The sequence below is a fragment of the Alosa sapidissima genome, chromosome 9, assembly GCF_018492685.1.
Source record: "Alosa sapidissima isolate fAloSap1 chromosome 9, fAloSap1.pri, whole genome shotgun sequence".
Lineage (NCBI taxonomy): Eukaryota > Metazoa > Chordata > Actinopteri > Clupeiformes > Clupeidae > Alosa > Alosa sapidissima.
In genome coordinates this window covers 10480788-10624966 of record NC_055965.1, presented here as the reverse complement: position 1 = coordinate 10624966, position 144179 = coordinate 10480788, and the positions used below count along the sequence as shown (strand labels likewise).

General features: G+C 42.5%; 8 protein-coding genes and 1 long non-coding RNA gene across 13 annotated transcripts in view; 5 read left to right on the top strand and 4 right to left on the bottom strand.

Annotated features, from left to right (window-relative positions):
• Nucleotides 1–17243: 17243 nt before the first annotated feature.
• On the top strand, nt 17244–20475 carry krt15 (keratin 15). The gene is made up of 7 exons (XM_042105546.1): nt 17244–17857; nt 18082–18164; nt 18409–18565; nt 18840–19001; nt 19353–19478; nt 19793–20013; nt 20251–20475. The coding sequence occupies exons 1-7, from the start codon at nt 17333–17335 to the stop codon at nt 20360–20362; spliced, it is 1386 nt and encodes a 461-aa protein (XP_041961480.1). The 5' UTR covers nt 17244–17332; the 3' UTR covers nt 20363–20475.
• Nucleotides 20476–20944: 469 nt separating this feature from the next.
• Nucleotides 20945–27552, bottom strand: krt98 (keratin 98). The gene is made up of 8 exons (XM_042105550.1): nt 27095–27552; nt 25908–25990; nt 25246–25402; nt 22948–23109; nt 22560–22685; nt 21706–21923; nt 21493–21503; nt 20945–21247 (listed from the first exon to the last, which is right to left on the bottom strand). The coding sequence occupies exons 1-8, from the start codon at nt 27467–27469 to the stop codon at nt 21144–21146; spliced, it is 1236 nt and encodes a 411-aa protein (XP_041961484.1). The 5' UTR covers nt 27470–27552; the 3' UTR covers nt 20945–21143.
• Nucleotides 27553–50985: 23433 nt separating this feature from the next.
• krt94 (keratin 94) lies at nt 50986–57695 on the top strand. Its single transcript, XM_042105548.1, has 6 exons — nt 50986–51533; nt 52275–52357; nt 52509–52665; nt 53598–53759; nt 54314–54439; nt 57255–57695. Exons 1-6 carry the CDS (start codon nt 51078–51080, stop codon nt 57477–57479), a joined length of 1209 nt encoding a protein of 402 aa, XP_041961482.1. The 5' UTR covers nt 50986–51077; the 3' UTR covers nt 57480–57695.
• Nucleotides 57696–65684: 7989 nt separating this feature from the next.
• LOC121719778 (neuropilin-2-like) lies at nt 65685–85465 on the top strand. Its single transcript, XM_042105545.1, is given in 10 exon segments — nt 65685–65891; nt 66611–66823; nt 67480–67485; nt 67488–67631; nt 67866–68035; nt 70627–70788; nt 73145–73286; nt 82135–82484; nt 83012–83156; nt 85195–85465. Coding segments are annotated over 10 exon segments (1434 nt in total). The 5' UTR covers nt 65685–65803; the 3' UTR covers nt 85209–85465.
• Nucleotides 85466–87114: 1649 nt separating this feature from the next.
• Nucleotides 87115–94592, bottom strand: LOC121719777 (NACHT, LRR and PYD domains-containing protein 3-like). Of its 3 annotated transcripts, XM_042105542.1 has the most exons (10): nt 94161–94592; nt 92550–92635; nt 92213–92329; nt 91767–91883; nt 91434–91496; nt 89409–91256; nt 89127–89300; nt 88859–89032; nt 88547–88720; nt 87115–87313 (listed from the first exon to the last, which is right to left on the bottom strand). In XM_042105542.1, exons 2-10 carry the CDS (start codon nt 92612–92614, stop codon nt 87301–87303), a joined length of 2745 nt encoding a protein of 914 aa, XP_041961476.1. In that variant the 5' UTR covers nt 92615–92635; nt 94161–94592; the 3' UTR covers nt 87115–87300. The 3 variants fall into 3 exon arrangements, with proteins under 3 accessions (XP_041961476.1, XP_041961478.1, XP_041961477.1); XM_042105544.1 differs by lacking the exon at nt 91767–91883; XM_042105543.1 differs by lacking the exon at nt 92213–92329 and having other exon boundaries at nt 94161–94591.
• An 11854-nt stretch (nt 94593–106446) lies between these two features.
• LOC121719310 lies at nt 106447–107347 on the top strand. Its single transcript, XR_006034235.1, has 4 exons — nt 106447–106568; nt 106648–106701; nt 106795–106856; nt 107071–107347. It is a non-coding gene; the product is annotated as an uncharacterized LOC121719310 (long non-coding RNA).
• A 3027-nt stretch (nt 107348–110374) lies between these two features.
• LOC121719326 (keratin, type I cytoskeletal 13-like) lies at nt 110375–114938 on the bottom strand. Its single transcript, XM_042104808.1, has 8 exons — nt 114451–114938; nt 114081–114163; nt 113659–113815; nt 113052–113216; nt 112604–112729; nt 111114–111334; nt 110908–110942; nt 110375–110651 (listed from the first exon to the last, which is right to left on the bottom strand). Exons 1-8 carry the CDS (start codon nt 114865–114867, stop codon nt 110536–110538), a joined length of 1320 nt encoding a protein of 439 aa, XP_041960742.1. The 5' UTR covers nt 114868–114938; the 3' UTR covers nt 110375–110535.
• Nucleotides 114939–123087: 8149 nt separating this feature from the next.
• Nucleotides 123088–128594, bottom strand: LOC121718132 (keratin, type I cytoskeletal 19-like). The gene is made up of 6 exons (XM_042102973.1): nt 128187–128594; nt 127287–127369; nt 126619–126775; nt 125665–125829; nt 124933–125058; nt 123088–123995 (listed from the first exon to the last, which is right to left on the bottom strand). The coding sequence occupies exons 1-6, from the start codon at nt 128577–128579 to the stop codon at nt 123756–123758; spliced, it is 1164 nt and encodes a 387-aa protein (XP_041958907.1). The 5' UTR covers nt 128580–128594; the 3' UTR covers nt 123088–123755.
• Nucleotides 128595–133201: 4607 nt separating this feature from the next.
• The window catches only part of krt222 (keratin 222), a 30119-nt gene continuing 19141 nt past the window's right edge, over nt 133202–144179 (top strand). The window contains exons 1-4 of one of the 3 annotated variants that reach the window (XM_042102971.1): nt 133202–133366; nt 134606–134970; nt 141608–141881; nt 142224–142431. In XM_042102971.1, coding sequence (XP_041958905.1) covers nt 142231–142431 — 201 coding nt within the window. In that variant the 5' untranslated portion in view covers nt 133202–133366; nt 134606–134970; nt 141608–141881; nt 142224–142230. The other 2 variants (XM_042102970.1, XM_042102969.1) reach the window with 2 other exon arrangements.

Here is a 144179-nt window from a genome sequence, read left to right as displayed (position 1 = left end):
TCCACAGAAATATACAATTGGGTATCATCTGCGTAGCTGTGGAAGTGTACATTATGCATTATTATTTAGAGCATTATCAGAGAGACCCACCCACTTCGCAAGGCGGTGAATTAGGATGCTATGATCAATGGTGTCAAATGCCGCACTCAAATCCAGAAGAATAAGGATTGAGACTTTGTTTGAGTCAGTAGCCAGTCTGAGATCATTGACTATTTTTACTAGAGCCGTTTCTGTGCTGTGATTTGATCTAAAACCTGATTGGAATTTTTCAAGGATACTGTTTTCGTTGAGGAAGGTTACAAACAACCTTTTCAAGTACTTTGCTCAAGAACGGTAGATTTGATATAGGCCTGTAGTTGCTCAGATTGGTATGGTCAAGATTTGACTTTTTAAGTAAAGGTTTCACAACAGCGGTTTTAAAAGCAGTTGGAAATATACCTGTTTCTAATGAGGTATTTATTACCTTGAGAATAAAGGGAGCTAAGCTATCATACACTTTTTTGAGGAATCTAGTATGGATCGGATCTAAAACACATGTTGAGGAGCCCGTTTGTTATAATTTTACCAAGCTCAGATTGAGTAATAGTGCTAAAGGACCTTAATTTTGGGGGGCTATTTTTGGGTGTACAATCAAACATATTACTTGTGTTACCAATAGCCTCCCTTGAAATGACTTTGTTTTTGAAGAAGTCTGCAAATTCTTTGCATCTTAGAGAGGATGCCTGACTGAGTGTATCAAAAGGTGTTTGATGCAATAGTCTATCAATGGTAGAGAACAACACCCTAGAGTTTCCACTGTTTTCAGCAATTACCTTAGAGAAGTGGTTCCTCCTCTCATTCCGAATAGCTCTATTATAATTTGCTATTTTTTCCTTTTAGAATGGCACGGTGAACCTGTAACTTAGTTTTTCTCCATGTTCTCTCAGCTTTTCTACATGATATTTTCGTTCATCCAAGGTGTCAGTTTGCTACAGGGCCTTTTTTTAGTCTTTAAGGGTGCCACTCTGTCAAGCAGAGCGCCTAATTCACGATTGAGAGCCTCTACCATTTGATGAATGGGATGATGTAAAATATCTAAATTTATGGAGTCTATAAGAGCTATGAACTGCTGTTCTGCTCTAATGTCCAAGAGTCGCGATTTGATTGCAATTTCGGGATGAATTTTTGGAGTATGTAGTACTACATTAAAAGATACACAATGATGATCAGACATATGTATATCATTTACTGATAAGTCTGTGACTTCTATCCCTCTAGAAATGACTAGATTGAGGGTGTTGCCAAGGTTGTGGGTGGGTCCTGTAACATGCTGCTTTAGCTCTAAACTGTCCAACACATTAAGGAACTTACTGGCTTTAGCATCAGTTGTCTTATTGACATGAATATTAAAGTCGCCATTTACAATTATCCGATCATAGCTAGTGATGATGAGCGACATAAGCCATAATCGAGAAAGCAAGTCAATAGTTTAGGAGGGCGGTATAAGGTTAATAGAAGTACAGCTGGGTCAGCCTTTCAGAGTGAGGCCAATATACTCAAAGGAAGCGAATTCGCCAAAGTTGACTCTAGTGCAACTATATTTGTTTGAGAGAATGGAGGCAATTCCACCACCTCGTTTGCCTTGTCTAATTGAGTGGAAGAAATTATAATTTGGGGGACAAGTTTCAACAAGAACAGCTTCGCTGTCTGAAGTCAGCCATAAGTCATGCTATTGCATGAAGCAGCTTGATCTATGGTAGTAGTATTGTATGTTACCCTGCAGAAAACATTCTCAGACCCATCCACATGTATAATGCCATTCGAATCAATACCTGGGGGGCGTGAATCTGTATTTTCTACAGAATGTCAATGCCTCAGTGTGGACGCTACGTTGTCAGAGAGTAGCCTGGCTCCATGTTGGTTTGGGTGGAGACCATCACGCTTCAGCATACTGGGCCTCTCCCAGAACAAGCCCCAGTTGTTGACATAGGGGATGCTTAGGGAAGCGCAGTAGCGTTTGAGCCAGGTGTGGAGATCGAACAGTCTGGACCATCTCTCAGAACCTTTTCTGTAGGTAGGGAGAGGCCCAGAGATGACAAAGCGTTTTTCTGTGCCCATCAGAGTGGTGATGAGAGTTTTGTAGTTTTCCTGCAGTGCTACTGACTGCTTATCTCTGATGTCGTTTGTGCCCACGTGTACGATGATGTTGTTGACCTTGGTGTGGCAGGCCAGGATGCTTGGGAGTTTCTGCTGGATGTCAAGGACCTTGGCACCAGGGAAGCAGTAGACCTTGGAGGGACCACTACATGATGGGGGAATGCAGAGGTCTCTAACCATGGAACTGCCGATGACCAGGGTGGAGGTTGATGAGGTCCGGGGAGGAGGGGGTCGGGGGGGCGCCGACTTTGAGGAGGGACCAGGATGGTTGTCTCGGGGCAGGAGGGGCTCCTCATCCTCGGTCAGAATGGCATAGCGATTTTCCAGTCATATAGGTTGGGCTGGCCTGAGTGCCGTCCGGACCGTCTGCCGTGCTTGTGATGCTTGCTTCTACGCCATGGCTCAGGCTGGTGTGGAGTGGAGCTGGCCAGCAGAGCAGGCTTGGTTCTCAGCAGAGGCCAGGGAGAGGCAACAGGGACAGAAGTTGTATTAGTGCATGGCATGGTTAAAGTATTGGAGGACAGAGTGAAATCAGGGCATCTGGCATCTGGTGTGTGTAAGAGAGGTAACGTTACCTACGGAGAGAATGGTGTCGAGGAACTGTTCATCCTTCTCAATCTGATGGAGGGTCACTATTCTGGCTTCGAGTTCCACTATCTTTTCGCTGAGAAGGACGCATGAGTCGCAGCCTGGTGCACAGCTGAGGGGAGGCATCGTATCGCGGCGAGGGCTCGTCGGTGTCAACTGTCTTTTAAACGTTTGTTTGCTAGTTGGCTAGCAACAGCAATATCGTGCAGTTCCTTGATAACTCGAACACAGGTAGTGGGTAAGTAATCTGAGAAAATCTCACTTTTATATTGAGTCACTAGTTTTGAGAGACGTTAGAAGGAATTTGATGCTTTCTTCTTCCAGATAGCGTTTCCTTGGCCCGGTATTATTTGCAGCCCTTGATGCTGGCTTAACGTTTCACGTTAACGTTTGACAGAAAAGTTTGGCGATCAAGGTTATAGAGTCCGATAATCCAAAGCCTCGAGCAACAACAGTTTATGCAACAGTTTGTTCACGAGATATAATCGGTAGCCAGTACTTGACAGTATTGACATAAGAGTGACATAACACTGCCATGGACACATGACACTGTCATGACACATGAACCCTAACCCTAACCTCTAACCCTAACTCTAAACCTAACCCTAAACGTAACCCTAATCCTAACCCTAACTTGTTATGACAAAAACTGAATGTCACTTAATAACAGAAGCGTTATGTCATAAACGTTTATGACTTGTTTATGACACGTTCATGACAGTGTCATGTCACTCTTATGTCGACACTGTCAAGTAAAGTGTAACCATTAAAGAGGCCCTATGCAACAATTTTAGCAAAAATGACCTTAATTATGCAGGTTGAGAGTCGTTCTGATGGTTCTACAACACTTTTTGGGTCGTTTGGTGGGTGCTTCGTCTCCCCCTAGTGCTTCTCCGCGGAAAAAAATGAATATGCAACTTTCTGGTCGCGGTCCAAACACATCCGGATGTAACTTGGCGGAAATACTCAAAAATGTAGTCATATTGTAGTTTCTAAGAAGACTGCAAAACGGACTCATACTTGGCTTTGTTGCTGTTGAAATTGTAAGTAGCCTACCCTTGGGTGAACTTCGTTTTAGTGATTTGATAGTCTCTTGAACAATGTGTTTGCTCAATCGTTTTATTGTGAGCCCTATGTGTTTAGCTTGGTTTATTGATGGCTAGCTCGTTAGCTAGTGGGGGTTTAGCGTCGCAGTCACTTGCTACCGAAGCTGCAGGGGGAGCTATGTCGTGAAAAATGCAAGCCCAAATCAGGTGAAAAACCCAGAAACAGCGAAGGAATAACCAGACCTGCATAGGGCTTCTTTAAAGATGAACTGAACTGGAATTTGAAGTAAAGGTGATATAACAGATGTATTTTATTTCTTCTCATTGGTACAATGATTAAAATGGCTGAATTTATTAAAAGGGATACAATTGTACGTTGAAAGTGTTGTTGTTGTTACATGGGCGCCGCCATGTTGGATTTCAACAATCGGCTACGTCACTGGCATGGTAAGCTACTCCGCACTAGCACTAGCAGCCATAGCAGATAATGAGTCTGAGGCTAGCTGACATGGCTGAGGAAACTAACATTAGGCCTAGCTGAGTTACATATTGGCCATAAGCTGTTTATCGTAGGCTAGCCTACATCACAAAATCTCATACAAAATGAAACCAAACTAGTGAAACAAAGGCGAACACTTTAACAGGGGAAATTAATTGGGCATGAATCATACTGAACGCTATTTTGTCAATGAGCAGAAACACACATGGCATTCAAAAAGATGTGCACTATGGAAACTGGTCTGTAACTTTGGACGAATAAATGCAATTGACTCGACATATCCTGACTTAAAAAAACCTTTTCTTGCTTACTTTATCACAAACTCGGTGGGGCAGCTTGTAGTCTTTTTCAATTCGTAGAAGGGCGAGCCCACTGTCTATGTGCCATGGAGCCTAAGTTTCAACTTCGGCTTCGTTCACCCAATACAGTCACTGGTCGCAATTACAAAGTCCGGGAAGGTTCGTTCAATCTTTTAAAGTTTTAAGTGCAGTAGCCTATCTGTCCCCTTTGGAATAATATCTCGAAGTAGCCTCAGATGAGGTCCACTACGATCCAACCTAGGAAAGGGCTAGCAGCTAAACACCTTGGAAACACTCTTATGTCAAACTCCACAAGCTAGCACTCCGACCATAGAGAGTATAAACCATGACCATGACGATATCACAGATCGATAATAATGCGTCTACTAGCTGGTAACTAAACCACAGCGGGTCTGTAAACAGAATCCAATGTCCCTTTCTACTCACCCTGAAGCCAGTTGTTCACCGTCTCAGGGCAGATTGTTGATGCTGCTATCCAAGAGACTCGTGCAATATCAACATCCACAAGGTAAACATCTGCAAACTTTCCACTAACGTTAGCCTAAAATAAACGGCAAACTCGTGTATCCTCCGTGTATCTGGGGTCAACTTGGGGTGACGAAGTTTTTAACAGTTTCAAGGGAGGGAGAGAGAGCCCGTGTGAGTTGCTGTTACGAGTGCCAGTAGTCCAGACTGCGTTAGCCTACATTGCCGTGACAATGCGTGTATAGCTTATTTGTATGCACCGTAGCTTCGCATAGGCCTAATGTAGTGGTGGTGAGTGAGTATGCAGTTGTGTGGAGGATGTACAGTAGGCAATGTGTGTGTGTGAGGGATGGAGGGAGACAGAGAGACAGCGTGCGTGTTGCTGTCTCAAGCGCCCCTCGTCCAGTTTTCTACATGACCTGTAGGCTAGGCCTACAGTAGCCTATGTTGTGCCGCACAAAATGTGTCTATGTTGTACATTGCACAAAATGTATACGCCCCAAAATAAACACATACATAAATAAACATATTTTCCTCCGTCACTTTGGCTTCCTCAAACATTTTCCCTACGTTTCGCCACTGCTTTGAAACAGATAGATTCCAGTGTCCATGCTCCGGCAGCGCCCACAGTCATTTTCACCCAAATGATCCTACTGAAGGTTGAGCTGGAGCCTGAAACCGATCGTCCCCCATCTAGTGGTAGTCAAGACACTACAGGCTTGTCCCTCACAGGCTCAAATGTGTAACCCATGCCATTAAAATGACTAATTTTTGTGTATACATAATATGCTGCAGCTGTTGCCTATAGAACTTCTCAGGTCCTACCATGCCAGTGACGTCATTGAAACGGGCAGCGTTCTAATACTAACAAACGCAATTTTGGTGTTGCTTAAAAAAGGCTACGTATTGATTTTTTTAATTACATTTTTTAGTGTCATTTATTTTTAATTGTCATAATCAACACATTATCAATGTTGATTATTTCAGTTCAGTTCATCTTTAAAGGTACTCTAAGCGATGTCATGCATTTTTTTTTTAGGCTAAAACATTTTTTTGTCACTTACAGCAAACATCACCTCACCATCCGCTAGCTGTCTGTGTCCTGAATACAACTTGATCTCTGTGGGCCAAACTGACCCATAAAAACAAGCAAATCAGCTTAATGAGAGTAAAAACATGACCAAACCAGGTTTAAATAGTGATTTTGAAAATGTCAGATATGGACTCGGCATCTCCAGTAACCCCTAAAAACATACTAACATCGCCCATTTTGGCCAAGCAGCTCCTATAATATGATCAATATAGGCGATTAGGCTAATTTATGCTAATTAGCGCAATTACACAAATTGCCCAACATATGCAAATTAGCATCCGGCAGTTTCTGCATGCTGGGAAACCATACTATATATTTCTATCATAAAACTTTGGTGTACTCAACATTTCCGGGTTCACCTTTCTGTCAACTGGACTAGAAGGAGATATCAATTATCAACAATGACAAGCCAGCTGGAACCTGCGGCTCTCTCTCCCTCTCGTGAGTGCAGACGCGTTCCCAATTAAATGGATCGCACGTTAACATTAGATCTGCTACAAAGGAGATAACTAAGAGTTAACTTAGTTTAACATGATGTTATCTCTATTTAACATGATGTTTTGACATTTACATAATAAACGTTCTCTAAGGAGAGTGAAAAGCAGTTTGCAGTAAAGCTACCAACGTCGTCTCTATCGCAGGAAAAAAATAGCGAGCAGCCTGATAACCAAATGAAATGCTTGGCAGGCCGGATGAACGTGCTTGGTGGGCCGGTTCCGGCCCGCAGTTTGCCCACCCCTGCTTTAAAGTGCACTGAATTCCTAGCAATTATCTATAACTATAATATTCATTTGTTGCAAGGAAATGTATATAGTTTTAATTTTTGCTTAAAGAGTATTACTTTTGGTAAGTGAGTAGCCTAGTCAGTAACCCACTTGATACAAATGCATGCATATGAGAAAGGAAAACTTTTTACTTTATTATTTTATACTAGGAGTAGTGCATGGCCATGACCAGTTGGAAGTGATGGGGAGGGGCTTAATTTAATAAGGAAGCAATGAACTGGAGCTTGAACTAGTTCCAATTAGAAATCACAAACTAAAGTGAACTTGTTCAATTTAATCTGTATGAACTTGCAAACTGCATACCGGTAGCTAAATGTGTCACCAAAATGTATCAATGTGTGCTCTAGCTAGCTTTCTATATCAGTGTATCAGTGCGTGATCTAGCTAGCTTTTAATATCAGTGTATGTGTGTGATCTAGCTAGCTTTCTATATCAGTGTATCAATGTGTGATCTAGCTAGCTTTCAATATCAGTGTATCAGTGCGTGATCTAGCTAGCTTTCAATATCAGTGTATCAGTGTGTGATCTAGCTAGCTTTCTATATCAGTGTATCAATGTGTGATCTAACTAGCTTTCTATATCAGTGTATTAATGTGTGATCTAGCTAGCTTTCTATATCAGTGTATCAATGTGTGTTATAGCTAGCTTTCTGTTTCAGAGCCACTGTTGTTGTTTGCAAAAAAAGGCAAGTTTGTTTGTTATTACCTTGCTAACTCACTAAAACTACACCAGCAATCCATAATAGGCTACTTGGGTGGTCAGTTCAGCACAGCATATCACAAGAACTGAGCTACCAGCCATCCATGACCATACAGCCAGCATTGCAGGAGGAAACCAAGCCGGCTCCCCAGACCCCAGTCTCCCCACCCACAGTCCTTTTCTTGCCCTCTGACAGGTGACACAAGAGCATTCGGACACGCACCAGCAGACAGACAGCTATGCACAAGCCATCGGGATGCTGAACTGTCATTAACATTTCCATATCCAGATACAGTTAAGAATATCACACACATCGCAATGACTGGAACCCCCCCCCCACACACACACCTCTTAATTGTTTACCAATTTAAAGTGTTCTCTGCACTCCTTTACCAGTGGGCACTTTCGTTTCTATTTTCTATATCTTACTTTTTTGGATTTCTGACTTGTAACCATTTTAATATTCCTAATAGGCATACTCTGTGAAGTTGAGTTGAATGGGAGTCTAAGAATTGTATCACTGGGAATGATGTTGCATCTTTATTGAGTAGTATATGACAATAAACAGGAAATTGGACACTTGAATTTGGATAGGCTAGCAACCTAACTTCCAAAGAGGAATAAACAATAAACAAGCTGACTATTGCTTCATTCATTGGCATATGGTGTCACAAGGGTTAGGTCTTGTTTTAATTATGTGTGGGGCCATACATCTTCTTCTTAACAGTTTGTGCAAGTCAGAAAGAAACCAAACACAGATGTGTTTGCACAGTTGCAGCAACAGCAAAATCGGTTTGCCAATACATATTGCACACACAGACACACACACACACACACACACACACAGAGAGAGAGAGAGAGGGAGAGAGAACATCTGTCACACACAAACACATATACACACAATACTTTAATAGAGAAAGTTTCTTGTTTCTTCATTTTGTAGATTTTGAAATTAACATGACCAGGCCTAGCTGAGTCAAAGCAATTGCCCAACTGTGACACCCTTGCCAGTCACTGAATTTCTGTACCCTTCATCAGATGTCTTGTATGAGTAGGCCTTGTACATCTCCTGAGAGTTTTTTTTAACATCCTGTACAAAAGGGCCAGACAAACCAGTTCACGCAGAAATTACTGTCATGTACACGGGTTAGGTTTCGAGAGTCCAGCCGAAAGACAAAGAGGTCCTTGAATCACAGCAGACCTGTCAGTAAACATTGTGCCTGACATGTTGGTATGGGCCACTCGAAACTCTTACATTAGAGCTACTAAACAATGCACGCTACTGACATGACCGAAAAAAAAGGTGAAACTTTTTATATACCGGTAGTTATCTAAAGTTACAAGTATTGTAGTACTTTCTCTGACATTATACGCATGACATTGACTTTTTTTTTTTAACCCAATACAACGGTTACAGTGGTAAACATGCACGAGGAATATGCCATGAGGTTTCCTGACTGAGTTTCCCAGACTTTCATACTAAAAATGTCAGTAGGAGTCAGGTGATTTTGAACTATGTCAAAATGTTCCTTGCTCTGACATCTTATGAGCAAGTGACAAAGCCTGCAATCTGGCATGAGACCAATGACAGTTATCGACAATACACATTATTCACATTTCACATAACTTCAACCAGCCACCAACCACTCAAATCTACAGCATTCAAATCTATACACCTTTAAGTTGACTGGTATATAGTAGGCTTACACACATTAATCCAAAGCGGCAGTGCTACACTTTGAGGGCATCTTTTATAATCATGCCCCTAGTGTAGTGTAGCACTGTAGCTGCCAATTTTTTCCCCAACCCGTTTTTTTTTATACCGACAGTCCTCGGTGGCCTCAAGAAACAGAGATCTATGTGAAAAATCGCCAGAGTCTAACTAGAGCTAATTTATGACTAGACAAAATCAGTTTGCTAGTTTAAAACATCATGGGCAAGACAAACATTGATGAGTCAGTTCAATGCTCCCAAATGTCACACGACAACTGCAGTTCATGCACGACAATGTTGCTTGATGATGGACTTTGCACTTTGCCCGTCAAACAGATTAGGGCCCATGATCTTATGGAACAATATGGCTCCTGCACAGAGAGAGATGGCGAGGATGGGGAGACCCATTATCAGCAACCATCCAGTGGCACATTCTGTTTTCTAATCCTAATTTTCTAATCGAGTTTATCAGGCAACTGATAATTAGAAAAAAAAATTGCAATTATGCACTGCTATAAACCTGCTGCTGCCCTGATTAAAGAAGCAATGGAACTGGCATTTCTAATTTTTGTTTTTAGATGAGTTGAGTATCTGGAGCATCAGCTATCATGGGTACGATAAAAGGTAGAAAATGGCCAGAAACAAAGAACTTTCTTCTGAAATAATGTCAATCTATTTTTGTTTAGTTTCAGAGGCAGATGCCTCACAGGTCCCCAACTGGCAGCTTTGTTAAATAGTACCCACAAAACGCCACTGTCAACATCAACAGAAGAGGTGACTTCAAGACAGAGGTGGAAAGTAACGAAATACATTTACTCACGTTACTGTATTGAGTAGTTTTTCTGTGTATTTTGTATTTTTTAAGTAGTTTATAAAATCGGTATTTTAAATTTTACTTGATTACATTTTGAGCGAAGTATTGTACTTCGCTACATCAAAAATCCCATCCATTACTTGAGTAAACAAAAAAAGTTAAGACTAACGAAAACAGAAAGGGAGAGAAAAGTAATCCCGCCCTAAACCACTAGCCTAGTGATAATGATCAGCATGTAGCCTACAACAGGACATGAATCAAGCTGGCGCCATGCAGTCTTTCTGAAAGTGATGGGAGATGGAGCTGGATCACAAAATGCATCAGATTACATGTGTAGCCTAACCTATGAAAGTGTATTTTCCGCTATTTCAATGGGTTGTCTCAGTTCGTTTTAGCACTAATGATAGCGGAGATATTCAAGCAAACACCATGGGATTTCGTGTTTTGACGTTTGTGCTCACCTTTCTTTGGAAAGAAGTTTATTAGCAGTTGTTTCCCCTCGTTTTGATGTCTCTCTTTTTAATAACCTGACTTGGCTTTCTTGGAGAAAGACATTGCACCAGCAGCACAACAATTAGCGGTCCACTACTAGCGATGCTCAACTAAATAAACAAAAGATAGACTACCTTATGAATCGTGAAGGTGGACTAAACCATTTAGCTCTTTGGCAAGGGAGAGTGAGAGTGACCTTAGACAGTTTTCACTGTTTTGTATACAGAATCCAGTCAGTCAAACTTTAAATTTCGTCTGACATTCATTTTGACATTTAATTTTGAAGTTAAAATATTCAGGTAAAATAAATATATGGTGGACATATAGTCATATATATTTTCAGTAATTAACTTAAACTTCCAGTGAGTCTATTCGAAATGTTCACCACACATTATATTAACACACATATAAAAAATCCAAAACATAAGAGTTATGTGTATTAAAGTGGAATGACACAGGAAAAAAGTATTGAACGTGCCTACTGAAATTTCTTCAATACTTTGTGGAAAAGCCTTTAGACAGCTTCAAGACATTTCCTGTATGACAAAAGGTATTAGTCACAGTATCAGGTGTGATTTTGGTCCATTGTTCTAAACAGATTCCAGGGGTCCCTCTTGTGAATCCTGATATTTAGTTACTTCCAGAACTGTTTAATTGAATTTAATTGAATTGGCTGCCTTCAAGTCTTTCTGGAGCTTTCTCCGAGTGGTCCTTGGCTCTTGGAATTGACTATCCTTCTGACTCCCTGGTCAGAAATATTGCGTGGCCGGTTGATGATGCAGTGATGTTTCTTCCACTTGCAGATAATGGCTCCCATGCTGCTTACTGAAGATTCTGAAGTTTTGAAATGCATCTGTAACCAGTTTCATTGATATGTTTTGCAACAATAAGGTTGCAAAGGTCTTGGGAGAGCTTTTTGCTTTTATCCATCATGAAATGTTTCTTGTGTGACACCTTGGTAATGAAAAACCTTTTTATAGCCCATCAATATGTAGGCTACTAACCAAGCTTATATTAATTTGCACAGATAGAAAGGATAACTACTCTAACTACTTACAGATTCCAGCTCGTTCCTTCCCTTTCCTTGCCTTAGTGCTTTTTCTTAGCTTGTTCAATACTTTTTCCCTGTGTTATTCCACTTCATTACACATGACTACTTATGGAGTTGTTTGGATTTTTTATGTGTGGATTACCTGAGTTATTAATGCCTGGTGAAAATGTTGTGCCCCCTGTATTCCACTTTTCAAGGGCCCTCTCCTCCATTGGGGCCCTATACTTCCCACTCTCCCCCCTAGTTCGACGCCCCTTTAATCTGCTGAACCTTCTGCTCATTTCCAAATATAAAAAAACTCTCTGCAACTCAACATTAGCCTGCCTGCCTCAGCTGCCTGTGAGGGGCTTTTCAGTTGTGCTGGATTACTGTTCATTGCAAAGCGACGCAAGGATGAGTGCAACTAACTTTGAAAATCAACTACTGCTCAAACTTAAAGGAGAACTCCGGTGATTTTTCACATAGATCTCCATTTCTCAACGTCACCGAGTACTGTCGGTATGAACAAAACTGAAACAATCGGTTTTACCTAGCTCAAGTTGCTGCAGCTACAGCGCTACACACTAGGAGCATGAACATGGCTGCCTTAGCTGCTGGCTGCAGCAACTCGAGCTAGGACCAAAGTCCTTTTCAGGCAAGTACCTCCACTCCACTCGGCGGCCATATTGCAAAACTTTTTGGGCACTTATCGTGCATCTATTTCGGCAGAAATGCGTGTGCGTAAGGCTTCACGACACCAATCTTGCTCCAGCAGCGAGATCACAACAGATGATTGGCACGATGGCACTCAATGTATTTTACAACACACCACATGATTGGCTCAATGTATTCACATGTCAACGTTTTGCTGCGGAAGGGTTGTGATATTTTGTATACAACTGACTAACCCCATGCATTACTATGGAGGATTTTTTGAGTGCTGTATCTCCTCATTAGAAAGTCTCTGGTAAAACTGGTTGTTCTGGTACCCCCCCCCCCCCCCCCCCCTATAAAAAAAGTAACTAAGTAACTTTTACTTAAAGTACATTTTAAATGAACTACTTTTTACTTTTACTTAAAGGAGAATTCCGGTGTGATATTGACCTAAAGTGTATTGAAACATGATACCGAGTGTGAACGTATGTCTCATAGCCCATCTCGACTTGTCCCCTGCACTCCAAAATCTGGCGCTAGTTAGCCGATGCTACCAACATCTTTTTCAGTAGTGGTGCTTCGGCATCGGGCTAGCCATGCAAATAAATCACTGTTTTACACCTATTTACGAGGCTCAATGTATCTCCACACTTCATTGGTAGACTTCCTAGGGCCCTGACATTTAAAACGAGACATTGAGAACTTTGAAAAAGCACTGGTAGTTTACTTACAAGACGATTTATACAGACAGTATCTTCACGAAGTTTAACGTTTGCAGCCATCTTGAATTTAGTCACGATAAGTCGAGCAACGAGTAAGAATGAACAGGTATGATAAGGGATCAGATTCCAAAAATAATTCAGTGGAAATGCATGGATTCCAGTTTCTTCCAGTAGCAGCAACTGGAATCCATGCATTTCCACTGAATTATTTTTGGAATCTGATCCCTTATCATAGCTGTTCATTCTTACTCGTTGCTCGACTTATCGTGACTAAATTCAAGATGGCTGCAAACGCTAAACTTCGTGAAGATACTGTCTGTATAAATCGTCTTGTAAGTAAACTACCAGTGCTTTTTCAAAGTTCTCAATGTCTCGTTTTAAATGTCAGGGCCCTCGGAAGTCTACCAATGAAGTGTGGAGATACATTGAGCCTCGTAAATGGGTGTAAAACAGTGATTTATTTGCATGGCTAGCCCGATGCCGAAGCACCACTATTGAAAAAGATGTTGGTAGCATCGGCTAACTAGCGCCAGATTTTGGAGTGCAGGGGACAAGCCGAGATGGGCTATGAGACATACGTTCACACTCGGTATCATGTTTCGATACACTTTAGGTCAATATCACACCGGAATTATCCTTTAAGTACATTTTCAGATCGGTATTTTAACTTGTACTTGAGTAATATTTCATCAAGGTATTGGTACTTTTACTTGAGTACAATATTTTCGTACTTTTTCCACCTCTGCTTCACGAGATGTAAAGATAAAGCCATATCAAAATATTAAGATGGGCAAAAGAACACTTGTTATGGTCAGAGAAATAGATCTCTTGTGTAGAGATCACAAAGAAGTATGTCTGCGAGACACCCACCAAATGCTGGAGAAGTGTTTCCCTCCATCAGGCATGGTGGAGGGAATGTGATGGTCTGGGGGTGCATTGGTGGTAGTAAAATGTGACATTTTGTCGCCATATGGAAATCATATTGTAATCAAAGTCAGTGGTTTGTTCCCTGCTGCTGCTATCAGTATTTTCCACTGCACGCTCTGTGCTATCTCTAACAGAAATTTCAGGTTTCTGGCGAAGTTGCCGCAAATTTCCGGCAATGTCATATTTTCACATGCAAATTAGGTTTCTGGCAAATTAACTTTTGGAAATGTTGCAGCAATGTCATTACTGTACGCAAATTAGGTTTCCAGTTAACACCAGAAGTTCACTGGAAGTTTGCCATTATTGGCTAAGTTTGCTGGCAAATCACTGGTGAACACATTTGCTATTAGATAGATAGATAGATAGATACTCTCAAGCGCAGCTCAGAAAAGAAACACTGATGCCTAGAGGGAGGTGTGTCGCGCTATTCATCTATAGGGGGAAGATTGAAACAATCAATTAGATCAATGCTGACGGAGCCGAAACAGAACTTGTGTAATCAAGATGCAGTTAGATAAAGCAAAAGCATGTGATTGGCCATAAGGTATGGTTATGAATAACAGTGCACACAGCTGTGTTTAATTGTGCCACGGCTCAGCTGATATTGTTTTTGCAAGACCGTTACATATGGCAATAAATCACTCGTGAAGACAGAACTAGTGATTTTGATTGAAGGAGGGCAATGCCAGTTAAAGGGATATTCCACCATTTGGGGAAATACTCGTTTTCCACCTCCCCTTGAGTTAAACAATTGAGTTTTACCTTTACCCAGTTCATCCAGCCGTTCTCTGAGTCTGGCAGTAACACTTTTAGCTCCCGCTCATTGAATCAGATTAGACCGTTATCTTATAGCAGAGATGCTAACGGTCTAATCTGATTCAATGACAGCATTTCAGTCCGTTCAGGTATACTTTTTCTGGTCTTTGCACAGTGACGGTCGCACAGGTTTGTGGGACATGTGCTCATGGTATTCTAGTGATTGCAGTGGTAGCATAGTGGCTAAGGAGCTGGGCTAGCATGCCGTAGCCTTAAAATGTGTGGGCTCAGTCCCTGGCTTCCACTGTTGTGCAAGGTGCGTAATGCTCTAATGGCCCTTGTAATATGATTGGCGTAAGTTGCTTTGGATAAATATGTCTGCTAAATGAATAAATGCAAATCTAAATGGTGATCACAGTTATCCTGCTAACACTTCTCCTGTTTTTATTTTTTATTTTTTTGGGGGGGGGGGGGGTTGCCTTTATTCATGTAGGACAGTGAAGATGGGATCGTGGGATCGGGAAATGACTGCAGGTCGGATTCCAACCTGGGTTCCCATGGGCACTCGGACCCATATATGGTATGAGCGCTGTAGCCAGTTGCGCCACGGCACCCATCACTCCTCCTGTTTTAATGGTTATATATGGTATACTGTATATGGTAATATGTATTTAGCAAATCAAAGTCAAACCATGATGCATAACGTTAATGTCATGAATGGCCAAACACAAGAGGAAGTTAGCTCGCAGGACCGCGTACTAGCTCTGACTGTGCCATTTACAGGTAAATGAGTGAAATGCATTGTTTTTTTATGCACTATTGATGTATGTCTGATTGTCAGTTTTTAAAAGTTCCCAGCTAGGGAGGCACTAACAAAACAAGCAACAGCATGTTGTTACTCTGAGCAAGCCATGAGCAATGGATCACTGGTATTTTGCATCCAGAGGCGCATATGTGGAAATTCACCTCTCGGCAAGAAGCCTGGCTTGCAAAAACAGAACCTGCAGGTTTGAGGCGACTTACTATCCCTCTGCAGTCTTTGCGTCCTTTGTTCTCTTCCTTTCCACCAAAACAAAACACTCAGGGTTCATGATTTGTCTCTTAAATGTCTTGTGTTACACTCTTGAAACAAATGTGTTGGACATGACACAAACTGTGTTGTCCCATATCTGGACACCGAGATAGACAACACAAGTTGTGTTGTTTTCAACGCAAGTTGCATTATTTTCATCACATATTCTGTAATGAATAACAAAAGCAATGTGTTGGAATGAACACAAACTGTGTTGTCCCCTATCTGGACACAGAGATGTGTTTTCAACACATTCGTTTTAAAAGTGTACCCTGACATTAACATGAAAGTTACAATCTGAAGTCTCATCAATGATGTACATTCCCAAAGTATAGGCAGGAAATGCATGTATGGTTCTGTTGATGACTTACTAGTCTACTAGAATTACGATTCTAACATGGATCACAGTGTACTCTCGAGAGTAACCTAACCTTATGTAATACTTATTTAAAGCAGCAAAAAGTTTACTACTGAAACATTTGCGATGGAAAAAGAACATGCTGCCTCTCCTTAGCCTTGAGACAAAGCAAGGTTTGTTCTGGTGGAGCTGGCATGCTGTCAATTTACTGAGAGCTTGTGCCCGAGTGTTTGAATTCACAGTTTATGAGTGTTGATTTAGTTCAGCTGGAAGTTGTCTTGGCAACACAACATGCATGAATTGAACTGTCAGTCAAGGTGTCATTGACAATAGAAGACGCAAAGTTCACGCACTCTGCAATGTCAATATTAAGATACTGATATGAAGATGCAGTCTTACCTTGGGCAAGCTATAGTCACACATATGGGTTGCATTCACCCACTTATGTAAACTATGTTAGGAGTGTGCATACTTTCTTTTCATGCATTTGAACACACCTGTAGTATGTGTGGATATCGGTGTACTTTTGCCAGTATGTGCACATGTGTGTACATGCATGAAGAAAAGAGTTGAATGCAAATGTGCATTGAGTGTGCATTATTCGCTTTCGTGGTGCTGGGTGTAATTGCAAACATGTGTTTATCCCTTCAGTCATTTGGGAAAAAGCAACGAGCTGAGGGAAGAAAAAAAGCAGAGTTTGCACACACATGCACAGTGATTCATGCATGCAACACAGACAGACACACACACACACAGACACACACACACACACCTCTGCACCTCTTTCCATCTTCACAGCACTTTCACCTCCTTGCATCGCTTCACCTGCCAGATATCTTTCCCCGCTGGGCACCAATGAGGGGCGGAGAAATGAATGATGTAATGCCCCCTTATTCTTTCTTCCACCCATCCGTACACTGCCCTTCATCACACCCTTTCTGCCCCCCCCCCCCCCCCCCCCCCCCCACACACACACATACACGCACACACACACCCACACACACATCCACCCATCCTCTATCTCCCCCCTCCCCCTCCTCTCGAAGCATATAAGCCACCTGGTGCCCAGAACTCCGCTACTCCAGAGCTCCTCTGTCGCTCTCTCCGCTGCACACACTCCTCTCTCCTCTCCTCTCCTCTCCTCTGGTTTGACAGCAGCAGCCATGAGCTACAGCAGTCGCAGTTACGTCTCGTCCTCGGGCGGCTCCATGAGGGGTGGACCCCTCACCTCCTCCCGCGTCTCCATAGTGTCCAGCGGCATGGGTGGTGGCATGGGCATGGGTGGTGGCATGGGCATGGGCATGGGCATGGGTGGCGGCGGCGGGCGCCTCAGCTCCATGCGGGCCGGCAGCGTGTACGGGGGCGCGGGGGGCTCGGGCGTGCGCATCTCCACCGCCTCCTCCTTCGGCTCTGGCGGCGGCGGAGGCGGCGGCGGCTTCGGTGGTGGCTACGGCTTCGGCGCCGGAGGCTGCATCGACCTCGGCCAGCAGCAGGTAGGCACCAACGAGAAGGCCACCATGCAGAACCTGAACGACCGCCTGGCCTCTTACCTGGACAAGGTGAAGACTCTGGAGAAGGCCAACGCCGAGCTGGAGGTGAGGATCCGTAAGTTCCTTGAGAGCAAGACCTCGCCCACAGCCCGAGACTACTCCACCTTCCACACCACCATCAGCGACCTGCAGGACAAGGTACCATTCTCGTTGCGTCTCATAGCTGCATGATACCGTCTGCTGTCTGACTGCTTTTTTTGTTTATACTTTGTTTCTTCTCTCTTAGTTCATTGTTTCTCTCAGTCCATTGTTTATTGTATAACTGTTGCGCAATATACTTAAGTCACACAGTGTGCAGCAACACTGACCCCTGCTGAAAGCAAAAGGAAATAACAAGTGGTTCAATTCCTCAACACCTCTAGATTCAGGATGCCACCCGAGTCAATGGAGGGATTTACCTGAGCATCGACAACGCAAAGCTGGCAGCCGACGACTTCAGAACCAAGTAAGTCCTCAATGCATATCCTATTGCGTAGATCGTGGATATTTGTTAATGAATGAGACATAATTTATTCTGAGACAGAAGTCATTATTAAATGAAGACACATTTACAGTCTGAAATAGCACAACTAAGACAGGCGACAGTTTTGCCAAGAATCGTGAATCTAAGACCTGTCATACATTTCCAAAAAGCCAATAGTGAAGCAGTGGTGCTGGTACAGTTCTGAAAATGCTGTGAATGTGCTTAGGTATGAGAATGAGCTGGCAATGCGTCAGTCCGTGGAATCAGACATCATGGGGCTGAAGAAGCTCCTGGACGAGCTGACCATGACCCGGTCCGACCTGGAGATGCAGATCGAGGGCCTGAGGGAGGAGCTCATTTACCTCAAGAAGAACCATGAGGAGGTGAGAGACCAGTGCTGATCAGGGAGACTAAAATAGACCAATCTGCCTAGAGCATGCGCCGATTACAGCTAAATATAATATTCATCTTTCAATAGATAATCACTAGTTTTAATCAAGGCGTGGGAATAATATATTTGTATGACACATTAACCTATACATTGATATACAGTACAGTATATTACCATTACAGTATATAACAATAAAACAAATTGAGTGGTAGTAGTGGATTGGTTGGGGTGACCTATTCTGCACGCTGTGTCTCTCTCCCCCACAGGAGCTTCTGGCCATGCGTGCTCAGATGACCGGCCAGGTGCACGTGGAGGTGGACGCCGCGCCGCAGGAGGACCTGTCCCGCGTCATGGCCGAGATCCGCGAGCAGTACGAGGCCGTCTCCGCCAAGAACCAACGCGAACTGGAGAACTGGTTCCAGACCAAGGTACGGCAGAACCACCATCATTTACAATGAAGTATATGATACACTGGCTGAAGTCAATTCACATGGCCTAATATAGACTTCCCTTTGACTTGGCCGAACAAGCACGCTCGATCGTGTTTTATGCCCCCAACGTCCTAATCCCACCTAATCCTAAACATAACCCTAACCCTAACCTTAACTCATGCCTATCCCTAGCGCCTTCCAGGCAGTGCTGCCTTAAATACAACGTTGGGGGCATAAAATACCAAGAAACTATAAGGACCCTTGTTATTAATATTGAGATATGCCATGTGCAGAATCATTTGCAAAAGGTTTTCCTAATGCTGGTGATGTTTCTGTCCGTTTCCACAGTCAGAGTCACTGAACAAGGAAGTGGCGGTCAGCACAGAGACCCTGCAGTCGTCCAAATCCGAAATCAATGAGATCAGACGCACGCTCCAGGGTCTGGAGATCGAACTGCAGTCACAACTCAGCATGGTAAGAGACAGCCACTCCTGGTACTTTCACTCCTCAACTCTAAATCCTACTACACCAGTTAAGATCAATAGGTCAATAGGATGTAAATTAGCCCAAGGATAATTCAATGCATCAAATGATCACATTTATGTTTTAATTGCACACTGTCCCTTACAAATAAAATTGAAATTGAATTAGATCTAATATTATTGAAGCCATTTCTCTCCCATAGTTCTCCTCTATATATCTAGTGCTCTTATTAAAACCCAATGAACCACTTCCATTCATTATGTCCATCTCACGGAGCCCCTCTTCTTCCCTTGTGCCCCCGACAGAAAGCGTCTCTGGAGGGCACGCTGGCGGACACGGAGGGACGCTACTCCATGCAGCTGTCCGGTCTGCAGGGTCAGGTGACCATGCTGGAGCAGCAGCTGATGCAGCTCAGGGCCGACATGGAGCGCCAGGGCCAGGAGTACAAGTTGCTGCTGGACATCAAGACCCGTCTGGAGATGGAGATCGCCGAGTACAGGAGACTGCTGGACGGAGAGGCCACCAGGTGGGTGGGAGATAGTGTGTGTGTGTCTGTGTGTGTGTGTGTGTGTGTCTGTGTGTGTGTGTTTGTGTCTGTCTGTGTGTGTGTGTGTGTGTGTGTGTGTGTGTGTGTGTGTCTGTGTGTGTGTGTGTGTGTGTGTGTACTGTAAATGACTTACATGACAGTGATTTTCAACACATGTTCCTATTTGAAACCACTTTGTAATTTTAAACATGTTTTTTTTCTTCTTCTTCTCTTCAGCCTCATCTCCTCTGGGAGCAAGTCCAGCACCAGCACAGTGATGGTGAAGACCATCGTGGAGGAAGTGGTGGACGGAAAGGTGGTCTCGTCCTCGTCTTCCATCATCGAATGAGCAGTCTTGTCCTCTCCAGAACACTCTCCAAACATCAGGACAACCTAACTTTGCTCAAGACTGCATTGTCTGAGCCAGACAGTGAATAAACTTGACTACTCGCACACAACAAAGTGCTTGTCAATGTGTTCTTTTTTTTACACTGAAACTTATTTTATGTAAATGTTGTGCAAAATGATCAACAGATTTAGTTCAGTTGGTAAATTCTATGGTAGTGGTCAGTTTTTCTGAGGGTTGTCATAAGAGTATACCAACTGTGGGGAAATAAACTGGGACAGTATACACATTACCCTGCATCACCATAAATCAACAATGATATTCTTTCTTTTGAAATAAGACAACCCTAGTTCACCATTTTTAGCGATTTTACGTAAATGTTGTGTAAAATTTGTGCAAAATGATGAACAGATTTAGTTCAGTTGGTAAATTCTGGTAGTGGTCAGTTTTTCTGAGGGTTGTCATAAGATAATACCAACTGTGGGGAAATAAACTGGGACAGTATACACATTACCCTATCAGCAGCATCACCATAAATCAACAATGATATTCTTTCTTTTGAAATAAGACAACCCTAGTTCACCATTTTTAGCAAATCCAAGCCCAAGATGTCATTCTGGACCTTTTTAATTTGTAAATCATCACACAGACACATGCATAGCTTTAACTCAGTCAGAGATAACAGAAGCTCTTCGCGCCTGAGAGGATAACATGTGAAGGGACAGAGGTAAACTCTTTTTAGACATTGAAGCAGAGTGACTTTATTCAGTCTTCTTGCTGATATCTAGTTATCATCATCGGAATGCACATCAATGTCAACAGTCTTGCTGGACTCCACAACTTGTCCGTCCACAATGGTCTCCACCACAGTAATAGTCTTGGTTACAACTAGGGATAATAAAGTATAACAATGGTCAGTCAATGTTAAGCAAAGGAACAATAGCAAACTCAAAACACATGTTGCATGCAAATATTTAACCTTATTGATTGCAAAACACACACTTTTTAGATACTCCAGCACACGTCTAACATTGATATTTATGTAAAGAAGTTTTCATTTTTAGGCCCTGAATTTTCATGCAATCCCCAGATTGTAAAATTACCCATATGATAAGAAAATAAAAAGGACTTACTTTGAGTTTCACTGTGAATGAAAAAAAAGACAACAGAAAAGTGTATTAGTCATTAATTTTATCATGGACATCATGGATGCACACACACACACACACACACACACACACACACACACACACACACACACACACATATATATTCTAATCCTGTAATGCAACCTAATCTCTCAAAATGCACATCAGCTGAAAGAGGAAATATTCCCGGGGTCTCACCTCTCCTCTCCGTCCAGCAGTCTCCTGTACTCAGCGATCTCCCTCTCCAGCCGGGTCTTGAGGTCCAGCAGCTGGTCGTACTCCTGTCGGGTGTGGGCGATGTCGGCGTGGAGCTGGCTGAGCTGCGTCTCCAGTCCGCTCACGTTGGCCTGCAGGCTGGCCAGCTGGGCGGCGTAGCGCTGCTGAGTCTCTGCCAGCGTGCACTCCAGCGAGCTTTTCTGTCGTAGCAAACGAGTAGGCAAGCAGTGAGGGGGGGGGGGGCTTTAATTGAGGGGTCAGCCTTTGGCTTAATTAAATGTCACCCGCTAATAATGTGGAACATGGCACCAGTGCACCACCCAGTGGCTGAATCACCTCAGTGTCCAGTGGCTTTCATCAGTTACAGTAATCAGTTCAGTGTGGACTTGTAAAAGGGCCTTAAACGCAGTGGAACGCAGACTGTGTGACGCACAGGGCCTGGGCCATGTTCCGCAGTCGAAACAGACTTGCTCTTGTTTTCGAGTTTGCTGCAGGGTTTTTTTGTTTGGCAAAACGTCTGGAAGTTTCCCTGCATCTCGTCCAAGACACAATAAGCTGGCATGGTGTTCGGTTCCATGCCACTTTGCTAAAACCTTCTTTTTTTTTTCAATCAAAACTTCCAGCCTCATGCCTCCTCATGCTAATGATAGGCCTTTTTGTGTTCTCAAACTGAGCCCTGAAGCTTTCAATTCATATGTAATTTGGCTTGAATGAGTCAGACAGCGATGACTCAGTTGGTTTTTATGTATGAATAAATGCCCAACAGAACAGAACAGTGTGTCTGTGTGTGTGTGTGTGTTTATGTAATCAAGTATTGCCTGGCATAGTTGGCCTACCATGCTGTGGTGGGACTGCAGTTCAATCTGCAGCCTTTGGAAGGTGCTCTTGAGCTCCTTGAGCTCGGTGCGGGACAGACTCAGGCCCTCATTCTGGGTGAGCACCTCCTGCTCCACTGTGACGACCTGCAAGAAGATTAACATGATTAAAATTAACATAACATCTATGCAGTATAGTGTTGTATTAATGCGTTATGTGCCTTGAAATCAGAGCCTGGGATCTTGATGTCACTTTGCTCTACATATTGATCTTCATGGAGAGCACACCTGATCTTGTAGAGTTAAACTAATCTAGACTGTGGTGATTGTGTTGGGTTAAACTAATCTAGACTGTGGTGATTGTGTTGGGTTAAACTAATCTAGACTGTGGTGATTGTGTTGGGTTTACCTTGCTCTGGTACCAGGCCTCCAGCTCGCGTTGGTTCTTGGCCGTGACAGCCTCGTAGTGCTCCCTGATCTCCTGCATGGTCTGGTTGAGGTCCATGGACGGTGCCGCGTCCACCTCCACACTGACCTGCCCGCCGACCTGGCTCCGCACAACGGCCAGCTCCTGCAGGGGTCAAATAGGTCACCATGGTTACACATGTCATACAGACACTCACACAGGACTACCAGAGCACAGAGAGTTAAATAGTACAGCAGTTTTGCTGGCAGAGAACCCCGCATGATTATGCAGCTATGCTTGCTGGCCTTGATTGCTTCTGCTTTGGACATAAGGTCAATGTGTCTTCTTAACTGTGTCTCAACAAGGCGGCGTTAATTTGTAAGGGAGAGTCCAGTAACAGTAGTTGTAACCAGAGCCATATAAAGGTACGTTTATATGGCTCTGGTTGTAACCATTATTACAGTAACATGGCTCTGGCTAGCCGGTCTCCAGCTCTGGTGAGTCACACAAGAGATACTATGACATATGCTGCAGGAATGCAGAGAGAGCATGACTTAAATTCATAACAGGCTGTCTTAATTAGATTATATTTGACAACGGGGTTTTAGTGTCCAAGTTCATTTGAGGGTCGTTTTGTGTGTGTGTGTGTGTGTGTGTGTGTGTGTGTGTGTGTCTGTGTGTGTGTGACTGTGTGTGTGTATGTGTGTGAGTGTGGTCATGTAAAAGACCTCCATTGCATAGGGTTTAAAGGGTAAACATGAGCTCATGCATGTACGAGCTTGCTCCTCCTCCAGAGAATAGAAAGGAAGGATGGAGCAGGGCAGCAGGAGAGGAGAGGAGAGGAGAGGGGGAGGTCACCGTGGACACACACACACACACACACACACAGTTGTTTTTCACATTTTAGCCTCCAGAATGGAAAAATGTGCGCACAGAGGAACGAATAAGAATAGCCTCCCCCCTGTGCCAACCCCCCCCCCCATCCACACACACACACACCACACACACACACACACACACACACACACACACACACACACACACATACACTCGGACCAAGCAGGGAAAGTTTGTGGCCTGCTGTGTAAGCTCTTTCACCACAGGGTCAGAGAGATTCAGGAGCTTTAGCGTCCTCACCATATTTGGAGATGCATTGGGACCACTTTCACTAAAAAAAAAAAAAAAAACATTCCATGGTGGGCATGGTCTCATCAATCAACCTCCGCTAAAATATTATGCACTTGAGCAGCCATAGTTTATCTGAAATTGTCTGTTCCCCGGCTTATGTGAGCTTGCCTAAAATACACTACAATGGGTGTGAGTCATGTCAGTTGAGTACCCTGCAGGGCATGACAGAACATTGAACGATAGATGCGCTCTAGTGCCCCTCTTGCTTAATCCATCCATAGAGAGAGAGAGAGAGAGAGAGAGAGAGAGAGAGAGAGAGAGAGGCGCACGCATACTTCTAATCTGTGCAAAAGAAGCGCACTTCTTATCTATGCTAAAGAAGCGCACTTCTTATCTCTGCTAAAGAAGCGCACGCATACTTATTATCTGTGCTAAAGAAGCGCACTTCTTATCTCTGCTAAAGAAGCGCACGCATACTTATTATCTGTGCTAAAGAAGCGCACTTCTTATCTCTGCTAAAGAAGCGCACGCATACTTATTATCTGTGCTAAAGAACGTACTTCTTATCTCTGCTAAAGAAGCATACGCATACTTATTATCTGTGCTAAAGAACGTACTTCTTATCTCTGCTAAAGAAGCGCACGCATACTTCTTATCTCTGCTAAAGAAGCACACTTCTTATCTGTGCTAAGACAGGTAGGGCGGGCGATAGGAGGTGTCGGTTATGTGTTTTGTTTGGCATGACAAAACCTATTCTGCTCATGGACATGATATAGGCTTGAGAGTTGTCCTACCTACCACTGCTTTTAAAAGATGGTTGCTGTGGTAGTAAGCTAGATGCAGATGACTGAGTTATTGATATATAATGATATATAATGAGGGATGTTTTATTTGCTTGTGAGATGATTCATATAACACTAGGCCAACATGATCATGCCAAATAAACCAAATGTGTTATTTTTGCTCAAAAAGGAAGCTATTCATTATGTCAGCAGGTTGTGTCAGTATTAAGATGTCTGCAAAACATTCAAAATTACCTCTGGAACTAGATAGATAGATAGATAGATAGATAGATAGATAGATACTTTATTGATCCCCAGGGGAAATTCAAGGGGAACTCTATCTCTCCAACCAGTGCGTGTATGTGTGTGTGTGATGGGTGGAGGGGCTTACCTCCTGATGGTTCCTCTTCATGAAGACCAGTTCCTCTTTCAGGCCCTCGTACTGCATCTCCAGGTCTGAGCGCATGAGACTCAGCTCATCTAGAACCTTCTTTAGGCCGGCGATATCAGCTTCCACAGACTGACGTATGGCCAACTCATTCTCATACCTATTTCAATCAGAATCAGAAAGGTGTTCATACAAACTGTGGGCAGCCGTGGCCCACTGGTTAGCACTCTGGACTTGTAACCGGAGGGTTGCCGGTTCGAGCCCTGACCAGTGGGCCGCGGCTGAAGTGCCCTTGAACAAGGCACCTTACCCCCTCACTGCTCCCCAAGCGCCGCCGTTGTAGCAGGCAGCTCACTGCGCCGGGATTAGTGTGTGCTTCACCTCACTGTGTGTTCACTGTGTGCTGTTTGTGTTTCACTAATTCACCGATTGGGTTAAATGCAGAGACCAAATTTCCCTCACGGGATCAAAAAAGTATCTATACTACTATACAAACAGGTCACTAATATTGTGTTGCACTTCCTAGAGCACAAACCAGCTGACAGAAACTCAAATTTGATTACCTTCCCACACACAAACACATACACTAATGAACTGAAAATGTCATGATCTGACACTCACACACATATCATACATGCATACAAAAGAGATAACGAATTACTCACTTCACTCTGAAGTCATCTGCAGCCAGCTTGGAATTGTCAATGGACAGCAGAAGCAGAGAGTTGCCCTTGTAGGCAGCACGGATCTGAGAGCAGGCAAAAGACCAGAACCAACTTTCAGTTGATACCAGAACATTTATAACTGCACCATGTTCAATGCCACTGGTTGCATTCACTCCCTAATACATTACAATATTAATAATACATTAATACACTATTAAAGGAGAATTCCGGTGTGATATTGACCTAAAGTGTATTGAAACATGATACCGAGTGTGAACGTATGTCTCATAGCCCATCTCGACTTGTCCCCTGCACTCCAAAATCTGGCGCTAGTTAGCCGATGCTACCAACAGCTTTTTCAGTAGTGGTGCTTCGGCATCGGGCTAGCCATGCAAATAAATCACTGTTTTACACCCATTTACGAGGCTCAATGTACTTTGAAAAAGCACTGGTAGTTTACTTACAAGACGATTTATACAGACAGTATCTTCACGAAGTTTAACGTTTGCAGCCATCTTGAATTTAGTCACGATAAGTCGAGCAACAACACATTATACTAATAATTGTGGGACATTATCTCTGACAGCTAAGACAAACCAGTGAGATATTATAAACAGCTCTGAATAATGTTTATAGTAGACAAAAGCCAACATTCAAGCCGAGAATAGTTTTCCTTGTTGACTTGATCTCACGAGTCTTTTTTTTGTCTCAACGTAAGAATGTTTTCTGTCTTTTCCACTTCCAAGCCCACACACAGTGCTGGAATCTGACACCTCATATAAACATACTTCTATTCAACTGCCCAGTGAGCATTTGACATGCATTGGCAGGCACTTAGCTAACATGAGTCCCTGCCGTTTCTACAAAATCATTAAAGCAGTTCCACCCCAAAGGTTTTTCTAGCCGTCAGCCGATAAATAGATTACCTACAGGCAATTTCCTTTCTCCGCCACCAGAGGTCATTTAGAGGTCAACTGTAATTGCCAGTTTTCTCTCAACTCTCTGTCTATCTAGTTATCCAAATGATGTGCATTGATAGTGTATTTACTGAACTTCGGGTCAACCGAACCTATGTAAACATGTTTAAACTTCCATTTGCCTGTCTATCTACCCCACATTGTCTAACTAACCAGCCGACACACACACACACACACACACACACACGTTGTGTCCACCCCGCCCCTCACCTGGTCACGCAGGTCATCGACCTTGGCCAGGTGGGCCGAGTGGTCGTGGCTGACCACGGTGTGCTGCTCGAGCCATAGGCGGATCTTGCGCTCCAGCTCCGTATTCTCCTTCTCCAGCGTGCGCACGCGCTCCAAGTAGGACGCCAGCCGGTCGTTGAGGTTCTGCAGCGTGGACTTCTCGTTGGCGCCCACATGCAGGTCCAAGCCGGAAGTGGAACTCGGCAGGCCGTTGGCCAGGTTGAAGCTGCCGCCGGACATCGCCGAGCCGTAGAGACGCGGGCCGACGCTGGCGGTGGAGATTCGGGTGCCCTGGCCACCAGCGCCACCGTAGACGCTCATCGTTCTGGGGCTGTAGGATCTGGAGATGAAGGACATGGTGCTCGTAGTTTGGCTGGCTGGCTGGCTGGCTGGTAGTGAAGAGGTTTGGAGGCTGAAGGCTGCTGGAGTCTCAGCGAGGTGAGTGAGGAGAGACACAGCCCTGGTCTCCCTTTTATCTACCTGTCCCTGTGTCAACCTGGAAGGGGGCGGGGAAGGACATAATAGCCTTACCTGTTGCGGACAACAGGTAAGCCCTCATCCACTCCGCTGTGTGTGTGGGTGGAGGGGTGGGCCCAGAGAGGTAGGGGACATTATAGGGGTAGGGGGTGGTGCAAGTGTGCCGGCAGGGGAGGAATGCCCCTGACCTGCACAACCTGCAAAACAGCATTTTTAATGTTTCCTTGTTTCTTTTTCTGAAAAAAAAAGGAAAACACAAACTCTGACACAGAGGCCAGCTGAAGATGATGTTTGTGTCATATGGCGAGATTATGGTCTATTTTATTTCATGTTGTGTTTTCATGTGTGTGTTTGGCACTGTTTTCCCTTTTTCTTAATTTGATCTGTTGTTGTTTTGTGATTTAATTTACTATGCATGCATTATTTTAGTGGTTGTTTGACCGTGATTTAGAATGTGGGGCAACGCCCCCGTTTTCTCTGCCCGACCACAGGTGATTACGATATGAACAGCTGTTGGTAATTGCCACGCCAAATCACAGACTGTTTAAAAAAGCGAAGGAACTGGATATCTGATATCCTGTGAACTCTGCCTGTTGCAGCCCTGTTCCCCACGTTTATTGCTGGGTAGTCGCGAGTGTCTTATTTGGTTGCCACGATCGTATGGATTATTGTCTGCTTGTGTCGAAGCCTGAAGTTTGCTGATGTGCCAGTCCCGCTATCCATTCGTTGGCTGCTGTGTGTCCTCGTCTTCCCCTCTGCTGCGCTAAGATTGCTGCCGTCCTCTGCTGTGCTGTCCGGAGCCTGCCTCGTCCGTCCTGGGCCTGTGGTTTTGTGGAGCGCTGTTCAACAGGACGGAGCCAGATTCGTCTGCTCCCAGTTTATTGGTGAGTGACGCCCTGTGTCAGGCTATGCTGTCTTCCCTCGTCCAGGCCCGTCGCTAGAAGGCAAGCAAACCAAGCAATTGCTTGGGGCCCCGAGCTGGCCAGGGGCCCCAAGACAACGACTGGTTAAAAATAAAATGCAACGACAAACTGTGAGCGCCCCTTTGATAGTCAATGCAGTAAAGTGCAACGACACTGTTACCGGCAATACCGGGATCCCCTAAAGGGGGCCCCTCTCAGTAGTCGCTGACAGCAGCCAGCCAGCCAGGTTTGTGGTCTCTGCTGCTGCCGCGAAAATATAAAACTTCGGCAGTCATAATGAAGCGGAGTTATGCGTCCAGAAGCCAGAAGAGAAAGGAAGAGGATGACAAGAAAAAACAAGATATAGTGGTAAGTGATAAATTACACTGGATAAAATAGCTCTACTTGTCTTGTACAAATGGTGTAATGTCGCAGCAGGAAGGCTAGCCTAGCAAAAAATGTTTATGTTAACTACCTGCCTGACGGCCCATGCTGCTTGTAACAAACTAAAACAGTTAGCGCAACTTTTTTTTCCGAATGGACGGAATATGGTTACATACTGTAATATGTTTATTAACGGGATAAGGAAGACGCAGATCTGTTCCAGAATCACTGTTTATCGTATTTAATGACATAACATTGCTATAGCTTTGTAATAGGTTTTGATGAAAGTGGCATAGCTTCTCTGCTATACTAACTATTCGACCATGATAATCTATTTACCAAATGGGGGTTAGGAAAACCACACGATAAATTGTGTGCATCAAAGCAGACTGGAACATTCATGTCTAGTAGTATTCATGCACGCCAGCTGTTTACTGTCTTTAAAGCATCAGGTGCGTCTGTCTAATTCTCAAACAGCAGAATGCTTAAATGCTATGTTAAGCTACAAGTAGGCCTAGGTCAATGTATAACATTAGCTTGGGATGTTTTTACAGTAAGCATTGGTAGTTGTGAAAGCAGCTGCATCCCTTCTAAATATCAAAATATGGAAATGCTAACATATCTTTTCTTTCTCCCTCAAGGTGCTTTGCTTAAATTTCTCAGCCCTCAGGCTCTTCCTAAGGATACCTCCACTGATGAAGATGGCCTGAAAGGTTAATCTTATATGTGTGTGTGTGTGTGTGTGTGTGTGTATGTACTTATGTGTGTGTATTTATGTTGGATTTTTAAATTGCTATACAACCTGCACTCTTTATAGTTTGAACAAAGCATCCTTTTTCTGCATAAGATGGCAGTGTTTTATTTTCTCACTTTGTGAGAACTGAAAAATGTTAATGTGAGTGTGTGTGTGTGTGTGTGTGTGTGTGTTTAAGTATGTTGGATTTAGTTATTGTGCACTTTTTTACATTTATATTGGATTTTATGGTACTGTGGTGTTTTTGCAAATGTTCAAATGTTCAAAACTAATGCACAGTATATATATGCAACTGCAGTATTGCATTGTCAAAATTGTGTATTTATATAAACTGTGGGTGAACTTAAACTGTATGGCTATGAGGTGGTTCCTGTAGGCTTTGCGTGCGGTGGTGGTGGTGGGGGGGGGGGGGGGGGGGGGCTCCATGTCCATTTTGCTTGGGGCCCCCAAATTCCTTGAAACGGCCCTGCCCTCGTCTGAGGTTAAGATCCACTTCTCACTAAATCGGAGTGCTCCAGACTTTCTGCCGTAGTCATATCCCTATATATATAGCCTATGCATATTCACGAATTGCAGTGATTTTAAGTTGGTATTGCACGGTTGTTGCTCTTCTAGTGTGGTGCTGTGCTTATTCTGTGTTTGGAGATACTGGCGGCCTTCTCTTTGTTTGTGTGAGTGTTGTGCCGGTGCATGCGAGTGATTGACAGGTGGCCTGCTGTGTAGACGTCACTGCCTGGTATGAGACGGACTTGTGTTAGAGGAACCTCTTATGGACTGTGGCTCCTAGCTACGAACTTCAAGTGGACTTTTGAATCTGTTTGTCTGATGTCTAGCTTTTAAGCTTGAGCAAGTGTGTGTGTGCTTGGTGTACCCCTTTTATTATTGTAATCAGAGATTGTAATAAATATATTTTTATACTAAAATCGTTGTCTGGGTAAATCTGTTGTGTTGCTTCCACCAAACTAAAGAACTTGTAAGTAAAAGAAAGTTATATTATTTAATAGAGTCCCCAGCTCTCCAAATGGGTGGTGTAGTTGAGCTACTTTGCTTGTATCACATTTGTCTACTGTAGATTGGACACTCCTGTATGCCAGGTGCATTGTGATCATCTGTGAACACATTTGTGAAACCGCCAGACCATTAGCAGCCCCATCGCCTTACAGAAGTGTTTTCATTCTAAGGTCTTGCCATAAGCAAGGAGGTAAGGCATGTGATTAAGACTCGGTGTTACACATTTCAGTGTGATTTTTTGTTACTAGGAGAGTAAATTGACACATTTAGCGCATTTGATACAATTTGATACAAAAATTACAGCGACTGGGTAATTTTTGTATGTGTCGAATGGAATTTAAATCACACATCGAAACGTTGTACTAAGAGATAATCCCTGAGCTCATTAAAATGAAAATGCCCAAGTTCATTTGCTTTTGAGCAATTGTTATTCTAAGAGAGGCTCAAACGAGTTTTTCTAGCCTAGGCATTCATTTACATACCATTTACATGATCACATGCCATAGTAGCTCACATTGTTAGAAGAAATAGTGTGAGGAAAAAAACAACTAAATTGTTTGAGTTTTGAATGCCTTAGATTGCGAGTCCTTTGAATGTGGCCAGGCAATTCCCTGTATTGTTGTTGTTTACACACGGATACAACACAGAAGAAATTCAGGTAGCCTAACACTTTACTTGACGAGTGAGTTCATAACACATTCATAGCAGCTGTCATAAACTGCACATAAAGCATTCATGACTGTTTCATGAGACATGACTCAACATTCATACCAAACCTTTCATGAATGTGGAAGACAGAACGATGACAACTTGTCAAAATAAAAGTCCAACAATCGCAAAGCAACATTGCCGTTTGTAAATATTTCATGAATATATGTCTATAATATAGAATATAAAGTCTAGGCCTACATCGAATGTCACTTTACAATACAAGTTGTGTAATCACTGAGTTTAACACTGGGAGGTAAACTAGCCTACAGTACATTCAGCTGACCCGTATTTGTGTAACCTGGAACGGTTGAACATTCCCAGTAGCAAAAGATGCATGCTTTCATTCTTCACAAGAGAACACACGTTATCACACATGTTGCATTCTCGCATGCAAGATCTGAAATCTTTTGCAGATTATGCAATTTGCAGATTCATTTGCAGATATGTGGGTACAGGTACGATTCGTTCTTGTACTGTGTGTTTCAGACTGACAGCCCTGGCCTCAATGTACATTTTTCAACACTCCGTTGTCTTCGAATGGATAAGAAGATAAGCCAGATTTAGATCACAGTCACGGTCCTTCTATACAATGAGAAGGTGACAGAGAAGATGGGTTCAGAAGATTCTCCTTTGACTAAGATGGAGGTGTTTACTAAAGATAGAGTTGACGTTGGGAGTATACGGAAACAGAGCCTAAGCTATCTTGCCCAACTTGTTTAGTGGTACATAGACCCTTTCAATATGTTCCTAGAGGGTTTCCTGTTGAAATGTTCAAAACCAACGCAGATACTTTTAAATGAAAATTAATCATGACTTTAGAGTGATGCTCTACAAAATATCCACTTTAAAACTTAATTTTGAAATGTTTATTTGTCCCCAAGTTACCATTTGCTCAATGCCGTTAAGTAGTTGTTAAGCCGCCAGAAATGCCCTAGGAACGCACCTGTTTGTTTATGCAGGGTCTGTTGCATCAAAGAACCAAACACACTAAACATGACCATCACACCAGCAGCTCTCCTCCAGGCCTGAAGGGGGCAGAGAACCCAAACGCATTGGTGGACCTAATTTCAGCCAGTGCACCTGCCAGATAGGCATGGGTTTAAAATGTATGGGGTTAGCTTAGTCACCCTTTTGCTTGGATTCCTCAGCCTGCAAACCATAGATATAAGAAAGCTAGCTATCGCATTGGGCCCCAGAACGTACGTAAATAGCCCTGCCATCATGGTGGGGGCAACAATCACTGGAGGCCAATGGAGAAACAGGTGTCTCTGATTGGAAATCAGACAGGTGTCTCTGATTGCCGGCAAGTGTTGCCCATAGAAAATAAGGTGTTGCCCCCAGCTATATGGCGGCACGTTCACATATGCTACCTAATAGAACTCAACGGACAATGTGGTATCTAGCTTTCTATATCTATGCTGCAAACAAGTCAAACACACAGCTCATTGTTCAATTATAAAGACACAACTGTTTAAACATCTCCTTTATTTAAAGCCATGAATATTGTTTACTGTGTAAAGTAATGCATGCTTATTTTCTGTTTATCTTTAAGGTTATCAACCTATTCCCTATTTAATTAAATTCCTTTAAATCACTTTATTCCATTCAACCATTCAACTGTTCCAACATCAACCAATGCCATCAAAATCCTTCTAGAAGAAAAATAAAAACATCAAAAAGGAATTGAGTTGTCCCTTTGCATCCTTAATGTGTTGAACAAGCCGTTTTCAAGTTTGGACAGAGCTGAACTCATTTTAACACATAGACAACTTGACAGTATTCCTGCATATATCTCTGCTTTAGCTGCAAATACTAGATCTAGCAATACAATTTTATAAGGAGACACAAGATGACATCAAGCTTCACTCTATTGAATTTGACTGTATACTACTTCTGTTTTCTGTTGGGTTCCTTCATCTAAGGCCAAGCCATATTTTGGAACAAGTCCCAAAATATCTGGAGCCACAAATATTTCTAAAATGTCTTTGGGGTTCCTCTGGGAGCATTGTCTGTTGGCTGTGAGATGACCCGTGCCATCGGATCTGACAGACCTCAGACAGAAGGCCATTCAACAACCTTCTGACACATAGTTTTGGAGATCAAGCATTTTCCAGTCAGCATCCACTGGGCTGGAACCCTTATTCATGTAAAGCTTTCAAAGACTTCTGCAAAGAAGCCAACTTTTCTGGAAAATCAGTTAGGTTATTAACTATTCAACTACCTGGAGTTATTAAACTATTCAACTATGACTATGTCTACTGTTGAAATACCTTTAACACCCATTATCAAGAGCTTGCTTTCTGTTTATGGTATCAACAAACCATAGAGAAAAGCAAGCTTCATATTTCAGTTAGCAGTTGAAAAACAAATACAATGGGAATGTGTGACTCGGTACAGGCAAGCTGCAATCATGGCTCAGATCCAAACAGTGCATTCCTCAGCTATCTCCTGCCTGATGCATCAAAGTAAAAAGACTGGCAGTGTCACAGAGGGGGATGAGACCAACCATCTATCACAGCTTCAGCAAGTCCTGGCCCATGATAATGAGGCATCCTTACAGCTATGGGAAGAATTCAAGAAATTGGACTGCTCTTCTCACGAGGCATGCAGGAGAAGACATACACTGAATGCAGGGGAGTATTTTCTAGTGTGCAACCTGCCCTGCAAGATGTTATATGATGTTTATGAAGGCTGATTTGATAGCTTGAGAATACGCAGCTTATCCCCCTTTTTCTCTTGGATTCTGAAGTCTTCGCTCAACCAAGAAAGATCGTGCTATTTTCTTGTTGTAGCTGATTTACCTGATTATGGTAGAGTGCTATCTTTTTCCTTTCCATCCTCTCTTTCTGACATTGTGTGAATTTGATGAACACAGCACCACTATTTTTTTGTGATATTCACAAACTTTTAACTGAGGTATCTCGGTTGTCTTATATGGATGTAATACAACTCACAATAAATTGGGGTGGACATGATACTGCTCATTAGTGGCATTGCTAACATTGTGTTCTGCCAATAGGCTTAAAACTCTTCTCATAATAATATTAATATCATCTAGTCGAGTGCCGTTGCTAGGAATGCTCTGTTCATTACCCCAATTCACTGACATGTTTGACACCACCACCACTCTGCTCCATCTGAACAGATACTAGGGGCATGTCTCATCTCCACAACCATGATATCAAATACCGGCAACCACACCCGTTTTTTTTCCCCCACAATGGCAAATTATAATTTCCTGTAACTTGAGAAGGAGGCACAAATAACATCTCAGCTCAGCCCCCCCCCCCCCGACACACACAAAAAAAATTGCCAAATCCATCTTTGGGGGGGAAAAATAAAGTAAAATTATATAATATCTATTTGGTGCCTCCTAGTGGTCTGTTTTAAGAAAAGCATAGGTAACCTGTCATGCCACCTGCCATGGGTGAGATACTGTTTTCTGGTAGTCTGTCTAAGCATGCATCCATGTGTGGTTCTGTCTTATATGCCAGAATCAATATCTTTGATCTTCATCAAATATGGCACAGTTCATAACTGAACTGTGAACTGATTAAGTACTCAAAGTTGCAGGGTCAAAGGTTAGGGTCACATGTTTGTGTCTCCTACCCATGTTCACAGTTTCTCATTGACACCTTTACACATCATAAACTCTATTGGGTATAGGTCATGGGGTCAAAGGTCAAGGTCAACTTCTGTCTAAGGCACACAGATTACGGCTGGCGGGGGCATACTAATCAATGCTTTGCATAGAGTTTGATTTGATTTACAAACCTAGTTTTCACTGTTCATGGGAAAGCACAGCATTTGACACATCATTATGTCAAAAAGCAGAATGAAGATCCTGTGATCACCTTCTGAGTGATCAACTTCTGTTTATGTACATACGTTTGCATGCCAAGGTTTTGAGTCTGAGTTATAGGTCTGCACTCCCGCAGTAGACCCGCGGGTCCCGACGCAAAAGAGTGCGGCGCGGGACAACTTTTGAAAGCTCTTTGCGGGAGCGGGCGGGATGAAAGAGGTGCGTTCGCGGGTAAGGGACAAACCGATGATTCATTGCACTCCCGCAAATTAAATATGTGCGTAAAATTAAATATGGAAATGATTAAAGTACTGTTCATACTGTAACTATAGTTCAGCTGGATGTTCTGTTACGCAGCATTAAAAAACGGGGTTTAAGCATAACTGACGGATAGCGGGCCTATAGCCTATATTGTCGTTTACGTGGGTTCAGTTTGTTCCTGCTGCTCATTGTCAAAACTCGAAATCGAAAGCATGACAGAGGAAGAGGGCACCAGACTAGGCCTACTTCAGTTGTTAGCCTACATTCAGAACCAAAAAACTGACATCTGGAGTGTGCTCCTTTCGTGAGACAGAAAGAAAAGCTGAATAGGCTATATCCCTCCTGCATGCGGGCTTTAGCGGGCGGGAGCGGGACATCATGTTACAGATGCGGGCGGGAGCGGGACTAAAAATGACACATTAATGCGGGAGTGGGCAGGAGCGGGACAGAATATTGCGGGAGCGGGCGGGGCAGACCTCTAGTCTGAATTGTCTCAGTAAAACCATCAAAAGCACAACATCCATCCTTCCTCCTGTCCTAACCCCTCCTTCTAATTAATTTTGTGAAGGAAACAAGGAAGGAAAGATAGGATGGAGGAATGAAGGAGAGGCAGATATGAGAAATGAGATGTCCTGCTCACTTCACTTTTAAGAGACGTCAATTACTGATGATGTGGCGAAGCGTCACCTCTAAGGCTAGAATAAACCGACCATTGTCATGCACAAATTGCATAAAATATGAACTTATATAGTCTATATGGACTTCTACCACTTATTGACCCTGATAATGACCTAATCTTTTGAAACCGAAAGGTGACAGACGTGAGAGGGAACTTTTCACCTTGGCAGCTTAGACTAATGATCACACAATTCCGACTGGAAACGTTTCCACCACATTTCCTCGCATATAAGCCCATTCTCCTCTCTCCTCTTACCTCCTTCTTACCTCCTCTGGTTGCAATTAGACTAATGAGACATCGATTACACTTTAATTGACAGTGTCGATATAAGAGTGACATGACACTGTCATGAATGTGTCATAAACACTTCATAAACGTTCTGTTTTCATTCGTGTCATTCGGTTTTTGTCATAACAGGATAAGGGTTAGGTTTAGGGTTAGGGTTCATGTGTCATGACAGTGTCATGTGTTCATGACAGTGTCATGTCACTCTTATGTCGACAAGGTCAAGTAAAGTGTTACCGAGACATCCTTGATGACTGTGGACAGAGGAGAGGAGGAGAGGAGCCACATAGAGCTTGGGAGGCACCCACTGAGTGCCTTTTTAAATCCCAGCTTTGGTGAAGTCAATGGGTGTGTTCTCTACCTGCCACCAGAGGTTGCTGTGTCACCACACACAGGAAACTACTGCACCTGCTACTGCAAACTCGCAATAGGGTGGGGCCGGAACAAGCACAGACACACATATACACATACACACACATACACACACACACACACACACACACACATGCACGCACAACAGGGTGGGGCCGGAAACAAGCACAGACACACATACACACACGCACGCGCACACACATGCACATGCACATGAACGCACACAAACACACACACAAACACACACACACATGCACGCACAAACACCTGCCCAAAGTCACAGTGTGAGATAGTGAAATAGCAGGTGTAAATCTGCTAATAAATGAGTGACAGAAGTGGCAGTGATTCATCCCCTTTGTCAACTAGACTTGACAACAATGGCATTGCAGATTTACAAATTTAGGACACATGTGATAATCTAAAAAAATAAGATCATGCTTTACCAAACCAGAAGGTATAGAGGCCCTGAAGGGACATTTCATGTAAGCACGAGAAACTGTCCGGTGCACATCGGAAACATACAAAAAATGTTTTTTTTCTTTACCTATGTCCTCTTATTGGCTTCACATTTCTAGTGAGAATGAACAAGTTCTGGTGTGCACACAAAAGTTTCTGGTGCGCACCAGCAACTCAATTTTTAATTTATTTTTTTTCCATATGTCCCTTTAGGAGTTCCGTCATATAATAAGTGTGGATAGTTTTTGTGTTTTTCATCCTCCGTCGTTCTTGTGCTGGAGGAAGCCAAGAATTCATGATCACTATGTGCTCATAAACATCTTGGGCAACTCATGAGAATGTGCAGGTATCTCATTTCGCAATGCGTAAAAATACGCAGATGATAATGCCTCCATTATAGAAGGGACAGGGACACATCAAACGGTTGACAGCATGGGAACGTGGTGTGCTATGATTTAATGTCTGGCATGGTGCAACAGTTTCTTCACAACCAGCAAAAGTGTGACAGAGGGACAGTGCGTCCATCGCCTGGAATCCCGCACGGCCAGTCCAGAACAATGGGCCGTATCCGAGCGCTATGGAGGCAGAGACAGGAAATCACACCCTCCACAACATCCCAGGGTCAGTCCCAGCTGCCACCATGTTGCGTTGCCATGGCAAAACGCTCAGGGTAAATAAACACAGGCAGCGTGCGGAATCAGTGAGTCATGTAAGAGGAGAGGAGACTGGAAGAGGGAAGGGAAGCAAAAAAAAAACACTCATAAAGTTCCGATGTTTCTGGTTGATATGGTTTCCCTAGCCACGACTAGATTGTTATCTGTTCATTTAACATGCTTGAGCAATCTAAAGCGTAATTCCTTTAATTTCACGTGGACAAAATAAGCAGTAGGCCTATGCTGAGTGTACATTAACAGCACCCTTGTTTCAGATGGTGAAATATACTGCTCAAAACAATTAAGGGAACACTTCAATCATACACTGGATCGGTACTCTGACACTGTTTGGTTCTGAGCACTGTATAATTCGATCAAATACAGACCACACAATCAGATGCTATCTGTCTCCGTGTGGCAAACAAATAGGCCTCCTGTATCTATGTCTGCAAATATTGTTTGCCACATAGAAACAGATCATCAACGTTCCCAGGCTGCGGGGCCTCTTTGGCAATAGTGACATCACTGCATTCACTCATCAGACACCTGGGGAAACAGGTATTTTTCTCCGCTGACGAAGCCACCATGTCGCTCATGGCAGGATGAGACTGGATGTATTCATCGGTGACATCTCCATCAAACAGCCACTGGGTCAAATAATTTTAGTTTACACACACACACACAAGTGTACAGTAGTTGATGTGCATTAGATTTGCATTATGTGCATTAGATGTGTGAGTAGTGTTAGTGTAGTTGATGTGTATTAGATTAGTGATGTGTATTATATGTATTACATTAGTTGATATGCATTAGATGTGCATTAGATTAGTTGATGTGCATTACATTAGTTGATGTGCATTAGATGGGTATTAGATGTGCATTATGTGCATTAGATGTTCATTAGATTAGTGTATTATTAACCTTATCAAGTGCTGGCTGTATGCATTTCATGTGTAGATGACAGTGATGTTTTATGTTATAATCCCCAGCACTATGTTTACTGTGGCCTGCACTTAAAGCCTACTTTGGCCTAGCCTTAGATATATCTCCATTCCGATAATCTTTTTAAGAAAGATACATACTTATTAGTCAGCACCTTTACTGTTCAGTTTGAACAAACACATGAGTTCTTATTACTCCTCGAAAACGGCTTTGTTTGAACAGTCTGTTTGAACTAGTGTTGTTTGCTGCAGGGCAGCATGTGGCCTTGGCAGTGAGTGGCACAGTCCAGTTCAGCGCAGGCCCTGTTGGGGGAACGTCAGTTCAATGGTTGGGAAATCACTTTCATGGGAAAAGACCCCTTACACGAGGACAAGTCTATCAGGACTCTCTCTCTCTCTCTCTCTCTCTCTCTCTCTCTCTCCGTTTCTCTTTTGTAACTCTGTTACTCTATCATGTTGAGCCTGTTTAAATAAACTGAAGTGGGCAAGGGAGAAAGGGCGTAGTGGTGTTTTTGCAGTGACTCATAACTGTTGGCCAACACTCCTGTGTCCAGTGGACACACTGAATATCTGGAAGTAAAAGTTAACAAAAAATTCCTCTGCTAAACTTTACTCTCACTGTTTGTTCTGACTTAGGACCTTCTGACTAACTGTGGTGTGCGGGGGAATTACTTGTCTAAACGTCTATAATTGGAGAACCTCAAGACTGAATTGTGAGAAAAACTGAGTGCATTGCACAAGCTATAGCCATTGTGAGATTTACATGAGCTTACATGAGCATCCTTATGACGTCTTTTACATATTACCTTCATGTATTAAACAATAGGCCAAAGCTAAACAAACACATATTTCTTGGCTACAGCGATATGTTTCTGTTGTCATGGTAATTCTAATCGCTGAAGCTCAGAAGTCAATCACAGGAAATCCAGACGAGGTTAACTGCAGTTGAGGATGTCAGAAAGACAATGTACACAAAGGACAAGACTCCTGCAGGTGGTCTGGAGCTTGGGATGTTCTAGATTGTTCCTGTCTCTCGGGACTTACAGACTTATTTGTATGCTATTATTATTTGTACGCTAGCAAACCAGTGTGCACTGGCCCAAGCAGTTGGCCACTGACTCCATTTCATGGCTCCATGGAAATACCTCATCACCATCGGTCAATCAAGAAATGTGAAGCTTCTGAAGAGAAAGCGACTGAGACCCTGAAACATGCATGGCTGGAAGTCACACGGAGTAGCTCTGGGGAATCCCTCACCTAAGAGAACATTAAAACAATCATGCCTAACATTCCGTAGAGGATTATATCCTTACCTTGTAAAAACTATGCATACAACACTTTGTATAGGTAACTAGGCTAATTTGTGCAGGGGATGGGACACATAAGTGACCTCACGATTGGATTAATTCTCCACTCCACTCCTCTCTTCTGTATTACAACTCTGTGATATGTCTGGACTTCTCTGTGTCACTATGTGCCATTCAAAACACTAACGTCTGAACATTTCAGTTAATTTCTTCGCTTTTGCTTCAATGTGATTAGAATCCACCTAAGGTTTGGGAACTGCCTGAGGCTTCAGTGAAAATATGACATCACCAATGTTGCACCCTAATATCCTTCACTCACCTGACACAGGTGTCAGGGCTCAGACAACTGCAACGTTCACACAGAACAACACTCCGCTATGAGGGAGTGTCGGCTGAGCAGACCCTGAGGAATGTTTACACAAGCCCAGAAGGAGCTCTTAGACTAGCAAACAGCTGGATGGCTGCCTGCCTGCTAGCCATTCCTCACTGTCAAAAACCCTACGGTGTCACACAAGTGCAAGCACTGTTGAGACTCAGCTGAGAGTTAGTCACCAACAGGAAACTGTTGTAGCAGACCTGTGCCAAGAGTATCAGGTACAGGATTAGGCTACTAATAGAGTTTACTGTAGATCACTATGTATGAGGAGGATTTGCAATCCAACTACTACTAAGAAGGCATGCACAAACCTTAGAAAGACCAACTCACAGTTATTTATCAATTTTAGATCATTTAGCAGTTTACACTTTGGGTGTCCCGCAGGCAGGACAATTGCAGTGCCCCCACCTCCCCCCAACATTCTAAATCAATTGTATGCACCATATTGCTATAGCATAGTAATATTATACACCATTTAAAAGCCTGAACTCTTGGGAATCCATATATGACAGCATTTTTCATGTACAATCTGTATAGTGCTTTACATTGTCAGATTAATCTTACTATGTCTCAATTAACCTTTGTTACCTTTCATTTGAGACCAGGATTATGCTTCTACACCAAGAGGTTGCCACACAGTAAGCATTTTATTGTCAATATGCATCTTGGGTAGCCAAAAGTCCTATGGGGAGTTTCCATAGGGCATTTTGCAAATTATGGTCTAAAGTACTCATATTTCATTCTATATTGAACTACTTTGAGATACAGATTCACAAGACCTGGTAGTGGGCCTCAGTTGTGTTTCCAAGACAAAATAAATGACCAACAGGGTAGAATGTGGTCATTTCCAGAGATGTACAAAACCGCCTAAAAAGAAAATCATCATTCTAACCTTTGCCACTCTCTGACAGTTCATCACACAGTCAATCTGGTACCAAAATAATCTACTAGACCTCTGCTTCCAAAAGAGGTCAATCACTTGAATATAAGTCAAAGTATGTGGAAACAGGGCCATTGTTAGTAGGCAGTGTGCAATTTCAGGCAAAAACCCCAAATAGGGGGGGGGGATAAGTGTAATGATTTAGCTTGCTTTTAGAGTGTGGAATGCATGTGTGTATGCTTGTGCCGAACCACAAATGAAGTTCCCTCACGGGAAAAATAAAGTTTTCTTGGCTTGACTTGAATAGGCTTCATGTATTTTAGTTATATAGTTGGTGATGGGCTCTGAAAGCTTTTACATTTTGGGTCCGACCCAGACCATAGCACTTCTATAGCCTGCATAGACTGGACGGCGGGTTAGAATGACAGGTGTGTTCGAATGTGAAAATAATACTTGTACTTGCTTATACAAACAACTGTCAAATAGTAGCAAATTGTTGATTGCTGTCTATTTAAAGTGGCTAAAATCAACAGAAGTGATACATACAAGTAAAAAAAGTGGTTGACTGAAGAGTATGTGATCAATAGCATTTCAAACAGCTGTGATTTATTTGGACCAATATAAAAAAAAAAAGGTACAGGTAATCAATCGTCTGATGCTCTGCCAAATCTCCTTGAGATCACCAAGAGCACATCTAACTTGCATATAGACCCTTTCAACAATAAAAACAAATGCTTGAACGTTCTATTTGGGTCCCAATCTACTTCCTCTGCATTAAGATAACATATGGAATGTTGAAACGGAAGTCTTGTGGGGCCAACTATGATGCTGATAATGGAACTCTCTTGAAAGGGTCCATATAGACCCTTTCAACAATAAAAACAAAAACAATGCTTGAACGTTCTATTTGGGCCCCAATCTACTTCCTCTGCATTAAGATAACATATGGAATGTTAAAACGGAAGTCTTGTGGGGCCAACTATGATGCTGATAATGGAACTCTCTTGAAAGGTTCTATAGACCCTTTCAACAAGGTAAACAAAAACAATGCTTGAACGTTCTATTTGGGCCCCAATCTACTTCCTCTACATTAAGATAACATATGGAATGTTCAAAAGGAAGTCTTGTGGGGCCAACTATGATGCTGATAATGGAACTCTCTTGAAAGGGTCCATAGATGTACTTGCAGAGATAAACACATTGCCTCTGCCTGGGAGAAGATTAAAATAGCAAATCATTTTTTATTTGCAGAGAGGAGAGAGATTTGCAGAGGCTTGGGAGGCACCTCTCTCCCTCTAATGAAATGGGGCCAACAGCTTCTTGATGAAGGAGATCATTCCAGGCATCTAAGAGTGACTCAACTTCTACAAGCAAAAACAGGCTTGCTGACATCCTTATGCGATGCAAACCCACTACTGTCTCTGCTGTCAGGTTGTGTGTGTGTGTGTGTGTGTGTGTGTGTGTGTGTTTGTGTGTGTGTGGTGGGGAGTTGGGACGTGGGGCTTTAGTGTCTGGAGACAGCATTGTGTTTGATGACCAGCATTGTTTAAAGTAGATGTCTGGGGGTGACTCAAACACGCCACCTGTGCGGTCGTCAACTCCGCCACACCCCACCCACAGCCCCGGACCAAACTTCATCCCTCCCAAGACTCCTTCAACTCAGGCCACACCCTGGTACTCTGCTCTGTCGGACCTCCTTTGAACTGGCGCATACCTGCTTCGACAGGCTCGGCGCTAGCGGTGGTCAGGCCACGGGCCAAAAGGGCGTTTGGTGCAGCCTGGACAAACACAGTCCAGCTCCCTCAGTCTCTCTCCACTCACACGCTATGACTTATTGCACTTGAGTGCTAGCTTGGCATGAAGGCTCAACCAGTGTGGGTGGAAGATGTGCTTATTTGGGGAGAGCTTTCTCTCACTCTCTCTCTCCCTCATACTCACTCTGTCTCTCTCTCCCTCATACTCACTCTATCTGTCTCTCTCTCAACCTCTGCTCTGTAGGCTTTGGAGCCCAAGTGTGTTATTCTGCTTAATTCCATGCAGATTCAGGTTGTGCTTTCATTTCGGGTTAGAATAATTTCTGCATGATTCACCCGTGAAAGTATTAATACAATGATTGCTTAATGATTTCTGATTTTTACAAGAGCTGATCCCATTGATTATCTGTAACAGACATAATAAAAAAAAACGGTTTACTAAACTAAGCTGTGTAATGTTTACGGTAACTCAGCAACATCTCAAGACACAGGACAATTACCGTGAAACATTCCCGTCATTGTGATACTGACATGTCTCCATGTGAGTTGTCTGCCAGAGACAGGGTGAGGTAGGTGATGTCCTGTCATGAACAGACAAAGGAGCCCTGTGCACATGTATGTGTGTGTGTGTCTGACCGAGCTTTCGCTCCACACCCGCAGGACGAGCTCGGACACGGCACAGGATGCCTAACTGATGCGCCACATCGCATGCAGTCGCTGGTGGTGCAATAAGTGAACATCCTTCACCCGGATGAAAATAAGTAGTAATGAAGTAGTGGTAGTAGTAGTAGTTGTAGTAGTAGTAGTAGTGGTAGTTGTAGTGGTAGTGGTAGTTGTAGTAGTAGTAGTAGTAGTAGTAGTAGTAGTAGTAGTGGTAGTAGTAGTAGTAGTAGTGGTAGTAGTAGTAAGACGCAACCCACCCAAAGAAATATAAGTAAAAGCAACAATCAGATAAAGCCTAGTAAAAAAAGTAATGTCTAGAGTAAAATATAAAATGTATTGCAAGTAAGATCTATCAAGTATAATGTAATTATTAAAGGATAATTCCGGTGTGATTTTGACGTAAAGTGGCTTGAAACATGATACCAAGTGTGAACGTATTGTATGTCTCATAGCTCACCTCAGCTTGTCCCCTGCACTCAGAAATCTGGCGCTAGTTAGCCAATGCTACCAACAGGGTTTCGTTGTGGTGCCTCGGGCATCGGCCTAGCCATGCAAATAAATCACTGTTTTACACCATTTACGAGGCTCAAAGTAGCTCCATACTTCATTGGTAGACTTCCGAGGGCCTTGACATTTAAAACGAGACATGGAGAACTTTGAAAAAGCACTAGTAGATTATTTACAAGACAATTTATACAGACAGTACCTTAAGGAATTTTACCGTTAGACGCCATCTTGAATTTAGTCACGATAAGTAGAGCGACGAGTACGAACAAACAGGTATGATAAGGGGTCAGATTCCAAAACTAATTCCGTGGAAATGCATGGATTCAGTTGCTTCTAGTAGCAGCAACTGGAATCCATGCATTTCCACTGAATTATTATTTACAACACTAGCCTCGGGTAGCATAACCAGAATGATGTCAGTAAATCTGTATATGTTTGTGTTATGCACTGTTTGCCATCTGTCGGTCATCAGTCCAAAGAAAATAACCAACCTACCCACAACCTACCCAAAACACTCAAATCAACCGTCTCATACAACACTGTGTTGATGTGTGACGGGGCAATTAGCCACCGTCACGGCAGCATAGCGCTACCTTCATTTAAAACACTGCATGTATGTCTGCTTCAATGTATATGTTTGTTGAATGTGTCTGTTTTCGGTTTACACTTATACCGTCTATATTCATCAGTCAAACATGTCATTCATCATACCTTTCCCCCGATGCTCCCGTAGTTGTTATATATAGGCCTATAGTTAAAAACAAACACTATGGCGAGCTATGCACTAAAACTACACACAACACCACAACTCCCTACAGTTTAAAACATTCACCATTCAATCACGGTACGTCTGTTAAAATAATCACACTATGTCATGTCTTAAATGTTCCGTTTATTTAGCTTTAGTCATTACATAGAATGTCATTATCACACCGTTACATGTTTGTCCTACCGGTGTCCACTGTCACGTCTTCTTCTGTTTGTAAAGGAGTGAATGCCGCGTTTACACCAAAGATTCTATAATTAACTATAGTTAACAACCGTCTCTGTTTACACTGTTTAAAAACATATTGTGACTTCCTGGGTTAACCGGAAGTTCACCCGTGTTGTAATTAAAATGTAATAAAATATTATTTAGCTGTTGGGTACTGTTTGGTTATGCCAAACATTAGCAATTAAGTTTAAATGTATTAATTTATTTTCTAGTTAGTTAGAATGTGTTATTTTGTGCTGTTTTTAGCTTAGTTATATTTTGGCCTGTAAACACCACTGATGCTTTTTATTATATTGGTTTGGCCCAATTGTAAGGGAATGTTCAGGCCTGTTTATCATGGGGGTTTCAGTCTATTGGGGGGAGGAATGGTGAAGAGACGTAAGTCTAGTGCTCAAACTGTTATTGACTGCAATGAGTTGAATGCATGAGTTGAATGCATTGTTGTTGAATGCATGTCTAGATCTCAATCTGGTCTAATATCTCTAAGGCTTTGAATTATTGCACTTGTAACTATTGTAGCTGGTTATTTAGTTAGTTAGGTAGGTAGGTAGGTAGGCAGGCAGGCAGGCAGGCAAGGAGGTTGAATTGCATTCAGTTCTGTTTTTGTAGAAGTCCACACCAAAATTCAGTGTTTCAATTACCTGTTCTGTGCAGACAGCACACCAAATCCAACCCCAGCACAAAAGCCAGTTCAGTTACTGGACGCCACGAGCAATACCCCAAGAGCCGCTTCCCATGTGTTTCTCATCTATTGTGTTGGCCGGCACTCGGGTATTACGAAAACAGCAAAAACTCCCCTCCATTAACCAACTCCCTTTATGCTCTCTCTCTCTCTCTCCTCTCTCTCTCTCTCTTTCTCTCTCTCTCTCTCTCTGTCTAGCTGGGTGGGAGTGGTGTGGATGGATGGACCCCTGGTGCCATTGAAGGATGAATGTGTTTAGAGTGGTGGGCCCCTTGGGTTGGGCAAGTAGACCTCCACCAAAATGGCAGATTGTGAAAGAATACAACCCCCCAACAAAAAAACAGACACCTGTGTGTCTGTGTCAAATTTTCTCCTCTTACTATAGAGTAGTGATAAGCTGGGTTTTGCTGTGTGTGTGTGTGTGTGTGTGTGCGTTTCTGTGTGTATTTGTATGCGTGTGCGTTTCTGTGTGTGTGTGTGTGTTTCTGTGTGTGAGTGTGTGCGTTTCTGTGTGTGTGTGTGTGTGTGTGTGTGTGTGTGTGTTTCTGTGTGTGGGTGTGGGTGTGCGTTTCTGTGTGTGGGTGTGCGTTTCTGTGTGTGTGTGTGTGTGTGTGCGTTTCTGTGTGTGTGTGCGTTTCTGTGTGTGTGTGCGTTTCTGTGTGTGTGTGTGTGTGTGTTTCTGTGTGTGGGTGTGCGTTTCTGTGTGTGGGTGTGCGTTTCTGTGTGTGAGTGTGTGTGTGTGTGTGTGTGTGCGTTTCTGTGTGTGTGTGCGTTTCTGTGTGTGGGTGTGTGTTTGTGTGTGTGTGTGTGTGGGTGTGCGTTTCTGTGTGTGTGTGTGTGTGTGTGTGTGTGTGCGCTCCCCCACAGCTGTGCCTCATTCCCTGTGACCGTTTCTCTCCCTTCATCCCAAATGCATTAGAACACGCTGTTCTCTGACATGACACAGTAGAGCAGCTCTGCACAGCCCGGTCCACTTAGAACAGCTCCTCAGCGGCTGACATTCATGCGTGGTGTTTTTATAGGAGTCCTTTTTCATGGCCAGTGTAGAAAAGCTCTAAGGGAAGTGAAGGCTTGGCTGGTCCTGTATTGTATCTCCTTATCAGTGCTGTTGTTCTGAAACAGGAAGCACATGAGCCCCCAACACAAAGAGAAAGGGAGAGAGAGAGAGAGATCAGGGTGAAAGAGAGGAAGAGGCAGGGAAAGGGGAGAGGGTTAAAGGGACAGAGAAGGGGAGGAAAAGAAGAACAGAAAAAAGGGAAGGAGGTACTAAGGGGAAGGAAGAGGGAGAGAGAGAGAGAGAGAGAGAGAGAGAGAGAGAGAGAAGGAGAAATGGTGATCATAGCAGGCTAACTTTCTCACAATTACCACAGTTTTTACTTTGCCCTTTCCCTCCCATCTCTCTCTCTCTCTCTCTCTCTCTCTTCCTCAGGGGAGTATCTGAGGCGATACTGGACTCCAGATGTGCGGCGTGGTCTGATGGGGTGGTGGAGGAGGAGTAGGGGCTGGGAGCTGGGAGGAGGTGGCTGGGGTCCAAGCCTTATCTCACCACCCCTCTCCTCTCCCTCCCGTTGTCTGGCTCCAATAACAACAGCCCTGAGGGGGTCTCCCCCCCCCCTCACCTCACCAGGTCAGAGAACCCCCCTAAGAGGCCGTTTACACGACACCGCCGGGTGGATTTTCTCTTACCGCTTTCACACCTTTAACGACTCCGGCAAGAAAAAACCTTGCGTGTACACACAGAGGTGTAACCGGCTAAATGTGCTGTAGTGCATATGCCAGACCAGTCGATGGCGCCGCTGTGCAGAAGCTTCACGATAAATTCACGTGAATCGCATAGAAGAAAACATTGTTGAAACAGTTTGTTAAGCCAGAGAATGTCTAATAAGTGCTCTGGTTAAGCAGTCGCATGAAATAAGGAGACTACAGACAATTCGGTTTTCAATTCAACTGTTAAACTAATAAAGTTCATTTTCAAGGTATGTGACTGCTATGTGAAATTTCAAATGCTTAGCCTACGCATTGCATTAGGTCTGAGCACCACTGGAGAAAACACTAACATGCAGTAAGCTAATGTTTAACTAAGTTAAGCTAACGTGTGCTTCCAACTTAGCCACTAAAGGCTGATAGGCTACATTGTGCACATAAATCATGACAGGGGAAAGAAAAACATTTTAATATGATAAAGTTGAGAGGTGGGGGCTATGTCGTCATAAAGTTGCCGGCTTCGCACCTACAGGCGTCTACACAGCGAAAGTTAGCCGGGGGTTTCAAAAGTTCCCACTTCGGAAGCCGGTGTCAAAAGCTGTCGGTGTCAGTCTCCTAAACTGCCGGCGTCGTGTACATGCAAGGCGTAACCGTTAACAAAACCTCACCGGTTTCACAAAAACCGGCGTCGTGTGCACGGCCCCTAAAACCACCACCTCCACTCCCCTCTCCTCCTACATACACAGTTTAAAGGAGGGGCCGCACAATGGCCCACTGACTGACTGACATAACCACCAGGACACTCACTAACCCAGACGAGTCATCCGTGTTTGCATAGCAACTGTAGTTGGGTTTACTCTGCACAGGGATTAGAGAGCCTCCAGTGCTTGGCTCCACCAAAACTCATCAAAACCAGGGCCCACCACACACTCATAGGCTCTGTTCAAAACAACGGTTGCCTTTTAAAAAACGATTTGTCCTGCTTTCTGCCTTTGAGATATCTTAAAATTACCCCAATAATGGTTGTTTGTAAGGCAGCATCAATGTATCCTTCAAGCTCCCTACTACCCATAAACCTTTGCGGCAACGTCTGAAACAGCTGGGAAAAGAAAACAAAGATGGCGGAAGACACTGGTAGCAGCTGCTGAATCTGTGGAAATGTGAAATGTTTGGAATTGTTTTGCTTAGATTTGTCAAAATCTAGCGAGAAATAAACATTGAACTATCCGTTGCTGTAACCATTGATAGCATCTAGTCGGATGCTAGTTTAGTTTATCACCCGAAGAGAAGAAATACTCTTTTCTGATTGGCTGGTGGGGTGGCTATTAATTCTGAATAACAGGACACCTATGAAGTAGATCTGTAAAAAAAAGTTTAATCACCGTTCCATATCAATGCTTATGAATGGTAACTATAAAACGTAGGACGACGGTTGAGCCTGAAAGCAAGCTTCGCAACAATGGAATCAACTGTAAACAAGCTAACTGTCCGTGCAATCGCTGTTACAGGGCCAAAGAAAGTTGTAGGCCCTCAACAAACTGTACAAGTCGGCTTCTTTTTAAACGGAACCACTTGTTTCCTTTGCATGTTAAAGGCATGACTTTAGTGGCAACCGGGTGATAAGTGGGATAACGGCCTTCAAGGTGTCCAGTTATACGGAATTAATGGACTTGGGCAGGGGCAACTCCTTTTCTTTGCCTCTCACCCTCGTCCATTAATTACGTATAACAGGACACCTCGGCGGCCGTTCTCCCTTACTTAACGCTCCTGTGTTTGCTAACGTCATACTGTAGTGTCAAGCAAAGATTCTAGAGTGCTTCGCTCATTCTTAAAAGATGCATTCTATCCATGTATAGTCAAGTCATGTCTAGAGAGACAACTCTATATCAAACAAACTGCTGCATTCCGTTTCAACCAGAGCCATAGTATCCTCCCTGCTGGAATTTTATTATATTATGAATTACTATGTTTTTATCATTCTTGTAAAGGTTATAAGATCTTATAATGGTTAATGTATCTTTATAGGTGAATAAAACCGGTCAATTCATTATAAATTGAGGCGAAACACTCTGGTATTGTAGAAAGATTGATTCACTTGCTCCAAGGGCGTGTCTGCTCTGAATCTGTGATAATACCCGCAACAAAATTCGGGGCGGGGCGGGGGGGGGGGGGGGGGGGGTCTCCCAAAGCAAACCAAACTAATGACCCAAACCCAGAGAAGTACCTTATTATCCGCATTAGAGAGATTTCTATGAAGGGAGGCATGGAGATAGCCCTCAATTAAAACCAATCTATCCACAAACAGAGTCCTTCGTAAGAGTAGAGCAGCCTGCCAACCGTATCACCCCCTGAACATGGCCGAGGGCACGCCTTGAGGAACCTGGAACAGTGTCTGCGCAACACATAATTTGGATCCAAAATCATTCCATTGTGCAAACTCTCTTTTCAACTTGCCTTTTTGACATTCCTTAAACTTTCAACTGCAAGTTAAATATTGACCTAAGGGGCATGGTGTGGTTCTTCATGCTTCAAGCTTATGCTTGACAATGGCATGTATCATTTTATATGTTTGTATTTCATTTATCAATGGCCAAAAGTCAATACAGGTGCAAAATCGTAATATCGCAATACGAGTTGCCTCAAACAGCCACACACACACACAGACACACACACAAACAGAGAGAGAGAGAGACAGAGAGAGACATCCTCGTAAATCTCAATTATGTAAATGCATACACACTATGATACATACACACATAGAGACAGACACCCACCCAAGCATAAGTAGACATGCACACAAATATTTTGGCTGTATGAGTACCAACGTGTGGGTTCTTGCCTCAGGCACAAATAACCTGAGATTACAGTCTCATTCCCATTCACTCATTGAGACACTGCCCCCCCTCGCTCTCTCTCTCTCTCTGTTTCTCTCACACACACACACACACACACACACACACACACATATCTTCACACAACTATACATGCACAGTCATAAACATACCAATGCACACAAACACACACACATTCTTCTGTGCTTCCTTCATGTGTGTGTGAAGTGAGCTGGGCCTTTAAGGCAAACGCAGCGGTATCTGTGTGTGCCAGGCTCTGGTCGTAAAGTGTGGGAGGGAAAAACTCTCTCTCTCTCTCATTTTTTCTGTTTCTTTTCTGTCTGTCTCTCTGGCACACACACACACACACACACACATAAACACACACACACAGACACACACACCTCCAACGTCCCCTCCCCACTCACCCCATAGGGCCCGCCCCCAAGGCTTGGCCAGGACTATATGAGGCCCGTCCAGCCTTGGATGCAGTTGCAGACTTCCAGGAGAGACTCCCAATCCTGTCCAGTCCTATCCACCTCTCTCTCTCTCTCGTCCAGCACCCTCAGACTCAGCAGCATGTACAGCTACCAGCGGTCCAGCGGCCCCGCCTTCAGCGGCGGCTCCACCATCATCTCCCAGCGTCGCGTGGGCACCATGTCGTCCGCGCCCAAGGCCTTCAGCGTCTACGGCGGCGGCGCCGGAGGCGGCACGCGCATCTCCTCCTCGTCCATGCGCACTCTCTCCTCAGGCTACGGTGGCGGCATGGGCATGGGCATGGGCATGGGTGGCGGCGGCGGCGGCGGCTTTAACCTGTCCAGCGCCCTGGACTCGGACAGAGTCCACGTGAACGAGAAGGCCACCATGCAGAACCTGAACGACCGCCTGGCCAACTACCTGGACAAGGTGCGCTCGCTGGAGAAGGCCAACGCCGAGCTGGAGGTGAAGATCAGGGAGTACTATGAGCAGAAGGGCCCGGCCGCCGAGCGGGACTACAGCAACTACTGGGCCATCATCAACGACCTGAAGGACAAGGTGAGCTGGCATGGGTTTAAGGAGGACATTTTATAGAATGGAATTGAATAGAGCAAAAATGAACAGAGGAAAATGACATAGACTAAAATAGAAGAAAAAAATAGCTGGAATAGAATAGAACAGAACAGAGTGTAGAACAGTTGCATGTTGCCAAGGGCCACACCCCACTGTTCCCCCAGTGTAATGGTCAACTGTGAATTGCACTGAAACAGTGACTCCATTTCATTGCCTCACTCTTTTTAGATCACAAGGCAGGTTAGGAATGAGACTGAGAGCCGCTTCCTGCTTTGAATTACAAATGTGGCGTGTGCATGTTATGGCTCCCCAGACACGGCTCATATTACTGCCCATTAGGAGTTAGAAACACACACACACACACACACACACACACACACACAATGAAACCTGCAATGGAGTTTGATTCTTGACAGAAGAACCTAGCACATCATAATTCAAATAATAAAACAATAATTGTGATAAATATGAAATGTATATGTGATTTGTGGCAGAAACAAGTTCAAGCACAATCAATTTCAAGCGGAAAGTTTTCTAGTTTATCGCTAGTAGAGTTTCAAAAATATCGCTAGTAGAGTTGAGAATGTAGCTGTCTCTGATGGGTTTACAGATTGTTTCTGTATTGTTTCATGCACCTTTCAGCACCCTTATCAAGGTGTTAAGCCTGGGTTAATGTGTTGCAACCAGGCTGTGTAAACATTTGCACCACGCCCTCTCTCTCGCTAGATCAACGGTGCTACCATCGACAACGCCAACATCCTGCTGCAGATCGACAACGCAAAACTGGCTGCTGACGACTTCAAGACGAAGTGAGTCTATAAAAACCTCCCTCATAAAACACAAATATGACCGAAACCTTTTGTCCTGATCCATTTACACTCCACCTGTTTAGTTGTATGATCAGCACTTTGCCTGAGGTCACATTCTCACCTGTACCTGTGTGTACGTCACCTGTGGCAGGTTTGACCATGAGCTGATGATGCGCCAGTCTGTGGAGGCGGACATTGGCAACCTGCGTCGCCTGCTAGACCAGACCACCCTGACCAAGGCTGACCTGGAGATGCAGATCGAGAGCCTGCAGGACGAGCTTGCCTTCCTCAGGAAGAACCACCAGGAGGTACAAAATACACCCCAGGAACAGTTTTCTACGGAACCCTGGAGGTGTTATTGCAAGATATTTTTGTATGTATATCTAGAAAACGTGCGCTCATTTTACTCAATTTACTAGATTGTGCTCTCAATTTACTAAAATGAGCACATAATTTACTTAAACGTGCACACATTTTATTGAATAGTGCACTCATGTGACTAAATTGTGGTCTCATTTTAATTTTTGTAAAAAAAATGATTTAGTAAATTGTGCATAATCTAGTAAAATGAGCACACAATTGAGTAAAATGAGCACACAATTGAGTAAAATGAGTGCACATTCTCTCTATATCTGTGATGACACCTCCTGGGTTTTCTGGGCTTTTTTCCTCTTTCTTTCTTTCTTTCCTTCATCCTTCCATCCTTTCTGCCTTCTATCTATGGCATAGCACAGTGCTAAACCACAGCCATGTACAGCTTCATATCTTTAATCTTTAGTTTTCAGCCACCTGCTTAGCAAGGGAGAGGTAATGCAATATGATACAGGTGTGTGCACACACACGCAAAGGTGCACACATTTCACACGACCTGTTAAAATGGTTGCCTTAAAAAAACAGAGCATGACTCATCCTAGGGTGTGCATTTTAAGTAAGTGGTTTTGGTGTCAAACACAGTAGGTTAACCCAGAGGAAGTGGTAAGCCTTCTAATAAAGAAGCCCTGTGGCCTCATTCTCCTGACAAAACACAGCCAACAAGCTCTTCCTTCAGAAGGTTTATTACTTACTGAGAGTTAACTTATCCATAATCATCTTAACTTATCCATTATCACTAAACCACCTCGATGTCCCCCTGTACACAAGGTGTTTCCTCAAGAGTTTGCACACTGTTTGATAATGATATAACACATCAAACATCACTGACATGACATCATCCATCGTCCTTTTCGTCTGCCCTTTGTAGGAGCTCGCTGCCCTCCGCTCCCAGATCACCCACAACGTGAACGTGGAGGTGGACGCCGCACCCCAGCAGGACCTCAACAGGGTTCTGGACGAGGTCCGCAGTCAGTACGAGGGCATGATCGACAAACACCGCCGCGACCAAGAGGCCTGGTTCAACGACAAGGTGGGTCAGACAGAGACAAGGTCTGTAGATGGACAGATATATAGACAGCTGCACCGATTGTCACAAACAAGCACTGCACAAAGACACTTTTAGGTGAAATTGTGATTGATGGTAACTTGAATAAACTTGTTTGAAACAAGAAACGGCAAAGCTAATAATAATGAGATGTAATGAAACGAATAATAGTTTCTCTATTTTTTTACTATTCTTGCCAAACTTTTCTGGCAATGAAGCCATATCCATTTCTGGCAGAAGAATGCAACTTCCTAGCATCAAGGATAATTAAACCTCACCAATAATGAAGCAAATCGGTCAATTATAGTGTCGCAATTTAACTAACATGTTACAGCTCGACATCAGAAGCAGTCAAACTCAATTCAGACACAATTCTGCCATTGAAATACAGGGATGATGTTTGCAGACATTAAGGATGTCTCGACACAGAAGGATGATTCTACTGAATGTATCCATTGTTTCTTCACTGTGGTAAATTGGACAGAAAAGTGATTCTCTCTTTTTTTCTCTCTCTCTCTATCTGTGTGTGTGTGTTACAGTCCAGTGCCCTGAGCAAGGAGGTGGCCATGAGCACAGAGACCATCCAGACGACCAAGACAGAGATCAACGACCTTAGGCGCACAATGCAGGGCCTGGAGATCGAGCTCCAGTCTCAACAGAGCATGGTGAGTCTGGGAGCGCTCAGGATAGGACTACATGGCTTGACACACGCAACGTTACTGAGAGCAAACTACCGAGTTTCAGATTTAACTTAGTTTTGCAGTGAAAATATTACACTACTTATAAACCAATGCAATGTAAATATGGACACATTATCACTACTGAGAAGCCAAGTGTAATACTTTGTAGGACATGTAGTTGTAAATGCGTTTAAGTTCATTTATAAACACTCTAATTATGTAATGTATATACTCACAATCATTACTGAAAAATCCAGTTTTAATACTCATAGTCAAGTAAATAATTTGAAACATACCGGTGCTAGTATTATGTAAATGATATCATTTAGGGATTGTTCATATGAAGCATAACAGGATAGACTTTGGTGTGAGGAAAGTGAAGTGAAGTACCTTGTTCAAGTATGTAGTTAAAAAGGAAGAGCCTGGTCAGAGCCAGTGGTCTTACGTAAGGCCAGGATAGAGTGTGTCATGCATGTGCAGGAAATGGAGGGAGATGGGAGATGTTATGAGAGGGTTGAGGGGGAGAGCTGCCGCCGCTCCGCTGGAGAAAGCTAAACACCAGCATGATGATGCAAGAGGGGGAGCAGATAGAATCAAACAGACCCAAAACACTGCCAAACACGCACAACGGTGATTTATGAGCAGTATCAAAATGGGCTTAGAGCAGGGTATTCTTTCCAGAAGCTGAATTCTTTCCTGTGACTTCTCTAATGGGCTTTTGGTATGAATATAGTCTAATATGGTCATATTATACTTTACAGTGCAATGACCTGCATAAAAGCCTTCACTCAAAACATGAAAATACCCCTTTCTCTGAGTCCATTCCTCCATTCCCCAGTTTGCTGTAATATGAGACCTTGGCTGGAGACGCTGCTCACTTTTTCCTAACTGAGGCATGAGGCCAAAGGAATTCAGGGGTAGCGGTCATGGGGTGGAACGCTGTTAAGACTTTTAGGGCTTATCGTCCTAAAATGTGGAATGACACTTCCTCACTCCTCTCCTGCACGCCGACTGTTAGTGTCAAAGTCAGCTTCTTATGTAAGCACCGGAGGCCAAAATATATTTGTATATACAGTATATTACTGTAACATCAATCTCTTTCCAAAAAAGACATAATTATTTTTAGCCTTTATGGAATGGTTAAGTGCATGGAGCAGTTTTGCCGTAGACAGGGGTTTATACAAGATGTAGGCAAACTGGCCACAGCACTGTTGCGTCAGGTGACGCCCAGTTATAAACTTAATAGAATATTTAATCTTATTACTGTCATAATCTGCTAAATACAAATGAATTGTGTTGTGCTCACAGCAAAAACAAGGCCATAGCATCCACGGTGACCTCATTTAACAGTAATGAAGCTTTGCTGATGAGCCTCATGTAATGAATACAATCTTTGTTATAAAATGGACAAATTCCTTCTCATTGGCACAAATGATATCCTGTCCACTGACACATGATCGTCCCTTCAATGAAAGCTTTAGCTAAATCAACAGCAAATAACCAACCAACCAACCAAACAAACCAACACAAAATAACAGACGATTCCTGCAGATATGAAGAAACGTTCTAGACCAGTGGTTCTCAACCTTTTTTCAGTGATGTACCCCAAGTGAAATATTTTTTTAGCCAAGTACCCGCGCAACTAGCGCAACGCATTTTTAGTTGAGAAAAAAAGACTTATAACAGAGCACTGTGCCATCAGTGTCTAATTTATTATGACCGCCACGCAGCGAAGCAGCGGTCATATAGGTTTAGTCAGATTTTTTTTTTTTTTTTTTTTCGCATGTCCAAATTTCCGTCAAGGATTCCCCGGACACTGTAAGACCGGGGTACACGAAACTTGGTGGGCATGTAACCCCACATGGATAGCATGGAACCTCCTTTTTTCGTTTTGATCTGTAGCCCCCCCGCTGGACTGGACCCCCCGAAAGGAGGGTAGGGCAGACACAGTTTTCTGTGAATATCTTGAGAACCGTAGGGTTTAGGAGGACCATTTTTTTTTGTATGTTGATCTCAAAGGGCCATGTCAACCCATTCCATAACCACTCATTTCATGTATAGTGCCACCTAGTTAAACACAAAAAAGTAAAAATTAGGTGTTGTAATCGCAGGTATCTGTGACCTAACATAGTCAAAACTGCACGAAATTGGAAGTGTAGGATGATTATGACACCCTTTGAATGCACGCCAAGTTTCGTGGAATTCCGTTCACGGGGGGCCACACAATAAATTAATTTATGTTACTATACACCAACTGGCCTGTAGGTGGCCGGAGACAGTTTTCTGTGAATATCTCAAGAACCGTAGGGCCTAGGAGGTCCACCTTTTTTTTGTATGTTGGTCTTAAGGGGGCATGTCAACCTATCCCATTACCACTTATTTCATGTATAGCGCCACCTAGTTAAAAATTAAAAAGCAAAAAATTAGGTGTTTTCATCACAATATCTCTGGCTGACATGGTCAAAACTGCACAAAACTGCACGTTTTGATCTGTAGCCCCCCTCCCGCTGGACTGGACCCCCCGAAAGGAGGGTAGGGCACAGTTTTCTGTGAATATCTTGAGAACCGTAGGGCCTAGGATGACCAATTTTTCGCGTATGTTTCCCTCCAGGGGTCATGTAAACCCATTCCATATGCACACATGTGCATAAACAGATACACACGCACACACATACATTCACAGTAATCCTACGTATGACACATACTCACACAGTAGACATATATACGCATGCATGCACATGCACACACACAGGTGTTCCGACCTCACCACCTTTGTTTTGCAACTCTCGCCCCTTTGCAGAAAGCAGCGCTGGAGAACACGCTGCGTGACACAGACGCCCGCTACAGCGCCATGCTGGGCGGCTACCAGAACCAGATCAACATGCTGGAGCAGGAACTGTCGCACATGCGCTCCAGCATCGAGCAGCAGGGCAGCGAGTACAAGATGCTGCTGGACATCAAGAGCCGCCTGGAGCAGGAGATCGCCGTCTACAGGGGACTCCTGGAGAAGGAGGAATCCCGGTAGTCACCTGCTACCTGTAGCCGAGGGAAGGCATTTGTGTTGCCATGGTTATGCGGGGGGGGGGGGTTGATAGTGACAGAGGATTGCTTTAGAGAAGAAGTTGTTGTTGACATGGCAGTAAAATGCCGTGAAGAAGTCTGCCATGCGTTTTTGTTTTCTTGTTACAAGTGCCCTTTGTCATGGACAGGTCATGAATAAATCCCTCTTTTTGGCAATTAAGAATGTCTTGAACTCCTTATTACTAAGTTTCACTCAGCTGTGCTGTTTAAATACAGAGGTGATCAAAAAGACTGATAAACATTTCAGTGGAATTCTAAACACCTGTTAAAGACCTGAACCCACACAATTTCAGCTGAAACAGGTAGTGACTTGTCTCACTCTCATTCTAATCTCTCTCCCCATGTCCCTCCAGACCCCCTGGCTCAGATTGATATCAAACTTTAAACAACTGTGATACATCTCTCTTTGGAATGTGAATTTAGTTGGCAAATTCTGAAGGTCTAACACCATCGTATGGGCCACCAAATGTAACAGACCTTCTGCACTACAAAATGCATCAAATCATTAACACATTACAATGCTTTTGTCAACCAAATTAATTATTACCATTACTAAAATGACCATTGTGGTTGGCCAAGTTGACCCAAAACATCCAACACTTCACACTCACTTACTTTAATGTGTTAACGAGGTGATGAAGTGCTGGATGAACTGGGGTCTATACTCTGCTGTACAGATCTGAGTCTGATATTTTCAAACACCAGTGACCCTCCAGACTCTGGTGGTATTAATCTTTGGACAGATTCTACATCGTATCTCCTGAATTTACGTTGACCTTTATACTGTAATCAGTGATGATATAAAACATTCACAACATCAGACTATTTTTAAGAGAACTCACCAACTACTCAAAGTACATTTGTTTTATATCCTTGTGGCCAATTGAATTCCGTTAACGGGAAGAAAACAGTATTCTCTTTTTCCCCAAACCACAGTGTGAAATGAGAGAATGTGATCATGTCTATTTAATTGACACACCTTTCTGGTTAAAACCACAAACCTCATAACCACAGTGTGAAATGAGAGAATGTGATCATGTCTATTTAATTGACACACCTTTCTGGTTGGCTAATCATTGTCTGAGAGGACTTTTATCTTGGAACAAAATTACACCACACAGAGGATTACAACCCACACAACCCTCAACTTGTGCTCAAAGTCACCGTTGCCAGAACACCACAGAAACACAGTGACTAATCTTGAAAGAGTAAATGAAAGAGTCTTTGTCAGTCATTATCAGGAGCCACACTGCCCCCCTGCAGTATTTAAGACTGTGGGCACTGGGACATGACTGGATTTGGGACTGAATACTGGTCAGTTAACAAGTTTGCCCTGGGGCATGCAGGCGTGCATCTGTGTGTGTGTGTGTGTGTTAGTGTTAATTTCGTCAGACGAGACGAGAGGAAATATGTTCGTCAACAACCTTTTTTTTCATGACTAAGACGAGACGATGACGAGACGGCAGTAATGTCCTGAAACACTGACTAAGACTATCTTAAGATGCATTATTGTTGACGAAAAAAGACGAGACTAAAATGTTTTGCATGAAATAAAAACTAAGATAAAATCTCTCTTCATTTTCGTCTACAAAATGAGAAGACAGAATATCTAGCTGTTAAGTTTTCAAAATATTCCGAATGAGTTCATAAGCAGCTTTCCTGTAGGCTAGTCTACGTGCTGTTGCTGCAACCCTGTGGCTGCAACACGAAACTACATGGAACAAGAACACTGGAGATTTCTGCCAGAGTTAGCAAGCTAACTACCTAAGCTGTATGCCACAATGCTACATACCCAGAAGATGAAGCTTCTCTCATACAAATTAACATCCCCCAGAATGTCCATACGAAAATGTTTATCATGTAATGTCAACTATTTAACTAGTTAGACTGATGATGCAAAGTTTGCTAGCAAGTAAGCTAATATGGAAAGTTCGCTAGCAAGTTAGCTATGGCTAAGATGGAGAGTCTGTTTGGGGAATGTGTTGTGTTTGGGCGCATATCGCCATCTAGCGAGGCGGAGTAAAACATTAATACTTTGGCCTATGACAGTGTTTCTCAAACCTTTTCAGTTTCAGGACCACTTAACTAACCCTATCTAAAAAAAAAAAAAGATTAGACCTACTTCAACAGTAGCCTATAATTAGTCTACACAATAGGTCTACTGAACCACCTTGCTTATTGTCTTTGTACTTTGCTTATTGTGTGGATTCATACTGTATGATTTAAACTGGCATATCTTAGTTGCAGAACTGTTTTTACATACAAGTTGGTTCAATATTGCAAACAACTCATCTATATTATATTTTACCACGTCTGCTCGCGGACTACTTGGGATACCTTGCGGACCACCAGTGATCCCCGGACCACACTTTGAGAAACACTGGTCTACGAATATGACAGTGGTCCAGTCAAATCTTTTACTGTCTATGGTCAAATCCCAGCCGAGCTATAACTGTAGCTCGACTTACCTGTGCATGTAAACATACTGACTGACAAAAAATCAGAATGAGTAATTATAACAGACGAGTAGCCCTGTGGACACACAATATTGTTGGAAAATTGAGATGTGTGAAACACTATTTGACTGAAATGGTAATCAGAAATAATTTGTTATAAAAAAAAGACTAAAATGTGTTGACTAAAACAGACTAAGACTAAGCTACCTTTAGTTTTCTTTTGACTAAAACTAGACTAAAATGACGAGACTTTTAGTCAACTAAAACTTGACTAACAAAAATGATATTTGAATGACTAAATATGACAAAGACTAAAAAGGTCATTTCGTCACAAGACTAAGACTAAGACTAAATTAAAAATAGGTGACAAAATTAACACTAGTGTGTGTGTGTGTGTGTGTGTGTGTGTGTGTGTGTAAGTGAGTGTGTGTGTGTGTGTGTGTGTGTGTGTGTGTGTGTGTGTGTGTGTGTGTGCGAGTGAGTGAGTGAGTGAGTGAGAGAGAGAGAGAGAGTGAGTGAGTTGGTGTACATGTGTGTTAATATGTGACACTCAGTCATAAAGTTTGTAAAAGTGTTTTAAAAGGTCAGATGGAGTAGAAAAGCTGTTAAAAACAGACATCAAAGTGGGATTCTGAGTAAGCAGATATATGCATTCACTGTAAAGAGAAAGCATGAATCATGAATCTGACATAAAACGATCAAGATGGGAGGTGAGAAATTATTGAACTATAATGTTAACTGGGTAATTAAAGACACCATATTCAATAGATTAATAGATCAAATTTAATGGAACATTAATAAAATGAAATGTTAATGCTAGTTTAAAGCCATGCAGAGAAATAACGAAATACACTGTGCCCTAAGAAATGGATTATCAGCTTGTAGGCCAAGGGCTTGGCTGAAGAAGCCGACTACAAAACTGATTTGAGGAATGTACAGTTGGTCAAAGTGTGACACGACGGTTGGACACAACACTGCGGTTTTAAAATGGCCCCATGATAATGACCTGGGCCTAGCAATCCTGTTGTTTTGGGCCGCTGCCAAGATGTATTTGGCCTCATTCCTGTCTAAGTCTTTTGGCAAGGCATCTGTCCAGCGAGTCCACCCTGTGTTTGATTCACACATAACTTATTCTGTCCACTCATGAAACAATCTAAGTGCCGAATTTTAATGGATGTCGTACATGGTATTGTTTATTAATGAACTCAGTCTGAGGTCTGTGGGGAATTTGGAGGTTTGGGAATTTGGAACTGTAGCTAAGGGTACTGCTTAACATAATAGTGGTTTGTATTTAAGTGTATGTAGTCACTACAGATGCCTACTACCTTATGTGAAAATGGTGTTGACATGAAGTGCAATATTGTTACCTTTACCTAACTGGGTTACGCTTTACTTGACGGGTGAGTTCATAACACATTCATAGCAGCTGTCATAAACTCCACATAAAGCATTCATGACTGTTTCATGAGACATGACTTAACATTCATACCAAACCTTTCATGAATGTGGAAGACAGAATGACAACAACTTGTCAAAATAAAAGTCCAACAAGTCCATCGCAAAGCAGCATTGCCGTTTTTGTTCCAAACCTCTTACCTGATCACATCACATCTGAGTCAACAGGCTACTCCAGTGCCAAAAAGTCAGAACATGGTCAAGCAAATAATTTTTGTTTCATAAAAATGTATTTGTTTTATGATGTAACCTTTGCAGATGATTTCTCATTTTTTGCTACTGATGTCCAACCGCTCCAGGTTACACAAATACGGGCCAGCTGAATGTAGGCTAGTTTACCTCCCAGTGTTAAACTCTGTGATTACGAATACTTCAAAACTTGTATAGTAAAGTGACATTTGATGTAGACCATAAGATATTCATTTACAAAGGCTGGAGTGATTAAATTAATGGTATCCAGGTTACACAAATACATTGACTCAGATGTGACGTGATCAGGTAAAAGGTTTGGAACAAAAACGGCAATGCTGCCTTGCAATTGTTGGACTTTTATTTTGACAAGTTGTCGTCGTTCTGTCTTCCACATTCATGAAAGGTTTGGTATGAATGTTGAGTCATGTCTCATGAAACAGTCATGAATGCTTTATGTGCAGTTTATGACAGCTGCTATGAATGTGTTATGAACTCACCCGTCAAGTAAAGTGTTACCAATAACTGCATACTGATGACTCTGACTGACCATTGTGTTCATATTGTTTTTTTTTTTACTGGACCTTTATTGCAGAGTGACATTATTATGGTAAGTCAAGAAAGACTTGCTCACCCACCTAAAACCCCCAGCTCAGAGTATTTGTGCCAAGAAGGTTGATGGACCAGTCCTGAGCTTCACACCGAGCTGATAAGAACATCAGCCCAGGTTCAGATCAGACCATCTAAGGGCAGGCATGCTCAGTCATTCCCATAGGAATATTTAAGTGAGAAGTATGTTGGGCAGTAGTAGCTGAACTGTGTCTATTGTCTGCCGGCGAAACTGTGCCATGTTTCCAGGCGAAGAGTCATGACTTAGGCAATCAAGAGAGTTTTATGATCCATATGAAGTTATGTGAACGAGACACATAAATCATTACTGTATTGGGTGTGTGTGTGAGGGTGGGATGGGTTGGGGGGGGGGGGGGGTGCAACAATCCAACATCGACAACAGGGTCAGAAGGGTGTGCCCTATCTGGAGACTGCTGTGGGAAGTTGACGAGTAGTGCTAAATCATGATGCATTCCAGCAGACTATCAACATTCTATATATGTATTTGGTTGATACTCTTACTGCTCCTACAGTACACACAGTTGCGTTCCGTCAACGCATGCCAGTGGGTGTTCCCGACGGTAGCTATGCAAATGACTTGAAGTATAACCGTAATTTGATTGGTTGGTGCTGTCAGTCGATTGGCTTGATTGGCCGGTGCCGTCAGCTGTTGCAGTCAGCAACAGCTGAACTTCTCAACGCGAGCGACGGGAGAAGCGCGACGCAACGGACCCACAATTCAGTTCAGCAACAGGTGACGTGAGCCCATGTAAAGTGAATGGGATGCGTCTCCAGCACTGCAACGCACGCAACTGTGTGTAGGAGCTGTTATTCAGAGCAGCATGCATAGAATACTAATGACAGGGACGGACACCCGGGAGGTTATGTGCTTTGTTCAGGGTCTCAGCTTTCTAGCATTACACTTCCAAGCCCAGATACACTCTTAAAATGAGATGTGATGTGATGAAAATAACACAACTTGTGTTTTTTTTGTTTGTTTTTTTTACATATTAATATGTCCATAAAGGGACAACACCGTTTGTGTTGTTTTCTAGAGTGTACCTAACAGCTAGACAACCACCTCTCTCATAATAATAATAATTTCAAAATGAATGCCAGACATATTACTCGCAACATCTGATAGGCTGATAGTAAATAAACTAAATCATTAAAATAATCATGTGTATACGATTATTAGCCACGAAGCAGTGTGGTACATACGTAATTGTAATTTAGGTAAGCCTTGGTTTGTTACTTTCAAATCACTTCTTAACATTTGTGATAGTGTCCCCTTGCGATAACATTTTGAGATGCATCCACCAAAGCCACAGTTTGCTTAACCAAGACTGCCACTTAGAGGATAAAACAACAAACTACAATCAAATGCCATTAAAAATGTCACTGAAAACAATTTAAAAAACCAAGCTCTTCTTAACCAGGACATTTTGGAAAGTAAGTTTCCCACCTAGTAAAATAGCCATGTATTCCCTGGTCTCACCACGGTGTGACCTCTCACTGTGGTTTACAGCCTTTATCTTCAGTGGCCTGGTCAGGTCAAAAGTGCAAGTATGACTGAACACCCCACTGTGAGGTTTATGGCTTTGCTTTTCTTTTTAGCAGTGTGTATCTAGTTCTGGACAGCTTCATCAAAAGGCCCCATACTATACGATCTCTAGCTGAATAAATGTCTGACTATTGGCTTGCTTTCCTGCATTCCTACAAGTCAAGACCATCTACAGCTTGTTTTGCTGCCATCCAGGCCAGAGGAGTTCCAATAACAATCCCAGTTCAATTCATTTCAAGGCAGCATACAAGTGCCTGATTCTCAAGCACCAGGTAAGGCAAAGGAACTGTCTGCTCAGGACACCTCCAAGCCTCCTCATCAGTGGTACATTTTGCAAACAGTGATGTTGCTCCTGAGGAAAGAATAACTGAGGAAGAATTTAAAAACTGCAGGCCTGGAGGGGTTATCAGAAACATGCAGGCAGCTGTAAATTTCATCACCAGCTTTGTTGCAAAGAAGTTAGGGGGAAACTATCCTGCTTAATTTGCGCACAAGCACTGACAACTTAGGGGCCCAATTTATCCCTTTATAGCCCTGAAGGACAGGAGTGGTCTTTGCAAAACATCACCAGGCATTGCTTCAGTGTGCGAGATCACAGCAACAAATGGTCAGCCTCCACAAGGATCTGCCATTGTCAATGAAGTTCTAGCAGCCAGCTCAGACAAGAACCTGTTCCCACAACTGCACAGTCACATGTTTGACTCTACTGTTGAATGCAACCATCTTCACTCGCTAATGAAAATGGCATCCTCTTTGTACTGCAAGACATCTATGCATCACCAAGCAAGAACATTAAAGGAACAGCTATTAGAAGACAATATGCCAAACTTATTTTATTCCATAACCAGAGAGGTGACTTCCCATTACAACTCGAATGCTGAAAAAGTTGGGACGTTGTGTAAAATGTTAATAAAACAGAATGCAATGATTTACAAATCTCATAAATTCATGTTTTATTCACAATAGAACACAGACAACATATCAAATGTAAAAAGTGAAATATGAGCTCTTTTTTAATTTAATGCCAGCAACATGTCTCAAAAAAGTTGGGACAGGGCAACTAATTAGGTTAATTGGCAACAGGTCAGTAACATGACTGGGTATAAAAAAAGAACACCTGATAGAAGCAAAGTCTCTCAGAAGTAAAACTGGGTAGAGGTTCACCAATCTGCAAGAAACTACGACAGCAAACGGAACAATTTCAAAATAAAGCTCCTCAATATAAAATTGTGAAGAGTTTGAGTATATCATCATCATCAATGGTATAACATCATTAAAAGATTTCGAGAGTCTGGAGAAATCTGTGTGTGCAAGGGACAAGGTTGTAAAACAGTATTGGATGCCTGTGATCTTCATGCCCTCAAGTGGCACTGCATTAAAACAGGCATGATTCTGTACTTGGCACCACTGTATGGGCTCAGGTATATTGTTTGATTATTTTCATACAGGCCTAATTACAGTAGTACTGTATATGCTTACAAAACAGCTGTGTCTCATTTGACATTGTTATTTGTACACGTACTGTGAAACATAACTATACAGCATATAAATAGGACAATATGGAGTTCTTTGGTCACTATTGGTGTAGGCTATTGGAACCGTCCACTTTGAGAAACCTGTGCTAAGCTAGGCTAGTGGTGGGTGCGTCAGACAGAGTAACTACATGCACGGAGATGAGAGAGGGTATGTATCGACTTAGCTATATAACTCTGGGGAATATGGTTAAAAAGCTAAAGTCCCAAAGACCACAAAAATGTTCCATGTCTAAAAATAGCTTATATTTGACCACAGATGCACTGTTACAATGGCATAGGCCCAAAAAGGGAAGTCATTGGCTGAGATCTGATGTGGGAGGGTCATCAGAGAACAAACAACAAGTCAGAGCTTTTGTTGGTTGTTTTGTGACCTACTTCCACCAAAGAGAGAAACTGTGATTAACTGTGATTGTGGTCAGCGACTTGAGATTTAACCTCCCCTGCTTCACTTATTGTGAAAATGGTCTGCCGCAATTGTGTGGTTTTAACTTTGCTTTTTATCATTAATGTAAATGTGGTCTTTAGCCAGACCACTGTTCCCGCAGCAACATCACTTCGTTCTCTTTCTCCTCCCCTCTTTCACCCTGTGCTCATGTCAAGTCTTGCTTTTTCCATCGTCCACAGAAAGACATTTTCTCATTCAGTCCCCTATTTTACTGTGGCTTATCTCTCCCTCTCTGTAAGTTCTGTCTCTTCTTTCATTGTCTCTGCATTCTGTGTGTCCATATTCTCTCTTCTCTTTCATCTTATATTGTCTCTGCATTCTGTGTGTCCATATTCTCTCTTCTCTTTCATCTTATATTGTCTCTGCATTCTGTGTGTCCATATTCTCTCTTCTCTTTCATCTTATTATCCTTCACCCTTTCATCTTCTCTTTCATCTTCTTTTGTGTTTTTCTGTATCACCGTCTTGCCTCGTCTTCTCTTTTCATCTCTTGTCTCTTCATCTAACTCAGCACCGTATGTGTGTTTTTGTGTGCATATATATGTGTGTGTGAGTGTTTTTGTGTGTGTGTTTATGTGCATATAGGTGTGTGTGTGTGTGTGTGCAGGTCAGTGATCCAAGCATATTCCCTTTAAGCAGCGCTACACACTGCATACAGATTCAAACCTTCATGAATAAACACAGCACCTTGGTTCTCAGGGTCTGTGTGTGTGTGTGTGTTTTGTGTGTGCATGCATGTGTGTGTGTGTGCACGTATGCTTGTGTGTGTGTGTGTGTTTACGTCATGACTAAACTCTGCACCTTCCCTCTGTCTGCTTCTCAGGGTCTGACTGCTCGCATAACTTCACCAGCCTGTCGGGCGTGATTGAGTCGCCTGGTTTCCCGGACAAGTACCCGCACAACCTGGAGTGCAACTTCATCATCATCGTGCCGTCGCACATGGACGTCACACTGACCTTCCTGACCTTTGACCTGCAGGGGGCAGAGGGCGAGTGCAAGTACGACTGGCTGGACATATACGACGGCCTGCCACAAGGTGAGGGCATAACACACACTCACACACAGGCACACATACACACACACACAAACACACACACACACACACACCTGCTGCAAGCTGAGAGGATAACATATGCACAGACAGACAAAACCACAGATATGTACATATAGACAGCTAGACCAAATATATGATATTTCTGTACTCGGTTTATGATATGACCTAGTTGTAAAGCAGGACAGCATTAAACCAGGACAGCAAAGTGTGCAGTACATCCATCATCAATGTCAGTCTTCCATCACCACCGTTGTGCCTTCAGGCCAGTGCATCCCTACTGGTCCCATGCCTGCTGGATGCCAGGTCTTGCCCTCCCTCCCCTAGCTCTCCCACTTACTTCCATGTGTATGTCCCCCATGTCAACATGTCTGCCATGAAGATGAAAACATGAAGATGAGAGAGATTGAACTGTAACAAGGTGATGAAGAGGAAAAGAGAAACATCTCAAGAGACTCAACAGGCTATTTAGACTTTACTATCAGAACATCACATAACAAAGCCACATTCTACTGGGATCAAGTTCCATGGCTCTCCTGGCACTGAAGCCGTTCATGTGGAGTTCAAGTTTACCATTCTCGGCTTTCTTTGCTGTGTGTGTGTGTGTGTGTGTGTGTGTGTGTGTATCTGTGTATCTGCAGTGGGCCCGCTGGTCGTCACTGTGGCACCAAGATCCCCTCTGAGATCCAGTCGTCCACGGGCATCTTGTCTCTGTCCTTCCGCACGGACGGGGCTGTGGCCAAAGATGGCTTCTCCGTCCGCTACAACATGACTGACAAAGAATTCAAAAAGCGTGAGTACTACCCCAATACATCAGCACTGGTCAGGGTATCTATATGTGTGTGTGTGTGTGTGTGTGTGTGTGTGTGTGTGTGTGTGTGTGTGTGTGAGTGAGAGAGAGAGAGAATGGATTGTGGATGTTGCCTATGTATGTGTTTGTCTGTCTAGGTGTGTTGGGGGGGGGGCTTTGATTTGTTTCTTTTTGTCTTTCTTTCAAAATGCGACCCCCCCCCCCCCCCCCCCCCAGACTTCCATTGTAGTTATGTTCTTGGCATGGAGTCCGGTCTTATCTCTGATGACAAGATAATGGCCTCGTCCGTCTTCGCTGATGGCCACTGGAACGCCCAACAGGCCCGTCTCTACAACGAAGACCATGCTTGGATGCCCAGCACCGACAGCCAGAAGGAATACATCCAGGTGACATGACCTTTCCCCTCTGACCTCTGTGGATCACCAGAAATTACAACATTCTTTAGTAGCTACCAGAGAGAGAGAGAGAGAGAGAGAGAATTCAATACACTAGTCAGCTGTGTGGTCAGTTAGTGATGGTGGTTGTTCAGTGACGCTTGATGAAGACGGGCTTTGGAACCTAACCTGATGTGGTGGTAGCAAAGTCCTTTTAGGCAAGTCCCTCCACTCGGCGGCCATATTGCAATGCTTTTTAGGAACTCATCGGGCATCGATTTCAGCAGAAATGCGCGTGTGCAAGGCTTCACGACACCAATCTTGCTCCAGCGGCGAGATCACAACACATGATTGGCATGTTGTCTTCACAACACACACACCACATTATTGGCTCAATATATTCACAACCAGTGTTGGGGAAGTTACTTTTAAAAAGTAGTGTTTGCTCGTTACTCATTACTTCTCAAAAAAGTAACCTGTTACTTTACTTAGTTACCCTCTATGGAAAGTAACTTTTTATGTTACTCGTTACTTTTACGTTACTTTTACGTTGCTCGACTTTGGGCAGAACCCAATATCTGTTCCTAAATGTGTAGGCCTACATAAAGTTCTACTATGGAGAACATAACAGGTATTTCTTTTGTGCTCTTTATTATAAAAAATGCCACAAACAGAGCACTTGACAAGAAAACATTGGGCTTATAGGCTTCAACACCACCACTAAAGCCCTATGAAACAATATCAAATAAAATAGCCTCGCTACATCTTGGGCATATAGGTGAACACAAAATATATGAGGGCTTATTTTATAGCCTTATACTCTTTCATTAAACAGGCGCTCCTCCGAAATTTGGTGCAAAGCTAGTGCAAATCGTATCAATAGGCTGGCAGTTGAGTTAACGGCAGTAGACAAATCAGGGGACAGTGTAGGCTAGGCTACAACTAACACTCACATTCCTCCCCTTAGTTTCAACGAGTTAGAAGTAATGTGAATAGGCTACCTCCATCCCTCAGAAGTTAGCGTTGGCTGCGTCTCGCTTGCTATGATTGCTCTTCATTGCCACCAGCCTCTGTCACGTACCGTGTGGAGCTATGATTGCACTTCATGCTACCAGCCTCTGTCACGTAGGCTGTCGTGTGGAGCTCGTGCTTATTGCGCAAGCGTGCAGCTGAGAAAGCAGCGTCGCTGTCAAATCTGTCCCTGGGAAAAGTAACGTTGCGCCGATATGAAAAAGGAACTACGTTACGTTACCAAATTTTCAGTAGTAACACGTTACACTACTTTTTACTCGAAAAAGTAGTTACGTTACTGTAACTCGTTACTTTGTAACGGTTAACACACAACACTGTTCACAACACACAACATGATTGGCTCAATGTATTCACATGTTGACGTTTTGCCGCGGAAGGGGTGTGATATGCGTAGACAACTGCCATATTGGCGTTACAAACTAACCCCATGCATTTCTATGGAGGATTTTTTGAGTGCTGTGTCTCCTCATTAGAAAGTCTCTGGTGGTAGTCTGGCTATATGGAACTGGGCTAACATGCAGCAGCAAGACAAGTTCAAATCAAGGCTGTCACCGTTGTGCCCTTAAGCAAGGCACTTTACGTTGAGATGCTTTGGGGAGACTGGCCCTTGTAATAATTGACATATGTAAGTCGCTTTAGATAAAAGTGTCAGTCAAAATGAGTGTATACGTATGAATGAATTTGTTTCCCCGAAAATGAAGTACATTTTCATACAATAAGATCACACTTTCTTACAATAAGACCACACTTTAATAGTGATTGGTGTAAACCAGGATATTTTAGCGCCCCGACAGGCTTTTGTCAGGAATCGGGACAAGCAACTCAAAATCGGGACTGTCCCAGTTAAACCAGGACGTCACATTCTGTGTGAGTTGAATAACTTGCCTTTTCAGATTAAATGTCCATACTGGTTAAGACAGACATGTGAACAGTCTCTAAAATAAGGGTAGATTCCTTAGTATGTGTTATTGAAAGTTCACACATTCTTTTAGCTTTTTCTCTTTTATTCTCGGAGGTATAGTCTCCCGAGAATTTGCTCTGCTGCCGGCTTGTGCCTCCACATCGCCCAAAATGCTTGATTTGCATTACATTCTCCACATTTCTAGCTACATTTTCATGTACCACATCAGCCTTTTTGTTTAGTGAATCTTTTGTAAATGATGTCGCTTTGGACAAAAGCGTCTGCTAAATACTATAACTATATTTATACTGTCCCGTGTCTTATGGCATTCGGTGATGTGTTTTTGGCGGCAAAACCTGCTGTGTCCCTGCTGTCCAATAAGACTACCATTATTTCTTGTTCTCCTAGATTTCAGAACCCTGGGATTAGGCTTGTAAGCCTGTCAAAGTAAGAGCTCCGTATATTTGTGAAGAACACAGTGAAGAAGAAAGTGCACTCACCTGTTATGCAGTGACCACATATTCTTTGCTCATTTGGAAACCAGGACCTTCTTAGTCTGCCTTTTTTTGTATGGCTAGACTGTGGTCACTGAGTCTGAATTCTCTCTCTCTCTCTCTCTCTCTCTCTCTCTCTTTCTCACCTCTCTATCACTTTCTCTCTCCTCCACCAGGTGGACCTGCAGTTTGTGAAGCTGCTGGCGGGCATTGCCACCCAGGGGGTGGTGTCCAAGCAGACCCAGAAGCAGTACTACGTCACCATGTTCAAGCTGGAGCTCAGCACCAACGGAGAGGACTGGATGGTCTACCGCAAAAGCAACGGCAAGAGCCACATGGTCGGAGATTGCTTTATGTGCACTGCACACGTACATACACATGCACATAGACAGACACACACACACACACACACACACACACACAGAGAGTGTTTTATGTGCAATGCACACGTATACACATGCACATAGACATAATGCACGCAGACACACATATACACACACACACGGAGAGCGCTTTTTGTGCACCGCACACATACATACACATGCACATAGACACACACACACACACACACACACACACACACACACACACACACAGAGGGAGGGGTATACATACTGTATATATATATGCACAATATACACACATATCTACAAAAGCCTACAGTATAGTACAGTGCCTACAGTACATTTACACATGCATAGAAGTTACGTATGTAAAACAAATGCTGTGTGTGTGTGTGTGTCTGTGTGAAATGTTGTTGCTGGTGATGGGGGATCGTAAGGACCAGTAAGAGTGACCTAACCAACTGTCAGTGCCGGTGGCTTAGCTCTGCGAGTTCCATCTTGCACCAAAACTGGTGATCTTTGTCCCTGATGGAGTGTTGGAAAATCTATGATTGTTTGTTTTCCCATATGTGAGATGAAGCATGCATGGGGACGTGTGTGTGTGTGTGTGTGTGTGTGTGTGTGTGTGTGTGTGTGTGTGTGGTACTCTGTGTTTACATCTGGGTGTGTTCATGCCAACCCTTCCTAACATGTCTATACATTTCTCTAATTATGACCGCCGCGAAGCGATTATTATTTTATTTTATTTTTTTCGCATGTCCAAATTTCCGTCAAGGATTCCCGGGACACTGAAAGACCGGGGTACACGAAACTTGGTGGGCATGTAACCCCACATGGATAGCATGGAACCATCGTTTTTCGTTTTGATCTGTAGCCCCCCCGCTGGACTGGACCCCCCGAAAGGAGGGTAGGGCAGACACAGTTTTCTGTGAATATCTCGAGAACCGTAGGGTTTAGGAGGACCATTCTTTTTTTGTATGTTGATCTCAAGGGGCCATGTCAACCCATTCCATAACCACTCATTTCATGTATAGCGCCACCTAGTTAAACACAAAAAAGTAAAAATGAGGTGTTGTAACCGCGGGTATCTGTGACCTAATATAGTCAAAACTGCACGAAATTGGAAATGTAGGATCATTATGACACCCTCTGAATGCACGCCAAGTTTCGTGGAATTCCGTTCATGGGGGGCCACACAATAAATTAATTTATGTTACTATACACCAACTGGCCTGTAGGTGGCCGGAGACAGTTTTCTGTGAATATCTCGAGAACCGTAGGGCCTAGGAGGTCCACCTTTTTTTTGTATGTTGGTCTTAAGGGGGCATGTCAACCCATCCCGTTACCACTTATTTCATGTATAGCGCCACCTAGTTAAAAATTAAACAGCAAAAAATTTAGTGTTTTCATCACAATATCTCTGGCTGACATGGTCAAAACTGCACGAAATTGAAAGTGTAGGATCATTATGACACCTTCCGAATGCATGCCAAGTTTTGTGAACTTTCGTTCATGGGGGGCCTTACAATAAAATGATTTATGTGTACATTTAGTGACCGTACACCAACAAGGATTCCTGGGACACTGAAAGACCGAGGTACACGAAACTTGGTGGGCATGTAACCCTACATGGATAGCATGGAACCATCATTTTGATCTGTAGCCCCCCCGCTGGACTGGACCCCCCGAAAGGAGAGTTGGGCAGACACAGTTTTCTGTGAATATCTTGAGAACCGTAGGGCCTAGGATGACCAATTTTTTCTGTATGTTTGCCTCCAGGGGTCATGTTAACCCATTCCATGTGCACACATAAACAGATACACACGCACACACATACATTCACAGTAATCATACGTATGACACATACTCACACAGTAGACATATGTACGCATGCATGCACATGCACAAACACACATACGCAGACAAACAGACAAGCACGCACACACACACACACACACACACACACACACACACACACACACACACACATAAACATAAACGTGTGCACGCACACATGCACACAATTCAAGAATTTCTCAGAATTATGAACAGGCAAGATGGGGGTGGGTTTGTATAAAATGATTTTTACATGTGAAATCTATGAACTAATCATGTTTTGGTACTTGTTGTCTAGCAGATACCAGTGAGAATTGAGTGTGGATAATGCAATTTAGTGAGACAGTTAGAATCATATAGGCCTTTCAGCGTGATTTATTTTTGTGGAAAAAATGTGCTGGACTGGGCGGCGGTCATATTTTGTACCGCTCTGCGGTACATCTAGTTATTAGCTTGTTTAGCGTTCTCTGTTGACGTTGTCTGTCTCTCTCTTTCTCTGTCTCGTTCTATGCAGTTCGATGCCAACTACAACCCCACAGAGCCAGTTCTGAGTCGCATTCCTCAGCCGGTTCTTGCACGGTTTGTCCGGATCCGACCATGGACCTGGAAGAATGGCATTGCCCTGCGCTTTGAGTTGTATGGATGCCAGATCACAGGTACACACAAGCACACATACACAAGCACACATACACACACACGCACACACACACAAACACACTCGCGCACACGCAACAACTTCACATAACTGTTTCATCCTCTTCTAATACAACATATAATGTAATGGTGATTTAATCCAAAATATTCAAAATATGTTACTCACTTTGAATGATCTGAATGAGTAATCTATCGGAATATGTTACAAAATACACGTTAGGGCATGTATTCCATAACCTATAGTGGATTACATTTTAAAAGTAACCTTCCCAATGCTGCAAACACAGACAGAAAGACAGACACAGACAGACAGACAGAGATGGGTAGATTTTTCAGATATTTATGACCGCCGCGCAGCGAAGCGGCGGTCATATAGGTTTAGTCAGATTTGTTTTTTTTTGTTCTTTTTTTTTTTTTTTTCTTTTTCTTTTTTTTTCTTTTTTTTTTCTTTTTCGCATGCCCAAATTTCCGTCAATGATTCCCGGGACACTGAAAGACCGGGGTACACGAAACTTGGTGGACATGTAACCCCACATGGATAGCATGGAACCATCGTTTTTCGTTTTGATCTGTAGCCCCCCCGCTGAATTGGACCCCCCGAAAGGAGGGTAGGGCAGACACAGTTTTCTGTGAATATCTCGAAAACCGTAGGGTTTAGGAGGACCATTTTTTTTTTGTATGTTGATCTCAAGGGGCCATGTCAACCCATTCCATAACCACTCATTTCATGTATAGCGCCACCTAGTTAAACACAAAAAAGTAAAAATGAGGTGGTGTAATTGAAGGTATCTGTGACCTAACATAGTCAAAACTGCACGAAATTGGAAATGTAGGATCATTATGACACCCTCTGAATGCACGCCAAGTTTCGTGGAATTCCGTTCATGGGGGGCCACACAATAAATTAATTTATGTTACTATACACCAACTGGCCTGTAGGTGGCCGGAGACAGTTTTCTGTGAATATCTCGAGAACCGTAGGGCCTAGGAGGTCCACCTTTTTTTTGTATGTTGGTCTTAAGGGGGCATGTCAACCCATCCCGTTACCACTTATTTCATGTATAGCGCCACCTAGTTAAAAATTAAACAGCAAAAAATTTAGTGTTTTCATCACAATATCTCTGGCTGACATGGTCAAAACTGCACGAAATTGAAAGTGTAGGATCATTATGACACCTTCCGAATGCATGCCAAGTTTTGTGAACTTTCGTTCATGGGGGGCCTTACAATAAAATGATTTATGTGTACATTTAGTGACCGTACACCAACAAGGATTCCTGGGACACTGAAAGACCGAGGTACACGAAACTTGGTGGGCATGTAACCCTACATGGATAGCATGGAACCATCATTTTGATCTGTAGCCCCCCCGCTGGACTGGACCCCCCGAAAGGAGAGTTGGGCAGACACAGTTTTCTGTGAATATCTTGAGAACCGTAGGGCCTAGGATGACCAATTTTTTCTGTATGTTTGCCTCCAGGGGTCATGTTAACCCATTCCATGTGCACACATAAACAGATACACACGCACACACATACATTCACAGTAATCATACGTATGACACATACTCACACAGTAGACATATGTACGCATGCATGCACATGCACAAACACACATACGCAGACAAACAGACAAGCACGCACACACACACACACACACACACACACACACACACACACACACACACACATAAACATAAACGTGTGCACGCACACATGCACACAATTCAAGAATTTCTCAGAATTATGAACAGGCAAGATGGGGGTGGGTTTGTATAAAATGATTTTTACATGTGAAATCTATGAACTAATCATGTTTTGGTACTTGTTGTCTAGCAGATACCAGTGAGAATTGAGTGTGGATAATGCAATTTAGTGAGACAGTTAGAATCATATAGGCCTTTCAGCGTGATTTATTTTTGTGGAAAAAATGTGCTGGACTGGGCGGCGGTCATATTTTGTACCGCTCTGCGGTACATCTAGTTATTAGCTTGTTTAGCGTTCTCTGTTGACGTTGTCTGTCTCTCTCTTTCTCTGTCTCGTTCTATGCAGTTCGATGCCAACTACAACCCCACAGAGCCAGTTCTGAGTCGCATTCCTCAGCCGGTTCTTGCACGGTTTGTCCGGATCCGACCATGGACCTGGAAGAATGGCATTGCCCTGCGCTTTGAGTTGTATGGATGCCAGATCACAGGTACACACAAGCACACATACACAAGCACACATACACACACACGCACACACACACAAACACACTCGCGCACACGCAACAACTTCACATAACTGTTTCATCCTCTTCTAATACAACATATAATGTAATGGTGATTTAATCCAAAATATTCAAAATATGTTACTCACTTTGAATGATCTGAATGAGTAATCTATCGGAATATGTTACAAAATACACGTTAGGGCATGTATTCCATAACCTATAGTGGATTACATTTTAAAAGTAACCTTCCCAATGCTGCAAACACAGACAGAAAGACAGACACAGACAGACAGACAGAGATGGGTAGATTTTTCAGATATTTATGACCGCCGCGCAGCGAAGCGGCGGTCATATAGGTTTAGTCAGATTTGTTTTTTTTTGTTCTTTTTTTTTTTTTTTTCTTTTTCTTTTTTTTTCTTTTTTTTTTCTTTTTCGCATGCCCAAATTTCCGTCAATGATTCCCGGGACACTGAAAGACCGGGGTACACGAAACTTGGTGGACATGTAACCCCACATGGATAGCATGGAACCATCGTTTTTCGTTTTGATCTGTAGCCCCCCCGCTGAATTGGACCCCCCGAAAGGAGGGTAGGGCAGACACAGTTTTCTGTGAATATCTCGAAAACCGTAGGGTTTAGGAGGACCATTTTTTTTTTGTATGTTGATCTCAAGGGGCCATGTCAACCCATTCCATAACCACTCATTTCATGTATAGCGCCACCTAGTTAAACACAAAAAAGTAAAAATGAGGTGGTGTAATTGAAGGTATCTGTGACCTAACATAGTCAAAACTGCACGAAATTGGAAGTGTAGGATCATTATGACACCCTCTGTATGCACGCCAAGTTTTGTGGAATTCCGTTCATGGGGGGCCACACAATAAATTAATTTATGTTACTATACACCAACTGGCCTGTAGGTGGCCGGAGACAGTTTTCTGTGAATATCTCGAGAACCGTAGGGCCTAGGAGGTCTACCTTTTTTTTGTATGTTGGTCTTAAGGGGGCATGTCAACCCATCCCATTACCACTTATTTCATGTATAGCGCCACCTAGTTAAAAATGAAAAAGCAAAAAATTAGGTGTTTTCATCTCAATATCTCTGGCTGACAAGGTCAAAACTGCACGAAATTAAAAGTGTAGGATCATTATGACACCCTCTGAATGCATGCCAAGTTTTGTGTACTTTCGTTCATGGGGGGCCTTACAATAAAATAATTTATGTGTACATTTAGTGACGTACACCAACAAGGATTCCCGGGACACTGAAAGACCGGGGTACACAAAACTTGGTGGGCATGTAACCCCACATGGATAGCATGGAACCATCGTTTTTCGTTTTGATCTGCAGCCCCCCCGCTGGACTGGACCCCCCGAAAGGAGGGTAGGGCAGACACAGTTCTCTGTGAATCTTTTATGGTATGTTGGTCTCAAGGGCCCACATCAACCTGGCTCATAATCACTCATTTGTGATTTGCCCCCCCCGCCCCGGTCAAAAATGAAAATGCAATATTATTCTGCTTTAATCGCCCCTATCTTCAGTTAAGATGTTCAGAACTGCACCAAATTTTATGTGTATGATTGACCTGGCATTCTCTGGGGGTCTGGGGGTATGCCAAGTTTCGTAGAATTTCATCCATGGGGGGGGCTAAAAAAATTAGGTTATGTGTACATTTAGTGACTGTACACTCATTGGCCTGTAAATGGCGGTGCACACATATAAACATGCACACACACAGGCACCCACATACTATCGGTATTAGAACGGCCGATACATAATTACAAATTCAATAGGATCAAAAGAAAGCCAAAATATTCATCATCATCATCATGGCTGCATTTTCAGTATTGGCGATAAGTAGTCGTTTGTCCACTAGATGGCGCATCGTTGCAGTGAGACGTAATTTTTTTGGAAGTTAAAAGTGGGTTGAAAAAATAATGGACACTTCCTACAAGGACTGTAATTTACCGCAGCGAACATCTAATAAGGACAGGACGATGTTCACATGAAGTGTAAGTGAGGATGAAGTGAGGATGTTTATCGGACATGCTTGGTTTTTACTGCAGGTACGTTAATCTTGTAATATCAATAAGGACCTAGGTAATGTTACCGTTAGCGTTGGTTGAGTGATGGAGGCCCATTTGATTGATTGCATTTGTAGAAAACTATAAATGCGGTTATACCAAGCAAATTGATAGCAGCACTGTTTGTATCTTTCGACTGTCATTTATTGCACGTGCTACAAAATCATTCTGTGCAATGGAAGATTTACCAACGTTACACCGGTCTGATACAGTTTTGCCTATACATGCGTGAGACTGAGACGCCTGTTTATTTTGTTTTAAGTGCGTGCAGGGTGTGAGAGGGGAATCGATGTGCTTTGATTCCAGCTTGGTAGTTGTAGTCTGTGAAATTAAAAAGCACGTGTGTGTGAAGTATCCAAACAATGACACCTTCATTTCATTATGGCTGCTTTAGCAACACACCTTAAGCTACTGTGTAGTGGGTCCCATTTAGAAGTGGCTACTTCATTCGCGCTTTCCTTGACTCATGGAACTGCGTGAATGTTATTACAACTTTTCGCCACGATATGGCAGTTTAAGTCCGCTTGATACTGTAAGTCGTAAGCCATTGGTTTCCAAAGGAGATTTTATTTGTGTCGCCAGCATAGCCTATTGACAATTTATGTTGTAAATAGGCCTACCTTATAATCCTACCTGTAGCTTAGGGAAGCTAACCGCTTTCTATTAGGATCTAGTTTGTTAGTTACAGTTTTGTCATAACCCTAATGCATTTTTGCATTTAGAATAGCCAGAGCGTGTATATCTCAATCTGAAAATTAAACAATATCGGGTGCCTATGGACTAGGCTGGGTGAACCCAGCCTGATCTGCCCGCTATTTATTTTTTGATTTATTAAAAGATTGAGCTTGGTCTGATGAAAGCCAGACTAGCCATGGACCTCAGTTACACAATGCAAGGGAACATGAATCAGCCTATATTTGCACGAACAATAACGGACAAAAGCTCTTCAACTTTGGCCCGTTAAAATGTGTATGAACAGTCTAGCGACGCATTTCATCAAGGCCCATTTGGACATGTCAGTTATTTGCACCACTGGTTAGATGTAAAACAGCATTTCGTTTCAGACTACTGTTACTTAATTTGTGCATTAACAATAACGTTTTAGACTACTGTTACTTAATTTGTGCATTGACAATAAAGTATTACATGAACTAAAGATGACTAAAATCTTATGTAGAAGAAGAAATATTCACAAAAAATCCATCCATCCAAAAATGACCTTTGTTTTTGATAGCTGTTGAAAACGGCATGGAACTGACAGAGATGTTTTTGTTTATAAATACATAAAAAATAAATAAATAAATAAATAACATTATGCTGATACCTTTTGCTTTTCCCAAATACAATGTAGCCTACAGGTGTATGTGACCTTTCATCAATCCAGTTGCAATGGATGAACTGTGATGACCTGCCCTACTTGTGATTGTTTAGAGATTTTAAAGGTTTTATAACAATGCTACATCTTCTTTGGCTATTCTACAATCTATTCACCTTTTCAGCACAAGTAGGCTACTTTCTGTGCAGCCGCACACACACACTCAGGCATGCCAAACAAGCATACACAAAAGTTTCAAGAGTGGGGGATGGAGTAAAAGATGGAGACAAATTGAAGTGTGATTTATTTTCGCGGAATGGATGTACAGGACTGAGCGGCGGTCATATTTTGTACCGCTATGCGGTACATCTAGTTTTACTTTACTTTACTATTTATTTTTGAGGCGACTTTTTACTTTTACTCCTTACATTTTAACACGAATATCGGTAATTTCTACTCCTTACATTTTACAAATCTGACTTGTTACTTTAGTTTCAAATAATTTCAGCCTACCATTATTATTTTTTGCCTTATCAATAGCGGATTGGAATAAAGGCTACGTTGCACGCATCACTACAAGATGACTCGATTTGGGTGGCATTCATTCGCGGCAAATCATTGCAGCTTGATGGCAGTAACATTAACGTTAGCACGTAGTAGTATGTCTCAATTAAATTTAGTCAATAGCCTAATGCCCTCCTCTCCTCGCCTTTGGTGCTTCCCTAACTTCTAGCTGCAGTGTAGCCTATATCCTTAGCAATAAGTAGTCTAGATGCAGCCTTGGGTCTTGAACAGGGATGTAGGCTAGTGGAGGCCGCTAAACGCAAGCAGACTAAACACAGTTAACCCACCACTGAAATTTCAGAAATAGTTTCTCCACCTCTTATTAGAGTTTATCCACCTCTCAAAAGAGTTTATTTACCAATTACAACTGTTAGCATTTAAAAATCACACTGTATTATCCACAATAACAATATGTACACTCATCAACACTCTATAAACCACTTAATGCCACTTGTATTGTTATAAACATTTGACAATAACTGCACCATCATCAAACATGTTCTGAATGCCTTTTCTAAAAATCTACCTTACTGTGATCACAGAATTCATAGTTTCTCCACCTCTTATTTTACCACTACATTCCTGGTCTTGAAATATTCACAGGAATCCATAGGAATTAAATATTCATGTTGTTTTATCCAATATTAGTTGTGCAGATGTATAGTCCATCTTATACACACGCATGAAGCCAACAAAGAAAATGCAAAAATAGAGCCTTTTGTGTAATTTTTCCATTTTGTGTAGTCATTCTATATCAGAACCTGACACACAATCCAAATAGTCTACAAGAAACCTCAGAAATGCAGACTTTTATTGTCAGTATGCATATTGGGTAACCAAAAGTCCTATGAGGAGTTTCCATAAGGCATTACAAAACGCATGAGCATACCTTGGCAAATAATGGTCTAAAATACTTTTCCTTTTATATTGATCTACTTTTGCACACAGCTTCGCAATACCTGATGCTAGGGCTCAATTGTGTTTCTAAAATCATATCAAGTCACCTAGAGGGCTGAAATGTAGTCAGTTCAGAGATGCTTGTTATCTCACAGAAAGAAAAAACAATATTCTAGGCTCTGTAATTCTGTGCCAGTGCTTCCTAAGAAACTACAGGATCTTAGCTTTCTACAGATGTCCAGCATTTGATGGTAGGCCAAAAGAACACACTGCCCTCTGAAGTAGGCAGTGCAATGTTGGGGGAGAAAGCCAATAAATGGCCAAACAGGTTATGGGAAGATTTAAAAAAAGAGACTGGCACTCTTGCACTCTGGTAACATTTGTGTGGTCCAGGTGCTGTTGCATAAAAAATGGTTGTCATTCACAAGACTAGTTTTACTTTTATACTTTAAGTAAATTTCCAAGCCTGTACTTTGTTACTTTTACTTGAATAAAGAAGTTAAACCAGTACTTCTACTTTTACCAGAGTATTTTTTAACACAAGTATTTGTACTTCTACTTGAGTATGGAAAGTGAGTACTTTTGCCACCTCTGCAGACAGACACAGACAGACAGACACAGACACACACATACACACACACACACACACATTTAAACAGTTGTGTATATATTATGTACTAAGTGACATAACTGCATGAAAGATTGATCTTCAGCTTTAAGCCGTCAATTCTCCTCACTCCCCTTTCTCCCTCACTCCTCCACCTTCTGCTCCTCCACCCAATGCCCCTCCCCTCTCTTCATATGCTCCTCCCCTCTCTTCATGTGCCCCTCCCCTCTCTTCATGTGCTCCTCCCCTCTCTTTCTGTGCTCTTCCCCTCTCTTCATGTGCTACTCCAGTCTTCCTCTGCCCCTCCCCTCTCTCCCTCAGTCCTCCTCCATCTAGCCCCCTCCTTCCTCCACATCAATTTGTTTTTCAACTCTTGCTTTCTCTCCTCTCTTCTTCTGTCCTCTCTTTTCTGCCTCTCTTTTCTTCTCCTCTCGTCTCTTCTCTCCTCTCCTTTCCCTCGCTTATTGCCCATCTTTCTAAAACAGTAAAACAGTACAACGTGGTTTTAATAACTGGGTCTGATATATGACCGATAAAAGACGTCCAGTTTCTCAAACATAAATTAAGGACTAGGTTGACCTAGAACCAGGATAAATTAAGGACTAGGCTGATCTAGAACTAGGCTAAATTAAGGACTAGGCTGATCTAGAACTAGGATGAATAAAGGACTAGGCTGATCTAGAACTAGGATGAAACTAGGCTGAGCCACAGACTAGCCATCTTCAGAGATGTAGATTAACGTGTGTGTGTCTGCATGTGTGTGTGTCTCTGAGAAAAACAGCTTGTGTTTTACAGATGTTTTACCTGGTGCGTGAACTCCAAAAGTTGAGTATTACAGTAGAAAAAACAGAGGCGCACTCAAGGGCTTTTGGCCTTTTCTCAAGGTACATTGATAATGGGCTTAGCCCGAAACGTCTTGTCTAAGGACAAGAACTAGGAAACAAACGTTTCGGGCAGCCCATTATCAATGTCTCCAATAATGGGCTAAGCCCGAAATATTTGTTTCCTAGTTCTTGTCCTTAGACTCATTGTTAAAACCTCGGCTCTCAATACAAATTGTATTAGTATCAAGCCCTTGAGTGCGCCTCTGTTTTTTCTACTTGCAGGTGATGCAGGTGAAACATGTCTGTGTGTGTGTTTGTGTGTGTGTGTGTGTGTGTGTGTCCACACAGACCAGTCGTGTTCGGAGATGCAGGGCATGCTCTCGGGGCTGCTGCCCGACTCCCAGATCTCGGCCTCCTCCAGGCGTGACCTCCACGCCCCCATGGGCGTAGCCCGACTGGTGGCCAGTCGCTCAGGCTGGTTCTCCAGCCCTGCCCAGCCCGTGGCAGGTGAGGAGTGGCTCCAGGTGGACCTGGGTGCTGCCAAGGCCGTGCGGGGCATCATCACGCAGGGCGCACGTGGCATGGGGGGTGGGTCCAGCAAAGACAGCCACGCCTACGTCCAGAGGTACCGCCTGGCGCACAGTCTCACGGGCCGCGACTGGACCTTCATCATGGACACCAAGACCAACCTGCCAAAGGTGATGCCGTACAAACACACACACACACACACACACACAGATGTTGGCAGATGTTTAAGTAGTCCTGTTTGGATGTTCTTACAGATGTTGACAGATGTTTCCTTCTGTGCAGACAGTGTTATCCCTGAAAAGGCTGTTAAGGTCTTGACCCGAATAGCAAGCCATGGGGGACAAGAGCACTCAGGGTATTGCTGTACAGGAAAAGACGGGCATTTAGAGAGGGGGACATTTCAGAGCCAGAAAAAGTGAAATATGAAACTGCAAGAGCAAAGCGGCACAATAAAGAAGGCAGTAACACACATGCCAAAATTGTATTTGCTGATTTCTTATCAGCTTTTAACCCTATTCAACCACACATTTTAGTTGATAAGACACACACACACACACACACACACACACACCACAACACAACACACCACACCTCACACACATAGACACAGTATTCAGCGTTGCATTGTTGTCCACACTAGATCATCTTGTGGTGATCTTCTTTCTCTCCTCCTCCTCTTTCTCCTGGTGGTGTGCAGATCTTCGAGGGGAACACAAACTTCGACACTCCCGAGATCCGGCGCTTCACTGAGACGGTGGCCCAGTTCGTCCGCCTCTACCCCGAGCACTGGTCCCCCGCTGGCATTGGCATGAGGATGGAGGTGCTGGGCTGTGACCTGCCAGGTAGGACTGATACTCACACACACACACACACACACACACACACAGACCCTGATCAGAGAGACCTCACACACACACATTTCCATCCCTAATGCACACACCCACTAAAACTCCCTCTCTCACACACACACACACACACACACGCACACAATCTAGTCTTTTGGGCCCCCACCGTCGACTTCAAGCAGCGCTGCCTGGAAGGCGCTAGGGTGAGTCAAGGGATATGGTTAGGGTTAGGGTTAAGATTAGAGTTAGGTGCCTTGAAGTCGATGGTGGGGGCCCAAAAGACCATCAAGCCAGACATATACACACACATTTATTTCCCTTGCTATTTCTGTGCCTGTAAACATTCTTATTGCAGGGTATTACTTGCTTATACGGGTATTGCAGTGTAGTTCTGTAGAAAGCTCCGGAAAGCCTCTTTTTGCCTGTTATCTCTTCGCTGCCCCACTTCATTGTCTCTGCATCTGACATAAATGTTCTATTTTCTGCGGTCGCTCTCCAGGATAGCCTTGCTCTTTTTTTCCCTCTCTCTCTTTCTGTTTCTTTCACTCTTTCTTCCTCTCTCGCACGCACTGAGACCAGGCCACCTTATCCAGTGGCTCATCAGGACCAGACACCTGCCTGCGCACACCGGCACGGCTACTGCCCCCTGCTGGAACATAGAAAGCACTGATAGAGAAGGGCAGGCCTGGTGCAGGTCCAACCTGTCTCTTGAGCTATTCAAGATGGGGGAATGATGATGTATGTTTGTTTAAATACAGGATAAAGCTGTTTATCTAGGCCTATTGTGTCTTCCACATCCTCTCACTGTGCCAAGCTTCCAGTGCACCGTTGTCCAGCTTGCAGTGTGTGACGTGTCTAAGCACTAACAGCCCTCACACACACACACTGATATGGGCGTTTTTACCGTGTGCCATCCCCCGTGCCACCCACACCGCTGCCCGCTGTACCAGCCTGACCTGGAGAAGGTTGTGTGCCACAGAGACGCAGTCCCCTGTCTGATCAGGAAACCAACCGATTATTGATTATTATTATTGATTACAGATGTGTCAGAGAGATTATAGATCTCTATAGACATTTGTGAGGCATTATTTGAGGATTGTCGGGTTTGGAGGTGTATAAGGCGTATTCAGTGAAACTCTGCCACCATCCACCCAAAAAACTCTCACTAAGTTCCACGCCTGTCATGCATCTGCTGTCCTGGTGAATCTATGAGACGTCCCTGGCTGCAGCGTGCAGATTGGGGCTGGCCTCAATGTGGCACAGTCTATTTACCTGCTTTCCATACGCTACGCTGGAGTCAAATATTTCTCAACCATATCTCAAGGAAGAGGGCTTAACTCAACAAAAGTATCCTCCTCGGATTACTTCAAGAGGACAAAAACATAGAAATTATTAGACTTGCACTATCAGTTACTATGCACTGTAGGCTAGTTTACGTAGGATACTGCATGTGAAGCCTATTTATTATGCATGCCAGACCAGTTAGTTTATTTTATTTTATTTTTTTTAATGACTGTAAACTGATCATTTCTATATTAGGCCTACTGTAATGTTATCTATCGATATTGTCACTTGTTTCTTGTTAATTGCTTATTGTTTTGTAAGAAAAAAGCCAGGAGAAAAAAGGCAGATATGACCTGCGAAAAACAATCAAAGCAGCAAAACGGGACTATAGGCATAAAATTGAAGAACAACTGGAAGGCAAAGATTCAGGAAGCATGTAGTCTACACATGATCTCAGATCTTAAAGAACAGAAAAGCAAGATCCAAGTCTCTCATCCTTCAAGATGAGCTAAATCACTTTATCATTGTTCCAGTGCTGAAGAAAAGCAAAATTACCACCTCTGCACTACACTACTTTCTTTTTTTTCTTTCCACACACACACACAACATACTATTTATTTATTATTTATTTTTTGAGGAGCAACAAAACCCAAGAATTTTACTCTCTTATACATGTATAATGAGACGTAATAAAGACAATCTTGAATTGAATCTTGAATAGGAAATGTACTCATCATGTGTCTTTTTGCAGGTGAAGCTGCATAATATAACCTTTGGTCAACAACCTCCTGAAAGGTCATGCCAAGAGTAGAGGACATGCTGTTGGCCTACTAATACCTGAGGCTCATTGATTAAGTGCATGCTAAGATTACTTATTTGTCTGCCTGAACAACACTCGAAGTTGTTGAGAAGGTATTTTGTATAAAGTATGTTAATGAAATGGAACAGTGTGTCCTGGAGACAGCCATGGCTATGCAGGGTTTCACCACTATCATTAAACCCCATTAACCTTTAACAATTTATCCATTTTGTTGGCTAATTTAGTCTGATAATGATGATTCTTCCTGTGGCCAATTATGATCCCATCAGCAACTATACAGTATAAAACAAAACACCAACCCTTGATGAGGGCACATTTTTTGGCCATTCCTCTTCTTTGCTCCTACTGTTTATGATCCAATCAGCACCATAACTCGACCAAACATAAGCCCTTGATAAAGGCACCCACAAATACCTACATTCCTCATTGTTGCTGTGGCCGATCTGATCAGCAATATACCCAGCCAAAATGCAAGCCATGGATGCAGGCACCAACAACTACCACTCCAGCTACAACTAACACAGCGGCAATATTTCACACTCTCCCACACAAAATATCTTGGTACCCGTGTACAGTGCCTAATTTGCTTCCTTAAGGTGGAAAAATATGTTTGTTTTTTTTTGTGAGGTCAAAGTAATATTGACCTTTGACCACTCAAATTCAGGGGCCTATCATGCACCTGGCGCAAGGTGGCGCAAAGCCTGATATCTCTTCGCATTTAACACTGGTTGAATAAAAATAAATGGACAGAACCCTTTTGACTGTCAATGCTTTTAATGTCTGCTTGACAGACAGACAAAAAGCTCCTTCCATCTCTTCCAACACTTTTATCCAAAGTGTCTCACAACATCGAATAACAATCAAGATCACATTCGCATGATTAGACTAATAAAAATAACAATGACACATAATAGCATAAAAACTTAACAAACAGACATAACAACAACAAAAAAACGTAACAAAAACCATAGACATTTGATAATACATTTTTGTTTAAAAGTGCTTTTCCCACGTCCCAAGGTTTGCTTTACATAAACGGTAAATGAATTGCATTTATATGGTGCTTTTCCACTCTTCGGAGCACTAAAAGCGCTTTACAATTTTTTGCCTCGCATTCACTCATTCACACACACACACACACTCATACATTGATGGCAGAGGCTGCCATGCAAGGCACCCACGTGCACATCGGGAGGTTCAGTGTCTTGCTCCAGGACACCTCGACAGGGTCAGGAGGAATTGGGCACAATCCGGCAGCCGTTGGTTGCTGGACGACTCCTCTACCTCCTGAGCCACCGCTGGCCCACCCACAACATAGAAATAGAAATAGTAAAAACTTGTAAACTGAAAATTGTAACAGCGGCATTGTAACAGAATGCTCTTTCTCTTCGTGTTGACGTTCATATCAGGTATTCTGAGAAGACCTGTTGAGAAGGATCGCATTAAGCCGGCAGGGGTGTAGTTTTCCAGGAGATTAGTAAGGTAGTAAGGTGCGATGAGCTTTGCAGCAGAGTTCTGGATTGATTGGAAACTATTGGAATTTAGCTTCTTTGGGATGATTCTATGGGAACATAAGCATTGACCTAAGATTTTTTAATTTTGAAAGAAAGAGGTAGTGTTCCATTTCTCATGAATTGAATCATTAGCCTGGCTCCGCCTGTCTACGTATTTGACGCAATCATGTATCAAAATAGTAGTGTCCAATTCAAAAGGCTATTTCACCCGAAAACAACAACGCACAAGCTTAAAAGTGGCGCTTCAGACGTAGGCTACTAATGCTTTTAAACGTTTGACTTGGGTAAATTAAAAAAAACACCATAGGATGCATTTTGGCAAAAGTTACACAGATGGAACTTGTTTGCTGATAAGATCCAGCAAGCTTGCTTGTTAAGGGTGTGATGCAGAGAAACTTCAAACTGTGCCCTCCCACTCGGAAATAAACGTTTGCCTATGGATCTAGGCCAGACTCTCTGCGAAGTCAGAAAGTCTGGTATACAGGCTACTGAATCATGCCAGGAAATGTTGAAGAGTTGGTGATCAATACTTCCATCTGTCAAAAAAAGAAAAGCACATGGCATTTAAGTAACACTACAAAAGGAGACAAATGGGTAACACTTTACTTAAGATTTCTGTGTAAGAGTTACATGTCATAACTCTAACATTAACCCTATAGCCTAGAAATCTAGACGCGCCCCTAGCGGAAGCAAATTATATTTGCTGCCAGGGCTAGTCTAGCAACTCTCCGTTGGCTTGTGACCTCCAGAAATCGAAACTTAATCAGGCCAATGAAATCGTGTATAGAGTGGTTAGGTGGGCTTAACATAATGATTGATGGCAGAGTTGCAATGGTTTGGCTTGAATTCCCTGCTACTTGAAAACAAATAAGATGGATGTTGCTGCTAGCAAACAGTGTGACACGAGTTAAGCTTTTATTAAGTTGGCAAACGTTTGAACTAGCCAACTAGCTCTGCTGGTGGGAAACACATGGGACTCATAGCGCTGCCGCTGTCCTATTGCATGCAGAGGAAATTTGAAAGACAACTGATTATCCCGCCCCTTGGACTGAGCACTGCGAACGGTGAGTTTCCAGACCCTACATTTTAATGTGGGTCTGGCTCGTCAGGCTATTAACCCTAACTTGTCATGACAAAAAACAAATGACATGTGACAGAAGCATTATGTCATAATCATATGACTTGTTTATACTGTTTATGACACATTCATGACAGTGTCATGTCACTCTTATTTAGATACCTTCAAGTAAAGTGTAACCAACAAATGTGTGGCTATAAAATTTGATGCTGAGGATTTATTCTTCAATGTTGAAGACATTATTAAAGATTAACATACAAACAACTTCAATCTAGTTTAGTGGCGAATCAAATAAGACTTTCCACAGGTTCACCATCTGAAGTGAGTAGCAACTCTGATCGTGTAGGAAAAAGAGAAGCCAGTTTTTCAAAATGTCAAAATGTATCTTGAGTCCAAATTGTCTGGCTTGCCAATCACCTTCATCAGAGTCAACAGTGATTCCATCTCATCTTATAACCTAGTGACAAAAATGACTCTTTTCTGAGAGGTTGGCTGGTGTGCCAATATTTCTGCAAATAAGGATCTTTTTGTTCTAGTGATCAAAATATGAAAATTATATTCGCAAATTAAAACTTGACAACAAATCTATTGAAGGCAGCAAACAGATGCATCAAGATGGAAGTTGTGCAGAACTAGAAGATATATACAGAATAATTACTCAGAACTAGATGACATAATAATAATTGCTCACCGTAGTGTCTTCAATTTACAGTTTGGGTTCTTCTCCAGAGCAGATAGCAGCTCAACATCTGATGCCCTCAGTTTATTATACCGCAGGTTCAGCACAGTGAGGCTTGAGGAGTTTGAGCTGAGGGCTGAGGCCAAGCAGGCACAGCTGTCCTGTGTGAGCTTTGAGTTAAAAAGCCTGAGGAAAATAATGGCACCTTCGGTTATACAAATTCAATTCCTAGATTTTAGTAAACACTTGCTCACTTACACAACCACACACACAGGCACAGAAACACATACACGCATGCACATACCACCATCTGGGAATACTTACCATAGCGTCTCCAGTTTGCAGTTTGGATTACAGAGGGCTGTGCATAGATGTTTCACTCCTGAATCCAGCAGGTCATTGCCACTCAGGTTCAGCTCCCTCAGACTTGAGGAACTGGAGGTGAGGGCTGAGGCCATATAAGAACAGCTTCTCTCGGATAACTTACAGCCAATAAGCCTGAGAGAAACGTGATCAATTTGAGTACTCAAGCCTCATTACTCTGTCACACACACATACACACACACACACACACACAATGTGAGATACTCACTCTAGTTTCACCAGTTTGCAGTTCTGATGACTAAGTGCAGAACACAGAACTTTCAGTCCTGAGTCCTTCAGCTCATTGCCATTCAGCTTTAGTTCTTTGAGGTCTGAAGATTCCGATCTTAAAGCTGATGCCAGAGATGCACAGCTTTTCTCTGAGAGCTTGGAGTTAACGAGGCTGAGGAAATAACGGCATTTCAATATCATCATACTATATTCACACAACACAGATACACAGGGCAATCTTTCTCTAGTCGACCGAGAGATCTTAAAGTTATATACTTACTCCGCTGACATTGATGCTGTGACCAATGGAGGCAGCCTCTGAAGCACCTCGTCCGGACTCAGAAATTCCGTCAAATCTTTCTCTGGTGACTTTATGTACTTCTGCAGGTCAAAATCATCCAGCTCCTCTTCTGACACCTTAAAGACAAACTTCCTTGTGTTCCATTCCCCCGATAAAAGCATCACTACAGTGACTGTTCCTGACCCTGAGGCCTTGTCAATGAACTCCACCACAGCGTGATGATTCAGCTCATTCAGAGAGTAGAAGAGATTGATCATTCGTACCGAAGAACTCCTGGAGTACTTAGAGTTCTCTAGCAGTGCAGATGGATTCTTCCTGATCTGCTGTTTGATGTACTGGACGGTTTGATCCGACTTGTGATACTGACCCCATGTCTCTGGAAGAAAGTTTTGTAAAAGAGCCCGATTGGAATCCAGTGAGAGGCCCAACAGGAAACGGAGGAAAAGGTCCAGATGACCATTCTCATTCTGCATAGCCAGATCCACAGTAGCCTTGTGCAGGTCGAAAAGAGTTGGAGCTTGGAAGAGTGCTAAAAGCTGGGAAGGCTGGAGTTTGGCAGGTATGTTTCTGCCGAAGCAGAGAAGCACATACAAAGCGGCAAGGTACTCCTGAATGCTCAGATGCACAAAGCAGAACACCTTTCCGTAATGCAGGCTCAATTCTTCTCTGAAGATCTGAGTGCACAGTCCTGAATACACTGATGCCTCTGTAACATCAATGCCACACTCCTTTAGGTCTGCCTCATAGAAGATGAGATTGCCCTTCTCCAACTGCTCAAAAGCCAGTTTCCCGAGTTTGAAAATCATGTCATCATCCTTGTCTTTCTCTGTGTATTTCTCTTTTTTGATGTCTATCTGAATGCTCAGGAACCGTGTGTATATTTGTGTCAAAGTCCTGGGGGCCTCTCCATTCTCTACGTTACTCAACATTCTTTCCAGAACAGTGGCTGTGAGACAACACAGGACTGGAATGTGGCACATAATGTAGAGGCTTCTGGATGACCTCAGGTGAGTGATTGTTCTGTGGGCCAGGTTCTCGTCACTGATTCTCTTCCTGAAGTACTCCTCCCTCTGAGGGCCAGTGAAACCTCGGACTTCCGTCAGTTGGTCGATGCATTCTGAGGGGATTTGACTGCTGGCTGCTGGCCGGGAAGTGGCCCAGAGAAGAGCTGAGGGAAGCAGATTCCCCTTGATCAAGTTTGTCAGTAGCACATCCACCGACGTTGGCTCCGTCACATCGTGACAGATCTTGTTGTTCTGGAAATCTAGAGAGAGACGATACTCATCCAGACCGTCAAAAATGAACAGGACTTTGTGATCATCATTGCCAAGTAGAGTTGTTGCAGTCAAGTGTCTTGTCTCAGTGAAAAGCTGATGAATTAGATCCATCAGACTGAGATTTCTCTGGGACATCAAGTTCAACACCCGAAATGGAATCGGGAATATGAAATGAATATCTTCATTAGCTTTTCCTTCAGCCCAGTCGAGAATAAACTTTTGGACGGAAACGGTTTTTCCAATGCCAGCCACTCCCTTTGTCAACACTGTCCTTATTTGTTTGCTTCGCTCATCAGAGTGTTTGAAGATATCATTGCATTTGATTGGTTTGCCTTGTGGTGCATCTTTCCAGGATTTTCTCTCAATCCATCTGACTTCATGTTCATCATTGACCTCCCCTGTTCCCCCTTTTGTGATGTAGAGCTCAGTATAGATCTCATTGAGGACCCTGGGGGTTCTCTGCTGTGAGATTCCCTCAATCAGACACCGACATTTGACTTCCAGATATTTTTTATGGGCAAACTGGACTCTTTGCTCCTCCAGTGTGAGCCTACAAATAATTGCAAAAGTGGAAAGTCACATTAAATATTTTGTTTTTGAAAGTTATTTAGATTAATTTAAAACATTTGATTGAATTCAGTCACCTGATACCTGATTCAGACACCTAATGCTTTAGAAATGGCAAACTGTAAGACATCTCATGAGTAATGAATTGCCTCACACTGACCTTTGACCCAAAGTTTGTTGTGCTGTACTGTCTGTCCTCGTGGACTGCTGGTCTGCTTGCAACCTGTGAACAATAGTCCAAGAACATCATCATTATTTCTGAATGTTTTGCTATATTATGTGTTTGCTGGCTAGCAAACAGCCTAATGTGGGTTCCTGGAGGTTATCAAACAGTAGTCAGCCCTATGAGCCCACAGCCCTATGTTCCCACATTTTTAAGATTTTTTTTCAGTGAAAATTAGGTCCTATGTTACCACATTTCATTTCACATCTCATGATGAGAATGTAGCAGAATTACTGACAACTGTTTCCATCACTCTCAAAATCTTCTCACCTCTCTTCATCGTGAAAGGTTCCCTGTCCAAAGCTAATTGGATCATTCTTTGACCAATCACTCTTCATAGAAACACCGCTGGGTACCGGTGAGGGTGCCCGCCTGTGTTGCATGGAGCTGCAGCACGCACACACACACACACGCACACACACACACATACACACAAACACACACACACACACAATCAGGATAGAAATATTATTCAATTAGTACATATTTCACCACTCTCTATATAGGTCAATGGCCATTTGAGACTAGGTTTGACAACAATCATATTTTAACAATTAATTACAGTAGCTACTGTATCTATCTATCTAAATGCTTGTGTCTTTCATTTAATTCCTCTCCTGCTTTATCAGTTACGTCATCTTGCAACTATATCCAGAACTCCCAACATGGAGCCCACATTCTAGATAAGTACTGTTAATTGCAGAAATGCTTCTCACCTCTCTTCATCGTGAAAGGTTCCCTGTCCGAAGTTGATTGGATCATTCTTTGACCAATCACTCTTCATAGAAACACCGCTGGGTACAGGTGAGGGTGCCCGCTTCTGCTGCTTAGGGCTGCAGTGTGCGCACGCACACACACACGCGCACACACACACAGTGTTATTATGAATGGGTAGATGTGCCTGTCTATTGTTGTGCTAGGCGGTCTCCCATCTGTTGCCTCATATAAATCATTCGATTAAGACAGTCCAATCAAAATTCAGCAAATTCTTTATCTCTGACTGGGGTATTACTTTCAAACTTCTTAATGACATAACCACACAAACATTCTCACCTTAAAGCTTCATATTTAGCACCTTGATCCTCAGAGACACATGTGCCTGAGAAAGGATCTTCCATATTATGGAAAGATGTAGTAGCCTACAAGCAGAGGAGAACCATCAGAACAATCTATTCACTGTTGCCTGTTAACAGGACACAACAACAAAAAAACGAAAACCTTGGGCTCATACCACTATCCCCTAATTCTACTAAATTAACAAATATTTCCTAATCTGGAAAATGTTTAGTTTATTTTTCTTTTGTCCGCGGTTCCATGATACCATTCAAGTGTGCCGCAAATTATCCGCGGACCAGCAGTCTCCTCGTCGAGGAGGCCCTAACCTTGCAGATCATAGACAGAGAAAGCATGCTCTGGGAACAGAACACAGTTGCATGCCCAGTGTAGCCATGGATTAGCCTAGGAATCTAGACGCACCCTGATAAATATCAACACCAATATAGTTCGTTTGGATCAAAAAAAAAACATGGTGCAGACTGCAGAGTTAAACTTTTTGGTCTGTGACGTTAAGTTTGTGTCTAAGAATACGATGTCCCAAATCCTTAATTAACAATTAACAAAGAAAATCAACAAATCAAAGACCATCTAATATGATAGGCAATATTATGACTATAATATAATCAAGTCCATCTGCGCAAAATGGTGGGAGAACAGGGGGGTATTTCACAAAACCTAGATAAGGGATTAAGATGGGATTTTTTTGGTTCTCCTGGATAAATTTAGCCTAAAAAAATGGCACATAAATTTCCATGGGGATTTATTCTCTGCACCTAGCCTAACAGCCAAGCTAAGTTAATTCTTGTAATAATTATTTTGTCTTATTGGATCAGCTAGCTGGCATTCCAATCAGACCTCCGTGCTCATTTTTAAGAAGTTTATTCAATTTAAATATACTATTTGTTAAATGTATTTGCTCGCAAAACAAAACAGATTGTCTGCCTACTACCATATGGTTATTATTTATAATTGTGATAGCCTTATAATTATTAGCAGGCCTACAGTAGGTACTGATTGTTTGCGAAGCTGTTTTCAACTATGATATAAAGGTTTATCATTTGTGCATCTTTGTGGCAAGCGCTTTCTTATTGACGTTGCGTGCCGAGACAAGGAAGCACTCACACGTGGGTGCATACGTACATTTGCATTCAACTGGTCTACCACGCCTACTCCTGCTGTTTTACAGAAATAGCCTTGATTTCCCATTTCAAAAAGAACAACTTTACTTCATTGATAGTCTATATCAAAAGCAGTTGTTCACTTTGTGTGAATGACGCTATTTCCCGTGTCTTTTTTATTCCAACCGTGAGTTCTTTGGGGCAGAAATGAGAACGCGAATCTGGCTTGACATAGTTGCTCCTCATCTTGGATTGGCGTTAGTGAAACGAGTTTAGCTAATATGACCAGACAACGCTATGTCAAACCATTGTATCACTTATCTTGGATGTCTTAATTCTGTCTTACCCCTCTGGTAGGATGTGAAAGCTACCATAAATTCAAAGTAAGTTACGCGGGCTTCATTTACATACACTTGTGAGAAACCGTCTGTTTTAATTAGCACACTATCAGGACCACACATTTGAAATTATTATTTATTTGTCTACTTACAAAGCGTTTAAGCTACTCTCCGTCGACGCACTCAAAATGGAGCCCAGCCGGAACAGAAACTTTCAATTTCTGCAATATCATTTTTAACTTTGTTGTGCTGCATGTGCTCCTTGGAAGGTCCGTTTCTAACTTCTCCAACTTCGAGGTGGTCATCATGTGCTTGAAATGAGGAATTCAGTAGGGCGCAGATCATTTGTCTTTTTGCCAATCCTCCCTTCCTTCTTTCCTCCTGCCCTAACCCCCTCCTTCTAATTATTTTTGTGAAGAAAACGAGAAAGGACTGATAGGAGGATGGAGGAATGAATGAGACAGATATGGGAAGAAGTCCTGCACACTCGCATCACTTTTGAAAGAATATACGAACTTATGCCAAAGCCTAATATCATATAAACATGGACTCTTCCCACTTATTGACCCTGATAATGAGGTAATGTTTGATTAAGACATGAATGAATGGTTATTATGAATGCCGCTAGCATAGCGGTCATATAGGGATTGTCAAAGTTTTTTTTTTTATTATTATTTTTATTTTTTTCGGAATTTTTGGTCAATGATTCTTGCCATCTAGTTTCCACTGGATTTTTTGATTGTCGGTGCCGTCAAAGTAGAAATATATCAGTAAAAAGCACTAAGCTAACGCACGCTTCGGACGCCGTGACTCCCCGAGTCAAGGTTGCATAGCAACGGCAATGTTTCATAGCACCAGAGCCGGCTGTACGACCTAGGTTGTTAATACATTCTGAAAATGTTACTGTTCTGATCAAGGTCATGCAAAATAAAGCTATCGACTCAATAAGAATCTGCCTCTGATTCCTAGTCTGCTTATCATTATCTGTTTTTCGTGAAAAAAAAACAAATTCTCGTCTCATCATGTCTTTAGTGTCTTTGTCGGCGATTTCTTTCTTTTTCAAATATCTCAATATCAGCCAACAAACTCTCAGCACAGTCAAGCCAAAGTTAAGTCGTGTTGAAAAGAGGCTGAACCAATTAGCCTGACGAGCCAGACCCACATTAAAATGCAGTCCGAGGGGCGGGATAATCGGTTGTCTTTCAAATTCCCTCTGCACGCAATAGGACAGCTATGAGTCCCATGCGTTTCCCACCAGCGGAGCTAGTTGGCTAGTTCAAACTTTTGCCAACTTAATTAAAGCTTAACTCGTGGCACACTGTTCGCCAACAGCAACATTATCTTATTTGTTTTTAAGTAGCAGGGAATTCAAGCCAAACCGTTGCAACACTGCCATCAATCATCAGGGGCGTCGCTAGCTATTTAAAACATTCGGGGCTAGAGCCCAGAAGTTAGAGTTCTTTTTTGTCCGGGGGTTCGGGGATTTCTCCCCCTAGAGATTTTGAAAATCGTGCTGATGAACATGCAATTTTAACCTACTTTGAGAATGAAAAGGAAGGCCAATCGTAATGACTCACGTCACGGCATTCTGAATATTTTGATGTTTAAAGACCGTGTAAGGAGAACCAGGCGCGCCTGCAGGTGTACGTCCGTACACACTGTGCGTACCATCAGGCTACTCAACAGCGAGAGAAAATTTCCCTTGTGTGTGTGTGTATTCACACCAAATCGGCCTACCATACCTTCCCAACTATGTACAGTATCCCATTAGCTGCATGCCATCAGGCTATTTACCATTTTCTATTACGTAAAGTTAGTGAACACATTATGTTTTGAGCAGGAGAGAGAATACGCATGCAGCCACGCAATAGGCTACTTGTTGTTTTCTTTTACTCGGCTATCTATATGGTTATCAGCACACAATGTTGAGCTAATTCACTCAATACTCATCATGGATATCACAAGTTTTAAACAACGAAAACAGAAAGGGTGGAGGCAGCAACGCTAGGAGTTATACAAGAACAAGGTAGGCAATTGGTGTGCTTGTCAGAACGTTAGACTGCACTAAAGCCAGACGTCACGTTACGCTAGAACAAAACTAAAGGTAACTTTAGCCTGTATAGGGCTGTATCAAGTTGTCCAAATTAATAGGTCATTGTAGACGTTGTCGTTGTATTATTGCATGTGGATGTTGTTATGCTATGTAGGCTACTTTTTTGCTGACTGACCAATGCACGGACCTAAAACGGACAAATATTGTTCACGAGTGAATTATTTATTTTGCGGGGGGGGGGTGGGTGTGCGTACCATAGCATTAATTCCTGCAGGCGCCCCTGAGGAGAACGTCTCTTCTGCCAAAGTGCACCACATACAACACCCCAAATATCACATTAAAATAGCCTGTAGAATAAACATCGTCATGCACCTCTGTCGTGCACTTGACAGGTGTGAGCGTTCGTCTCGGGATAAACATTTCGGACGTCATCCCCTTCAATTAATGGGCTATGGGTGCCTTGAAAGCAATGCATTTGGGTTGTATATCACGAACTTTTGCCCAAAGAAAAAGTTCCATTCTGTCAAAATCAAGCCCAACATGCATTGCTTGGAAGCCCCCTCAAACGAGGTCAGGTTTATTTACTGCGCATGTGATTCAATAGTAAATCACGATATATTGAAACTGAGCTGATCGAAATGTCCTCCTGGGTTGCGGGAGATGATGACACACTGAAGAGTTTCCACTTCTTGTCCCTGCTCTGCCCTTTTTTTTTCTCTAAATAAACTTCTAATATCCATTTGTCCTTATACACTTATTTCGCTAAGGCTAGTTAGTAGAAGCACGAAACAGCAATGCGTAATAGCGTAGAGGAGAATTGAAATTGCAACATTTTGCAACAAATGATTCTAAACCTGCCCAGATCACGTCAGATTGTCTTGCGCTGCTGTTAATGCACACAATGGACACAAAACACAAAAGTCTCTTCTACGGGGCTATTTATTTCATTCACGATTAGAGTTTTTGTTGTTGTTGACGGCCCATAGATCCGGGGCTATCCCCAGAGGATCCGGGGCTATAGCCCCGAATGCCCAGGTCTAACGACGCCACTGTCAATCATTATGTTAAGTAAGGTGGTTTCTAGGTTTCTAGGCTACTATTCTCATGTAACATAAATTGTAATGTAATTGTAATGTAAATTGCATTTCTGGCCCTCCCAAACTGTGTTAAAGGGACACCAGGCAGCGTTTTCGTGTTAAAGGAGAATTCCGGTGTGATATTGACCTAAAGTGTATCGAAACATGATACCGAGTGTGAACGTATGTCTCATAGCCCATCTCGGCTTGTCCCCTGCACTCCAAAATCTGGCGCTAGTTAGCCGATGCTACCAACATCTTCTTCAATAGTGGTGCTTCGGCATCGGGCTAGCCATGCAAATAAATCACTGTTTTACACCCATTTACGAGGCTCAATGTATCTCCACACTTCATTGGTAGACTTCCTAGGGCCCTGACATTTAAAACGAGACATTGAGAACTTTGAAAAAGCACTGGTAGTTTACTTACAAGACGATTTATACAGACAGTATCTTCACGAAGTTTAGCGTTTGCAGCCATCTTGAATTTAGTCACGATAAGTCGAGCAACGAGTAAGAATGAACAGCTATGATAAGGGATCAGATTCCAAAAATAATTCAGTGGAAATGCATGGATTCCAGTTGCTGCTACTGGAAGAAACTGGAATCCATGCATTTCCACTGAATTATTTTTGGAATCTGATCCCTTATCATACCTGTTCATTCTTACTCGTTGCTCGACTTATCGTGACTAAATTCAAGATGGCTGCAAACGTTAAACTTCGTGAAGATACTGTCTGTATAAATCGTCTTGTAAGTAAACTACCAGTGCTTTTTCAAAGTTCTCAATGTCTCGTTTTAAATGTCAGGGCCCTAGGAAGTCTACCAATGAAGTGTGGAGATACATTGAGCCTCGTAAATGGGTGTAAAACAGTGATTTATTTGCATGGCTAGCCCGATGCCGAAGCACCACTACTGAAAAAGTTGTTGGTAGCATCGGCTAACTAGCGCCAGATTTTGGAGTGCAGGGGACAAGTCGAGATGGGCTATGAGACATACGTTCACACTCGGTATCATGTTTCAATACACTTTAGGTCAATATCACACCGGAATTCTCCTTTAATTAATCATCTTCGTAAGTCGGTATATAGTCCAGGCAAAGTAAGGTCTGACCCAAAACTAATTGCAACAGAATTTATTTTCACATTTTTATATTTCAATTGGTGATCTAAACACCATAGTAAAAGTCCATGAAAATCCAGTTGGTGGAAATATGTTAAAATGAGGGTTGTTTTATGCATTATCCTTCAGCAAATACTGACAAAACTGTAATTAGAATGTTATAGAATAAGCATTCTAAAGAATATCTAACCTCATCTAACTTAACATGGAATTTTAATATTGCATTGTTGAGGAACATTCTTTTATTTTCAAAGAGTTAGTACATTTCTCAGGCTTATTTCAGACTGGTTTGTTGCTAATTGGTGTCTATTTTTACATTCCTTTGAATCAATGGAAATGGTTGTTGAGTCTTATAGAGCCAGTGTGTTTTTGCAAGTGTTCCACAATGTTAAAGTTGTACAACACATAGTTAAGCATTATTTAGCCTAGGAAAGTGTTTTTGGTGGTCTGATTTAGAGGCCACTGAATCATATACAGTATAGGCCTATCACACAAAAGTATCAGTTCATCATTTTCCAAGACTTATAGACTTATAGTAATTGACCTCTTGCCCGGGGGTTGACTGAGAGACTGTCTATCCAATCAGAGGGGCCTGTATGATGCCTCTTTACTTTGCACAATTTTGGCTAAAACAGTAATCAGACAGCACAGTATGTTTATGTAAGTGAATGAATAAAGGAAAATTATAAAGGCAAAGTTGAAGATGGACAGGATAATGTCCAAATTCGACAGAAAGGTGCAGATAACTGCAGCTAGCCTCCAAAGAGGTGACTGTTGTGATGTCTGGCAAAAGGTGCATGCTATACTAATAAATATAGTTTAAGCTTAATAATTAAAATGCATGCCTATGCATGGGTCATGGTTTTACCAAAATAATAGAACAGCCAAAACTATACATATTCTAAAAGCATATGCCCTGTACATGAAATATAGCATTAATCAACTTATGTCCCATCTTCCTTCATGCATAATACATACTCCTCTATTCTGTATAGGCAAATCAAGTGAACTGCTGATACATTTTGGCCTGCACTATTAAGGGAAACAAATTAAACATCATAAACTACATATTTTCTAAAAACATATAAGCTCTAGAAGTGATGTGACACCAATTAGGACATGTCCCATCTTCCTCCATGCAATGCACAATACATTGCCATCTATTCTGTATAGGCGAATCTAGTGTAAAACGGACACATTTTGACATATACTGTCTAGGGAAAGCAAATTAAACACCCTAAACTATATATTTTCTGAAAGCATAAACCCTCCAGAGGAGATATAACACCATTTAAGATATTTCCCATCTTCCTCCATGCCATGCACATACATTGCCCTATATTCTGTATAGGTGAATCTAGTGTAAAGCGGATAGATTTTGGCCTATAATGTCCAGGGAAAACAGATTAACCACCCTAAACTATATATTTTCTAAAAGCATATGCCCTCTAGATGAGATATAATGCCAGTTAAGTATTATCTTCCTCCATGCCTTGGACATGGTACATATTCCTATATTGCATTTACTCTGTATTAAAACACATTGATTTTAATATATCGCTGAAAAAGCTAGAGCATTCAAAAATGTTCAATATTAACATTTAAAACCCCTGTGGGCTGAATAGTAATTGAGATATAGGGCTATATTTGTCTAATACACATGGTCACTAGCAAATAGCTTAGGGGTTTGTCAAGTCCACATTGGGTGTGGTTTTGTTTTCAAAAGTCCGGCAAAAAGGTGGATCTTATGTTTCTTAATTAGTCATGGGTGTGTTTTGGGCTTAACATCCTTTAAACTAATGAGAGTGACATCTGTCATTCCCTTTAACAGCAAACAGTGCGACTTCAAAAAGCGCATCGATATTTTGATAGTCAGCGGCGCATTTGAAGGAATCTGCTTGCATGCGAGACCGTATGGAACAGGTATTCCACTAAAATATGCTTTACTAAAACCAAGCAGAGTATAGCCTACACACATCTGCACTTGTGTATTATTTGAAGTCATTGTCAATGTGAAACTAACTTCTCCGTGGTATCATAGTCAACGACAAAACAGTTATACACAGTTAAATACTTTTACTATTGACTGACAATATGTTACCATTGACAAAATAGCCTGAAAAAGGCAAAACTTACAATAGTGTTTAAATAAATAAGAAACCTAAGGACATTTATCCTGCAGAGGAGTTGCTTACATCTTGTGACTTTGCAAATGATGGTGAATAATTACTCATTGTGGGACGTATTACTGATATCTTTATTATAATTATGTTCCCCATTGTAATCGTGTAATTTGTAATGTTTTACATGGATGTGCGCTGGTGCACGTTCCTGTGGACGAGAAAGGCAGGGTGTAATTGTGCACTCGCCCATCACTGTTGATAATGCACTCTTAAAGGGACACCAGGCAACGGTTAATTACTCATCTTCGTAAGTCGGTATATGATATGGAAGAATATCCCGCTTGCAAGTTCAGTGTATCGTACCCGCCGACCGAAGCAGGATCAGTTTACATCCTGCATTCACAGCACAGGGGCAGGCTAACGAAACGCGATTGTTGCAAACGTGTGTATAATGGCAGAGCCGGCGAAGAAGCAACAAAAACCCTTGACGGAAGATGCAAACAAAAAGGAAAAGAGCTTCAGACCGAGGGGGGGGGGGGGGGAGTTTTGTAGAGAAAAGGCATCAGGCTTGCCTGGTGTCCCTTTAAAATAAAATATAAACAACTCGCCATGGATTTCTGACCAGGTATTTCTTGGTCAGTGGCGTAATGCGTTTTAGGTAGTGTAAGATAGCGATTTTTAGATAATGCGCTAGACCCCTCCTTAGGTCGTTAATTGCCACACCCCTTGGTGCGTTGCTCAATAAAAGAGACGGGCATAACAAAAAACTTAATAGAAATACGTGTACAATAGTGTACAATATTCTAAAGTAGAATAGTGTTGCATCGTGATGATTATACGCTTTGCGCCGTGCTGTTGACTGTCATGATAGGGCCCATAGCCATTGTAACCTCTTGGCAGCCATTTTGGTGGCCATCTTGAAAATGACCCCTTTCTCAAAGTCAGATTTTACTAGATTTTTAGTATGTTATTTAGCATGCCAGTACCAGAATCCATAAAAAAACCTTTTGTATCAATTTTATGTTGAACCCTATATTGACCTGCCTAAAGTTACTCAACTTGCACTGGATCATCTTCCTGAATGTCAATATTATCACAAGTGTGGGCAAATTTCTAAGTCAGCACCAGTCAGAGGCTACATTCAATGTTTTGCACTTTTATGTCATCACATAACCAAAAGTATTGGTTTTACCAAAAATAGTTGTCAATATTTTAAACTACAAAAATACATACCTATAAAGTATTTTGATACAAATTATTCAACCCAGTCAAATACAAATTACGAATATACGATATATTTTGTATTTGAAATATGGAATACATGTACCATAAATACTGCTCATCCCTGTAGGCATCACTTGTTCTGAGATACCATGTTTGGTTCAGGAGATATAATGAAGAATATAGGTGTAATTCAGTTATAGTGGAACATTTGATGGTTGCCACAGCGACCATTAGGGTTTTTTGATAATTGTTTTATATCTGAAAATGTTCAGGGCTCCAAACTGTACAAGTTCACCAAGTTTCATGCTTATATGAAAGAATTTGACCTAATTTTCACATATCCCCTGTACTATAAAAGTTCAATAAAACTGCCAAAAGTGCAGCTTTTCGCCATTGACCTATGCACACATAATTCCAATTTTGACAATGTTCCACCACTTGGATTTTCATGGACTTTTGGTATGTGATTTGGGAAGGTTTCATGAACTGAATACAACAAAAATAATTTCTGTTGCAATTAGTTTTGGGTTGGGTGATTTTTTCTCATAGATTGCCTGGACTAATATGGTAAATGACTCATTACAGGGCGAATGAAGACTCTCTCGCCTGCCCCTACTGCCTGTAGGAAGAATATCCCGCTTGCAAGTTCGGTGTATCCTACCCACGACCTTCAGTCTCACAAAGTCTCAGTTTACATCCTGCATCCCCAGCACAGAGGCAGGCTAACGAAACCTGGCTAGCGATTGTTGCAACTGTGTATAATTGCAGAGCCGGCGAAGAAGCAGCGAAAACCCTTGACGGAAGATGCAAAGAAAAGACCGAGCGAGGGCTCGCACACGTATCGACACGTACAGACGCTAAGGGGAGTTTCGTAGAGAAAAAGCACTCAGGCTTGCCTGGTGTCGCTTTAAAATGATGTGTTTAGCAGCCAGAATTTAATTTTTTTCCTGTGAGAGAAACCCTCGGAGCCACGCTAATATTGTATGCACATGTAGCATATTGTATATCTTTATTTTGTATATCTGTTTATCATAGGCTATTAACTAATAGCAAAATGTATCCTCTTAATTTCTATCAAACTGAAAATGAGAGAAATAAATCTTCATGAGAAAAAGACACAGGCTGAACACACACAAGTCACTTCAGCAGCCACAAGCCTAAAGACACATACAACCGGACAGGAAGCCAATCAGGCCACAAGGGGGAGCCAGAGCTTAATAAATCAGCACACTCCTACTCATTGCAACATTTCACCACTTTGAGTTACTACATCCAGCTTGATCTTACCCCTGTACCTTACCTGTTGCCCTATGTGAACGGCCCCTACTCGCTGGGTCACTTAGTTCTGAGGAAGATATAATCCTGCAGGTCTTTCCTTAGGGGTATTCCAAGGATGTGAAGTAGTGACAACCCTTAGTTAACTCAGCATAAGTGGTAAATCTTCTCAAAGAGCCCTGTGCCTTTATTTTTCTGGAAGAATGAGGCCATGGCACTCATCTGTCTCAGATTACCACTTACCGAGTCAGGCTTGTCACATTCACCATCATTTTCCAAGAAAGGCTTGTAATGTTTTTGAACCATTCTGTTAAAACTGCTGAAAAGGTTTGTTCACTACTAATTTGAGTGACATCTGCTGGTCATGGTAGAGTATTGCAGTTAATAACCATGAGTGTTTATGTGTATGTTGGCCGTCCTATGGACCCTTTTACTGTTTATAAACAGTGATGGATGCGTGCTCAGCATGGAGCCGGAAGTTAGTTAGTTTGTCAAGCTACGCAAAGGGATTAACCACAAAAGATCACGAAAACCACCTGTACACGCAACAACTGGACATTTTGATGCTAGACTCCTCTTCCTCGTCTGAATCGGTCTAAACAGAGTCTGTTTACGGAGAGAAAACTTTTTTGCTATTTTACATGGTGGGCTGGTGGCCAAGTCTCCGGTCTGAATGATTGGGGTAGCACATCACTTTCGGCTCCAGTATGCACGCGCAAAAATGTTGATGATGAGAGAGTAAAAGGGTCAATTAGGACTTGACTTTACAATTTCTAAAGTCTATGTTGATGCATAAGTATCCCTAAATAATTCTAGCAGCTTCAGGTAGATGAATCTTTTAGTTATTTGGCCCATGGGTCCTTTGGGGTTTATCAATATTAGTCAACATTTAAATACAGTCAAGATTGATTTATATTTCATCAACCCTAGCCTTCCTTTGTTTGTTGCTCAGACTGTTTTGGAGGTGACCACCTCGACATGTTCTGAAATATGTCGATCGCAAGCTTATTAATGAATAGAGACAAATCATCCTGTTTCTTTTGGAATCTCAAGCATAGAACCTTAATGTTCACATGATCCATTCCCTAAATCAACTAAGGCAGAGGTTCTGCTTTGGGACCCACAATTTCCCATGTTCATTTAGTATTTGTTTTAGCGTTCAAGCCAACAGACACAGTGAACTACATGGTAAGACACACAAAGTGCCTGTAGGCCTACTTGTTTGGAACATGTGGATGTTTGGCATTACATTTGTGAAGTCTTCAACTTCTGATGTCAAAGTACTCGACAGGTTTGTCTTTGACAGGGGTGCTTTGTTTCCATGTAGCGTTTTAGTTTTGATGGTTTCATGCTGACCTGTCACATCACATTGTCTATGTCCATGGTAATGACTGACATAACGTCTATAAAAATATAGGTCAGATATTAGATCTGATAAATTTGCACGTAAAATTATTTATTTATTTATTTTTTAACCCATAAGCTCCGCAACCCACCTAGAACGGTTCCCTTTTAGGGTCCCAACCTACCATTTAAGGAACACTGAACTAAGGGCTTATTTGAAATTGCAAATTCAGCAAGATGATACATGTTTGGGGTCTTTTGTAAATGTCTTTCATGTGAAGTGTCTTTGTGTAACCGGCAGACTAACTGCTGTACCAAGTTTGTCCTCCTGTTCTCACCGTAGCTCCTCTCCTATCGGTCACGCCCTCCAGTTAGCTTGCAGGTGGCTATCAAGGGGGCAGGCGAATTCCCGGAAGTAGAAGAATCGACGTAGGCTGGAGGGACCATAGACATAATATACATAGACGCCGCATCGACCGCTGCTCCCTACTAGCGCTGACGAGATTTGGAGCCGCCATCTTGGACCGGTCATCCACTCCACTCAGTGTAATCTGTTTGGCCGGTGCAATGAGCTGTCAGCACACTTAATTAATCATATCTCACTGAATACCGAACAGATTTTCACGCGGTTTTTTTTGCTGCAAAGGTCATACATGTAGCTATGATACAGGCCACATTGTTCGAAAATACAAAATACAACCAATAGTACGGTAATGTTAAATCTTACTTGTGAAAAGTAAATCCCCCCGAGTATGGTCCGCCGATTTGAGCAGGAACATGCTGCACAGTGCGGTCATCTTGTGTTTTCTGCTGAGACGCAATGAGGAGTATGACAGGTCCAAGATGGCGGCCGCATTTCTTGTTTCCAGCAGCCAATGCGGCGTCTATGTATATTATGTCTATGGGAGGGACCACCTCTCTGCTAACTCCCATAGAAGTCCATTCATTCTAGGATTTTTTTGAAATACCATAACTTCATATAACATATATCCTGTGCTGATATTGTAGCTTTTGTGTAATCAACATAAACACTACAAAGGCAAAACAGACTCCACTACCTCGTCCGTAACGTTGGTTACCCGTAAGAAGAATGGTTAGCTTGTTCGGTTGGAGGGAAGCTATAGCTTTGACGTAATCTCTCTTTCGCGCCGTAGGGAGATAACCGTATTGTTTGGATAAGAAGCTCAGTCCACCAGAGAGGGTTCAAGCGGAGCTAGTAATCAAGGATCTTTGAGTCCACCTTACTGTCTATGACGGTAACTCGTAAGCAAAACCTAGCATACACGACCGTATGTTAAGGTAAAGCATTACACAGAGGCAACCTAATTTTTTTTTTAAAAAACGGCAGTAATCATTTCAGAGGTTTTCGATGGATTGACCGTAGGTCGGAAAAGTGGAAAGAAAATAGCTTCAAGGCTATAACTTTTTTGTTTTGTTTTAACATGACTGTTTTTGAAGATGATCATGTATGGTAGCTTCAACATTAACACGACTTGGTGAGGATGATATTAATAATAATACATAAATAAATGTTTAACTTTGATGACTTTGAAGGCGAAGGAAATGTGAGAAGAATTTCTGTGTATCTATCATATGAGTTACAAGATTCAGTTCTATGGCTATCGTCACGAAGTTAAGTGTGAGGCTGCGCAGTACTGGGGGGACCAACTGAAAAATCGTTCTATACGTTAGACCGGCACATCCGGGAACTTGACTCGTGACAAACGTTCCCGCCCCTTTCGGGGGGAAAACAAACAACCCCTCTCATTAACTCCAACGCAAATTAGGGTCAATAAACGTAATTCGTACAGAAATCGCAGGAGTAAATAATAACAAAAAATACCACAAATCAATATGACCACTCAATACATAACCACTTTGCGGGTCGTTGACCGTGAAAGATACCTACAAAAGCTTAATTCAATTAATATAAAAACATGTCCCTTCAGTCTCCCGAGTACAAAGTGGTGCAACAACCCCACTCAGTGACCAGAAGTGTCATACGGTCTACTCTTCTTATGGCTTGTAGCCATAATTTTCTTCTGTCAGGATTTTTTTTGAGGACATGGTAGGCAAAAAAACTCAGGGAGGGGTTCTTAGCTGTGTGGTTGGTACATGTCTACTGGTTCACTCTGGCTTGTTCTGAGGGAATGTTTTCCCCTCAAAAGGGGCATGGCGCAAACAACCTGCTGTGTGTGACGCGGGTCCGGTTGTAAGTATGTATGTACTCATTAGCGTCAATGGCACTTTCTATAAGACCGGCACCGGAGGTGGGCCAGTAAGTGATCCCTAGGCTCCGTACGTCCTCCCTACACTGTGTTCGCTGTGCTGTCACCTATGAAAGGTATGTGCCAGTGCTCCTTTTTCACTGCAAACATGTTATTTTAGCCAGCTGTTTTTAAAGTGCAACTGTTTGACAACAGGTATTTGGCTGTGTACCAGACGCTTCCGGGTAGTGTTTTGTTGATCTACCGAAGGTATTTACAAGCACTCTACACCGTAGATGATTGAACTGTATGGTCCTTTTGTAAATGCCTTCACGCACATTCACAGCATTGTCTTTAACGTAGGTCTTGACTGAAAAGACGCCGTGTACGCGCAGGTTGCACTGTCTATTGGGAGATGCGTTAAGGTAACATTGGCTGTATAGCTCAGTAAGGTTTGCCATGTAATATATATGTGTGTGTGTGTCTGCATGTGTACATATGTATGTTTATATGCATGTTTACAGTAACTGGATCTACTATAAGGTGTCATGTTTCGCTGTAAGTCCTTGTGATTTAACTAGCCAATAACCTTTTATTATGTTGTATGTGAGCTATGCTTGTGTGTGTGATTTTATGTAGGTTTGCGTACTGGAGAGATACCAGGGAGTCCCATTTCCATTCATGTTGAGTGGTGTATTCCTAGAGGTAAAAGGAAACCTTGTTGTATTGTATCTGTATTGGTTTAGGCTGTATTTACCATAAACAATGGATTTTAACTGTGTTTGTTTACTCCTTTAGAAAGATTGCCACTGCTGCTTTGCCTCCTGTAGATTTAAGTAATTGTAGCTCTTGCCTCATTTTGTTTTCTTTATTTTGTTTTGTTTGTCCGATTGATTTGGCCTAAACATAGGTGTGGCTGGTTTCATTTATCTGCCCTCCGTCGTGGTGTGTCGGCAACAGGTGTGCTATTGGCTGCCCCAGTATTTTGCTGTGGTAATGTGTGATGGTAGTAATGCTAACATCTAGCTTTCTTGACCCAGCCAGTTATTGCCAATAGCAACCATATCTTCCCTTCTCCCCTCCAGAGAAACAGAGTGTTGCAGCTGTTCCGCGGTGCAGGTCGCCGGATCTGAGTCCTCCTCTTCGTGTACTTCACACAGTATTTGTAGTGGTAACGTGCACCTCACTATTTGCAGTGATCACTCTTTGTAGTACCTGTGCCTATGCGAGCGTGTGTGTGTGTGTGTCTGTGAATAGGCAACAGAATCCGCAGCACGGGTGGTGTGTCGGTCTCACTCCTCTTCCAGGACAGGTAACCTCTCCCGAACAGCTGATCAAATTAACCCTACCTGATTACATGTAATATTCCTGGTGGCAGCCACTACCTTCCTCTTGCTGGCCTATTGGGCCTAATATGTACTGCACTCCATCCTGAGAATCAAACCCAAGACTGACTTTTTACTGAATTGCTTGTGAATAAATATTGTTTATTTTTTCATTGAAATACCACGTCTCTGTCATTACTTGCTTATCTGTGTGCGAGAGCCCTCTTGTCTAAATCAAGGTGTTGGAGGTCTAGCTAAAATACATCTTGGTGTGAAAGGCCCCAAGTGGCGTAGTCGAGCACTCTAGAGTCAAGACTCTTGTCATCTGACTCCCGTGGTCACAATCGTAAGCTTTGCTCCTCACGTTCACGCTCACGTTGCCTCCCCCTGCTCTTTGGCCCTTTAGATCACCCTCTTTTACTCAGTGTCATTATCATGTCAGCAGAGATAACCTATCACCACAACCTTAAATGCAGTCCTGAGAGCATGGTCAAGGTTCCTTGTTTAATCTCACCATCAGAGCCGGACAGTAACAGAGTACATTTACTTGAGTACAGTACTTGAGTAAAATGTTGAGGGATCTGTACTTTACTCGAGTATCATTTTTGGGGAGTACTCATGACTTGACTCAAGTACATTTGAGAGGCAAATATTGTACTCTTTACTCCACTACATTTTTATCCATAACCGTGAGTACCCGTTACTTCTTCTAAAAAAAAGAAAAAAGAGAAATCTCAGAAACCCTCAATTTGTTGTTTCCCTCTCAAACGTGATTGGATTGTGCAGGCGCCACTGATTGGGACAGCCTATCAGCAATCACCTTCAGCTTTCCGCCAAAGTCAACTCCATGGTCAGATTTAGATAAGATGAAACCATGGACGAAACAATTGATGAAGACGCAGAAGGTTACTGGATGCCGGGAATGTGCCAACCCGTGGCCCCACCTCGCCAGACTATTTTAATTTGCTGAACAAGTTAATGATAGTTTTCGCTTCAAGTGTTTCAATTATAAAATAGTATTTTAAGTACATGTATTATAAATACTGCCCATCTCTGGCAACATGGTAAAAAGATGAAAATGACTCGATTTTACTTTCAATTCCTTTTACATTCTCCACATTAACATTTTTCATAACTCCATATAGGACGTTTCTGTACATAAATGTAAGCACTGTGGCAGTAGTAATGCAATATTTAGAAAATGTACTCTTGATACTCAAGTACTTTTAAAAACAAGTACTTCAGTACTTTTACTTAAGTAGACATCTGACTGTTGTACTTGAGTAAAATTTAGCAAGGGGTATCTGTACTTTTGCTCAAGTAATGAAGCTGTGTACTCTGTCCGCCTCTGCTCACCATACTTGTTACATCATATCCTGTGTGGACTGATACTGCTGTGGAGGACTCGGAGAGAATGGAACCACTGGTACCTTAAAATCCAAGCTTTTCTGGGGTCTTTTATATGTCAAATGAAACACCAGTAAAAATGGTGAGCCGGGTACAGTTTGTAAAAAAAAAAAGAACTCTTGTTCAAAACTGCTTTGAAGAAAGCTATTCTTTTCATCAAAGCCATTATACTTTTGAGCGGATAGATTCATGGCTTGGCATTTGTAGTAAAGTCAAAAATGTTGCATCAATTCAGTCCTTCCACATACTGTATGCTAGCTTTTGTGAAGATTTTTGTCTCTTTGTATTCCCAAGTGTCTCTTATCCTAAGCCCATTGCCCTGAACATATAGGGTCAATAGGGGTCAATGTATACATGTTTGAGTTGAGGCTATTTGATTCTTTTGTTTGCTCAGTCCTTCCCTGGAAGCCAGTTAAATGATTGTAATGATGGCTGAACAAACACTAGCAGGTATTCAGGGGAGGGAGGACTGTTGACCCAAGACAATTTGATAAAGAATCCTTTCTGTTGACATTGTCCCTCCTTTACAACTGGCTGACATAATAAACCAAGGGCCACCTGGGTCGATGAGTCATGTGAGCTCATCTTTTGGCTGTTGTAGAGATCACCTGTTAATGTCTGGCAGCACCAGCAGGTGCTAAGATAAATATTTTACCGTAATTGCATCCTGTATTGCCTCCTAATATTAGTAGAATGGACTGAGACTGACTGAGAGACTGTTCTGAATTTCCCTCACAGGATCAAAAAAGTAAAAGTATATATACTGTTTCAATTTGTTGTGTAATGTCTGATGACTGCATTTGTTTATGTTAAATTGCACTAATTGTGTTAACTGACTGTGTGGCCTGTCTTCAAACAGCGTTGAGAAATGTACTCGTGTATCAAATGATCATGGTTATCATTACCATTTGTACAAAAATGGATAGCCCATTGTTTATTCCTTTCTAAACATTTCTCATTTTTTTAAAGAAACTCAATGAAGTTCTTTTAGCTTTCACCTCATTCTGATGCTACGCTGACTTAATTGCTACTGCACTCCCAGAATGCTTTCTACCGTAACATTATTGATTGGGTATGATCATGAACTTTTAGTGTTTTTTTTACTGACTGGATACCATCTTAGTGCTAAAAGGTGTTGAATATTGACACCAAGAGATATCAATTCTTCCATCGTGTTGCTTTAATAACAAAAGCAATGAACTTACAAGGAATGATTTTGAATTACTTTTTTTTATTGCTCTGCAAAAACAAAAACATGACATTTATGTTGGAGTGTTATGTTTGAACTGTGATGTTTCTTGCACTCAGAGCCTTAGCTCCCTAACTTTGTTGTGTTCCTTCCAGGGTCACGGTGTGTGGAAAAAGATGGGGCTTATGACCTTGATCCGCTCAGCACCTCGATGTCCACGTCCTCCTCGCGGGAGACCACCTTTCCGTCCACAACCTCCTCCACGATAGTCCTCACCCTCTTGGTAATAAGTGGGTCAGCTGTGGTCAAGAGAGAAATGGAAGTTTCAGTCTGAGGTAAATGTGAAATGACTAACACACATAGAGACACCACAAATTAAAGTACAGACGAAGTATAGACATGTGCTTGTGAGTAGAAGGATTTTTTTTTTTAAATTAAAGGGTATGATTGATTTTGAGGGAAGCCTAGAAATGGGTCATAGCCATAAAGTAGCAGCAATAGCTTTTTTTTTTTTCAGAAATGTGTGTGTGTGTTATAGTCTCTAAATCAACTTACGTTTGACAACTTCGACCTTTTTGACGACAGTTTTCCTGAAAAAGAAAAAAAAACATTGTTGTCATTAGAGCTGTTCTTAGTTATTGTTGTCGCATTGTGCGCCTTAATATTTTACAACACCTTCATGTGTTTCTGAACATCCAGAAATATCCCTTATAGTATTTTCTTATATTACTTCAACACTGAGACAATGAGAGATTTCTTACTGGATCTCCTCTCCGTCCAGCAGTCTCCTGTACTCGGCGATCTCCATCTCCAGACGGGTCTTGATGTCCAGCAGCATCTTGTACTCAGAGCCCTGGCGCTCGATGTCGATGCGCATCTGGTTAAGCTCCGACTCCAGGTTGTTGATGATGCCCTGCAGCTGGTTGAGCTGGAGGCTGTAGCGAGACTCGGTCTCACGGAGAGTGCCCTCCAGCGCTGCTTTCTGTGGAGGAGACAACCAACACGCAGAACAGGTGTTAAAACAGGTAAGGACGAGAAGAGTGGACAACACGCAGAACAGGAGTTAAAACAGGTAAGGGCGAGAAACAAAGAGTAATTTTTTTAATGACAAGTTGAATGTGTCAAAAAAGGTGAGAAAAAGTTTATTGTCACATGGACAACTTGTGAAACATGTTGAAATAGACAAGAGGAGAGATAGAAGCATTTCCATATCATTCAAAAGGGGGGGGGGTGTAGTCATTGTCAATTATATCACGCCTTGTTAAAAGCAGGCAAAACTGTTCATATCTGAATGCAAAGTAAAATGTTTAGTTTAGATGACTGTTTAGAGTACAGGTGTCTGTCAGAGGAGAGCAGATTGATGATATTACATGGAGGAAATACCCATGTGTTAAAATGTAGTTATATGCAAAATTCTTATATGCAAAGGTTCTTTAGTGACCATAACATTTGGCATATCTCGTAGATCAGCCTGCTCACATGACTTGGAGAGGCACACGATACCTACAGGTATGCTGGCTAATTTTCTGTAAACTTGGCAGCATGGTGGCTGTATGCTGACTATCGTCATCAGTTCCCGCAGCAAGATTAATGAGATGGCGGTGAAACCCACACACACACACACACACACACAGTGACATCACACACAAACGTATGAACGGCTATGTTCACACGAGACTCTAGTTAGTGCTGACTCAGACACCTAAAGCTACCAGATGTTTACTAGAGGCTATGAAGCGTAAAATCCATAGAGGTGTGGTAAGACGTTAAGTGTCTGTGGGTTGGAGGTGTGTCTGAGACATGTGCAGCCATGAGTCAGTGTCTGAAACCATAACCTGAAGGGTACGTTTCCTTTGACGTTTGACAACTTAATACCATTAGCCAATCCTGTACTGTGATAAACTGCAGAGGAATGGTTCACTCTCTCTCTCTCTCTCTCTCGTTCTCTCTCTCCTTTGAGACACAATTACTCAATACCTGTTGTCTGGCAAACGGGAGTGTAACACTAGACGAGCCCCATCTTGTGTGACATATGACACAGTAAGACGGATGCAAACCGGATCCTCATCAGCGGAGCCTCTCTGCATCAGGTCTTTGCGTAACAAATTGAGCTGCGCCGCGTGTTTGGATGCCATGACAAGTGATAGGAAACGGAAAACCAAGAGAGGAGGAGTGTGTGTGTGTATCTGTGTGTGTGCGTGTGTGTGTGTGTGAGTGTGTGTGTGTGCGTGGTGGAGAGTGTAACCCTTACCAGACTGAGCTGAGACTGCAGCTCGATCTGCAGGGACTGAAGGGTCCGCTGGAGCTCGCTGATCTCGGTGCGGGACGTCTGGAGGACCTCTGTGTGTGTGGACACCTGCTTGTTGAGATCATCAAACTGGAGAGGGAGGGGGGGGGGGTGTTAGTGAAAGTTGTAATGTTCAGCATCAAGGTTATTTAACTTAGGTGATGTATTGTGTACTATGGATGTGTATTTAGTGGATTGACTATATAATGGAGTGAATTTGAAAGTTTATAATATTTACTTAGATTAATGTGTGTGTGTGTGTGTGTGTGTGTGTGTGTGTGTGTGTGTGTGTTTAAGTGTATTACTAGAGCAGCTTAGATTAACATGTGTGTGTGTGTGTGTGTGTGTGTGTGTGTGTGAGTGAGTGTATGAGTAACTGGAGCAGTTCTCCAGGATGGCAGTCTGGCCTTACCTTGACCTTGTACCACTGTTCCATCTCGCGGCGGTTCTTCTCGGTGATGCCTTCGTACTGCGCGCGGATCTCCTCCATGATGCGGGACAGATCCTCCTGGGGCGCGGCGTCCACCTCCACGTTCACTGAGCTGGTCGACATCTGAGCGCGCAGGGAAGCCATTTCCTATGGAGAGCCATGATGGGACAAATAGGTCAAATTCTGTCCCTGAAACCTGTACCAGCTGCCAGCTTAAATAAGGCAAAACCAGCTGTCTGTTTGCAAGGCAAGCTAATGATTTTAGGGGTGGTAGTTGCCAAACCACATGCTGAATAAAGGTTAAAGCTGGATAAAGCTGATAGCTGATACCAGTCACATGCTGCCTAGAGGTAGCCTACACTTAGCTTTTATGATTTGACATCTAATAGATTGAGCTTCACCATTTACACATTCAAATCTAGTATCACACAGAGAGGTATACACAAGTGATGCAGTCTGAAAGAAAAAAAATCTACTGTCCCACACTTACAGTTAATAATAAACTGAACATTTGCTGGATATATTTAAGAACTTGTTAATGTTCACAAACTAATTTTTAGACTGGATCTAATATCAACGGGATACTCACCTCCTGGTGGTTCTTCTTGAGGTAGACCAGCTCCTCCCTCAGGCCCTCGATCTGCATCTCCAGGTCTGACCGGGTCATGGTCAGCTCGTCCAGGACCTTTCTGAGGCCGGCGATGTCTCCCTCGACAGACTGGCGCATTGCGAGCTCATTCTCATACCTGCACGGGGTTAAAAAGAGAGCCACTCCGGAATTATATGAATTATATGATTTACTTAATCAGTAAATGTTTCTAAGGTTGTTGCACTTTATTGGATTGTAAAGTGAATCATTCATCGCCAAAATTACAAGTTAAGAGCATGATTATAGGCCTACTACATAATTTCCCATTAAAAAGTACAAAAGTTCAATTTTATATAATGAAGATAAAGTCCATCTTCCACAAGCAATTTCAGATCGTCCTAACTGACCATTTATTTACTTACTTGAGTTTGAAGTCTTCAGCCGCAAGTTTGGCGTTGTCGATCTGCAGGACGATCCTGGCATTGTTTTGACTGGCGATGCTGATCTGAAATTAGACCATGAATACATTTATTACAGCACGTCCAATATTTTTGTCATGTATCGATTTAAAAGGTTAGGCTATCATGTCATCAGATAGCTAAACCATATGAATAAATGAAATAAGTACATAATTGTTATTTAAGATTTAAGATCCACACACACAATGCATCTGACACAGGTGAGGCTACTTCCAATTATAGAGCCTATGTGAAAGTCGATTGAATACTTAGATGTAGCTTATCTAAACGAGCTTATCTAAACTAAGAGTTTATCACAAAATTATAATTTTACCTTGCTGCGCAGGTCATCAAGGACTGACTGATATTTGCTGTAGTCCGATGAGACGATGGTTCTCTTCTCGTACCACTCACGAATCTGACGCTCCAGCTGGGCATTGCTCTTCTCAAGCGTGCGCACCTTGTCCAGGTAGGTGGCCAGACGGTCATTCAGATTCTGCATGGTAGCCTTCTCATTTTGATTGACACCGACACCGAGCCCGCCACCGAACCCCATCCCGTAGTCCGCGCCACCTCCACCCAGAGCCTGAGTCAGGTCAAAGCCGCTCCTGGTTCCGGCTGCGTACGAAACGCGAACATTGCTGCCACCGGCGCCGCCGTAGACACTTGGTGCCTGGGCGGCGGAGATACGTCGTCCGTATCCACCCGTAAGGGAAATGGAGGAAGTCCTGTTGCCTGTGCGGATACTCATGGTGATGACTCGATGTCAGACCCAGTCAACTTTGTCAGTTGAGTAAAGAGGAGTGAAGCTGGTGATGAGCTAGCCAGGAGGTACAGAATATATAGTCCTGAAGGTGGGTGTGGCCGGGAGAGATAATTATTTATGGTGATGAAAGTCTAACCGCATCAAGGGTTTCGAGTAAAAGGTGTGTCGTAGCTGGGTGCGGCACGTAGCCTTTGTGCGGACCCCACGATCAGCTTTGCAATCTAGATATACCTGCCTGGTACTATTTGATTCCAACTTTTTATTTGTATATTCCTTCTGTTTTGGGATGTGTGTTTTGTTTTCGCCCATCAGAGCTAAATAGGCTTATTACTGTAGTGCAGGGATGGGTAACTTTGATGATAGAGAGGGCCACAAATATTTTATTGTTGCTGTCAGATGGCCAGATGTGACCATGCACTTCCACTACTGGGATAGAGGCCAATTAAAGCTGCACTTTTAGAGAAGAAAAAAAAAAAAAAAAAAAAAAAATATATATATATATATATATATATATATATATATATATACAGTACTTCTATAATGTTTATTAAACCAACTTGCAATGATTTAATATTATCTCTAATCAAATGAGCTTCTAGGCCTATTCATAAATTAACTTTGAACATAAACGAACAAATATTACACATTTAAACAATCAACATGCAATGATTAATTGTGGCAAAAAGGCTCTGTTGTGTACCTTTGCTTTGAGGTCGGCTACGACAGCAGCTCTAGCAGGTCCGTAGCATATGTTTAGTCAAGTCAAGTCAATTCACTTTTATTTCTATAGCGCATTTTTGCATGCACAGTTATCTTTGTGCGTGGTGTTGTAGTGGCGACATAGGTTGACCTCTTCAAGGCTGATTTTGTTTCCAACCATACTAAACACATAGTTGCCTTTGAATTCTGTGAAAAGATCTGTTACAATTGCCTGAAAGATACGATTCTCTTGGCTGAGTTTTCTTTATAAACCGCTCATAGTTCTCAGTCTATCTTCCTCGCTGGCTGAATAAAGTGTTTCAGATGTGGTGAAAACCTGTGAAAACAATATTTTTGTGATATTTGTTTATTGATCCGCGGGCCGCACTGAGTGAGGAAGAGGGCTGCCAGTTGCCCATCCCTGCTGTAGTGTATTTGAAGGGTTCAGATGCAAAAGCCTCTAAATGCCACCTATGTCAAAAATGAGATAAAGATGGTGAGGGGATGCTCTCCACACATAGTATACGCTAATCAAATAATTTAACTTCTAAACCCACTAAATACCACTCTCTTCCTGGTCTGAAATATCGATTTATAGGCAAAAACCTATAGGAGCCTGAATTTAAATGCTCATTTAAAAGAAAAGTGGTCAGACGGATTTAGAGGGTTTTGCATCTGAACTCTTCATTTGGTTAATATCATTGATAGCCGGTTAATATCCACCACAGATGCTCAAACAGGTGAAAGGCTACAGGTGAGTTTGACCATGCCATATGTGCCATGTGACATCCTCTGCATGCATAGACTAATGCCTTGCAGTAGAGAGGGAACTGCAAAATTAGAAAGCTCTCGTTCTTTTAACTGGGGGTGTAGATCTAGTGGGCTCTAACACACACACACACACGCACACACACACACACACACACACACACACTGAATTGACAAAGAGACACAATCACACAGGCATAGGGTCTCATTCTCATGTCACCCTAAACGATAAAAAAGTGAATTCAGTATTTGTCACTTGGTGACCTGTAATGAACTGTGAACAACTGATCACTTGACCATGCCCTTGAGATTGTGTCTGACACCAAACAGGTGTAAAAATGTTGACTTCTGCCATACTTTGTGGTAAGGAGCACACTGTGGCAGCCTTACACACCTGATATTCCATAAGCAGGCTTTCTTCAAGGCCAAGATGAAACCGATGCCATGTTTGTTGGACAATGACATCACAGCACTGAGTTTTGGCATGTCAGCCTGATTAGGGATATTCAGAAATAAAGGGAGGGTGGAGGGTCTATATGTTTTTTTATAGTATGATTATTACCGAGATATTATTTTTGGAAACATTTTCATATGGACATATTTTCAAAGTATCTTAATGATACACAGTGTGTATTATTGTAATGCCCATGGTGCACAAGATATAAAGCCTGGTTATGTGTGATGGATGAGGAAATCCTTCACAAAACACTCCTCTTTTTCAGTAGATGAAACATGGCATTTTGACATTTAACACATAGGCCTAAAGATAAATTAAGTCAAAGCTGATGAGACAGCTCTGGGTTGGCTTGAGCCTGATACAGAATAATGTGAAAAGCACTCAGAGAACTACAAAGTGTGTAGAACTGAAACTGCCTAAGTGCTTTGGCATGCAGCCCTGTTACCAGACAGCATGTCCAATAAAACAAACTAATCTCCCCAAGGAGTGGTATCTCAACAAGGCGTTGCTCATACAGTATGTTAACTCTTTTGCCCTTGTTGGTATAGCTCTTTAACTTAGAGGGTTGCCCTGCCCTGACACTTCGTGCGAATCGTACACTGCATGCCCCTCCTTGTTGCATGGTACTCACACGCCTAATTATTTTTCCTCCTCATTGGTTCTTTTTTTTTCTACAGTACTCTGGTGACTTATCACGCTGGAGGCTATTCTGCAACACTAATCTCTTGTGTCACGACAGTCAAGAGTTGGTTAATGGTTTTCTCTCTCTTTCTCTCTCTCTTTTAATGGTAATAGTGAATCGCTGAGGGCATGATAGACTTTCCTTTGTTTCTGTACATAACTTTCAACCAATGGGACAATGCAACCAGATTCATGCTTATTGATGTTCCTTATCTTAAAAAAACATAGTGATCTTGGTGGTGAGAAGAAATACTACTGGGTGTTGCCCGCTAATTAATTTTTGTTGTGTTCGGGGGAAGGTGCTTAAAAAAATTCCCAGGGCTCTGAACAGCACACAATGCTGTATAAGCACATGTCCTTTGCACTCCTTGAGTAGTTCACTTCACTGCACTTCAATAAGGCCCTTTGATCCCGGGCCTGGTTGGGCCTCTTCTTCAGGTCAGTCAGCTAAAGATTAGACCTACTTCAACAGTATAAGCCTACACAATAGGCCTACTCACTGAACCACCTTGCTTATTGTCTTTGCACCTTGCTTATTGTGTCAGAGGACTCATATGATTTAAACTGACATATCTTACATAGGCAGTGTTGCAGAACTGTTTAGATTTACATACAAGTTGGTTCAATATGGCAAACAACTCATCTATATTATATTTTACCACGTCTGCCCGCGGACCACTTGGGATAGCTTGCGGACCAGTGGTCCCCGGACCACACTTTGAGAAACACTGGTATAAGCCATGGGAGAGAGACAAAGCACTGGGTGAAAGTAAAAAGAAATTCATAATTTTACTTAATACCGGTATATCATAACCTTCAATGCCTTTGTTTTTCTTTTAGATTAGGTCATAATTATTTAATTTAACTTTTCCAAATATTTTCCAATCAGTTTGTGTGTGCGTGTGTGTGTGTGTGTGTGTCATTACATAACACTAAGGTGTGTGTGTGTGTGTTCGTTCCAACCACGCTTTGCAAACCATTGTTTTGTTTTGTTGTGGTTTAGTGAAAGTTTCCAGTACAATTTCATTATTTGGTAATCCCTGCTGAAAGTGTATAAGTAATCCTCTTATATTTGAATATCAGAGAACAACAACCATCTGAAAAATCTGAGATTATGGAAACAAAAAATATGTCATATTGGCACGGTCTCTCACCTTTACTCATGCAAAGGAAAGTGTTCACTGCATTACTCTCACAATAAATATTGTGAAATATCTCACAAACTCTTCACTCAACACATGGCAAGGCAGTATATCCTATAATTGCCTTCATCACGATAAACAGCAGACCTTACTGAATACGAGGATATGAAGCATGTCTCTGTACAATAAGTGGTTCCTGAGTAATCCAGTTTTGAAATTGCAGCACATTTCTACATGGTCTCTAACTTTGGGCCGAAATTCTGATGTATTCTAATGTAAACTATTTATGTTAGTACATACATGTTTGTAAATTGCTCAGCCATAGAGTATCCCACCATCATGGTTCTTAGATTGCCAGATTTCAGACAAACCTACTTACACAGACATGAATATACTAGCATGCTTCCTAGTGACATTAATGCAAAAATATGAAGAAAAAATAACAATGAGAAAATATATAATGAGCAAAATATAATGAGCAAATATTTTTTTTCTTGATATAAAACCTGATGTGCAAATATTATCACATCATACCTTCCCAGATATGGGTAGCCCAAGCTGTCCTGAAAAAGGAAGATATAGCATGTACAGTATAGATGCCCATTACAATGACCAAGATAACTATCTTATCTTAGATAGCTGAACAACACCACTGACTACTTCTGCATAATTGCATGGAGTGCTGAAATGTACACTTTTTTAACCATATCTGAAGTGAAACTTAGCAAATATGCTTTCTGGTTGAGAACTTATTGCAGTATCATCATAACTATGGCTTAAGCTACAGCACAAATATTTACATCCATAGATAAAAATAAGCAAGTCTAACCTCTGAGTGGTGTTTTAAACTGCACCAAATGGATGCATTTAAATGTTAAAATGTACAACATTTTCTTCCAGGGGAGCATGCACCCAGACCCCCCTAGGATGGCATCTACATCTGTGGAATGCAGGTTCAGCCAATAGCCAAAAAAAAAAACAATTTCTATTTCTATTTTGTTTGGTAAGGTTAACAATTTATGTTAATCAGTGGTTCTCATTCTTTAGAATTTCAGTGGTCCTTGTAGATCCCTTTGGTACCCTAATGTTAATGTGCGGTCTGAGAACCACTGATGGCATGAAATGGTATATATTTTTATTTTTTATTTTTTGCTGTACAGTAATGATGCTGAATGAGCCAAACAAAACCGCTGTATACGGGGCAAAATGTTGGTTGCCCCCACCAAATCTCATTCCAAGGTTTTTTGAAAAGTTGGCAGCTCTGCACCCTATATCTGACTGCTATACAGTAGTGACGGGCTGCTATAGTTGAATAGCCTGCTCTAACTAGAAAACTACAGTGAACGACTGGAGAGTTCATTTTTCGTTTACATTGCACTGTTCTATAGTGACCAGGACCTATTGTGAGACAGATCAGATCTACTCTAGATCAACCTAAGACCTTAAGTTTTAAATTAACTAAATATTCATGGTTCCCATTCTAAATTCAATTACATTAATATCACAATACCTGGATGGATTTAAAAGATGTCATCAAAGGTCCTGTGGGTATAATGGCAAACATTTGAATGCTTTTGACCATATAGTGCATCTTGGTATTAATGCACACTGCACACTGTCATTGGAGTCAGAAGACTAAGACTAATTTCACTACACATTATACCTTGTATGGCTGAAATTTATTTTACTTTATTTATTTATTTTATTTGAATCTACAATTAATTTCTACACCTATTCATCTGTTTGGCAGAGAAACACCCACCATCCATCTGGTCCTATGCAGCTTAGGCTCTTGGTTCAGTCTGCTGGCCTCTCCAGCTACTCCACAGCTGTGTCTCATTGAGTGTTCCCGCCCGTGGAAAAGTTTCTCCTGTGATCTTGTGTGACTGTGACTGTGTCTTGGGAGAAACCAGACGGCCCGCATTCCCTCGATGTGGTCCAACAACAGCACAGGTGTGGTGTGTGTGTGTGTGTGTGTGTGTGTGTGTGTGTGTGTGTGTGTGTGTGCATGCATGTGGGTGGGTGGTGGGGTGGGGTGAGGTGGGGGTTGTAACTCGTGGTAATCTCCACAGAGGATGACCTGGGTGGAGGGTGTGGCCCGGGTGTGGCCAGGAGCAGACTGCCAGGCGCTATCTGCCCCAGTCATCGCCATATGACAGCTTGCAGTCTACAGGGAAACTGTTGACAGTGAAATTGTCTGGGACTCGCTACTGACTCAGGAAGGGAAGGGTGGAAGGAAGGAAAGAAGATATTCAAAAAAGAAAGAAAGACAACAAAGGAGGTGGGGGGAGAGAGAGAGAGAAAGAGGGAGAAAAAAGACACACACATGGGTGGTCCTGTTTACATAAGAGAGGTAGCATAAAAAATAATGCTGTGGAAGTACTCAGAATTATTTTTATCTTGTGTTTGCCATGTCTAGATGAACGCACAATGTGTGTTCCAGCTCATCTCCCCCTGCCTATGTGCCAATGTAAGGGAATCCCTCACTTGGTGAGACCTGCGTTGTCAATAGGGCACAATAACAAGCAACATTCTGTGGTCGAATGCCATCGAGTGTCGCATTCCTATGTCTGTAAATGCAGTTTTGTTTAGTTGTGTAGCATTCTGCTGGTTGAGTGACACCTAAGATATCAGCTATCTTCACCTACTGCTATGGTAACCAAGACCGAGAGGGACACCCTCAAGAACAGAGAAGGTGTAAGGACCACATTCCTACACAGGTATATGTTGCCACAGACGTGAAAGGTGAGAGACTTGTATGTCTTTCAACTTTTCAAAACTCGCACTCTTATGTCTTGTTTGAATTGCGAGATCTTTAAAGCATTCCAAACCTCACCCCTCGCTAACGTGTTTCACCAACAAACAATGTCACGTATGTGTGTGTGTGTGTGTTTGTGTGCATACTTTAGCCTTGTGTATTCACAAGCATGAGTGGCACGCAATGTGGCATCAGTAATTACAGTACAAGTCACACATGAAACATGTGCCAAGTGGAATTCTATTCATTCCTCTGTGGAACTATGAAAATGTGCATTTACATTTACACATGTAAACTTGTGTCAAGTATAACAAAGCACAGATCAACATGAACGAGTGTGCTTAATGTTACTTACAGTACAACATTGTCGAATAATGCCCAATGTGCTGCATATAGGCCTACTGTGAGGTTTTGAATGGCACTAGCAGTATATGTCTGTAAAGTAACTCAAGTAGATGAAGAGACATTGAAGCAATCCAGACCTCCAAAGTGGCCATATATAAACCTTCCTCACTATGTTTGTGCTTCATGGAGATTTACAATAGGGTTTCACTTGGACTTGACACTATCACGTTGGACTAGACTCCTAAAACCCACTTTAGTGTGGAGAGTCATGGAAGCTCTTAAAGGCTCTGTGTCTGGTTTTCAAGAACATATGACTGCTCTCTTTCAAAGATAGAGTTATGAGTTGCTTAGAGTAACTACTGGGACATGCAGTCGTGACGCGATTGTATGGCAGTTAAGGGAGAGATGTGTTAATGTTTGTGAATGAGAGTGAGACTTTAAGGAAGACAGCCTGAGATGAGTTGATGGTATTTAGAGCTCTGTGCTGTAAAACCATTAAGAGGCATTTTGAAAGTGTTTCCCAAGAGACCTTTGAACAGCGACCTTTGGTCTGCTTGTATCCAGACCTTGTGGAGAATGCATGACATGACAACACAGGTAAAGTGTATCCTAGCAACATTAAACACTTGCAGTACTCCTTTTCTAATATGAACATTAGCAGACACTTCTTGACCAAAGTGACTTACATATGTCAACTATATTACAAGGGATCACATTGTCCCCCGAGCAACTTAAGTTAAGTGCCTTGCTCACAACGGTGGAAGCCGGATATGGAACCGACAACTTTCAGGCTACTGCACACTAGCCCAGCTCCTTAACCACCACCGCCACCATATGTAGGGATATAACATTATTGCCAAGTGTTCATTCACTTCATGCAATGCTTTAGAGAAGAATAGTGCCTAGTCTCCGTTGTGCCATGATATTCACATTTGTAAAATGATTAGTTATGATGTATAGATTTATAATTAGAGAGATACAATCAGCTTTACACCCAGGGGCTACATAAATATTTGAGGTGGTAAAAGGGAATTGTTTTGAAGTTTTATTTCCCTTATCTCAATTTACTTTATCATGCTGTATTACCGCTGTCATAACATTATTAGGTAATTGTTAACAAAGAGCACCAGCAAACATTGTCCTCAACACACATTGTAGGTGCAGTCCGCAACTATAACTCAACACTCTTAGTAAAATCCAGACTTGGGAAACAGACAACATGCCCTCAGCCCTGACTTAGAAGGTGGGAAGGTGGGAAGAGTATGGGAAGAACCTTATATTACCTTCGGTCAAAAAGTACACACACACACACACACACACACACACATTTGTATGCACAGCTACTTGCACAAGCAGCAACCACTGCCTTTTATTGCTAGTTACAACTACTTGAGACTTCAATGTCAAAGACCAATCTCCATTTGCTTTGTATCCATGGCAGATTGTTACTGTTTACGCTGCTGCGTTGGTCACTTCTCCTGTCTTGTCACCATGAGACCTGGGGTCAGAGTTCCTCTCTCACTAGCGGCTCCTCTTCCACGTCCTCCTCACGGGAGATCACTTTTCCATCCACAATCACCTCCTCGATGGTCCTCGTCCTCTTGGTCATTTGAGGCTCTATGACAGGGGAAGGCATTATGAAAGGGGGAGAATTGAGGCAAACAAACTCAGAGGCCGTTTATGCACATATAATATTTATGCACCACCTTTAATACAAAATGGAGGTGCTGAATATAATATTGTAATCAGTCCTTACCGTGTATAGTACTAATGCAGATTGAAATATCACTGTCAGTCTTCTTAATTAACGGCCTGAAAAAGACGACAGTATAAATCACATGAAGACTGTTTTCTGTCCTCATAACAAGGTCAAACTATGTCCATTATACTGAGTAGTTCCTGAGTAACTAACAGAGTAGGGAAGGAGAGGAACTCATCATCTCATGACACCAAAGTCTGCAAGTGAAGTTAGGAGCTTAGTGCATCCATCCAGCTTACAATGCACATTCACACACATTTAGTTCTAGTGAAATGCAACGTACAGCAAGCCATCTCCGTCCAGCAGTCTCTTGTACTCGGCGATCTCCAGCTCCAGCCGGGTCTTGATGTCCAGCAGCATCTTGTACTCGCTGCTCTGCCTCTCGATGTCGATGCGCACCTGGCTCACGTCGGCCTCCAGGACTCTGATGATGGACTGGAACTGACCAAGCTGCAGGCTGAAGCGAGACTGGATCTCCTGCAGAGAGACCTTAAGGGCCGCATTCTGTGGAGGCCAATAGCACATGCTTTAGCGACACAAACAGGAAGCCAGATAGTGTGCATATATGAATGTATAATCAAAGGTGTAGCTGTAGTTGAGTGGAACTTAGCCAGTGACAAAAAAATGAGAAAACTTCAACTCAACGAAGTCAGAGAGACTTCTTAGCTACGGTGTTTTCATTTTCTTGTAACTTATCAAAGCATTGATGACAATAACAGATATAACATTAGCTGCTATTAAAATATGTGTTACAAGTGAATAAAGTTCTTAGCCAGAGGAAGACCAAGTTCATGATCCCACATGTGCTTGTCGCTGTAGCTGAAGAATTCAGTTTGATGGGAAAACATCTCCAGTAAATCTCTGTTCTGCTGACACATAGACCCATAATCCAGGCATGTTTTAGTCATGGGCAATTCCGTGCAAAACTAACGCCAACACAATGCCATGGTATTTAGTTGGCGTTATGGACGTGACTGTTTTGCGTGTGATTTGCCCATATACGTTCAGAAGAAAGTAGGTGTGAAGTCATAGAATGACTTTACAGTACCTGTATGTAGGGGGTGTGTCTAAGGTGTGTCTTAATATTGACTCACTGTCTGACAGCAGCAGGCCCATAGGGGCACATATCAAACACCATGAACATCAAACGCAGGGTGGGGAATGCATAATGTACAAACATGTGTATAAGATTAGATAAGAAATACTTAATTTATCCCAAAGAAAATGTGACTGTCCCAACAGCACCTCTGTTACATATGCAGCCTCTATTGCTTAATGAAACTATAGTGGGCCAAGAGACCATCTGGAATCGTTGTCTTTCCTTGCATTTTGCTGTTTTTTATTTTCGGGACATATCTGGGAATGAGTGTTGAGAGAGAGCAAGAGAGAGAGAGAGAGAGAGAGGAGGTTAAGTAGAGGTATGCGGGGAGTAGGGGCTCACCAGACTGAATGAGGACTGCAGCTCGATCTCCAGTTTCTGCATACTTCTCCTCATTTCACTGAGCTGAATGCGCAGCTTGTCCAGTTCAATGTTCCAGTTACAACCATTTGGGTTTAACTCCTTCATCTAAAGAGATAACAGGAGGAAAGTGGAGAGTTGATATCTTTTATAAAGTGCAAAGTGACATTTCAGTGTGTGTGTGTGCGTGGACAGCGAGTGTGTCTGTGTCTCTGTGTATGTCTGTCTGTCTGTATGTACTGTATATGTGTGTGTGTGTGTGTGTGTGTCTGTGTCTGTGTCTGTCTGTATGTATACAGTATGTGTGTGCGTGTGTGTGTGTGTGTGTGTGCGTGCGTGTGTGTGTGTGTGTGTGTGTGTGTGTGCGTGCGTGCGTGTGTGTGTGTGTATGTGTGTGTGTGTGTGTGTGTGTGTGTGTGCACGTACGTGCGTGAGTGTGTGTGTGTGTGTGTGTGTGTGCGTGGACAGCAAGTGTGTCTGTGTCTGTGTCTCTGTGTATGTCTGTCTGTCTTTATATACTGTATATGTGTGTGTGTGTGTGTGTGTGTGTGTGTGTGTGTGTCTGTGTCTGTGTCTGTCTGTATGTATATGTGTGTGCGTGTGTGTGTGCGTGCATGTGTGTGTATGTGTGTGCGTGTACACGTACGTGCGCGCACGCGCGTGCGCGTGTACATATGTGGGAAAACTGGACTGAAAGTTACATCATGCCCCCACCTTGGTGTTGTACCAGAGCTCAATGTCACGCGTGTTCTTAACGATGGTGGCCTCGTATTGGGCACGCATCTCATCCAGGATCCGAGCCAGGTCCTCCGGGGCCGGCGCGTCCACCTCCACGGTCACCAGATGCTTTTTCACCTCCACTCTCAGGACGGCCATTTCCTACGGTGGGCAAAATCAGACAAAAAAGACAATATTAGTTATTAGACAATATTAGAGAGTAGAAAATATTAGGTGTCATGATGTCTGCCAAATATACCAAGTCCTGTCTCTAGTACATGATTATTATTTTAGTAATTACATTACATTACATTTAGCAGACACTTCTTGACCAAAGTGACTTACATATGTCTATATTACAAGGGATCACATTGTCCCCGGAGCAACTTGGGATTACAGTAAGTGCCTTGCTCAAGGGCACAACGGTGGAAGCAGGGAATTGAACAGACAACTTTCAGGCTACTGCACGCTAGCCCAGCTCCTTAACCACTACACTACCACCACCCCAATGGGTCAGTAATGCTCACTTCAATGTTCATTTTCATTTTTTATGGACCTCATCATGATGGTTCATATCTCTCTGAGTACTCTGTGGCAATCATTGTTGGATCAAAGTGCTTTAATGTTGCTTTAATGTTGTTTTAAAGTTTGATATGATTGACTCAGAGCGATGCACATGTCCCAAGCTAAAAGCTAGCTAGCCATTACATTTCCCCTCAATGGGCAAACTACTAAAGGAGGCGGTCCACTCCTCCGTGCACATTTGCATGCGTCAAAGATGACGTCACAATTGTTGGCCATTCTCGTCACACGCTGGTGTGTGCGTGGGACACAGATGCGGGTCAATACCAGGCCGCTAGCCACTACATCTTCCTCAATGGGCAAACTACTAACACTACTATCTAGCTCTATGAGAACATTTCTGACAGTGCCCCTCTGGTGCAGCATTACCTCCAGGTGGTCCTTCCTCAGGAAGGCCATCTCCTCTCTCAGACCCTCGATCCGCATCTCTAGGTCGGAGCGCGATATAGTCAGTCGATCCAGGACACCCTTGAGGCTGGTGTTGTCAGCCATCACTGCCTGGTGCATGGCGAGTTCAGTCTCATACCTAGTAATTGTGTGTGTGTGTGTGTGTGTGTGTGTGTGTGTGTGTGTGTGTGTGTGTTGGTAAGTAAATTTACACATAAACACATACACACACCCAAAGATGGAGAAAAAAAGAGAATGCACATACAGTGAATGAACCTTATCAATGAGATAATTATGAACTGACACCAACTTCTCACAGAAGTCTACCCTACCAAATCTTTGAATCTATCTGACAATCTACCTGTTGACATGGACGGATTACGTGCAGTAATCCATCCCTGCCTGTTGGACTTGAAACATGCTTCAAAAAGTCATATGAATGAATTTCTTTTTTTTTATATTCCAGATTCTTTCCTTAACTTAAAGCAGCACTATGCGTGTTTTAGTTCCCTGACAAAACTGAACCTCAAAAAGTGTCAAATTGTTGGATATGTGTTGCTTTAATGTAGAAATGTATGAAACACATGTTTGTAGTATGAAATGATCATACAATTCACACTAGGATTTCAGGTCAGGCTTAATTTACTCACTTCAGTTTGAAGTCCTCAGCAGCCAATCGAGCATTTTCAATGTCCAAAGAAACCCTGGTGTTTTCCAGGCTGGCCATGGAAATCTACAATAAGAGAGATACTAATAAGTGAATATTTACTAGTACAGATGTTGCTGACCAGGCTACACATTTCTATATTCTCCCATCATTATATTGCTCAGGGTCTTCATATAGTCATACTTCGTTAATCTGCGTGGCTTATACACAAAAGTTTTGGTAACACTTTACTTGACGGGTGAGTTCATAACACATTCATAGCAGCTGTCATAAACTGCACATAAAGCATTCATAACTGTTTCATGAGACATGACTCAACATTCATATCAGACCTTTCATGAATGTGGAAGACAGAACGATGACAACTTGTCAAAATAAAAGTCCAACAATCGCAAAGCAGCATTGCCATTTTTCTCTCCAGCCTTTGTAAATATTTCATGAATATCTTATGAAGTCTACATGGAATGTCACTTCACTATACAAGTTGTGAAGTATTCGTAATCACTGAGTTTAACACTGGGAGGTAAGCTAGCCTACATTCAGCTGACCCGTATTTGTGTAACCTGGAAAGGTTCATGAAAGGTTTGGTATGAATGTTGAGTCATGTCTCATGAAACAGTCATGAATGCTTTATGTGCAGTTTATGACAGCTGCTATGAATGTGTTATGAACTCACCCGTCAAGTAAAGTGTTACCAAAGTTTCTTTATCTGAAATTCAAATAGAATGCAATATTTTTTAATGTTTTTTTTTTTGTAGAGTAACATCTCTTTGAAGAGGTTTATGTTTTGAAGTAGCAAGTAAAGTATAAGTTGTTGGCTTTGCAAGATAAGCTTTTATATCAGTGTGTGATTTTCTAGATGATGTCAAAGCAGGGCTCATACCTTTTTAAATAGGCCTTCGATGGTGACATGGTACTGGCTGTAGTCTTCTGACACAATGATCCTCTGCCCGTAGCTCTCCTTGATCTTCAGCTCCAGCTCGGCGTTGGCCTTCTCCAGCGTGCACACCTTCTCCAGGTAGCTGGCCAGACGCTCGTTCAGGTTCTGCATGGTGGCCTGTTCGTCGTAGTGGAGGCCCACGCCGAGGTTTGACCTGAACACGGAGGTGCGATCGAAGAACGAGCCCCCCTGGATCCTGGGCGGCGCGGACCATGCTGAGACGCGCGCGCCGCTTCCACCTGCCCCGCCATACACACTCGAAGTGCTTCTGACCACGCTGCCCTTTTGGTAGAAGGAGGAACTCCGCTGCACGGATTGGACGGATTTGACACTCATGATGAATCAAGAGGCAGCTGTCAATGTTGAAAAGGACAGATGTCGATGATCTAGGTATCAGGTGTAGGATGGAACACATATATATAGCCTGGAGATGGGTGTGTGATGGTGGTCTGTTTGCTGTTAAGGATCGGGAATGTGAAAATGCATCAGGTGTGAAATCCTGTGCAAGAGGCACCTGCATGCATCACACCTGACGACAGGTAGCAAGATTAGCAGTTTTGTTCCTATCTTACACCACATATTTCCGTATATCAGTTAACTTTAACATAGTTGACATTCTCAGTGGTATTACTGGGATTACAGTTGTCCACAGAGATTTATGTGCCAACTTCCTCTTTTACGCTGTGACATACTGTATGTGATAAACAGCTCTTGCTGAATTGGTTCCTGAACGCCTAAATAAATGTTAAAGGTTCCTCAAAGAGCTCACATGCATAGTGTGCACAGAGTGTGTGAAACACTGTTTCATACCCTTTTTCATTATTTCTCATTTTCTTTACATTATGTCTATGCCTGCTTTTATTTCTTTGGACTCACATGACAACAACCAGTCCCTGACGGAAACACGATGGCAGGCATGCAGCTTGAACCCCTCTCATGCATAAACTCTTGCTGAACTCCTCTCTAATGAACACCTCTCATGCATACGCTCATGCTGAACTCCTCTCTAATGAAAGACTTCCACCAGAAAACGTTAAAGCGGAGCGAAGGTTGGTGAGTAATCAAGGATCTTTGCTTCTACCAGTCAGCTCAAACTGCACTGTCCAATGAAAACCTTCACTGCAAATTTGCCGGTGTCAAATTAACACTCACAGTGTTAAGCTGGTGTGGATGCATATATACACTGTGGGTGTTCATTTGAAACCGGCAAATTTGCAGTGTTCCTTGGGTCCCCCATCTTGTAACTTCACCAGTCTCTTCCTGGATTCAGTGAGCATCACTATTCACAACCTTTAGAGGTCACCTTTAGTCTCTGGCTAGATGTCCTCTCTCGTGTGGCCCTCTACAAGGGTCCTCAAGTGGTAGTATTGCTCCCAGACTTCAACCAATTTTCAGTTTCAACGACATCTTCCAGCTTGTCTTTCAAATCACAACTAGAAGTTTGTGTTTTAATTTAGTCAAGTCTCTCTGCCTCCAGTTGTTGAACAGAAGTAACCATCACTTCATCCCAATTCTAATGCCGCGTGTGCCATGGATGTGTGTTGTTTAACGGCCGTAATGATTACATCAGATTGAGAGAAAACATTTTGGAGATTTGTTCACTCACCACACATTCTCTCACCCAGAACGGAACCCAAGTTGTTGTTTATTCAGACTTTAATTGATGTTCGCTTTATGTGCGCCAGGTACTAAACCTGTTAGCCTATTTGAATTTGCTCTGCAGGTCAGTCTAGAAAAGAGCCCACTGACATCCGTTACCGGACCAAAAACCCAGGAACGTACTGTAACTAGACGTAACCAGCAGTGAAATTAAACCTTAATTGGTTCATTGAACTCTAACCAAACACATATTGCTTGTAAATGAAGGTTTTAAATACAGTTGTTTACTCAATTCTAAAGAATGAAGAAGAATCCCTGGAAGCCATAAAATGGCTAAAAAAAGGGAAAAAGTTCAGAAACGGGCCTCAATGGGATCATCTCCAGACTGACCTGCAGAGCCAATTAAAATTAACAGGTTAGTCTGGGTTCATCCAGTCTGGCAAGTGCACATCCCTTTAGCTCATCTGTCTCCAAATAAAAAATCCGGCCAAGGAGTGGCATTTCAACACTAAAAAATCGGCACATGGTTCCTCTACCCTACCCTGGCTGCCATGATGAATCAGCATTGTCCAGACATGCCACAGTGAATCCTGCCGAATTTTCCCATCCCTGTTCCTTGCAACCCGCATGTGTATGTTGTTTTATCGACTGACGGGAACATCCCATGCTGGGGGCGATGTACAAATTCCTGGTGTCATGATGGATTAAGGAAGCCTAATTGCTTTCTGTTTCTGTTCTTCTATGTTCTTAGTGGTTAAGCCAAACACTTAGTCTTCAGTTATCCCTCTATTTGTGTCTAGTTTGTGCAAAAGACATTGATTTACGTTGAATTTATTGTGCTACATTAAAAGTACTTATGTTAGAAGCATAAAGTAACACTGGAGAGATCAGTTTGATGGAAATGGCATTCTCTCTACCACAAAACCATTTTCATTCCAAAACAATGTGTCTGAGGCCAAGTAAGGCTATACACAGCAAACCGGTCTGGTTGGAAAAATAAAATGACTACTTGAAAATAATGATCTGGGTGGCGAAAAAGGGGGCTTGGCCTTATTATTGGTAATTATTATCTCTTTCTTTTCATTGGTAACAAGCGTGAGAAGTCTCAAGACTCAGAACCTATGGGTTTGATAGCCCTGTCTGCTATCTGTTGGCGTAGCACACATAGGTTAATGACCCGTCTGTCTGTGTTTGTTCTGGGACTGCTTGAGCCGCAGGCCTTTCGGAGTGTTACACGCAGGTGGCATTTCTGACATTGCAGCGTTTGTCATATAGTGAATGGTATTTTGTGGCATTCCAAATTATAAAACCATTGTAAGACTATGAGATGCCAAAGATTGACGGGGCGGGGTATGTAACATGAACTGAAAATGAGTCTGTGCAGAACTGTATTGTTATTGAGTAGATGATTAGATAAGGATCTCAAGGTGATGACTTGTATGGAAATATTTTGCGTATGAAACAATATGTTCAGGCTCAGAGTTCAGGCTCTGTAAAGCATTTTCAGATGTTATTGGCACTATATAAATATAGTGTAGATGAAATTATATTGAAATTAAATGGGAATCATGTAGATAAGATTAGAGTTTTATCTAGGTCACAGGATGAGACCTCAATATGTTGAAAGAATATTGTTTGACACTCACTGCAAAGTATGGGGAATCTTGTGTATGCATGTGTAAAAGTACATGAAGTGTTTGACAATAATCCACACAGATTTGAAGATTTAAGCCAAAAATCTTTAGCAAATACAGAAGTGTCAAGTTGATGCATGACTGTCTTGGCACCATCTGTCTCAACTGAAAAAAAAAAAAAAATCAGTTCACATAATGTTCTCAGCACGCACACACACACACACACACAGGTAAGAAGAAAAAAACAACTTGACTTAGAAATTTAGATCTTATTATGGCATTGAAATTACAGTATGTAATAGCATTTTAAGATCCATAGGATACAGAATAAGACATGATACAGTACAGTCCTTCATGTATACACTAATGTAAAGGTGATTTTATCATGCGAGTTAAACTGAATATATGTTCATTTTAAACAGGTATCTCAGTCTATATATTCAGTCTACACGTTCTGAAAGGCCGTGAGACACAAGCAAATAGGTTTCAAATAAACTCTGTGTTCAGGTTAATGTTTTAGTGTCCTTAGGCCGGTCTGCATGTAGAGAGGAGATTAGAGAATGAGAACACACATAAATACCAGACTTTTATTTGGACACCTACGTAAATCCCTTAACACTCCAAATGTCCCAGTCACTCAACACTATCCAGGCCTAAGGGCTTTTCCGATTCATCTTCACTTCACTTGCCTCCAATCGTAACTCAAGTCGCTCTGCTTTACTCATCCTCTTTAGCCTATGTTGCAGAAGCAGTTCACACAACTCACAATACAGACATTCATAAATATGTGTAAAGTCTGTATACTGTAAAATATGAAACGTGAATTGCATATAAAAAATAATAATGATGAGATAGTCTAAGATATGTGCATTGATCAGAAGATAATTCTCTCTGTGTCCAGATGGGAAGTTGTTGTTGCAGTGGGTAGGAATGTCTTCGGTCCTTAATGACAGCGGCAACATTTCTGAAAACACTGTCTGTTGTCTGACCAGTAGGTTGCGCAGGGGATCTGAAGTTTGTGCAGTATCAACACTCACCTCTAGGGGCTCCTGTGCACAGAGCCAGCCTTCTTCATCAGACACTTATTCAGTCTCTAAACTCGTCAGCTCTGATGGCACTGCCCCAACAGATGGCTGCACAGAAAATTGCACTTGATGCTACTGCTACAACAGACTTTGATTTAAAAAAAAAATAATAATAATAATAATAATAAAGCAATGATACAGCAAAGAAACAGAAAGAAAATGTACCTGTACCCACATTTAGAAAATACACATGAAAAAATATACACAGGTGGAAAAGTTCAGTTTCAGAAAGTCTTACCACATATCTGTTCACTTAAACCAGCTGATTCAATTGAACTCTTCAGCCAATCGGTTTTAGGTGTACAGGTTAAACCTATACTGTAATAGGACTTTTATGGTTACGGTTATGAAATTTAGGAGACACTTTTGTCCAAAGCGGCTTACAAAATAACATTATATAGTTATAATTTAACAGTAAACAGTTTTAAAAAAATGGCAAGACTTCATTAAAGAAAATAGCAATAATAGCAATAATGTCAATGCAATATCAACAATCTATAATGAAAATAAACAAATTCCATAAATAAACAAACCATAATTCATAAGAACCACTTAATTAAGTTAAAGTTGAACAGATACGTCTTTAGACCCCTCTTGCAAAACCCAAAGCTACTGCAGGAATGCAGTGCACTGGGCAATTCATTCCAGCAACGAGGAAAAGAGTCTTGCATTTGACCTAGAGTTTATGGCTGGTCGACATAACAGACGCTTGTCAGAAGACTGCAGTGGGTGGTTGGGGATGTAGATCTGGATCACAGAATTGAAATAGCAGGGAACAGATCCAGTAAGTGTCCTATAGGCCAAGGTGAGAGATTTAAATCTAATTCTTGTCACTATTGGAATCAAATGAAGAGTAACTAGGAGAGGAGGAGAGGAGTTACATGTGTTTTCTTTGGCTGATGAAAGACCAGACAGGCTGCAGCATTCTGACTCAAACTTCACTTCAATTTTTTTCTTTACTTTGTGATGCTGGAAATTCCCACCTCTACATACCAATACATGACCTCTCAATGAAAGTCATTCATATCTAGCCATACCTGGTGACTAATGTAATCACGACTTCATTCTAAGGAAGCATAAATATAAACTGTGCTATTGTTTGTCCTTTCAAAAAGTGAAATGCGGCTATTTTGTAAACAATGTGTGATACTGCCCTTATTATGCTAGACTATTCCACCCACCACTCCCTCACTATCAGCCTTCCTTCTAAATTGATGATATCTGAATGTTCACTGACTCAGATTTCTTTAAAAATATCTAATCTAGACTAAAAAGATCTTTCTATACAGTCACCATTTAGATAACATCACGTTTTGTCACGGTCTGTGTAGGTACCAATATAGCAGTTTACCAACATTCATGCTTTATTTTCACCTTAATGTTCACCTGTATGAAATAAACAAAGCCATAAAACATAAACAAACCATTTCCCACAGTGAGCACAGTCTGAGGAATGGACCTGCGAGTAACTGTCAAGTAGCAAACCATCCATCAAATCTGAAAGAACAAATTCAAATAGCTTACATTCTATTGGTTTCCCATGAAGGGAGTCGGCAGGAAGCATGGCATGCATTGCCATCAGCCTGTGTGTCAGAGAAAGAGTTAGGATGATAAAAATTACAGACTTGAGGAAGCGGAGAGGAACGAGGACTCATTGTATGAAAGTATGTGGTATTTGTGTCCTGGGGCTTAAAATGGTTGTGCTGTGATGTTGACCTCCCTTTAAAAGGGTAATTTCCTTTAATCCCCCTTGCAAAAATAATCCTTCCCTGAACCCAACTCCCTACTCCCTGTTCACCTCTTGAATGATTAAGGCATTCATGTTCATGTTTGAAGACCTCTGCAGAAGCTGTCTGCCTTTGGGTTTGTGAGACACAAATTAACCATTTTGACCCAATTACCATGTTTCTTAGAGATGTCTTACTCCCTGACACTTGCCTGAGGTCAAGGTGGGAAGGAGGGCTACCAGCTACTTGTTCTGACAGGTTTTGCTTTAGATGATTGCCTCTGTGTCTCTGAGACGTTTGCTTGTCGTTGTTGTAAGACCGGGCGGTGTGAGGACGCTGCCACAGGCCCCTGACAGAGAGAGGGGAACCGGCTAGTCTGCATTCTCACGGTGCGGTCACAAGTCACTAACGGAGAGCGTGCGCGCTCGAGAGAGAGAGAGAGAGCACACGGACAGAGAGACGAGACAACAGGATCTGGGTGGAGTGCTGCTCAACCCCACATCAGATCGAGATCGTCAGACCCTATCAGCCTCAGCCATCACAACCCGCTCACCGACCGACGCCCAGCAGCTGCTGGACTGGAAAGAAGGAAGAAGTGCACCTTGCCCAGTGAGAAAGAGAGAGAGAGAGAGAGAGAGAGGGATCGTCAACGGACAGATAGCGTGGGCGGCCCCCTGTGTTGGTAAGAGGAACCGTCCGGAGGAGTTTCCGCCTTTGATTTGGCTTGATGCTGTTTAGTTTCTCTAATGTGTTGTTTGGTGTCATGCCCCGACAGGCTTCAGGCTGAATGTATTTGTTGTGTTTTTTGGCAGTTTGTAATTGGTGTTATGCAACATAAAAAACAGAGCCAAGATGGTTATGTTTTCTGTTGAACCTGAAGGGGAAATATCTTTGCATGTGTTCTTTTTATTGTTCGTCTTATGCTGCATGAAGCCTAACCCTAAACTTACTGTGTCAACAGTAGTAGTTTGCATCCAGTCTTTTATCTGCCTGACTGTTTCCAAAGTAAAGGACCAATTGTGTTTGTTTGATTGATTTGACTGAGTGTGTGTGCTGCTGTGAGACTGTAGAGGCGTTCCATACTCAACCATCTTGAACGCTATCTTGATCTGATCACAAACAAGCCTATAGGTGTTTTGGGTGTGTTTGTGTGTGTGTGTGTGTGTGTGTGTGTGTGTGTGTGTGTGTGTGAGAGAGAGAGAGAGAGAGAGAGAGAGAAAGAGAAAGAGAAAGAGAATCAGGAAGATAAAGAATTATGTGACCGCAGTTGACCCTGACTGACCCTGATATTATTACTTCTCTGAACTCTGGTCAAGAGAAGAAGATAAACAGGACCGCATAGTGACATTCACGGTAAAAAAAGGACATCCTGGTCACCATCATACCATCAGCAGCTACTCTGGCAGGATGATGTGAGATTTGCATTGATCAGATCTAATGACATAAATGCTATCCATCAGCACACACTGGTGCTTTCCTGAATAGCACTTTTATTTGTATGTGCATCCAGATAGCAAGAGGCTGGCAGACCACTGTTGGTCCATTGGGGGCATAGCTGGCGGTCCGCTGGCATTTTGCTCATCGGTTCTCTGGCGGTCCGCTGGCGGGTTACAGACAAATTGTCCAATATTTTGCCACTATTGGTCTAAAATCTTTTTCATTTGTTCAGTTATACTCCATATATCATTTTATTAACTTTTCTTAATATTCATGACAAGTTAAATTTAAAGAGATGGTGGTCCAATGGCGGACCACAAGTGGCACGCCACCAGAGGCATAGCACCAGCGGTCCGCTATCTGCCAATCTGATTTTGCTATACAGGCATTTTTATATTCTGTTCACTCTTTGTTCCTCTCTGATGAGGAATTTTCATATATCCAAAGTGAAGGATGCACATTATTATGCTGTTTAAAAACAACAACAAAAGCAACAACAGACAAATGGCGTGATGGCCTCACTGAGACCTAACATGAAAAGGTAACGAGTAAACACACATCTTTACGCAAACACAACACTAATGCAGACCTAACATGGAAAGGTAACGAACACACATCTTTATGCAAACACAACACTAATGCAGAGACCTACAGTAACATGGAAAGGTAACAAGTAAACACACATCTTTACGCAAACACAACTTCTAAAAGCAAAAATTGCAAAAAGCAGCATTATATTATCAGAAACAGTTTGTGTGAGAGAGGGAAAATGAAAATGTGTTGCTTGTTGGTAAATCTTGTGTTACCTAAGTGGTTATTATGCAATCCCCAAGAATGTCAGCTATGAAAATTGCTTTTGTTGGTTAAGACCATTGTTTGAACCACTGGATTCCTTGACTAATTGCTAACGTCTCCAGCAAAGATACTTCGAGATCAACATGACATAGCATTTGCATTTGTAATGTGAAAAAGGTAGCTAACAAGCCATTATCCATCAGCATATTAGCATATGGGCTAACGAGATGCCTAAGGCCTTGTCAGAAGAAAAGAGACTGGATAATGTTAATGCTAGGATTCAAGCTATGCACCTCTTGCCAAGACAGCAGTCCAACAGGTGCAATTCTGAAGAGGTTGAAGTGTATCAACATGTAGTTCATAGTTCCCTTTTGGGCTCAATAAAAAAAATTAAGCAAATCTGGTTAAATCACTCTTCTTGAAGCTAACGTGTTGCATGCACATGCCTGTCCTTGCCTCCAGGGATATATTACTGTACATTAGAGGATAATGTAAAAATCCTCTGTAAACACTCTTTGATATCCAAAGGAATTCCCTCCAATAATCCCTTTCAGGATTTCCAACCTCTTGTCCAGGACCACTGAGCACGATATCATACTCTTGGCTCTGTGCAAGACCATAGACGTGCATATCCTAAAACATGTGACCTCTGCAGCTATGCAGTACCCCAGCATATGTGGAGACATGAGCGCGTTCGTTAATTAGCTGAGGCTTTCCGACGAAGAAGTCAAACTAAGCTGTGTTTATACCCCGGGCCCTGGGCTATATATACATTATAACACACACACAGAACCGGCCTGCCTCTAATGCCCTTAGAGCTCATAAAACATTTCCCATGCATGTTCCCATGAGATGTTCTAAAGAGTGCCATGCATGTTCCCATGAGATGTTCTAAAGAGTGCCATGCATGTTGAGATGTTCTAAAGAGTGCCATGCATGTTGAGATGTTCTAAAGAGTGCCATGCATGTTCCCATGAGATGTTCTAAAGAGTGCCATGCATGTTCCCATGAGATGTTCTAAAGAGTGCCATGCATGCGTTTGCGTGTGTGTGTGTGTGTGTTTGTATAGAGAGGGGTATTCTGGCAACATACTGTACGTACATGTGTATCATCGTGCATTTCAGTCTAGCCTTGTGTTGCCATGTGCAGAGTTGCTTTTCTTTCCATTTCGTGCCCACCCTTCAGTGCTTTGGCTGGACTGGGTGGATGACAGTCCACTACAGTAGCTATCTCTCAGTTCCAATGAGTAGGATTTATAATAATTACGCATAATATATATCAACACCTCAAAAGAAGATAGGCCTTATCCAAATAAAAAAGATGACCTCATGACATTTTGTATTGTCATATTTATGACTTAGCACTTTCACACACACAATAGATTGTGACGACGTCCACCTGACATGCATTACTGCTAAGAAGTTGTAATGGAACATTTGCGGGGGTGCTTAATGATCACCTTTTAAGGTGACGTTATGTTATGCAGTACTTCAAGTCCGACAAGATTTCCACCTGTTTAACATTTGGCCACATTATCAAAACACCAGTGTTGACTTTTGTCTGCCCATCATTCAAAGTAATTATTGCACTGTAGACTTTGCTCTTTTTCAAACATGCACAGGACTACAAAAACCAAACATGGATAAATATTGACCAAAAGGGCGGTGTGTGTCTGTGTGTGTGTGTGTGGGGGGGGTAGGGGGTAGAGAGAGAAACAGTTGGTGAGTTCTCTCAAAAATAATGGAGCCATATTGCCAGTTTCCCACCCCGTTAACACACTCTTACACACACACACACACACACATATGAGGGGCCGTCTAGGCCTTAATTCATACTTGGTCTTACACACACTATCATAATCTTGCACATACACCACTATACTCATGCATACTCACTATTATAGTCATTTTACATGTATGTATGAGAGGGTATAGTCGTGTATGTGAGAGAGTATAGTAGTGTATGTGAAGGAGTATAGTAGTGAATGTGAGAGAGTATAGTGGTGTATGTGAGAGAGTAAAGAGTATAGAAGTGTATGTGAGAGAGTATAGTAGTGTATGTGAGAGAGTTTAGTAGTATATGTGAGAGAATATAGTAGTGTATGTGAGAGACTATAGTAGTGTATGTGAGAGAGTATAGTCGTATATGTGAGAGAGTATAGTAGTGTATGTGAGAGAGTATAGTAGTGTATGTGAGAGAGAGTTTAGTTATGAGGGGCCGTGCAAGACATTATTCATACTGCCTCTCTCACATACATACATTCTCCTCTCACATACATACATTCTCCTCCCACGTACATTCATTCTCCTTTCACATACATACATTCTTTGCTCTCACATACATACATTATCCTCTCACATACATACATTCTCCTTTCACATACATACATTCTTTGTGTTCTCACATACATACATTATCCCCCACATACATACATTCTCCTTTCACATACATACATTCTTTGCTCTCACATACATACATTCTCCTCTCACACACATACATTCTTCTCCCACATACATACATTCTACTTTCACATACATACATTAGAAGTTAACCAGGAAGTGACATTAATATTGAGGGACATATCAGGAAATACTTTGCAGGACATTATTCCTATTGTTCCTACTTTTCCTAATTTGTTGCTCGGTATGATGTTATTCAAAGTCTTCAGGCGTACTTTTCAAGTGCTGTTTTTGTGGAGTTGTATTTTGTTGGTATGTGCCAATGAAGATGAGATTAGGCATTTTTTTGGTGATGTTTTACGATGTGCTGAGGACATACAAAGGGGAAATGTGGATTCTTTTGTGCATGAGAGGTTGTATAATTTGCATTCGGTTTGCAGTAGTAGTTTAATATTTAGTCACATAGGACTTGGCTGATTTTTTCCTCGACCACTAGGTCTACACGAACATTGTTGACAGTGTAGGTCCCGCCTCTTCCTTGATTTTAATTGGCTAGCTAGAGAGAAGTGACATTGACAAACCAATCAGGAACTGAGAAATCAAACTCCTTCCGTTTCATGCAAACTCTCTCACACACACCACTATACTCTCTCACATATACTACTATACTCTCTTGCATACACCACTACAGTATACTCTCTCACATTCACTACTATACTCTCTTGCATTCACTACTATACCTTCTCGCATACACTACTAAACTCTCTCGCATACACTACTAAACTCTCTCACATACACTATTATACTCTCTCGCATACACTACTATACTCTCTTGCATACACTACTATACTCTCTTGCATACACTACTAAACTCTCTCACATATACGACTATACTCTGTCACATACACTACTATAGTCTCTCACATACACTACTATATTCTCTCACATATACTACTAAACTCCCTCACATACACTACTATACTCTCTCACATACACTACTATACTCTTTACTCTCTCACATACACTACTATACTCTCTCACATTCACTACTATACTCCTTCACATACACTACTATACTCTCTCACATACACGACTATACCCTCTCATACATACATGTAAAATGACTACTCATGCACACTCACTATTATATAGTGGTGTATGTGCAAGATTATGATAGTGTGTGTAAGACCAAGTATGAATTAAGGCCTAAACGGCCCCTCATACACACACAGTCATACTGCTATCTACTGTACATCTATAGGCTATCTACATACTGCTATCTACATCTATAGAGTAGCAAAATACACTTATACATCCAAACACTGGGGACTCATTCAGTCCTGCACACACACATACACACAAACACACACACAAACAGTTTGTATTTGTGTGTGTGTGTGTGTGTGTGTGCTGTGTGTCTGTGTGCTGTGCATGTGTGTGTGTGCTGTGCATGTGTGTGTGTCTGTGTGTGTGTGTGTCTGTGTGTGCTGTGCATGTGTGTGTGTGTGTGTGTGTGTGTGTGTGCTGTGCTGTGCTGTGCATGTGTGAGTGTGTGTGTCTGTGTGTGTGTGCTGTGCATGTGTGTGTGCGCGTGTATCTGTATGTGTGTGCTGTGCGTGTGTGTGTGTGTGTGTGTGCTGTGCATGTGTGTGTCTGTGTGTGCTGTGCATGTGTGTGTGTGTGTGTGTGTGTGTGTGTGCTGTGCTGTGCTGTGCATGTGTGAGTGTGTGTGTCTGTGTGTGTGTGCTGTGCATGTGTGTGTGCGCGTGTATCTGTATGTGTGTGCTGTGCGTGTGTGTGTGTGTGTGTGTGCTGTGCATGTGTGTGTGTCTGTGTGTGTGCTGTGCATGTGTGTGTGTGTGTGTGTGTGTGTGCGCGTGTATCTGTGTGTGTGTGCTGTGCATGTGTGTGTGTCTGTGTCTGTGTGTGTGTGCTGTGCATGTGTGTGTGTGTGTGTGTGTGTGTGTGTGTGTGTGTGCTGTCCATGTGTGTGTGTGTGTGTGTGTGTGTGTGTCTGTGTGTGTGTGCGTGTCTGTGTGTGTGTGTGTGTGTGTGTGTGTGTGTGTGTGTGTGTGTGTGTGCTGTGCATGTGTGTGTGTCTGTGTGTGTGTGTGCTGTGCATGTGTGTGTGTGCTGTGCATGTGTGTGTGTGTCTGTGTGTGTGTGCTGTGCATGTGTGTGTGCGTGTATCTGTGTGTGTGTGCTGTGCATGTGTGTGTGTCTGTGTGTGTGTGCTGTGTGTGTGTGCTGTGCATGTGTGTGCGTGTGCGTGTGTGTGTGCTGTGCATGTGTGTGTGTCTGTGTGTGTGTGCTGTGTGTGTGTGCTGTGCATGTGTGTGCGTGTGTGTGCGTGTGTGTGTGCTGTGCATATGTGTGTGTGTGTGTGTGTGTGTGTGTGTCCCTGGACTCTATCCTATGTGGTGGCCGCTGTAATCCTGGATCAGAGAGCACAAAGAAAGCCCCAGCCCTCGTGATGTAAGCAGGGTGGGCAGCAGGCCCACTCTGCACCGACCCAGCCCCCCCTCTACCCTCCCTGTTCATGTCCACATAGACAGCAAGGCACGCAGCGAACCCAGGGCCTGCTGTTTGTAGCCTGGATGCGAACACACACACACACACACACACACACAAACACACACACACACACACGCACACGCAGTCATGATCACTCTCTGTCTCTGTTCACAGGCATTCCACTAACGCTTCCGCACGAGGGGAAGGGCAGCTGTGGAAGAAGGGGTTGGGGGAGGTGGGGGGTGAGGGGTGCAGAACACAACAACAACAACAGCAGCACCGAAACACCTCAATGGCCCAGACGACTGGTCGCAGGGACCCCAAGTGAGCCTGTGTGAAGCCCCTTGCCGTGGTGGTCCAGTGTTGGGGACTCCTAGCTGCGCACGCTGACCCAACAAGTCGAGCTGCGGACCCACATCGGCAACACACACGCGCGCGCGCGGACCAGGTGAGAGTGGTGCAGCTTGCATCTGTCGGGCAAACATTAACAAAGTCAACAGTTCTTATGTGTGTGTGTGTGACTGTAAAACTAGGTGCTTATGTGTGTGTGTGACTGTAAAACTAGGTGCTTATGTGTGTGTGTGACTGTAAAACTAGGTGGGGCCACTGAAAAGCCTGCACACCACCAGCCTTGCCTTTGCTCTTGTAAGGGGAATTAAAAACAAACCGAAACAAAAAAAAACACTTTCTGTCAGCCCTGTACACGTACGCGCGTGTGTGTGTGTGTTTCTCCGTGTGTGTGTGTGTGTGTGTGTTTGTTGCTTTAATCAACCGTGGGAATGTGGTGCAGCGGCTTGATGGAGCCTCCACTGGAAGACCCCCAGGGGGCCCTCAGGGGCCTGAACGAGCGCCTTCAGAGCTTCCTGGAGCACGTGGAGCGCCTGGAGGCGGCCAACCGCCACCTGGAGCAACGCATCCTGGACTGGGGACGCGAGAACTTGCCGCCACCTCGTGACTGGAGCGCCCAGGAGGGGGTCATGGAGGACCTAAGGACTCAGGTGAGATCATAGATGGCATACCCTTTGGTATTTGACTACCTATGGAGTGTTTTTATTACGCCTTGCAAAATACTCAGGACAGGCTAACCAGCAAGGTTATCATCTCATCTGACTGTGTGTCGTCTTGATAATATGATCAGTGAACTAAATTAGTTTGGGTGTGGTGGCTTTGTGGCGAGGAGGAGTGCTGTACATAACAATTCCAGATTACGTCTTTCTTATTTTAAGGAATTCAAGAGATATATTCTACTTTCACTCTAACTTTTGCTGATGCATCAGAGAGAAACTCATTCAGTGTGCTGCCTTGTTGAAGTTACAGGAATGGTGTTAGTCTAAGAGTCTTATGTGGTGATGACTATTAATGCAATAAATATCTATCCACTAGTGTGAAATTTAAGTAGATTTTCAGAAGCTTTTTCCCTTTGGGTTACTACCATTATAAATCTGTATGAGCAAATAATCTGTTCACACAGTGTGCTATACTGTAGATAATTCATGTTTTTTTGCTGAAAGGGGTGATCACCCAGGAACTAAGGTACTTTATGACACCCGCAGTACATAAAAGCAGGTTGATGATTGACGCACAAGTAAAAGCTCCATTTCTCCTTCTGGGCATAATCAATTAATCACCACTTGGCTTTCTGTGAAGCTACTGTGGCAGGACATGTCATTGCTGTCACTACATGTCCCATTATTATCCCAGTCTGTCACCTTGTGTTTTGACAGAGGTGCGGTGATAATATATGTATGCCTTCACATGTCAGGGATTCCTAAACTCACACATCACTGGCAAACATGGCCTGTATAGGCTCCTAGGGCAGACAAGCCATCCATCTTCAAAGCGCTTACCTTTGATCTTAGTGTCAAGCTGCCATTTGCATGCATTCTGTCTAATTGGACACTTTGTGGAGATTAAGGCGTGGGTTTAGGGATGCCACTGTGGGGTGGGTGGGGAGGTAGGGTGGTTTTGGGGTCCTGACAGAAGACCCTAATAGAACATAATGACCAATATGATTGTCATGGGATGGATTAGAGAGAGATTTAGTTTGACAGTCCCCTTTATTCCATAATTGTACTGTAAGACAGCACAAATATGTGCACACCTGCCGTCAAAATGCTGGCATCCCGCTGGGACCGACTATCAATAGTGATTGCATTTCTGATGTGGTCTAACACCATTCTGAAATATGAGTAGATGTCTCCTAAAGGTGAGGTATAAATCAAGAATTAATTTAAGACTTGGCACTTGCTTCAAAGTGAATGGTAGACATTTTGTTCTCTCTCTCTCTAGCATTGTGGTTTTTCAATCATTATGGCAGGCACAAGCAAGCCTCATTACAGCTAAAACCTTTTCATTAATCCTGCAGTGGCCCAATGGGAGACCTGCCCCCTCACATCTGTGCAACTCATTGTGTGTGTGTAATTTCATTTGCATATTACTCAGGCCTATAGGCTACAAGATGGCTAGTTGCCAAGGCTACATGAAAAAAAATCTACATATTTTACTATAACAATTTCTATCAATAGGCCTTCCTTATTTGGTGTACTTAGACATTATTGAACAAACATCTGAATTTCAGTATCTAAGAAGGTTAGGTTGGGATGTCTGCTATACATTGCTGTTAAAATGCACTTCCAGTATAGTGAGTATTGGCAAAACAGGTTATCATTTTTATGTTGAGGCGTTGGGGGTGTTGTCGGCAGCTGCTGAAAGTAACTAATAAAGTAACTTGTAATATAACTTAGTT

Bases quoted from the DNA above. Each gene is read 5' to 3' on its own strand.
- LOC121718132 (XM_042102973.1), bottom strand. From the start codon at position 128,579: ATGAGTGTCAAATCCGTCCAATCCGTGCAGCGGAGTTCCTCCTTCTAC. The intron at 127,370-128,186 runs GTATGAGCCCTG...CTCTTATTGTAG, and splicing joins TCGAAGGCCTATTTAAAAAG to ATTTCCATGGCCAGCCTGGA. The intron at 125,059-125,664 runs GTGGGGGCATGA...TTATCTCTTTAG, and splicing joins AGCTCTGGTACAACACCAAG to ATGAAGGAGTTAAACCCAAA.
- krt15 (XM_042105546.1), top strand. From the start codon at position 17,333: ATGAGCTACAGCAGTCGCAGTTACGTCTCGTCCTCGGGCGGCTCCATG. The intron at 18,566-18,839 runs GTGAGAGACCAG...TCTCCCCCACAG, and splicing joins TCAAGAAGAACCATGAGGAG to GAGCTTCTGGCCATGCGTGC. The intron at 19,479-19,792 runs GTAAGAGACAGC...TGCCCCCGACAG, and splicing joins TGCAGTCACAACTCAGCATG to AAAGCGTCTCTGGAGGGCAC.
- LOC121719777 (XM_042105542.1), bottom strand. From the start codon at position 92,614: ATGGAAGATCCTTTCTCAGGCACATGTGTCTCTGAGGATCAAGGTGCT. The intron at 91,884-92,212 runs GTGAGAAGCATT...TGCGTGCTGCAG, and splicing joins ACCTTTCACGATGAAGAGAG to CTCCATGCAACACAGGCGGG. The intron at 88,721-88,858 runs GTAAGTATTCCC...TATTTTCCTCAG, and splicing joins TGCAAACTGGAGACGCTATG to GCTTTTTAACTCAAAGCTCA.
- krt98 (XM_042105550.1), bottom strand. From the start codon at position 27,469: ATGTCCTTCATCTCCAGATCCTACAGCCCCAGAACGATGAGCGTCTAC. The intron at 25,991-27,094 runs GTGAGGGGCGGG...GCCTGCTCTCAG, and splicing joins TCGATGACCTGCGTGACCAG to ATCCGTGCTGCCTACAAGGG. The intron at 22,686-22,947 runs GTAAACCCAACA...ATCTTCTTGCAG, and splicing joins AGGCCTGGTACCAGAGCAAG to GTCGTCACAGTGGAGCAGGA.
- krt94 (XM_042105548.1), top strand. From the start codon at position 51,078: ATGTACAGCTACCAGCGGTCCAGCGGCCCCGCCTTCAGCGGCGGCTCC. The intron at 53,760-54,313 runs GTGGGTCAGACA...TGTGTGTTACAG, and splicing joins AGGCCTGGTTCAACGACAAG to TCCAGTGCCCTGAGCAAGGA. The intron at 54,440-57,254 runs GTGAGTCTGGGA...GCCCCTTTGCAG, and splicing joins TCCAGTCTCAACAGAGCATG to AAAGCAGCGCTGGAGAACAC.
- LOC121719326 (XM_042104808.1), bottom strand. From the start codon at position 114,867: ATGAGTATCCGCACAGGCAACAGGACTTCCTCCATTTCCCTTACGGGT. The intron at 113,217-113,658 runs GTGAGTATCCCG...GGCTCTCCATAG, and splicing joins TCAAGAAGAACCACCAGGAG to GAAATGGCTTCCCTGCGCGC. The intron at 112,730-113,051 runs GTAAGGCCAGAC...CTCCCTCTCCAG, and splicing joins AACAGTGGTACAAGGTCAAG to TTTGATGATCTCAACAAGCA.